General features: G+C 44.3%; 1 protein-coding gene across 3 annotated transcripts; it reads right to left on the bottom strand.

Moving 5' to 3' along the window:
* Window positions 1-6,991: 6,991 nt before the first annotated feature.
* Window positions 6,992-53,373, bottom strand: RRP15 (ribosomal RNA processing 15 homolog). 3 transcript variants are annotated; one of them, XM_075925208.1, is made up of 5 exons: window positions 52,953-53,373; window positions 43,303-43,577; window positions 40,091-40,188; window positions 39,001-39,202; window positions 6,992-7,476 (listed from the first exon to the last, which is right to left on the bottom strand). In XM_075925208.1, the coding sequence occupies exons 1-5, from the start codon at window positions 53,113-53,115 to the stop codon at window positions 7,324-7,326; spliced, it is 891 nt and encodes a 296-aa protein (XP_075781323.1). In that variant the 5' UTR covers window positions 53,116-53,373; the 3' UTR covers window positions 6,992-7,323. The 3 variants fall into 3 exon arrangements, with proteins under 3 accessions (XP_075781323.1, XP_075781324.1, XP_075781326.1); XM_075925209.1 differs by having other exon boundaries at window positions 53,046-53,358; XM_075925211.1 differs by lacking the exon at window positions 52,953-53,373 and adding an exon at window positions 52,440-52,603.
* Between the last annotated feature and the right edge of the window lie 66,807 nt (window positions 53,374-120,180).

Raw genomic sequence — 120,180 nt, 5'->3', positions numbered from 1 at the left:
TAAAGATTAATAGGAGTACTTCAGCTGGAATCAGTATATTACGTTGCATCAGGGTGCATGCTTCCAAGTATTTTTTTCATAGTGTTTGAAAATATTGGGTAACTAGTTAAACTGGATTTTTAGCCATTTGCAGGTTACAAGATAAAGTGCAACACATGTAGCTAGGATTAACTGCTAATAGTTGTTTGAACATCCTGAATGTAATAAGCTTAATGGTCTGAGTGCACAGATGTCCACCTGGCAGAACTACCTACCATACATACACACGTTAGTTGTCTGAGCAGAATACAGCACAGAGACTGAATGGCAGGGCCATACGGCAGAAGCCTCCTCTGCCGTTGTGAATGGACAGACTTGTCAATAGAACTGCTGCTCCAGCATGTTTGATGGCTAAATCCTTTTCTTTTCAGATGCCCATCCCCCTCCTTCACTTCAAAACAGAGCTGGAATCAGCAACTTTTAAAAAAAACAAAAAAACTCATTTTAGTTTTGAATACATGTTTGGGATCTCAGCTCCTCTAGATCCATGCAATTCCTTACTGTTTTACAAACAGGGCCCAGTATTAACTGCATGCTGCTTGTGAAGGATATTAAGGCAGAGAAGTGACTTTGCCTGTGTCATTTTCTGGGCTTAGGCCAGGGGTGGCCAATCCATTTAACAAAGAAAGCCAAAACAGCAACTCCCCCAGAACAGAATTGTCGAGCAAAAACAAATTTGTTTTAAAAGGAGGCTGTCCCTTTAAGACAGCCACCATCTTGGGCACCATTTTTAAAGCCGCACAGCTCCAATCCAGTAAGCATAGGGAAACCAGGGGCGGGAGCTGTTGGGGGAAGGGGGGCACGCACAGGAGCAGCTTCGCGAGCCACACTTTTTTGGGGTGGGGGGCGCAAGGCGGCTTGCAAACCACAGGATGGCCATGGCTGGCTTAAGCCACAGTTCATCTGTCCCATAAAGCTCTATTCACCAGTGATGATCACTGGCAGGGCCATATCAGTTTGTCCTTACACTTGGCCTACTGAATCACCTGGAGCTCAGAAGGGTTGTGAGTGTTCCAGTGTCAGAGGGCCAGCCTCTGTTTTTTTATTTTCAGGCAGCTAACCAGATTCGTACACCCTGATGGCAAAATTCAATCTGTCGGAAGGAGTGTGCTATCGTCAGGCACAAGAAAGTTTCCAAAGTCAGTCTTGCTATCAGTTTACCTTAACTAATTGGCTCTCTGATAATATTGGCCATCAGGGATTGTGATGGGATGGCCATCTACTAGTATTGTATGCTGTCAGATGATGTAGGAAAGATACAAATCCATCCCTTGGATTAGGTATGGCACCGTACAAACCCAAAATTGAATTCCGGGACCCTACAAAGGAAAACAATTTGTCTCCTGGACCAAGTTTAGATTGTGTATAGTGTACCCAATCCTGTAGAATGTTTCAACACTCAATGAAACCAAGAAGGCTGCAGGTGATGTATACCTACCAGCATCACACAATCAGCCTTATATATGTAATACTGACATCTAATAAAATTTTACCTCACAGAAAGCAATCTTTAAAGGAAACTGAATTTAAAAGCATAGCCAGGTTGATTTTCCTGTCTGATTGATCTAAAAACTTAAATACAGTGAGGAACATTCTTTACAAACTAAATATATTTCACATACTTTTTTTTTTTAATCCTCCATTTTGGCACCAAAAATGTAAACAAAAAAAATCCCCAGGCAATTAAATACCACAGAAAAGTATCTGTGTAATACAGGGTGTAATTCTGTTCAGCTGATATGGAGATGACAAACCAGTGTGGAGTTGGCAGGTTTGCACATGATCCTGCAAGGTGCTACATGGGAGGGAAGGGGACCTTGCAAGAGAACTGGGGCCTTAGCTACCCAAAGCTCCAAGACTGAATTTTCATGCACTACTTCACCATTGCCTGTTTTAAAATATTTTTTATCTGACAGGCTTATACTATCTGGGTTATTATAGTATGAAGAGGTCTGAATGCAACTGAGAACCAGACCCAATGGTTTTACATCCCTGGCATTAGCATGGTCCTACTGTGCTATGATGTTAATCAATCGACAGCAAAGTAGTAGCCTAAAGGAATTTTGGATGCTTTATAAAGAAATATTGTCATGAGCCTGCAAAATAAAAAGTAACCCAGAGGTTAAGAGGGTGTTACTGAATATTTCATTCAGTCTTTTAAAAAAATGTATTATACTAAGCACAGTAGGCACATTTTCTGAATTATCAACATCTTGCAGTTACATGGAGTCTTTTATTCTTGAATATAAAAGCACCTAAAAACATTAGAGCCCTCTCAACATGGAAGAGCTCAGCACAGGTGCAGGAATCTGCCCATGAAGCACTGAGAGCAGAATGGAGAAAGTTCGTCTCTAAAAACACCTCTGAGATGTTTGGGAATATCACTTATACTGCACCCGTAACTCAAAATAAACTATGCAGTTTGAGCTAATTGAGCAAATTGCCTAACTTATTTCTAGTCAATTTCGAAATAGCTTACTTTGAAATATAGCGCTGTCTACACAGCACTTATTTTGAAATAAATCACTATTCTGAAACGTCCCTTACTCCTCGTGGGATGAAGTTTACAGGGACATCGGAATAGTGAGCCCTTTACATTTCGAAATAACGGGTGTGCTCAAAAGACACAGAATAGATGTTTTATCCTGAAATAGCACTACAGTGTGGATGTAGCATTATGGCAGAGTTGGGAATAAATGCTAGAAATTCTGGACCCTTGTTCTAAATCCTAGCCTGCACTTTTCTAATAAATTAGTTAAGATTTACATGTATTTAACATCGACATCATATATACTTGTTTGTAACATGCTTATAACATCTATTGATCATGTACTAACCATTTATAAATGGAATCTTAATATCAAATATAACAAACGCATCTCTCTTTAAAGTTACCAGGGCTGCAAGCCTACACGAAAAGACTTATGCATGCAAGTGATAGAACGAGATCCCTTATGTGTAAGTTTTTACAGGATCCAGACCTATTAAACAATTTTACAATCAATATAGATGCTGAAAATAGAACATTAAGTCATCTCAATGGAATGATTGAACTGTCGTTCTATGATCAAATAGTGCTGATTTATATGATTTCCAAACCACCTAAGAGATTTAGAATCCTGTTGAAAGTCATGTGATGCTAAATCCCTTAGCTTTTGAAAAAGTCCCCTTTAACTTAAAGCATGTCAGAATACAAATTACATATGTGTTAGGATGACTGAACATTTCTAATGACTGAAATGTTGCATGAAGCAGGTATTTTATTCAGTGCTAAAGCTGCACATTTAGAGTCAAGCTCTATTCAGTCAAGTGTGCTCAAATATAAGCGCAATATGAAACAACTGCCTCTGAAAGCAAACCACCTGTTCCAAGACAGCTAAGGAAGTTAGCCCATATCCTCCCATCCACAAGTCTGACCTTTACTGCAGTATTTGCCCTGTGGTAGGACTTAAGATCCTTATGCAGAACATTCTGTTTCAGGCATTTCCTGTATATCAGAAAGCAGGGGAGAGAAGTCATCAGGTTTTCAACTGCCTTTTTGGAAACCATCCTCCCACCTGCTGCAGAATGCAAAGCCCCTGGGTAAGGTTGTAAGCATCTGTTTGTTGTTTAGATATTTAATATGCCCTTTGTTTGGCTTTAGGATCTCTGCACATTTGCTCTATGATCAAAATTTAACAAGATCTCAAAGTTCCTGACATTTCAAGACTTACCTTGCCTCTGACCTTGCAGCAGGTCCTGGATGAGTCATTGATCGGTTTACAAGTGCTGGAAGAAAGTGAAGTTGATAACTCTCAGTCTGATGATTAAGGATTCCAGGACCCATTTAAATAGAGTTAAGGGCTTGTCTGTCTTCTAAGCATTGTACCAAAAAACAAAAACAAAAAAACCCAAAAAAACCTTGTGAACTTGCACAATTGAAGATCACAAATACATACTCACTGAAAGCTAGGCAATAATACCGACAGTAATGTTGCAATGCTCTCTAGATTTCAGCCCAGGTAAAGCACCTATGTAAGTTTAACTTAAAACAATCAGGGTTTGCATTTAGATTGTAATTAGTCATCAGCATACTGTATGTAACTCAAAGGAAAAGCAAGTAGGCTTCATAGAGCGAGAGGGTTGGTTAAGCAATCGGTGAGGCAGTGTGTAACAAAGGTCAGAGTTTTGACTATTAAGGGATCTGAAAGGCAATAACATGTAGCCTATACATACACCCAGATGCTGATGAGTGAAGAGGGAGAAAGGATCCTGACTCACAGGGAGGGGGGAGATGGGACCTGGGCTGGCAGCTGGAGGAGGAGGAGGGGAGGAATGGAGAAGGGACCCAGCCCTCCCCGGTGGCTGGGGAGAGAGCCAGTGTTGCTTGCCCCTGTGAGAGGAGAGTTGACAAGCACAGCAAGCAAGGGGCGCAATCCCCTAGAGCTCTTAAGAAGTTACCCTTCATGCATTCTCTATGTGTTTCTTAAAAACACTAATAAAAGGTAACTCAATGCTTTGGTCATTCACAACTTTGCTGCAAAAGCTTAGGTGCATACAAACAAGTTCTAGAAACAAAGATTATGGAAATGTTTGTCAACTTTTTTTATATAGTATAGTATAGTATAGTATACTTCTGGCCAGGGATGGAGTAGTGTGCAAAGTAAGAGAGAGTTTATTTGAAGGTAATAAAGTATCCTGACCAGAGCCAGATACTGCTGATATCAAGTAGAACATATATGCTGGATGCAAGTCAGTACCTAGCCTTAAGAACACATTACAGACAAAATTCAAATCGGCATCATCAACCCCTTTATTCAGTAAGGCTGCCCATGTAGGTTTTATTTACAAAGTAATGAAACTTGGCAGAAATCAAGAAGTGTGATGTGAGACTCACGGTACTTTATAAAATTCAAATTTTGCCTTACTATAAAAATATTTGTTTACACTGCATTGATGAGATGCCAGTTGCCAAATCCTCAACAGTTGGGATAAATGTACATCACACTTTTGTGGTTTTGCTGCTTTGTATTTTGGATATATGCCTTCATTTGTGATAATCACCATCAGGCCACAAGCTAATGTCTCCTTAGATATCTAATACACTTAACACTCAAACCAGCTTGAAAAATGTAAACATTTCTGCTCTTAGCTTTGAGTTCTTGAAGAATTATGCCACAATATATACCAGATGCATGAACAGGCTATACTATATCAGCAGAACTACTGCCAGTTATTAGGGGCTGTTTTTACGAATCATACATGTATATTAAATCCCTCCACACCTCTTTAAAAATTTAAACCCATTGGTCCAATATCACATTTATAGTTTGCATCTATCACACCAATGAACTCATCTACAATTTCACTTAGATGCTGAATAAGGAATAGATTATTCTTTAATTAGCAAAGGCACTTCTTAGGGTGCATCTACACTGCAAGGCTTAACTCAAAATAAGCTATGCAAATTGAGCTACGTCAATTGCATAACTTATTTTGAAATTGCGAGCGTCTACACAGCACTTATTTCGAAATAGAGCACTCTTCTTCCGATTTCCTTTACTCCTTGTACAATGAGTGTTACAGGAGTTGGAGTAAGTAGTCCTGCAGCTTGACAGTATTTCAACATTATTTTGAAATAACTGCCTGCTGTGTAGACACGGACTAAGTTATTTAGAAATAACACTAGTTATTTCCAAATAATGTTGCTGTGTAGACATACCCTTAGGGTGCATCTACACTGCACCCATAGCTTACTTCAATTGTATTTTGAAATAGCTTATTTTGTAATTTGGTGCTGTCAATTCAGTGTCAAATTTCTAAATAAACCGCTATTCCAAAATGTCCCTTATTCCTCATGGAATGAGGTTTACAGGGACGTTGGCATAGTGAGCCCGTTATTTTGAAAGATATTTCGAAATAACAGGCATGATGCCAAGACGCGGAATAGCTATTTTGGGCTACCCGAAGTATCCCGAAATAGCGCTGCAGAGCAGACATACCCATAGTGTCCTGCATATAACAGGATACAAAAAATGGCGTCATGCACGAGAAATCCATAGCAACTGATTCAAGAATACTTGGCAGTTGTGTAACACCCTCCAGATCATCTCAAAGTGGGTAAAAATATGACTGAATTATGTCTGGAAACCTATGAAGTATCTTCATTCTACAATGGAAAACTGAGGTACACAAGATCCCACAGCAAGCCTATGGAGGGGGTCGTGTGGGGAGAAAGTTCAGTCCCCTAGTTCTTATTTTTCTTCCTTATCCACACAACCATCTTTTTACATGTACATTAGAGTACTCATTGTACCTTAAGGACTGGATTACCAGATGGAGTAAATTGGTTAGGAATGCCAGCACAGGAATGCTTATTTACTCCAGCTGAGAATCTGACCATCATATTAACAACAAATAAGAGCAGTGAGTCTTTCTTGATACAACACACCATACAGACAGCACTTTCTAAAACCAGTAGTTAATAAAGCTCTACACTTGTTACCACAATCATACCATAGACCTCACAGGCGAGGTTCCTTTTTGAATATGGAATATCAGAATATCATTGTTCCCTAAAGTTTTGCTTGTTTGTACAATAAATAAAAGGGGGAAGACTCTTTCTTCTCTCACCACTCTCATGTTGTAATTAACTTAAGAACTGAAAGAAGAAAAAAAGGGAAATATAAAGAGACTAATCACAGGGCTTTTTTTTTTTTTTAAATTAAGTTTTCATGATCATCTCCCACCAAATCAATGCTCAAAGACCTGAACTAGGACATTAGTGGTTACTTTTCTTTATTATCTATAAAATCTTTCTTGGCTAAAGTACTGCAGACTCTACAGGATACCAATAATTTTACAGGGTGCTGGAACTTATGTTTATTGTAAGACATTTCTATTACAAATTGGTAACACCTTTTCAAGGTGCAACCTAGCTTTGGAAATGCAGGCACAATAATACATCAAGAGCCATGACTAATGTATTCACTTTTAATGACCTTGGCAAAACATATCTTTTGTTGGACAGGTGCCACTATTTTGACTGTACAAAATGTTTTGGAAATATGTTGAAAATTATACATGTTTTGGAAAATATTTCAGGATTTCAGTAGAGTGAAGTTTTGGTAAATAAAAGTTTGAAGCTGATGAGGAAAGAGGACCCCACCCAAAACTAAGAAAGTCTTTGCTTTCCTTAAAAAGAGGCATCTCTACAAATCCCCCAAGGCTGTGCATTCACAGAATGTAGAGGTTTCTATCCAAATAAACGAACATTTCATCCTGAATGTTCTTTCATTTCATCCATCAGTCACTTTCACTATCCTGCCTGACTCTACCATCTTGTCCAGTGCTACTTTCCCTGTCACTCTCTTTATCCCAGTCTTTCATAGATGCTCCCATCATAAAATCATCACGGAGTATGTTCCATGCTGGTTCTTCATCAGATTTCACTTGACTCTGAATGGGATGAAACAAACAGAAAAGGTGAATGCAGAAACCAGACAATATGAAGAATTCTCATCTTCCACAATACGTCCTTCTCTCCTCCCAAACCCCACTTTTACAATGCATGCAAAACACAGACAAACTGAGGGCCGGCATGATTTGATTTCAGTGAAAACAAGCATGCAAGCGAATTATAAAAAACTTGACAAAGCAATAAAAGAAATATGGAAACAAAACAATTATTTTTCATGGACACAGTCAACCTTGGGCATGGCTTCCTTTATTAAAATCACTTTTGGCAATCAATATGGATTCATGATATCATTTATTAACCCCCAGGTGCTGCTTCATTAGAACATTTCTGGCACATTCATGCAACACAAATATGGATTTAATAAAGGCTTTGTAAAAAACAAATGTAACATTTAACATATTTTGTGATTTGTGAACCAAATCCCCTTTATGTGGGTTATTATTGCTTCACTACCTGGGCCTGCATATGGTGCAAAGATGCTTCTAAAAGAAGTGGAAATTTAATCTATGGTCAGCAAGCCAACAGCACTTTGAATCCAAATTTGCTTCTGCATGAAAATGGATTAATTGAGGCAATATTTTAAGACTCAGGGGATAATAAAAAGGGTGACAGAGTTTTGGTTAGCTTATCATGTAATGTAGTGCAAGACCTCTAAAGATAGTGCAACAGTACCACCTTGTGGAAATAACAGAAGCAACACAGTTTATATGAATTTATACCTATATATTATTACTGAAGTTAAACACTCAAATATTCCATGTACTGGAGTGGTAGTTGAGTGACCTAAAACCAGTGTGAAAAATTGAGAAACAACATTGTTCCATATGTGCTTCACCTTTCCAAAGTAGATGAATAGAGCATGCAGTTTACCACTAAAGGCTTTTTGAGATACCATTGTGCACACACAAAGTAGGTATTTTCCCTGCTGTACCTGACCAAAAATATCCTCTATCCACCTCATTACTATCACTGACTAGTAAAATGCAACTCCAAAAGCACTTGCACTAGTCTGTGATGAGGTACAGTGTGCACAATTCATGCACATAACATGGTTGTAACATGGTTTGGGACAGGTCAGAACTAATGTTGCCTTATTGAAACTGAATTAATTATTCACAAGGAATTAATTGAAACAGGAATACTATGAGAAACACCTTGATAGTGGTTGTTCTGCCTGATGCATAGTCTCTTCAAATTTATGCATGCCTTCTCTTGTCCTAGTGCATTTCCAGAACACAATAGCTAGTAACCCTACTTTGATGTGAGCTCAGGAAGAGAACAAACTGAGATGGCAAGTGCTCTGGAAAAAAAAAAGACTGGAGAACTTAGGTATAGAGCAAAGTTACAAAAAAAGCCTAGCAGGAAAGGATTTCTCCATAATGAATATAAGTTATGGGAATCCAAAGCTGACTGGCCCAGAAAGAGTGAGATCTTTAAGCTAATGGATGTCAAAAAACCTGAAACGTTCATCTAGAATTACAACTTGTCCTGAACTTGTATTAAAAAGATGCCTCTCATAAGAGTGGTTATTTTATTATTTTATTCCCTCCTCAAAATAGTCGCCAAAGTCCAAATCCAGGGAAAAGTATAATGTGCAGCTGCTGCTTAAATGCCTCACCTGGCCTTTACAGTCTCTTCCGCAACTTCTTATTCCAAAGAATAGTTCTCCCACCTCCAGCTCCAATGGAATCAGCAACATCCTCCTCTCCAACAGAAGTGTCTCCAATTCCACCTACTCTTATGGCCACTGGTCTCAAGAGAAGTAGATTTGCCCCATGGAGAGCTTGACCACAATAGAAGTTGCCCTACTATTCTGCAGCATACAATAGGCAACACCTGCTTCCCCCACAACACAGGATTCCATTATCAGAAGACCGGATACTGGGCTAGATGGACCTCTAGTCTGACCCAGTATGGCCGCTCGCATGTCCTACAAAAACTGCATGCAGACCACACCCAACATCCACATACTGTGGAGTCTGTCTACATTAGACTTTCACCTTCCCCCAATGGCTTCTAATTAACCCAAATCAGTTCACATGTTGTGAAAGGCTAATGTGTGTATTTCCCACATGTTTAGCCCAGGCTACAAACATCAGTGAACTCTGGGATTAAAAAAAAAAAAAAAAGGCTCAAATAGCCATACCAGGAGTCTCATGTCTGCATACAGGGTGGGCTCCTCTCTGGCTGCTTGCAGAAGACAGCGTGGTGTTCCCTTTGGTCGATAGCCAGAATGCACAAAAACAGTTTAACCAAAAATAGTTGCTGAGATAATTTGGGGCTTGACTAGACCCCAGCTGTTTTATTTCTTATCCCCTACTCTGTCAGGGACGAAAGACTAAAATGATTAAAGAAAACACTCACAAACTCTTCTTTCCTAAGCCCATTTACTAATCACCATAATCTGGGCACAGCACTGAACTAAAACTAAATACTCAACTGGAAAAATCCTTGTTCTTCTAAGAAGCTGCTTTTGCTAAAGAAAAATTCAACAGAAAATGCTTCCAAACTAATTGCTACATTTTAATACACATAGTGCATTTAAAAAGAGGCAGCAGCAGTAAATTCTAGAGGATTAGAACAGAGGGCTAGGAACCAGGAAAGCCCCAGATTCAAATCTAGTATCATTTGACATTCAGCAAGCCAGCAGACCTCTTTTGGCTCAGACAACTGAAAAGCAACACCTGGATCAAAACAGGACTTCAACAAAAAACAGATGCTGAGCTTTAGTAAAGCTGCTATGTCTTGTGTGAATGAATTAGTTTGATTAAAAACTTGTGCGAACATTGAAGAGTTAGAAAGCAGCAGCAGGTCTCAATTAGAGTTGTGAAATGTAAATGTGTACATGGTTAACCGATGAGCCCAGGTTCATTGGTTAATCTTCACAGTTACACACCCAACCCATCCCTGTGCGTGTAAACATGCAATGACTGACATTTTCATTGGTTACATATCTACCTAAATTAACGCATTTTAAAATCTCTAGTTTCAATTTGGAAGATGAACATTTGCTTTCAGGTGGTATAGCAATATATTTAATACTAGGAGAAAACCCATGCTCATCCTAGTTATTGCTGGGTTACTTCTGCTGCAGGAAGGAAAAAGCAAAGGGGTCAATGAATGAAGAAAATACAAGGCAGACTAAGGATGTTAAGAAGCAGGCAATTGACTAATCATGTACTGGATACAATTTTCTGATATAGAGGCAGCAAGGGAGGGGGGGAGCGAGGTCAACTCCACTACCAGATAAGTCTAGGCTTATCGGGCAGTCGACTAATCGACTACTCCGTTACATGCCTAAGGCAGACCTACTTACTGTTGTTGTATTACACAAAATGAAGTCTGAGGAAAATGTGCAGTAAATCTGAGTGCATTTAGTTACACACAGCAGTTAGTTCAAGTTTAATTTCATCATGTGCTTTATCTATGCAAGAATGTTCATGTCTTAGGGTTTAATACCATAATCTAGTTTCATCTAAGTAAAAACAAATGGATTCTTGGCACTTGCCAAGTAAACCAGTTCTCATTACACATGATTGCTTTGAGCTTTTGCTCAACTGTTCATCCACATCTTCCAGATTTTACTATGGTATTGAAGTCTCCTCTGAACATCCCCAAATAAAAACAAATAACTGTGTGTAAACATTAGCGTATAGTGCTACACAAAAGGATTGTTTTGGAAAGGCTAGAATAAAGCGCCAAGGATTTATACATGTCTAGAGCAAACTGTTCTTCAAACAAGTTTGACATTCAGGAGACCAGAACAATGTGTATATTTAATGTTTGAAGAGTCGCTGTTTCCTAGGGATGATCAAATTATTTTTTGTTTCATTCCACAGTTTCAATGGGGGCCCTATAGCTAATTCCATCTATCACTTTAAAAGACAGAAGAGGCTAGAGACCATTTCATAATAGATGGTTTCTTATATTTTCACCAATATTTGGAAGGATTGCATGGATTAATTGATGAAGGCAATCTAATCCACATTATCTCCTGGAAATGTACTTGTATAACATGGGCAGTTATAAAAGATATTGGACATGCCATCAAGATAAATGTTCACACTGTCTAGAAGAGTGGAGAACAATAAATCTGGGTAATAACCAACACCAAGCTAAGTCAGCAGTTCCTAGTGCACTGGGATGACCTCTTACCAGAGAACTCAGACTAACCTTATTCTGTTCCCAAAACAGACAGGCTTCTGTACCAGGACAGCAGTTTCACGAATGGTTAACTGCAAAAGCTAAAAACCAGCCAATCCCCTCCACATCTTTCAAAGAGCCCCTCATGTGTGAGCACACTACTGGTGTGGGATGCAACCACGGGAGTCTGGCATGGATAGGCTTTGCAGTGCTTTACACTCTACCTGGGCTAAGTTGAGTCTAAAGGTATGCCTATACAAGCTGCTGAGGGTGTGCTACTGTAGCTCTCGGTGTAGATGCTACCTGGACCAACAAGTAAGGTTCTCTCACCAATGCAGTTAATCCATCACCCCAAGAGGCGGAATAATTCTTCTAACAGTCAACCTAGCACTGTTAACAGCTGGGGTTAGGGCAGCATGCATTCATCCCCAAGAGGTGTAGATTTTCCATGTCTCTGAGTATGCAGCTACGCTGACATAAGTTTCCAGTGTAGACCAGCTGTGAGTGCCGATCACTTGAGCTAACTTGGCAGTGAATACTCACCCACAGTGAGTGGTACCGGGGCAGGGTGAGCTGACTCTTGCCAGCCAAGTATGGAGAAATGAGTAAAGTCCGATAGAATAGGTGAATATAATCATTAACATATGTCACTCTGCACAGCACATCATAGCACTATGGCCTTGGCATCTACTTTTGGGGATGCCTTGGGTCAGGTGTAGTAACCAGCTCTGTGAAGACCCTATGCCACCCGAGCAGGAAACTGTATCTGTGAAGTACAGGTTGATCCTCTTAAATCCAGAAGTCTCTGGTCTGGCAACATCCATGGTCTGGCATGATTTTAGTTAGCCAGATGTCTGCTTATCATGGGTGTGGTGAAGTTTCCCATGGTCCCAAAAGGTTGCTTACAGCCACTAGTCCTGGCTCTCAGTGTACTGTGCTATTATTTACCCCTAAATGTCTTCTAAGAGCCCAGTATGCAGTGGAAGTGTTAGTACTATAGCTAGACAATACTGATCTCCCGTGGTTCAGCAAATTGTCTGGTTCATCATCAGTCAGGTCCTGAAGCTGCCAGACTAGACAGGTTCAACCTGTAGTAATTTTGGAGGTTAGACCTGAGCATCTCTCTCTGCTTTTAGCCTTTGCTTTTACTATTCAGGCTTAGGGATATAAGCGACTAGTTCTTACCAGACAGTCGAGTAGTGACTCAACTAGTTGCTTCCTCCCCTTGATGCCTCTAACGGAAAGGGGCAGCAAAGGAGGTGGGAGGAACCACCAATAGGAACTGGTAAAGCTGGTTCCCCCCTTCACCGTTTCCGGGGTGCCGCCTGTCCCCCGCCATTGGTTCTATCAAATGCAGCGGGAGAGATGAATAGGATACTACTGCAAAGCAGCCCCTGTCCGCAAGGGTCCCAATGGGGAGCTGGCCCTCCCCCCACAGACTGGGGCTCTTGCTGCTAAACAGCCCCTGTTCGTGGCAGCCAAAGCTGTCTGCTACAAACAGGGGCTGCTGGACTCAGCCCAGAGGCTTTTACTATATTTAAAATGCAGAGCCGCCGCACGGTTGGCTCTGGAGCCGACATGAATCAGCACTGTTCAGTCCCGACTTGAGTTGGGCTCCTGGAGCTACCCGTGCTGCAACTCTGCAGAGGCGTTTATCAACTAATTAGCCAGATAGTCACATTTCATCATCCTTACTTGGCTAACACATGGGATATAAATCATGCTTGGCAATTGAGATTAGAATAACCAGGGTGCCAAAAACCAAATTTCAGTGATTCAACTGATACAGTATTTTTAAAAGAGAAAGAAAAAAAAGATTCTAAACCTTGTAGGGTAAGAGAACATCAGCAAAAAGCACAGCTCTTGGGAGGAGTGGACTCTGTAGTGAGAATCCATGACACAGTAAGCATACTGATTCCTCTCACTACTCTTCCACTAGCTCATACTGAAACCTTTAGTAAGTCACTTAATTTCTAACTGCCTCAGCGTCCCCATCTGCGGAAACAGCAACCTGTGTCCCAGAGAAGTTATGAGGGAGTATGTGTTAAGTACATTGACAGCCTTACCTGGAAGATGAGATCAGTTGAGAATATCAACAGATAAGTTTGCAGGCATTTTGCAAGCCTAGAAATTATAACCAAGAAATTGGGTTTCCCTTGCATTCATTTTACAATCAAAGATAAACTACCAGACATCATACTGATATTTGTCTGCTATCTTGGGTTCAATCTCTCTTTACCTTTCACCTATAGTAAATATTTATTTGCACCTGTCATAGAAGGAATTTCTAATATAAACTTGTTTCGGCAACAGCTTTACGTCTAGAGAAAAATTCTCTTACATTTTTGTCTTAATTCTAATAAATTCAAACTGCATCTCCAATTGCAGCCTGAAATCTTGAATCTTACAGGAGGCACTGCCTGCCATGAAAAAACTATGAAAGCTAATTAAATGTTATTTGAAACATTTGACATTTCTGAACCCACTACTGGAATTAGCCATCTTGATCAGAGTGTTGTGCTGTCTGGGGCCTGGGTAGAATAGGAATGCTGGAGAGAAGCTTGCAAATTATTTTCTACCTGGCAATAAAACTAGTGTAACACAAATAACTAACCTTTCTTTTTTACTCCTTAATAGTAACTGCTCCTGGACAGAAGGAGAATCATCAACTATGAAGTGTGAGAAAGTCTACACTGACACTACCTGTATTGCTTAATACATAAAAAAAGGCCATATGTTTTAAGAAAATTAAGATTGCACTCCAAAGTCAGCCAATGCCGGTACTATGTTCACTTATACAATCTTAATGTGTAGCAATGCATGATGGTCTTGTGTAACACCACAGAGAAAGTATGTGGTAGAGTCAGGAATCACATTGCCTTTACCACAGAAGAACATTGTTCTTGCCTTACAACCTTCTGCCACTTTCATGGACCTGAGTGAGGAAGGCATCCCATTGGAACAAGCAATGATCATGGTATTCAAGACTATCATCATAATGTACAAACTGGTCAAACTGAAAAAGCGGCGAGGAGTCCTGTGGCAACTTATAGACTAACAGAAGAGTTGGAGCATAAGCTTTCGTGGGCAAAGACCCACTTCGTCAGATGCAGATAGTGGAAATTTCCAGAGGCAGATATAAATATGCCAGCAACTATACAACGCATCATAATAACTCTAACCAATCCTTGCAACAAACTTCGGTGCCAACTCTGCCCACATATATACACCAGCAACACCACCACAGGACCTAACCAGATCAACCACACCGTCACTGGTTCATTCTCCTGCACACCTACTAACGCAATATACGCCATCATGTGCCAGCAATGCCCCTCTGCTATATACATCGGCCAAACTGGACAGTCCCTACGTAAAAGAATAAATGGACACAAATCATATATTAGGAATGGCAATATACAAAAACCTGTAGGAGAACACTTCAATCTGCCTGGACACACAATTGCAGATCTAAAGGTAGCCATCCTGCAGCAAAAAAACGTCAAGACCAGACTTCAAAGAGAAACCGCTGAGCTACAGTTCATCTTCATGTTTGACATCAACAACTCAGGATAAAACAGACTGTGAATGGCTAGCTAACTACAAAAGCAGCTTCGTCTCTCTTGGTATTCACAGCTCCAGATCAGCTACTAGAAGTGGGCCTCATCCTCCCTGATTGGATTCACCTCATTATCTCTAGCCTGATTCTGGCCTGCATATTTATACCTGCCTCTGGAAATTTCTACTACATGCATCTTACAAAGTGGGTCTTTGCCCACGAAAGCTTATGCTCCAACACTTCAATTAGTCTATAAGGTGTCATAGGACTCCTCGCCGCTTCTGCAGATTCAAACTAACACGGCTACCCCTCTAACACTGGTCAAACTGAGGTTTCACAAGAAATCTTAATTCTGGATGTTTCCTAACTTTGAGTGCTTGACTTTGCAGCTTCAATATTCCTTTGAACACAGACGTATTTCTGGTTATTTTAATACTAAAACAAAAAAAAATCCAAACCAAACCCCAGAAAACTAAGGAAACTCCCATGTATGGAACCATTCTGAACCCCTTTCTAGGTCTTTCACTAGCAAGAGGTGAAACCCAGGATGTTTAATCAGGGTAAAACACCCTTCCACTTCAGGTAAAGAAATACTTGAAAGCAGTCATACGCTGTTAACCAATGACTTGGGAGGAACGTGACAAAGTTTGCTAGACAGCTGCAGCATGCTGGAAGTCATAAATACTGAGATCCACTCCTGGCTCTAGAGAATGAGTCTAGCAATTAATGACAGCACACCCAACCATATACATTTAGGCCAGCTGTTTTGAAAAGCCAAGTGTAGCTTTCGGCTCACTTCCCCATGCTGCTGCTGCGAGTGGCGTGGCTGGCAGCTGGGTGTGCTGTGGCTGGAGCTGGGGCTGCAGTGAGGCTGTCCCTACGGATGTGGCCCCATCTTGGCCCTGGTTCCAGCGTTAGTGGCTGCTACACGGCCCGGCTGGCAGGGTGCCGAGGAGGGCGGCTGCGGCGCTCGGCCAGGGCCAAGCACCGCATGAGGCACAGCTGCCCTGGCGACCCCATTTTCCTTCCTCCCTGCTCAGGAGGAGCCTCCCCCTAGCATCCAGCTGCTCCCAGCCAGCATGCACATTTCTGTGCACAGGAAAATATGAATGTGCAGAATGTGTCAGCAGTGTCAGACCTGTTAACTACCGTCTCCTTAAATTATGGTGCAACTGAGGCAAAAGGTTTCAACTGGAGAATACTCTTTAACAAGTATTAGCAACTATTCTATTGGGGGTTTTTCCAAACATGAGTGTGCAACAGTTTTCCAAATTCTTGTTAACCATCATGTCCCTCATCCTTTGGTTTGCTGGATATACCACGGGCTAAAATTACCATAACGAATATGCAAATATTTCTGTGCCAGTCCGCGGTATAGAAAAGGTTAGGAACCTCTGGATTAGTTGATAAGAGGGTTCACTACGGCTCTGCTTTCAAAATATAACAAGAACAGTCAGGCTCTCACAACATTTAAGAAGCAGTGGCACTACGTGTGGGACCTGGTGCAAGTTGGGATTGCTCAGTCCCGCCTCGCACCATTTCCCCCGCTGTGCCTCTGCCTCTACTGCCCCCACGGAGGCGGTGCGGGGGGGAGAGAACCAGCTTTTAAGCTGTAGTGAAGCACTGCAATGGATTACCTAGGGAGGTGGTGGAATCTCCGTTCCTAGAAGTTTTTAAATCCCGGCTTGACAAAGCTCTGGCTGGGATGATTTAGTTGGGGGTTGGTCCTGCTGTAGCCAGGACTCGATGACTTCCTGAGGTCTCTTCCAGCCCTAGGATTCTATTACTCCTGGCCCAGCATTCCTTCCCATAAGCAAAAAAGGGTTGGCCGATGCTGGTGTTCCTGTCTACAAGTCCAACTCTGGGGTAGATTAGTATGCTCCATGTCCACAGAATTAGGAATAGAAGTGATTATGTGTATAGTCAACTACCTTATAAGCCTAGGAGATAAGCCTATTGGGTAGTCGAGTCATTATTCAACTAGTTGCTTCTCCTCTCTTTTACTGCCTCTATCAGCAAGGCAGGGGGAGCAGGAGCCGGGAGGGGAAGAGGGCGAGGTGCAAAGGTGCAGTGGGAGACGGGGCGCAAGCCGGGACTTGGCGTGAGCCAGGACAGCCAAGTGCCAGGTTGCACCCTGTCCCCTGCTGCGCCAAGCGGCTCTTACTACATGTAAAAGGCAGAGCTGCAGCAGGATTACCTCCCGGGACTGGGAGCTAACCTCGCTGCAGCTCTGCAGATTCCCTTTTTTGAATAACTGAGTAGCTGATGGAAATTCTATCGACTACTTGATTAGATGATTAAATGCAATTTAACATCCTTAGATAGAATGTTCAATGATTTTAGCAGCCAATTAGGAGTAAGTTCTACTGGACACTTGCAAATAGTGATGTTCAGATATCTGTAACTTTGATATATCTGGGTGGAAATTACAAAAGGCACTTCTGCTTCAGACGACACTGCTGAATTTCAAGTTCCTGCTTCCAACATCTAAATCCTAAAGCCTTTCAAAGAAACAGTTGGAAACAATTTTTTTTTAAACATTACCTAAACCAACTACGCTTTTTAACCTTCTTCCCAGGACTATCTAAGCTATCTCTCTGAAACTTAAAAAAAAGTCCTGAGGAAGAAAACACACAAGGAAAATTGCAGCCCAAGTCGTTAAATATTGGCAATATAATAAGCAATTGAAAACAGAAGTTTATAATGAAAAAATACTGGTGTTGATACCAACTTCACCTACAACAAAACTCCATAAATATGCATGGCCCTGAACAGACACAGAAGTAACATCCCCATTCTGAAGACTTTATAAACTATGTTTTATGGTATTCTGTCATGTTAGGATCTTAGACTCTCAATCTGGCAACTTTCACAAAACACTCCATTCCCACAAAAATGGTCATAAAAGGGTAAATTACACCCTCTGGACAACACTTCTTATTAATATGATTAAGGAAAATATTTTAAAGTAAAAGCTTGTGGAACATGCTCTTTGCACAACAAGTGCCTCTTATGCTCCAGGGTAATTTCACAAACAGTCCTAACAATAAGCATGTCATTCAATACACATTCACACTTCCTCTGGATTTAGAATGACTGCCTGGAGATGCAACTAAGTATTTGAGATAGACCTATGCTACTGATGTTAAGGTGCAAAGGTGCAGTGGGAGACGGGGCGCAAGCCGGGACTTGGCGTTTATCATTTATTCACAACTAACTTATTTATTCACAACTAACCTCTCTTGCATATGCTAGACCCTAAAAGGCCATTTCCAGTAAACAGTCATTACAATATTTAGATTCCAACCATTAATATTCAAACCTCTCCATGGATAAAACACTGGAGTCACTACACAGAAGGGCAAATGAGGTTCAACGAGCACTGATTTGCATTTTGGTCACAATGGGAAGACACCCTTGTGTTGGGGATCTGAGTAAGAAATCCCCTATTCCTACATCTTTATTTTGCCTTTACTGTGATGGTGGATATGTGAAAGTGAAGGAATGCAGGAGGTGGCATGCACAGAGGTTTGAATATACACTAACCTAATACAGCCAATAATTAAATTACATACATTCTGAAAATAAACATTCACCTGGGCTTTAGTGAAAAACAGGAAGCAACAGCACCCTTGTGCTCTAAAAACATTCCTAAATACTTGACTATAAAGAGATAACAGAAGTCATTTATATTTTAAGCCATTTGGGGAGGGATTTGAGAGGGGGGAAGGAAATGAGAGCTTTGTTTAATCCTGGTAAAAGAAACCCAATGAGTTTCAAGAACATTTGTACCACAAGATGTAAAAGAAATTAAAATGAATAAATAAAAAAAGAGAGTTAGGAAAGCCTAGTTTTTGGCTGGAAGTTTTGGTGCTTTGCAAAATTTGGGGCATTCCATTTCTGGTGGTAGCCCCCTGGGAATTCTTTCCACTGCAAGAAGAATGTTACCACATGCTGCTGCAAGAGGACACACAGACATGTTGGCAAAATGATTCACATACATCTGTTGAAAGTAGCGGGGAAAGAAATGGGAGTACTGTAACTAGGAGCTGCCCAGGAAAAAAAAATTGGGTTCCAGATTGTACATTGTGCATAGTATATGTGTCTGGAAAGCATAGCACTTTTAAAAAGCAACATAATCAACATGAAATCTCATCAGTAAAAAAAATTTAAACTGTTTCAGGTAATATGCCTTCTGCAAATTCATGATTTTACAGTCACTTTTCATATTCTAAACATGTTTTTCTCCCCAGTGTTGCTGTTTAAAAATCCCACACAAATTTGCTGTAAGGAGGAAGAGGAGATACTATGAAAAAAAGGAAAGGCAGCCAGTACTGTGAAACTGATATATTTTACTAATTTTGTGTGTGGTCAAACAAATTGGACACATGCTATTTCCTCAATCTCTTTCTATTGTAGTCATATTAAGTGTTACATGTAACAATACTGAGTAAATTAAGATGTGTTTAAGATGCTACCTCTTTAAATTATATTTTAGGTTGAATAATCTTGTAATTCTCTTTTCTTCCATGACAAACCTTTGTACTTACCCACAGAATAGCCCGCAAGTCATTTGAAAGTTATCTAGCAAAATGTAATCACGCTTTTATACTAAACTCACGTACCCAATACAGAAACACTTGAAAACCTCATGTAGTGAAATGCAAAGGTGCAGAGATATAAGATGCATCACAGTACCTATTTTCTGTTAATATTTACAGCTAATGCTGTGTAACACTCATTACTGTGTGCCCAAATGTCATGGATCAAATGACACAGGATTACTGCGATAGTTAAAAGTCAGGCCAGAATTAAGAGTTCAAGAACCGACACAGAACTCAAACTTTATACCTCATCCTCCATGTGACCTGCCAATGCACAGACTGCTGCACAAAGATACACACACACACAAATATAAAAGAGTAAAAAGAAAAAAAGGGTCCTTTCTGATCTATGGCGAGAGCTTCTAGATCAGGCCTGGGTAAAATACAGCCCTCCTGCACCCCAGTCCCTTACCTCAAGCTCCCTTCTTTACCCAACCTCCATTCCAGACCCCACATCTCCATTAATATCATGGAAGAGTATGGCCCTTGACCACTTTCCAAAATCTTGGAGTGGCCCCTTATCAAAAATTATTGCCCACCCCTGTTCTAGATGCTACTACATACAAATAAGAGCAATTGCTTTTAACATTAAATCTTACCTAGATAAACATTAGAGAATCAGATTAGAATTTTGTCATTTGTTTTGTCAACTATTGTGCAATCCAGGCACCATCTGATTATTTTGAGAACCAAGAAATTTCTGGAAAACCTAATGTACAAGCTTTGTATGAAAAAGGGAGTTGGACAGGAGCACCATCAAGAAAAGAATTACCCAGATCCAGCTAAGAGGAAACACACAAGCTGCAGAGCTTCAGACAATTTTATGATGATCAATTTAACCAGTGGAAATTAAAATAAGTCAAAGGGTGTTTTAAAATAAATTTAAGTTCACAGAGATTAGAGAATACATTTGTTTTCATTCCCTATGAAGATGATAAATAAGTATCAAATCATATTGAAGACATTCACTACTTGAAAAGGTGGCTGATGGAAATTGAGGGTCTACTCCTCAAGTGAGACTACTGCACTGATTGAGAGCTACATTGGTAGTTGGATGAGATGCGAGTTTTTTCACTGATTTCAGCAGGAACAGGCTCAAGAACTGACCAAGCATACCAGTTCTACAATGAAAACACTGAACATTCAGTCAAATATTTGTAAAAACAGACAAGAAAAACATTTTATATTGGAGGGAGCTCAAACTGTAAGGCAAGCAATCAGTCTCAGAAGAACTGAAAATCTGACTGAAGTTCATATACCTGAGAACACAAGTTAGTAGTTAAATTTTAATGGCTGCTCTTGATCATAGCTCAGGTTAAAAACAGTCCAATTATCGCTTAGAAATTAGATCTATTTTTCTCTTTTTAAAAATACAGTTCCCATAGTGTATTCATTTTTGTGGGGGGCCAAAATGTTAAGGCTGAAGGGTTTTACTACAAATCTGAATATTAATACTGGCGGGGGGGGGGGGGGGAGAAAGAGTGGGAAGGAAAAGGGGGAGGGGGAGAGGGAGACACAAAGAAACACCAAAACCTCTCTGCAAATGATAACTGTCATTTTTAACAAGGCTGGCCAATAATCCCAGACAGACTGGCTAAACAGATGGGCCTTAATCAGTAAAAACTAAAATAAGGCCACTTCTTTGACATTTCAGGTAATGAAGTGACATGACGAATCTATCAAATAAGTGGGTATAGGCTTAGAAAATGTCCTCCTTTCCGATCACCAGTCCAGGGCAAATGCTTAAGTTTATGGATCATGTAATGAGCTTACTGGTCTAAAGTTAAACAATATTGGAATTTCAAGTGTGAAAAATCACCCAATTTATTGTTTCAATAACGTTGTTAGTGAATGACTTTGAAACCTCTCATTAGCAGTGCAAATCTTTTCCACCCAAAACTCCATCTGGCCCCTCCTGCACATAGTTTTGGCAGAATGTCCTAAAGGTCTACAAATAGCGGCCTTTTTGGATTATTGCTGTAGTTTCCTTTCTCAACAAAGCTTGCCAGTCTATTTCAATCCTATGCTGCTGCTATCATCATAAAAGCTGTCAGTGCCTCAACATTCAGGAGTTACAAATTCCATGTTAGGTGGAAAATCTGGACATTTTCCATTTTGGCTCTCATGGTCCTCAAGATGGCAACCATTAAAATCAGCTTGGAATGGAAGTGTAGAAAAATGCAAGAGAATCATTATCATGAATTTTTTCAGGTTCACAATTCAAAGACAACCAGATTTCCAAATAAGTATCTCTAAAGGGGATTTTACCTCCCTAATAATCAGTGAGCTGGTTAAATGTTATGTTTAACCAATTAACAATTTAAATGGGATCCCACTGGAGTGGTAGGGGGAGGTCTAAGCGGACCTACTGCGGGCGGGAAGCTGCTCAGGTACAGCTTGCTGTACTGTGCTCCAGGCAGCAGGGAGAAGGAGGCTTCTCCGGCAGGTTGCTCCAGCCCAGCTGAGACTTGGTGAACAAGTAAGCATCATCTGGTAAGGTAGGGTGATACCCCTAACAATCTAGCCCTGATGTTTTGTGAGAAAACAGGCCTTCAAACTAGCACTAAGCAGAATTGCATTTCTACAATAGCCCAGCAGCTAACGCATCATGCCTTACACCAGTGTAATCTTTAATCCCAAGCATGTAGAAGACAAGCCTTCTTCTTTAAAGAAAAATGTCAGACTATTGCAAGCCTCTGATTTGTTTGAATGGCATGCAGTTGATTTGAAATTCAGTCAAGTTTTAAAAACAAAGTTTCAGGCACTACACCTTACCCCGAAATATTCCACTTATCTTAGAATATGCTCCCTGGTTAATTTAACCATTAACATGGTATACAAGTGCCACACATCGTTAGTATATTATCCTCAGAACACCCCCATGAAATACAAATTATCCACCATTATTCCCATTTTACTAATAGGAGCCTCACTCAAGGTCACACAGGAAGTCTGGAGTAGAACAAGAAATTTAACCCTAGCCTTTTGAGTTCCAGGCTGCCATCCCAGGCCCAGAACCATTCTGCCTCCCTTTTGTTGCTGCCAATTGGTTCCACTATTCCTCCCCATTCTCATGAGTTCATTTTTTGAGGGGGGAAAGGTGCTAAGTTTCTTTCTTGTATTGGTCTTTCACCCTGCAAAAGAGGGAAAGCTAAAGTGGGTATAAAGGGGAGAAATTAAACTGACATGGAATGCTCTCTCATGCTCACAGAAACTGGAGAAGGGTGAACTACATTCCAATCTTTCAGTTGAAAGATCTTTGGTGTTTTCTTAAACATTTTTAAAAAAATCTGTTACACTATTTCATATTTTACCATCAGGGCCTTTTCAGAAATTATCATTAAAAATTGGTCAAACTCTTTCATGAAAGAAAATGTTTAGCTCAATGTTCCAATTTGTTTTTCAGCTTGACCTACCATCTATTATACTCTTAAAGCTGTTCTATTTATCCACATAAAGAGTAAGTGCACCTAGAGATCATACTTATAATCAGGGCTCGACAAACTGCGGCGAGAGCTACTCACTGGCCCTGCACCGCACATGTTCCAGATTGGCATTGCGCATGCACGCAGTACTGGTGAACGGGGCGCACAGAGCGACCGGCTGAAATCAACTCGCCCCAGGCGAGTAGAAACAGCGGTTTGTTGAGCCCTGCTTATAATACATGTGCTTTTATAGAATACAGAGAACAGAACACATCATACTGAAAAAAACCTAAGTAACACAGAGCTGAAGAAACTGCTCCCCAAGATAACCTATGAAAGACAGCACTCAGATGAGGCAAACCAAACTAGTTCAGATAAAAGAACTACAGGCAGTCCCCGAGTTACGCGGATCCGACTTACGTCGGATCCGCAGTTACGAACGGGGCACTTCCTCTCCCTGGTCTCGAGCAGACCAGGGAGAGGAAGCAAAGCGGCGGCGGAACGCGCGGCCAGCTGACAGCCCAGACGCGTCTGGGCTGTCAGCTGGCCGCGCGTTCTGCCGCTCTGCTCCGCTCTGCTCTGCTCCCCCTCCCCCTGGTCTGCAGACCAGGGGGAGGGGGAGCAGAGCAGAGCACGCGGCCAGCTGACAGCCCAGAGGCGTCTGGGCTGTCAGCTGGCCGCGCGTTCCGCCGCTCTGCTGTGCTCCGCTCTGCTCCCCCTCCCCCTGATCTGCAGGGTGGAGGGGGGAGCAGAGCGGAGCACGAGGCCAGCTGACAGCCCAGATGCGTCTGGGCTGTCAGCTGGCCGCGCGTTCTGCCGCTCTGCTCCGCTCTGCTCTGCTCCCCCTCCCCCTGGTCTGCAGACCAGGGGGAGGGGGAGCAGAGCGGAGCACGCGGCCAGCTGACAGCCCAGACGCGTCTGGGCTGTCAGCTGGCCACGCGTTCCGCCGCTCTGCTGTGCTCCGCTCTGCTCCCCCTCCCCCTGATCTGCAGGGTGGAGGGGGGAGCAGAGCGGAGCACGAGGCCAGCTGACAGCCCAGATGCGTCTGGGCTGTCAGCTGGCCGCGCGTTCTGCCGCTCTGCTCTGCTCCGCTCTGCTCCCCCTCCCCCTGGTCTGCAAACCATGGGGGGGGGGGGGGAAAGCAGAGCGGAGCACGCAACCAGCTGACAGCCCAGACGTGTCTGGGCTGTCAGCTGGCCGCGGGTTCCGCCGCTCTGCTCCCCCTCCCCCTGGTCTGCAAACCATGGGGGGGGGGGGGGAGAAGCAGAGCGGAGCACGCGACCAGCTGACAGCCCAGACGCGTCTGGGCTGTCAGCTGGCCGCGGGTTCCGCCGCTCTGCTCTACTCTGCTCCCCCTCCCCCTGGTCTGCAGACCTGGGGGACGGGGAGCAGAACAGAGCAAAGCCGCGGAGCCCGAGGGCAGCAGGATAGCCACGGCGCATCTGGGCTGTCCCGCTGCCCCCGTGCTCCGCGGCTTTGCTCCGGACGCCTGTGGTACAGCAGCTGGGGCGCTGCCGGTTGGTCCCGTAGCGCCGCTCTGGGTGCCACTGGACCAACCCAGCAGCACCCCAGCTGCTCTGTCCCAGGTGTCCCCTAGTCAGCAGCTGCTGAAAATGACCAGTGGCTGACTACAGGAAGTAGATTCCGGGCTTCCTGGAATCAGCCGCTGATCAGTTTCAGCAGCAGCTGACTTGGGGATGCCTGGGGTTCTTAAGTTGAATCTGTATGTAAGTCAGAACTGGCTTCCAGATTCAGCCACTGTTGAAACTGATCAGTTTCAGCAGCGGCTGAATCTGGACGCCAGTTCCGACTTACATACAGATTCAACTTAAGAACAAACCTACAGTCCCTATCTTGTACGTAACCCGGGGACTGCCTGTACACTAAATCTTTAGTTATTTCCAGAATAAAATCTTTCCATAAAAAGCTTCTAAAGCTGTGGTGACCAACCAGTTCTGAAGCAGTAGCCACTATGGTGGCTATTGCTAAAGTGAACTAGCCACACTCGATCAGCCAAATATCCACATGTGGCTAGTGTGCTGGACACCATGGTTCTAAAGTGTTTATTTACAGGGCTCACCGAGCCACTGCAAGCCCCGCTCGCCAACCACGCGGTTCAGCATGCTGCACATGCGCAGAGCCGGGCTATAATCCACTCGCCCATGGCAAGTAGATTACCTTAATTGTCGAGCCCTGTTTATTTTTATTTATAATTTATTTTTACACACACACACACACACACACACACACACACACACACACACACACACACACACACACACTAATTGTTATGATGAAAGACAGAAACCTTGCAAGGAAAGTTTGCTTTTCACAGCTCAATATTGCAGATGTGAATCCTTCATGCAAGCAGTTCAGCTTCTGTTTTGTTTTTTTTAACCCTAACTGAACCCATATTCCAAACCTTTCTAGATTTGCTTAGCACCAGAGTTTGGGTCAATATGTTGAACTTCCTTGGCTTTACACTGCTTCAGTGAACAGAGCATATAAGCAGTGACCAGAAAAAGTTAATTGCCAATTAGAGTTCAGTCAGTGGTCGGAAGATCATCTGATGCAAAGAGAAAGCTATTTGACCACTGAGAAAGTCCGTAAACAAACTTAACTGAAAGAACTTCAACTTAGAAAGAGTCAAATATCCTTTAAAAAAAAAAAAAAAAAAAAAAAAAAAAAAAACTACACCCTGGAGAACTAACTGTGATCTTAGTGATTTATCCACAAAAGGAACAAATACAACAAACAAGGAGCATTCAGGCAAAAAAAGATTAAAATTAAAAGGACAAGCTTCAATTAAGCCAATCATGACATCATGGACTATTAAAGCCTCAGCCAAATCAACTAGACATTCAATTTGAATTCTTCAAGACACATTTCCTATTAAAACAGCTTTGGAGATCACAATTTTAGAGTTCAATAAAGCAGTCCTAATAGGATTAGACATTTTGGATGTCTATGCACTGTGCATTTACAGAAGATCAAAAGAAGATGTATACCACATATTGTTCAAATGTACCCCTCCCTGTGGCTGTTTTAGACACAATTTCCTTGAAAACCAACTGGCAGCAACATCTGGGAAAATAAGGTAACACTGGAGCCTCCTCTGCATTACTAATAAATGTGTATCAAAGCACGTAACTCGAATACTTTATATTATAGGTGGAGCTGATAGCACTACATACACTTAAGTTGTCTAACAAGACCCTGTCTTCAGGGTCTTATTATATTGCCAAACAAACCCTTTGGGCTGACATCCACGCAGGTGTCTCCCAAAGAGGTCCAACTTAAAGCAAAGTTTCAGCTAAAAGAATTCTGCTCTTTTTGACAATGAGATTAGAGAAAAATGTTGTTCCTATGAAAACTTTTTAAACAACCACCTTGTTAAGCTCAGACTCCCCATGCTTCTGGAGAAGAGACTTGTAATTTGCCAGGGGTTGAGCCCTGCTCCTAGAAATGATCTCCTGAAAAGAATTCATTCATATTTGGCCACGTTATAACCCTCTGGGGAAAAAACAAACACAAAACCCTTTTTGCACATGCAGAGATGTGTTAAAGTAACTCAAAATAGTCTGTCTTCACGGAGCATGCTCCGATCCCTCATAGCTCTCTCAAAAGATCAGACAGCAGAGACAAGGTCAGACAAGAGATCAGATAGCACGTGCACCATTCCCACAGGAGAAACTAAATCAAGATGATCAAGGATGGTGGGGACAGGGACAAAATAGTTTATAACCACTAGGTCACATGCCCCTTCAGAATCTGGAATATTCCTTAGTTGTCTAGCAAACCGTTCTAAAACTAAATGGCAAAGTTGTTCTCCCTCCCTAGTGGCTGGTTCACACAAGAATACAGTACAGCATTCCACTGCTACCAGTTACTCCATTTGCTCAAGTGCCAGAGGACCATATTGTGGATGTAAACATCTGAATATTGCCAATAACTCAATGTGGAGATCATATGATCCCACGTGACAATTTTATTTTATCCATTTTGCTTAAAAAAAATACATGAAATTACACACAAAGAAAACCCATGATCACTAAAGTTATAAAGTCAAGCATTTAAAAGCTAGGAAATGCCAGAATTAAGGTTAACTAATTCAGCCCTGTTGTGCTTAGGAATTATAATACAGTGTTTAATTACATGATCCCATTTCATTGTGACTAAAACAAAAACCTAGATTAAACTGTCAGTAAGCATCAAACATGATCCAGCAGGTGGCCTAGCAATAATAAAAGATGACATGTGCAGCTAGAAAAATTGACACACACACGGGATTTATACTACAGGTCAAACCTCTGTAGTCCAGCACTCTCAGGACTTGACCAGTGCCAAACCTTACCAACACTTCCACTGCTTACTGGGGTCTTAGGAGACATGTAGGTGTAAATCAGAACTAAACGACAGCACAGAACACTGAGAGCCAGGACTCGTGGCTGTAACAAACTTTATGGGACCTTGGGAAACTTGGCCACACCCATGATAAGTGGACATCCAGCTAACTAAAATCATGCCAGACCATGGATGTAGCCAGACCAAAGAGTTCTGGACTAGAGAGGTTCTACCTGTATAACCTAAACTAAAATTCATAAGGAAAAATCCTAACATATTAACACTGGGACCATCACTAAACATTCTAAAATTAGGCTCACTCCTCTAAAAACCACAATGGGTTTAACTATGTTGCGGTATTGGATGTTACTGTGGCATTTCCTATCTGAAATATAAGAAATAGCATCAATACCACAATAAAGCTAAATACTCAATGTGCTAACTCCGATTTTTAAGACACATCCACTGAACATTATCTCCCCTTAATACTAGTCTTCTGCAATAAATTCTTGCTACTGTCACATTATGCCGCAAAAAATCCAGCCAAATTGTTTATTCCCAACTAATTCCTATTACTTTGGATTTACATTTAAAGTGCTTTCTGTAAGACCAGTGTGTTACATGATAAAAGTTTCATTACACCTGCACTATACAGGGGGCGGGGCGGGGGGAAAATCACAGCTGTGGATGTTCATATTGGCTATAGCCCTGAAAAAAACATCAGTACAAACATCCACAGAAGTGATTTGGCACCATACTTGACTCTGCAATATTTCTGCCTTCTGTTGTAACAAGCAGGTTTTGTGCATCCCAACCAGATTGCTAGCAAAATTTTAGGTCTTCATCAACGCACTTGATACATCACCCAAAAACCCTAGAGCAGGGGTGGCCAACCCACAGCTCGCGAGCCGCATGCAGCTCTTCTCCCCTCAAAAGTGAGGCTCATGAAGCCACCCCTGCACCCCACCCAAACAGCCCCTTGCTCCTCTGTGCTCATTGGTGCTGCCTCCAAGATGAATGCTGCGCTGATGCTACCTCCAGGGACAACGGAGGTAGCACGGGCTTCCTGCGGGGTAGGTGGGAGGGGGGAGTTCTGCAGCTGTGCACCAGGTCCCAGAAATACATGGGCTCTTCCCCACCCCCGGCAACAGCTGGCACAGTACCTAAAACGCCAATCCGTTGCGCACTGAAGACTGTGTTCCCCTGCTGCCTTCCTGCATGCGGGTGAGGGGACGGAGGTCTGGGACCACGCTGGCTTCGGCTGCTCACACTGCTGTGGGGAGCAGAGGAGCCAGTGCACTGGGGACTTCATTCCCCTGCTGCCTTCTCGCTGGGGGGGAGGGGAGGGGGGGAGAGAAGAGAGTGTCCCGGACCACGCCAGCAACAAATACTCAGGTAGCGTGCCCCTTGCTCCTCCACTCCCCACGGCACCACATGCTGTCTGAGGAGCTGGAGGTGGCGGGGTCCAGGACTCTCCCTCCTCCCCCCACCCTGTGCAGGAAGGCAGCAGGGGAGAATGAAGTTCCCAGAGCGCCAGCTCCAGCTGCTCAGTCAGCGCATACTGCTGGGGGAGTGGAGGAGCAAGGGGCACGCTGCCCGAGCATTTGTTGCTGGCACAGTCCGGGACTCCTCCTCCCCACCATGCAGGAAGACATCAGGCGTGCGACAGACCAGCGTTTCAGGTACCACTCCACTGTTTCGGAGATGGGGGAGTAACCCGTGCACTTCCTGGGCCTTGGTGCGCAGCTGCAGGATCCCAGGTACTGGTCCCTGTCCCCTCCTCCCCACAAGTATCCTGCCCCAGCACCCATTGGCGCCCTGTCCTGGCACCCACTGGCACCCTGTCCTCTGTCCCAGGCTCCTGCCCAAGCACCTATAAGCACCCTGTCCCCTGCCCCCACCAGCACAGCTGGGGCCACATTAGTGAGGGTTGGGGAGTTTTGGAGCAGTTGTTTTTGTTACATCTCACTTGTGTGGCCCCGACTGACTTTTCTGTGGGTCAGTGACCCCTGACTCAAAACAGGTTCCCCGCCCCTCTCAAATAAAGACAATGCTGAAACATTTGTGTTTGACATAATATTTTATTTAAAAATGAAGCCTGGCCAATTGGGACCAAGCCCCCATCTGGCCGCAGCATGATAACACCCCTTCCCCCCCTCCCAGAATCCAAACCTGAGCCTATCATACACTGGAACCTCCTGTCCTGAGCCTTTCACAACCCCCCAACTCCTGCATCTCCAGTCTTCTGCCACAACACCCTTGCACAATCCACACACTGCAAATCTGTCCTGAGCCCCTCATGCAACCCAGCCCAAACTCCTAAACCCTGACAGCCACAAGCCTGCGGCTTGCTCAGCACCCCAACCCTCCCCTTAACCCCCAACACTCTCCAGCCTGGAGCCCCCTCCATGAGCCAGCATCCTCTTCTCTACTTCCTCCTGCACCCAAATTTGCTCCCCGAACTTGCACCTCTCACCCCCTCCAAATGCTTTTTTGTGATGGTATGCCCCGGGACGGTGTACTGGCACCTATTTTCCCCAGGCACAGATTTTTTTTTTTTGCTCAACTCCTTCCCCACCTCCCTCCCCGTACATGGCTCTTCGCGCTCTATCCACCACTATTTTGGCTCTTCGTCTCTAACAAGTTGGCCACCCCTGCCCTAGAGATACTTGCCACTCTAAAAAGTTGCCAGGATGTGGAGCTTATGTTCATATCTGTACCATCAGGATCCCAAACAAAGTAATGTGATAAAACGTAAAACGAAGCCCATAATGCTATGTAACTAATCAAAAAATATCCCCAAAACAAAGCAAAAACAAACCCACATTTTTTGCACTTCTTTTTAAAAAAATATATGGCTTTTCATCTGAAAAAATGCTTTTCCAATGTCATGTGATTCTGTTTTCCCAAAACCTGATTAAAAAAATAAACCACTCAACATACAGCCTCTACTTGTGATGTGGTCATGGCAACAGGGTCAAACTAACATTCTCAGAAGCAAAAGAAAATACTAATGGAACTATTGCTCAGAACTTCCATGTTTATGGATAAAAACTTTTCAAAAACCAGGACCTGGCAAACAAAAACAAAGCGTGTGCTTTTTAGACTCCCCCAGCACTCTGCTTCTGCAATCAGCTGTACTTGTGACTTGCTTACTAAATATCAGGAGCATTCATAAAACATCTCAGTTCCAAAAGAAATAAGAAGAAAGAAGGAACCTTGGTTGCAAAGCTCTTCCATCTCCTGAGGCCCATGATATTACTCCAGATCCAGGACATAGAATTACAGCTGTGGCCAAAAGGTGGCTGGAAATAGCAACGTGGTTTTTTACTTTTTGGTATGCCATTGCAAGTTTATTCTGTTTAGAGGACAAAGTGATTTTTCTATCTGTTACTATAGGAAAGTCATTTTAGTCAGACTCAAATTACACTTTTTACTGATTTGGATAGTCATCAATAAAATTTATAGAAAAACAATTTAGCATAATTTAGTTCAATATGCACAAGACAGAAGAGAGCTTTGTTCATGCCTCACCTTTCTAACAACTCTGCAATAAAAGCTGCAGTAAAAGTATAGCTCTGTTGGTTAGAGCAAGCAGATGAAACTCAGAAGATCACACCCAAGAAACCATTCTCTCAAAATAAGGGTGACTACAACAGGTTTAGTCTGTATCGAAATATAACACCTCCCATGTAAATTACATACCACTAGGATACCTTTCATCACTCAAGACCACCTTACTGTGAAGTAGTACAAATGTAAAGAATCACAGAAATGAGAGGCTATCAAATCCAATTGCTGTGCTGAGGTATAACCAAGTAAACCTTAGACCAAAAGTTCGTCCAACCTTTTATTCAAATTTCCAGTTATGGGAATTCTACAACCACCTCCCTTGAAAACTTATTACAGAGCTTTTTTACTACCCTTATAATTCGAAAGCTTTCCCCAAAATAAAATCATAGAATTGTAGGGCTGGAAGGGACTTTGAGAGGTCTCCTAATCTAGTCTCCTGTACTCATGGCAGGAACAAGCACCATCTAGATCATCAGACAAAAAGCTGTTGAATCCTGCTCTTAATCGCTAGGAATTCCACAACCTCCCTAGGCAATTTATTCCAGTGGTTAACTACCATGACAGTTAGAAAAGTTATTCCTAATGTCCAACCTAAACCTCCCTTGTTGCAGATTTCATGTCCTGCCTTCAGTGGACATGGAGAACAATTGTCTCGATCTTCTTTCAAACACTCCTAATTACATTTTAAGACTTACCATCTCCCCCCCTCCGACTAAAACATACCCAGGGTTTTTTTTTTTTTTAAACCTTTCCTCATAGGTTAAGTTTTTTAAGCCTTTGTCATTTTTGTTGCTGTCCTCTGGACTTTCTCTAATTTGTTCATATCTCTCCTAAAGTGTGGTGCCCGGAACAGGCCATAGTACTCAAATGAGATCTTCCCAGTGATGAGCAGACCTGGACAATTATCTTCTTTATTTTACCTACAAAACATGTGAGAATGTTAGCCTCTTTTGCAACTGCACCAAACCATTGACTCATACTCAGTGAGCCACCATAACTCTGACCATTTTCAGCAATGCTATCATCCCCATTTTTTAGTTGTGCATTTGATTCCAAAACGTAGCACTTCTCACTTATTTTTATTGAATTCCCATCCTGATTTCAGACCAATTCTCTAATTTGTCAAAGTAATTTTGAATTCTAACCTTGTCCTCCAACAAAACACTTGCAACTCCTCTCATTAGAGCAGTCACACTGGGTCAGACTAAAGGTCCATCTAGTTCAGTATTTTGTCTTCTGACAGTGGCCAATACCAGGTGCCTCAGAGGGAATGAACAGAACAGGCAATCTTTTTTATATTTAATATACAGGCAGTCCCCGGGTTACATGGATCCGACTTACATCGGATCCCTACTTACAAACGGGGTGAGGCAACCCCGCACTAGCTGCTTCCTCCCAGCAGACCAGGGAGACACAAAGCTAGCTCCCCGCCCCCAGCAGACCAGGGAGACGCGGAGCGGCTTTTCTCAGCAGACACCTCAGCTTGAGAATAAAGGACTGAGGGAAGTGAGTTGTGGGAGAATAAAACTGATGGATGCTTTCTAAAAATTGGCATCACATTAGCTATTCTCCAATCATTTGGTACAGAAGATAATTTAAAGGTATGTTACAGACCACAGTTAATAGTTCCACAATATCATATTTGAATTATTTTAGAATTCTTGGGTGAGCCCCATTTAGTTTTTCAATTTGTTCCAAAACAAGGAGGAGATATCTGAGCCTTTAGCTATCATCTTTGAAAAATCATGGAAGACAGGAGAGATTCCAGAAGACTGGAAAAGGGCAAATATAGTGCCCATCTATAAAAAGGGAAAGAAGAACAACCCAGGAAACTACAGACCACCCAGTTTAACTTCTGTGCCAGGAAAGATAATGGAGCAAATAATTAAGGAATTAATCTGCAAACATCTGGAAAAAAATAAGGTGATAGGTAACAGCCAGCATGGATTTGTAAAGAACAAATCACGTCAAATCAATCTGATAACTTTCTCTGATAGGATAACACATCTTGTTGATAAGGGAGAAGCAGTGGATGTGGTATACCTTTAGTAACACATTTGATATGGTCTCGCATGACCTTCTTTATCAATAAGCTAGGCAAATACAACTTAGATGGGGCTACTATAAGATGGGTGCATAACTGTCTAGATAACCCTTCTCAGAAAGTAGTTATTAATGTTCACAGTGATGCTAGAAGGGCAAAACAAGTGGGGTTCCACAGGGGGTCTGTTTTGGGATAGGTTCTGTTCCATATCTTCATCAACTATTTAGATGATGGCATAGAAAGTGCGCTTATAAAGTTGCAGACAATACCAAGCTGGGAAGAGTTACAAGCGCTTTCGAGGGATGGGTTATAATTCAAAATGATCTGGACAAACTGGAGAAATGGTATGAGGTAAATAGGATGACATTTAATAAGGACAAATGGAAGGTACTGCACATAGAAAAGAACAAAAAATTTCACACATACAGAATGGGAAATGACTGTCTAGGAAGGAATACTGCAGAAGGGATCTAGAGGTCATTGTGGACCACAAGCTAAATATGAGTCAACAATATGACAATTTTTTTTGGGGGGGGGGAAGCAAAAAAAAGCAAACATGATTTTTTTTCGCATTAATAGGAGTGTTGTGAGCAAGACATGAGAAGTAATTCTTCCATTCTACTCTGCACTGATTAGCCCTCAACTGGAATACTGTGTCCAGTTCTGGGCATCACATTTCAAGAAAGATGGAGAAATTAGAGAAGGTCCAGAGAAGAGCAACAAACATTATTAAAGGTCTAGAAAACATGAACTATGAGGCAAGGCTGAAGGAATTGGGCTTGTATAGTTTGGAAGAGAAGACAGAGAAGACATGATAGCGGTTGTCAAGTATCTAAAAGGCTATCAGAAGGAGGAGGGGAGAATTATTCTTGGTCTCTAATGATAGGACAAAAAGCAATGGGCTTAAACTGCAGCAAGGGAGAGTTGGGTTGGACATCAGAAAAAACTTCCTGTCAGGGTGGTTAAACACTGGAATAAATTGCCTAGAGAGGTTGTGGAATATCCATCTCTGGAGATATTTAAGAGCAGGTTAGACAGACATCAATCAGGGATGATATAGACAATGCTTGGACCGGATGATCTCTTGAGGTCCCTTTCAGGTCTAGTATTCTATGAGAGTTGGGCAGCCTGGGAATATTCTGAATTTCCTTGATTTTGTATCTTAGTGCTGGCTGATGTACCTCAAATCTTCAATTAGTCCTAGAAACAGAAATAAACCGGAGTCCTTTACAATTCATAACAATGTTCAGGACACCTGGCATGTATTTTACTTAGGAAGAATCTGATCTAAGTCGCATTGAAATTTTTGCACTGACCTTATAATAGTTGAATCCATCTTTGTTTAAATTCAATCTACATCAAACTAGACCTGATAGAGACACTAACATGGACTAAGACCTTAAAAAGTAAGCATTAAAGAGAGGCTTTGGAACACAAAGCAGGTTTGTTTGTTAGCTAAAGGATCTTGGAAAGTAGGACAGTTTCTTAAGGAGGAACTATGCAGCTTCTGTATCCCATTACCATTTACCTCTAGATCATCACTGCTAATCCAGACCAGTCCCTTACTATCATATATTTGTTCTGCAGGCTTCTGAGAAAGGAGTCTGTAGTCTCAGATCACCTGTGGGTAGTTTTATGACAGACACTTGTTCACTATCATGGTTCCCGCTAAGCTGCATGGCTGTGAAACTGCCTATTGAGCCCTGTCCAAGGGTTCAGAGCTGCCATACAACTCTGTCATGGCTAAGGGAAAGATTCCTCTCCCCCAGCTGCAGCTGCTTCCTTCTGGGGCTGGAGGAGAGGTGTGTTCGTCCAGCAACATAAGGAAGCTGCTACAGCCAGGGAAGAGGTGCACTCCTCTGGCAGCTGCAGGTCCAAGAGGAAGGTGCTGCAACTGGGGGAGAGATGCACTCCTCTGGCCCTAGCAGCAGGGCCGGATAAGAAAGGAGCTTTAGGGCTGCAGCCCATAAAGCGCCTGTGTTATAAGCCATTCCTGAGGGGGATGGGGCAAGAGAGGCAGCAGTAATGCATGCTGCCATTCCTCTCCTCCCCCTAGGCTGCAGCAGTTTTGCCATGAGCACTGGGAAACCGTCCCCAGCTGCCCTTGCTTGGAGGCTCCACCCCCGCAACTTCCACTGGCTAGGAATCATGAAAAATGGGAGCTGTGGGAAGCGGTGCTTGCAGGTGAGCACAGGGAAGCCCCCCGCCATATGGGAGATGCTCCAAGTAAGCATCCCAACCACTGGCCCCAGCCCTGAGCTGCCTTCCCTAATTCCTGTTGAGACCCTGCACCACGTCCTAACTTCCCCCATCACAAACCAGAGCCCCAGCCATGAGCCTATTCCACTCCGCCTAGATGCCACACACCAACCATGAGACCCTCCTGCACCCTAACTCCTGCCCAGACCCTGTACATCCTCACCTCAACCTCCTGTCTTGAGTCGTCTTCTGCACTCCAAACCCCTTGGCCCAAGTCTGGATCCCCCCTCCTACATCCCAAATGCCTCATCCCCACCCTGAACCCCCTCCCCCACTCTAAACCCCTCAGCCCCACCCATCACAGATCATCCATGTGCAGAATGAATTTTGTTATGCACACCACTATGGAGTAGGGATGTTAAATTGCGAGTAATTGACTAATCGAATTGTCAATGCATTTTGCATTGACTATTTGATTAGTCGATAAGGCGCCTCTGCCTTTGAAATGTAGCAACAGCCCTAGCTTTGTAAAATAAATGCTCAAAACAACGACTATGTTCTTCTCACACATAGAAAGGCTTTTGGATAAAATGGGGATTATCTTGCCCAGAAACAAGTTTAGATCAGATTATCTTGCCCAGAAACAAGTATTGTATACATTACCTTAGTTAAAAAAAACAGTGAAAAATATTACACAAGTTAGCTGGCTCTGGAAGGATTAAGAAATACCTTGATAAACAGTTAATGATATGAAATGCAAAGCTCTTGGCTTCACTTCAGAAAAGTAATTATTCCCATCTGGGCACACACAACCTGCAAAAGGGCAACAGTTTTAAATGGTATGAGCAAATATTTAACAGCAGCCTATGGATCCTCCTTTTGAATATCAGGGGAAAAACTGAAAAAATGTTAGGCTGATGGATATAAAACAAGTATATAGGATCATATGCCACACACACAGTTCTAGGAAAGGTGCAAGCAAGCCCTCTTCTAAGAAAGATTCCAAACTATAATGGGTAAAGAAGAAACACTGCAAATAGTATTAGAGCAGTGCCTATGCTAATGAAATAAACCCCAGTTCCACAGGTGGACTTTTGTGTGTTTCCAAATGTTAACATAGATCCATGCACCACAGATGCCTTAATAAGCAAGTCACAACAAAGCAGATACTAATGGTCCCTGAAAGTTCCCATCAGCACCTCTCCAAAGATCAGTTACCAGGATATTGGAGAGAATAAAAATTAGTACCCACCCCAAAACATGGTAGTTCAAGAGTTCACTGTTCTCTTCATTTCAATTTTACAGCAGATACACTCCTCAGTGCAGCCTACCTATCTGCAATAGCAAAAGGATTGGTTTAAGAAAGATTTGCTTTCATGGGGACATTTTGTTCTGCTGACTGGTTGTTGTATGTGGGTGTGTGTGGGGGGGCGGGGGGGAGTTTACCGTTGTGGACTGTATTCTACTTGATGGCAGAGTGCCCATAGCGTGGGACTGGGGTGCTTTAGATTATGTTGAATAAACAGTACTTTAGATTATACTGAATAAGAATAAATGCCTCAACCCTGAAATGCACAGCAACTTGTTATCAAAACCTGCCTTCAGATCTTATGCACAAGCTAAATCCCTTAACACCAAACCGTAAAATATGATCTGAGATAAGATACTAGTCCTGCTCAGTGGCAGAATATTCATATTTTACTAAGGAGAAAACCTAGACTTGGATACCTGCCTCAGACACTCACTAAGATATGGATGTTCCCAGCCCCTAGCAGGCAAGCTATGTGACCAAGAGAAAACAAACCCTGATTAAGAGTAGCTTGTACAAGTTCCTTACTTGGTTCAGTCCTAGCTGGAGCACTGTGGTGGCAAAAGGAAATGACAGGAAGAGAAGAGCTAGGGTAGCTACAGGGAAGATATGGCTGTTATAAAAGGGGCAAATTTGACCCAAAACACAAACTGCAAACCCCTCAAATTTCATGCCCCATGTCACACCTCAGGAAGTTCTGGACTTTGGAAACTTGCACAGGCAGGGGAGAAAGACAGCATCAGATACAAAGCTACAAAAAAAAAAAAAAAAAAAAAAAAAAAAAAAGAGACAAAACTACCATTCAGCATCTGAAGAGTTACATTTGATTTTCCAAAGCACCAGAAAATGAAGACACCCACACTGACTCATCCAAAGTTAGTCATTCTATTGTATACAAGGACACAAACAGGCATTTGAAACCTACATTTTGTGGCCTTGTCACTAGAAGAAAACTGCCACTCCACAATCTGACAGATATAAAAATACTCTCAATAGTTCCTCAACAACTGGCTCAATCTTAGCTTGCCATATATTTGCAGGTGATGGCAAATCTCCCCTGACCACTAAGTTATAATATTGCCAGACCCTTAAAAAAAGCAACATTGCTGTTATATCAGCTTTCTCTCCCCCTTCTTCCCCCCGCCCCCCCCCCCCGTCTATTTGAAATCAAGCAAGCTACACAGATCTTAAGAAAAATTAAGTGTCAGCATCAGGCTAACTTGTTTTAATTACCCAAAGTTTTTAAAATACTTTAATACTACACTGGAGTGAAATTTCTAAGCGTTCTTCATGCCATGGAGTGTTTCAACATGCTCCCTGAATGCACACAAACAAAAAACATATGACAAACTGTTGTCTCCCAACTGATTAAAGTATTTCTTCCTGGCACACAAAAGCACTTAGTTAGCTTGTGTGGATCTGGGCCAAGAGAAGTATTCCACCCACTACCGAGCATAAAGTTCAAACACAAGCACAAATATGCTCAAATATGGGCCAGCTTCTGAAATTTCAGAGAGCAAGACAAAAATATCTATGCAACTTGTTATTAAACCCCAGATACTTGAGAGGTTCACAGGATTGGTCCAAGGGTTGACAGGTCCAAAAAAGAAAAACCCACAACCCTGTCACTCCAGTATCTGTTTGTAAAGATTGTGTGATTTTGTTTGATAACTCTTGGAAAGAAAAATGCATAATGTGCTAAACAACTCTGCAACCTGGCTAACAGTGTGCACACATTTCAGTGAACAAACCCCTGACAACTAATCTTCAGTAAATTCTCTTCATACCTTTATGAATGCCTGTCAATACAGTGTCTCTTTCCATAGTAATAATCATCTCACAGCTGAGTCAAAGCCCTTCACTTTCAGGTTTGATAGTCATCTCCAAGCAAGAGAGCACATAGAGACTATGCACATGTTATCACAAGAATGTTCTAGACATTTAACACTGAATGAGACTTCAAATAAAATCTCAAAGCCATTAAAACCCAATGTTTTCTATTACTATCTTTGACTGTATACCAAACATGAGACCAACTTTTACGTATTACTCAAACAAAATGCACTAACTATGATCAATGGACCACCAAAGTCGTCCTTGAGCTCCAAAGATTAAACTAAAGATTAGGATAGGAAGGGGGAAGATCTAGAGAGATTCACTCTATTCCTAAACAGTCCACACACACAAATATCAGACTTGGAGAACTACTGTGCTAAAGGGCAGAAGTATTAATGCACCATTAAATAAAACCAGGAGACATGGCTACACAAGACAACCTCTTGCGTGAATACACCATTCTTACCAATTTGCTTTTCCAGGTCTTCCCAGCAGTACTTTGTTCTCTTTTAGTTCCTTCACTCCCTCTGAGAATACTGATGAAGTCTCTCTTAGAAACAGAGGACATCAGTTTAGCACGTTTCCGATTAGAATTCCCTGCTTCTTTCGCTTTCTCATCGATGTTCTTTTGGTGCTTCCGGACAGCGTTAAATAACTGCACAACACCCCTAGAGTTAGAGAAAGATTTTGCATCAGGTTGTCATTACAGAACTGTACACACAATAAAACAACACTGTGCTCGTGTAAATACTAAAAAACAGCTTCGGTTCTCAAAAACACTGACTTAAGGCTCTAGCACAGCTAAGGAGCAAGTAATCATAATGCATCTCAGACTTACAGCATCCAACTCCTCCTTCACATCAACTGCTGCAAACCAAACAGACATTACTACTATTGGCCCCAGTTCAGCAAGATACTTAAGCACATGTATAGTCCCAATGAAATCAATGGGACTATTCACACGCATAACTGAGCAGTAGCCAGAGTTCTTAACAGGTTATTCAGCAAGCATGTCAAGGTACTTAAGGATGGAGTCAACTATAGAAGAATGCTCCATACCCTTCAAAACGTATCTCGTGCTACACCCACCTATCAGGGGAAAGAGCATCAGAGTGACACCAGCAAAATAAAAATACACATGGAGACAACACCAAAAATGTGTTATGCCAAAGACATGTGGTACTACATAGGGTAACATGAAACAGTCTTGGTTCTTGTGTTCAGATTGATTTGATAAACACTCTGTAGAGAAATGAAAAGAAAGTGGTAGATGTGATTATGTATGTTTAAAGTGCCGAATTAAAAAAGCAATGAGCACTGGCACAGCACTCATGCTGGGCAAACACTTAACACATTATATTCTTGTGTATACTCTTACGTTTTCATAAGACTTCTGAAATCTTTTGTTGAACTCAATACTATACAAGGTAAACCTAGGTATAAATCACTTGGCTCCCACTAGTCGCTTCTTAAGAGTTCAATTTGATTGGAAACAGATTACCCACACATACTTTTATATTGGTTTAAAAAAAAAAAGAATAAAAACACTCTCTTACCTCGTGGCAATTCTCTGAAAATTTCTCTCAGTTTCTCTGTCTTTGGCAACATCTGGCTTCACTCTGCACATCATTTCCCACTCCCGCTTTTTATCAAGCTGGGTTATAAATATTATTGTGTGAAAAAACATTAGGCATTTTAAAATGTAAAATACTTTGATAGGATATTCTATAAGATGACAGATGATAAATCATTTGGACTCGGTTTGGTTCAGTGTAAGTAAAACTTCTAAATGTTACTTTTATGGGGCTGGACAATAGGTACTGGGGTTTGTCACATTGTTACACAAGGATGCCAGTCACTCTCAGCCTCTCACTACCACAGGAGATAAAAAGCCCTCAAGAGTTCCCCTTGCAGAAAATCTTCTGGGCGACCAAAAATGATTAATGAAGTCTGGGATGAAACTCAGCCAATCCCTTTTCGGCAAAGGAGTGGCCAACTCGTAGAAATGGAGAGGATTGCTCAAAGAGGAACCCCCCATATCCACCAAATCGTATTCTTCATTACACAGTGCAGCACAGGAGTAAAAAAATTTAAACTCAAATATTCAGGACCTGCCAATAAAGATGTGTCATGTTTTGGGACTACACAATTTAATGTTCTCCACTGAATAGACTATTATACAGCGTATTGTATTTTGTGATCAGCAATGTCACAGCAAGAATTTGGACCAAAGAGGGAGAACATTGTGTCCACTGGAAAAGAGCTGACCTACAACATTTCAGTTTTCTTTTGAAGCTTGCTGTTGTAAAATCCAACCTAACCGTATTCTCTGCTATCATCATTATAATTACTAGGAAATAGTGTTTTTATTTCCGCTATGATAGTGGAAGGTTACACTCCCCACCCTTATTTCAGGAACAAGCTATCAGCATTTTTTAAAGCAATTTAACTGTGTTCTAGTCACAGTGATCCTTACATTTAGTCTGTGTTATACAAAAACTCTTTCATAAAATTATGGAGTCCTTATCTTTATCATCCCAGGCAGACTACTATGAATGCATTAGTTGATGACCATGCTCTGGTCTTTGATCAAAAGAATTACCCTACTCTAACTTCCATCAGCATGGAATTAATAACAAGGCAGACTGTTTTCAAGTTTATGTAAGGATGAACAAATCAGTTTACAGCCTCACAGACCACCACTTATTTGAAGTACCCCACATATTTATTGGATAAAACCAGGTACTCAGCAGTTTGCAGTAACTGAATAGATTCCTTAATGCAGTGCTCTGTTTTCAAAAGGTGAGCTGCAGCCACCACAGTATGTCCCAGGCTAACCAAACTAATAACTGGGTCATCCCATTAAAACAGTATTGTTAGGCCAAGACAAGTAAAGTGTTTCTCTTCTATACTTTTAACACCAAGATAAATCAATTTTATATTTTTATCACAATTCTTCATAGAAAAAGCAGCTAACTTATTTACTCAGCTGCACCATTTAGTCACCTGAATTTCAAAACTGAATACAATTGGAAGCTTTTAAAATGTCCATAGACAGAACTTGAAAAAAAAAATAGTCATTGGGGAAAAAACTAAACTGGCAGCATGATTCTCTAGAACAGGTAATCAAGTTCCACTCTGATTTACACCCTGATATGAAATGGTGTAAGTCACAGCAGAATTTAGCCAAAGACAGCTTTTTTGACACCAGCTTCTTTACTAAGACATTGAAACTTTGTGTTTATTTCTATTGGTAACACTCCAAAACACGCTTGTCTCATATACCAAAAATAGGCTAGAACAGTGACCCAGAAGATGCTTTTCATCCCTATAATTAGAAATAAAAAGAGTCATTTAAAAACGTAACCATGTAACTGCTAAAAATTAATGTAGTTACATGTGCAGCACTATACAGTGAATCCTCCCGAGGAATGGAGTGCAAAGCCCCTACTGATTCCTCCTGGAGAAGCTTTGCTACTACACGCTCTGCAACATATAACATACTGCAGAGCCCACAGCAAAGCTAGCTCCATGGCCACTCCTGAGGAGCCAGTATGAAATCCTAATAGAAACAGATAAGATGAGGCTTATCGGTTAACCATTTCCACGGTTGCATGTTTGCATCCCTACTCACAATGGCAAATACTTAATTCAATCACAATACAGGCAGTCCCCGAGTTACGCTGATCCGACTTACGTCGGATCCGCAGTTATGAACGGGGTTTGCTCCGCATCTCCCTGGTCTGCTGGAGACGGGGAGCAAAGCCTCTGAGGACGCCGGCAGCGAGACAGCCGCGGCGTGTCTGGGCTGTCTGCTGCCCGCGTGCTCCCCGGCTTTGCTCCCCATCTCCCTGTTCTGCTGGTCTCCAGCAGACCAGGGAGATGCAGAGCAGAGCCACGGAGGACTTGGTCCGCCACCCGCGTCTCCCTGGTCTGCTGGGGGGGGGGAGGGCGCGCGCAGCTAGTACCCTCCCCCCCCCCCCCCCCCCAGCAGACCAGGCTTTTCTCCGGACGCCTGTGGTAGAGCAGCTGGGGCGCTGCCGGTTGGTCCTGCAGCGCCGCTCTGGGCGCTACTGGACCAACCCGGCACCACCCCAGCTGCTCTGCCCCAGGCGTCCCCAAGTTAGCCGCTGCTGAAACTGACCAGTGCTGACTACAGGAAGCCCGAGGCAGAGTTGCTCTGCCCCGGGCTTCCTGAAATCAGCTGCTGATCAGTTTCAGCAGCAGCTGACTTGGGGACGCCTGGGGTTCTTAAGTTGAATCTGTATGTAAGTCAGAACTGGCATCCAGATTCAGCCGCTGTTGAAACTGATCAGTTTCAGCAGTGGCTGAATCTGGACGCCAGTTCCGACTTACATACAGATTCAACTTAAGAACAAACCTACAGTCCCTATCTTGTACGTAACCCGGGGACTGCCTGTACGCCCATTGCCAAACACCAGACCTTATTTTGAATTCAAAGCCTGTGCGGATAAAGAGACAGGCCTTCTATATGTCCGCAGATTAAAGCTATTTCAGATCAGAGGAGGGAACGACCCTGAAGGTGATAACTACGTTGGGCAGCTGCAGAGGCAGAAAAATAGGAGAAAAACCAGAAGGGATGCAAACATGCTTGCTCACCCGGGGTCCAAATATGGCTCTGAGTTGAGCAGTTCTTATGGAGAACACTCTCTCAGCAGCTTCCTCATCTCTACCAGGGGATCTAGCTCAGGAACCCACATTAAGTGCTGCTGTACTGCACAGTGATATCACACTCTGTCTCTCTCACCTGCCTCTTTTTCTCTAGCTTCTCTTCTTTTATTTTCTCTCTTTCCTTCTCCAGTTCTTTACTTTTAACCAATATGGTGGATTTACTTTTGGGAATCTTTTTGTTAAGCACTTTGGCCATGGCATCTGCCCAACCCGCACTTGGGCCAGCTTGGGATTCTGCTTCATTTTCATCCACATTGCCATGGGCCATCGCCTCATCCTCATTGTCAGCTTCTAAAGCTTCGCCCTCTGAAGAGAAACTGTCTTCTGGTAGCTCTGAACTCCACTCGGAACCTGATGAAAGAGAAAACAATGTCAGATTCCCTGCTTCTAATAATATCGTACCACTACCAGAATTCCTCTCAAGCTGAAATGTTACACGAGTTCAGAACCATGCACCATTTCCTGTTACAACTAATTCCTCAAGAAGTCATCCAACGGAGCATACATCACTATAATGAATTTATTACAAAGTACATTGTGTAAGCATTTGCTCCTCTGAGTGATGATTTAAGAAGTTGGGGTGGGAGGGAAGAGAAGAGAGCCGTGATAATTTATTATGGGATTAATGAACATTTTGATGATTAAAAGCAGCAGATTTCTGAGAAAAAGCTTTTCTGGTAAAATATTAAAACAGCAACACTGACACCTAGTGTTTAAATAAATAGAACCAGGCAGATGAAGTTAAAAGCTTATTCAGATTAGTGCACAAGAAGCATTCGAGCACAATTTTCTGGGCAGACAGAAGGTATCTGGGAAGGTACGTTCTGTGACTCTAGGATCCAAAACACTTGCTAAGACTTTGCCAGAACACTCAGCTCCTATGTCACAAAGAGATACCTATGCCTCACCTGAGACATACAAGAAAACATCTACTTCTTTCTTTGTACTCAAGTAACACTGGCTTTTGAAAACAAACAGTAGCAATGTGTGTGTTGGGGGGGGGGGGGGAAGAGGAGGGAGAGGAGAGAAAGAGAAACGTGCACCAACCCCTTGCGTCCACACTTCCTCAACCAAACTAATGAAACCTGCTTTGGGGGCATCAGCTCTATTGGCCACCTCGTGGCCTGCCCTTCTTAATGGCTGTGTCTACACTGGCCACTTATTCAGGAAAATCAGCCGCTTTTCTGGAATAACTTGCCAGCTGTCTACACTGGCCCCTTGAATTTCCGGAAAAGCACCGACAATCTACTGTAAAATCATCAGTGCTTTTCTGGAAAAACTATGCTGCTCCCGTTCGGGCAAAAGTCCTTTTCGGAAAAGGGCCAGTGTAGACAGCACAGATTTCTTTTCCGCAAAAAAGCCCCGATCGCAAAAATGACGATCGGGGCTTTTTTGCGGAAAAGAGCGTCTACATTGGCACGGACGCTTTTCCGGAAAAAGTGCTTTTCCGGAAAAGCATCCTGCCAATGTAAATGCGCTTTTTCCGGAAATACTTATAACGGAAAACTGTTCCGTTTTAAGCATTACTGGAAAATCATGCCAGCGTAGACGTAGCCAATGTGTTTCAGTTCTCCCCAGATGCAACCAGAGTTGAAGCCTATCCTGGGAACAAGGTGTGATCTTTCAAAGCATAGCTAACCAACCTCTTCACCTTTTGCACTGACTTTGGTAACACTGCTTCAAGCACTCTAGTTCTCATATCATGCTTGACTCCTCAGAGAAAGGTCTGCCTTGTAGTTAATGAACTGGTCTACAACTCAGGAAAGCTTGAACTAATTCCTGTCCCACAAACTTGTGCATGACCTTGGGAAAGTCACTTAGGACCAGACACTTGTTGCTACCCAGCATGAGTAAGGGTAACACAATGAAGTTAGCAGGATTATTTGAGGAATTCTTCTCTACGGAGTAAGGGTCTCTTTTCTGTGCCTCAGTTGTTCATTGTACAACTGAGACAGTATTATGCTATTGCACAGGGCCATTGTTTCATAGCTTTACAGAGTTTAATTGTTTCTCCTGGCCTTAATCATCTAGTCCAAGGATACACAAAATTGGGACCCACGGGTTGGATTCAGACTGTTTAATTTTTCTGCCAGCTTGCATTGCAGCAGGGAGTTCAGGAAGGCTGACTAAGTTCCTCCCTACCATGACTCCACACTAGTCCCAGGAGTCAGCTGCAGTTGCCATGTCTATGCATGCTCCTTGAGGGGCAGAGGGCAGCAGGTCTCAGTGTGCGGCCTGGGCCCAGAAACACCACGCCGGCAGCTCAAATTGGCAGGTTTTCTTATATGTAATCCCATGACTTTTTGTTAAACTTGTTTAACTTTCACTATAAACCAGTGGTCTCCAATCTTTACACACCCAAGATCACTTTTTAAATGTCAGGACCAGCCAAGATCTACCCCATCAAGACCCTCCACCTGCCCTCTCCATTCACTTCCTCTCCATCACTTGCTGTCCCCAGCCCTCACACTCTCTCTGGGTTGAGACAGGAGGTATGGGCTCTGGGGTGGGAATGAAGGATTTGGGTGTGGGAAGAGGGTAGAGGTGCAAGTTCTGGGAGGGAATTTGGGTGCAGAAGGAGATGGAGAAGGGGGATGCTGGCTCGGGGAGGAGGCACCAGGCTGGATAGTGTGGGGGCTGAACAAACCACAGACTTGTGGCTATCAGGGTGCAGGAGTTTGGGTTGGGATGTATGAGGGGCTCAGAGCAGGGAGGCTGGGTATATGGTGGGCTCATGGCACAGGTCTGCAGTATGTGAGTGGTGCAGGAGTGTTGTGGCACAAGACTAGGGATGTGGGTGATGCAGGAGTTTGGGGATGTGTGAGGCTCAGGGAAGGGGTTCAGGTGTGTGATGGGCTCAGGGTTGGCATGTGTGGGGGGGTGCAGGAGTGTTATGATGCTGTGGCTAGATGGGGGCTTGGCCCCAATTGGGGGCTTGTTGGCCAAGTTTCATTTTTAAATAAAATATTAGGTCCAACACAAAACGGTTTAGCATTGTCTTTATAGCAGGGTGGGGAACCTCTTTTGGGTCAGGGGCCATTGAACCACAGAAAAAAAAAGTCAGTCGGGGGCCACACAACTGAGATGCAAAAAACCAACCCCTCCAAAATCCCCCCAAGCCTCTCTGATGTGGCCCCAAATGAAACACTTCCCTCCCCTGGCTCTCCACCTCAGGTCAGATTAACTCTTTTGGGATTCCAGGATTATCGGATTTCACAGCCCCCCTCCCCCCTCCCAGGCTCTGAGTTGCGGCAAAAAATGAGGGATCCAGTGTGCAGAACAGAGCTGCCAGTGAGTGGGATTGGGATGGAGGTGCAGAATCTGGGTGAAAAGTAGTGTACAGGAGCAAGCTGGGGGTAGGTGTCTAGCCAGGAGAGAGGTGGCAGGGGCAGCTTGGCCAGTACTTGGGGGTCTCCAGAGCCGAGTATCTCTCAACAAGGATCTGCAGGAAGTGCTGGAAGAAGCACACATGTGGCTCCTTTAAGAAATCCAGCTGTTCCAGGTCCTCCGCTGCCACCTTAACCCTTCCCTGTCCCGTCTCTTCCCCCCCCGGCCCCGAACCATGCCTCCCTGGTGCATGGGGGAAGGAAGGCAAGACAAGAAAGTGCACTTGTTGCTTTGGGGAGAGGAGGAGCAGTGTGCACGCACTTCCTGAAAAGTCAGATCTGGCATGGAGCCGTGGGACTTTGCCCTTCCTGTCCCCCGCCTCAGGAATCCGGCTTTGGCTCCAATTTTGCAAGGGGCAGGAGGCTGTAGCACCAGCGTAGGCTTCTCATTGTGGGTGGGGGAGAACAAAGGGAGGTGGGAACACCGCATAGAGAAAGTGCCTCCGTGATCGACTGTTTGGTGACCACTGCTATAAACCAATTCAATGCTTTGATGAATCCCAGTTAAAACAACAAGCCAGTGGGCAGGGTCTCTAAAGAAAAAGCAAAATTAATAATGTCCGTAAGTGGTCAGCAAGAGAGCTGGACACTACATGACAGTGTCTGGAAAGACTGGGAGGATATTGGGGGTCACACTGAAAAAATGTAGCCTGCCCGAGGAAGCCAGAGTGGGTATGACTACAGAGCAAAAAGAAACCTGAAGATGGCCTATGCCAGCTTACTCAGGCTCAGGGACTTGGGCTGTTTCACTGAAGACTAGACTTTCAGGTTTAGTGGGGAGCCTGAGCTCTGGGACCCTCCCTCCTTGCAGGGTCCTAGAGCCTGGAAGTCTACACAGAAATGAAACCAGGGCTACTCAACTGTGGAAACCCTGCGGGCCGTAATGATACTCACAGCACATGCTGAGGGCCACAACTTAAGTGTGGTTGCATACATATGTAAATAGCTTCTTTCACACTGACGGGCATGAATACAAAGATTAAGGCAAGACTATATAACATGCAGGTCCCATTTAAGTCAGTTCTGCTGATATTAATAAAATGCAATATGTATGCAATTTCCACCCATGACAGCATTTTTAATGAGCAATGACAGTCCAGGAATTTAACTACTAAACTGCATATCAACAGAAGACCATTATATTGACTCGCCATTGTGGAGTGTGTTCCCAGTGGAGGCCATGTTCAAAGGATCCCACCCGCGGGCCATGTGTTCAGCCCCGCATAAACCCAAACTGCACCGCGGGCTGCAAACAAACATTATAGAGGCAGCAGCTTTTAGTCAAAATTACCCTCTTTCTTGATACATGAAAAGGCTTCTTAAAGAAAGCCCAGTTTTCATTCACATTTTTCCTATACACTTTTTTCCTCCTAGTCAATTGTATTCATAGTTCTCCTCTGCTTTGGGAAACTACCCTTTTTGAAGGAGCAAAAATATTTACTGTTGGTTAACATCATTTTCTGTCTTTACTGAATATCAACAGGACATGATCATTGGGCCCTGTGCAACCATCAATTTCTAGTTCAAGTAATTTATTCCCCACAATGAAATCCAAAATAGAGTAATCTCATGTTGGGTGCAATATCTTTTGTATTAGAAAATCATCTGTAATTGTAAAGAACTCTGAAAACATTTATCACTGGTTTCATGAGACCGCCAGAATATGTCTTCTTGACTGAACCTCCCCCCCCCCCCCCCCCAACAACACAATTTTACTTTTCACACATTACAGATGCTACAGCAGGGAGAATCACAGAAGAGTCTCTGCATAAAACCATTCCCTGCATGAATTTTCAGTTCCCCTTCCTCCTCTCTTTCTTAATCTCCTCTCCTCTCTCACTCTCCATTTCCCAACCTACAATCCCCACCACTACACTACCTCCCCCAAGTATATACAGTTCTAAATGAACAGCAATAAAAGGGGTTATGCCTAATGGGGTAAAAAGCAGTCAGAACAGAGACACACAAAGCAGGCAACTGAAATGTTTATAGATGCACTTCTAATACAAGCAAGTGCTTAACATGTTTAGTTAATATATTTAGTTACAGAATGGCTAGCTGAAGGAGGGGGAAAGATTTTGAAGAACTGAACTAATTTAATCTCAGAATTAGTGATGTGAGCAAGTAACCCGTAATCCTGTGGGGTCAGAGGCCCTGCCCACAGATGGGGACTGCTCCACCCCAGCAGAGCTGGAGCAACCCCCAACCCACTGGATCCAGCTTAATCAGTTCACCAGTTAAATGTAACATTTAAGTGGTGAACGGATTAAACAGGATTTTAGTCAAAATCAACCCAACCCACCACACTCCTGTGCAAATAAGAAATTACCCCTCAGGAAAACGTCATGAATGCTAGTACAGTAAGTCCCCGGGTTACGTCAATCCGACGTAAGTCGGACCCCTAGTTACGAACGGGGGGGGGGGGGGGAGACGCAGCTAGTGCGGGGTGCCTCCCCCACTGTCGCCACCTCTGGCAGCGCGGGGGGCGCTTCTCCCCAGCAGACCAGGGAGACGCGGAGCTAGCACCCCCCCCCAGCAGACCAGGGAGACGTGGAGCGGTTTTTCTCGCCGCAGAGGACGCGGGTGGCGGGACCGCCGAGATGCGCTACGGTCCTGCCGCCCGCATCCTCCGCGGTGAGAAAAGCCGCTCTGCATCTTCCTGGTCTGCTTGGCGGGGGGGAAGGGGGCGCAGCTAGTGCGCCCCCTCCCCCAGCAGACCAGGCTTTTCTTGCCGACGCCTGGGGTAGAGCAGCTGGGGTGCTGCCGAGTTGGTCCCGCCGCGCCAAGGGTCGGCGCTACCAGACCAACCCAGCAGCACTCCAGCTGCTCTGCCCCAGGCGTGTCCGATTCAGCTGCTGCTGGTCAGTTTCAACAGCGGCTGAATCTGGACGCCTGGGACAGAGCAGCTGGGGCACTGCCGGGTTGGTCCCTGCAGCACCGCATCCCGCAGGGCAAAGCAGCTCTGCCTCCGGCTTCCTGTAGTCAGCCGCTGGTCTGTTTCAGCAGCGGCTGAATTGGGGACACCTGGGGTACAATATGTACCAGCTCCAACTTATGTACAAATTCAACTTTAGAACAAACCTACAGTCCCTATCTTGTACGTAACCCGGGGATTGCCTGTATTGGCAATGGTAAAATGGAAGACATATTAGATGCTTATTTTGCATTCACCCCACCTTGTTAATTTCTATAAGTTGTACTGCCCTTTGCTACTGAGACATCTTCACACCCTGCTTTTCTGAGTCACCAGCAGGTTTTTGGACATGTGAGAGTGGGGAAATCACGCAACTGTGTTTATTCCCCACTAACAAAGAATTTGCCAATTATTCAGCACTCTGCTGTAGGCTTTATCTATACCACAAAGTTTAACCAGTTTAATGAATACAGATTTTTAAACCAATGTGGTTTAACCAATGCAAATACCAGCACCGAGATTTATTTTGGTTTAAGAGTGCCCTCACAGCGTTTTGCATAGGTTCCACTAAACTAGTTTTAAAATCCAACCTTTAATTAAACCTGTGCAAATTTCTCATGTAAACAAGACCTGTATTCTGAGGACCTCTTTACTAGCATTAGCTAAACTAGGATTATTTTTAATCTATAGATTATATCTGTGCCTCAGTTTCTCAAACGTTTTTATCACAGGTCAGATCAAGCAAGCAGCGCTAGCATGAGACATTTGGGAGTCTTACATGCTGCCTTTGTGTTACCAACTCTTACAACCTGACCACGAATCTGGGGAGATCTAAAGAAAAGTTCCAGCTCCTGAATTCATGTGATTATGTCAGAATCTCAGCTTTCATTAAAAAAAAAAAAAATCTTCCAGGCTTCCTGGTTATGAAGAAAAGCTTGAGAACACCATCCAAGCATACCCTAAAGGCTCAGAAACCAGAACAAAATGAACTCAAAATTAATATTTTTTTAATCTTCAGATAATTTTGACCTTGTGGTTGGCAACAGTGCTATAGACTTTAAAAAGCACTAGTTTTAGAAGAGCAAAATCAAAGTTGAGTCAAGCTGACTGTGAAGTCAGGAAAAAATAAAGCCAACAATGGATCTATCCTTGCAGCTTTCTACTTGTATTTTAATTTACAGCTGTCTAAAAGTTAAGGCCTTAAAACAGTTAACCATTTTAACTTGGGGCCTGCGGTCCAACCCCACTGCAGCCACACAGTCCCACAATAACCATGAGGGGCAGTGGCCACAAGTTCGCACTGACCAGCTGAGTCGAGGTGGAGGTGGGTGGGACTCGAACTCATGACCCTCACACTTACCGGTATGCTTATCAATTAACATACCTAAGAGTCAACTCCAAACACTCCACCTTGTTTAGTTTGAGAACAAAGTTTATCTTCAGACAAACTATTTCCACTGCAACAGAGACATACAAAACAGCACTGAGCTTGAGTTTTGATGCAACATTTGGAAAGGTCAAAGAGCTCAGGGTTTCCCAAACTGTCATGGCTGAGTCTAGACTGGTAAGACTTTGCGCAAAAGCAGCTGCTTTTGTGCAAAAACTTGCCAGCTGTCTACACTGGTCGCTTGAATTTGCGCAAAAACACTGACAATCTAATGTTAAGATTGTCAGTGTTCTTGCACAAATACTATGATGCTCCCACTCAGGGATAAGCCCTCTTGCGCAAATGTATTTTAAAAAATGTATTTGCGCAAGAGGGCTAGTGTAGACAGGGGAGGACTGTTTTGTGCAAAAAAGCCCCGATGGTGAAAATGGCGATCGGGGCTTTCTTGCACAAAATCGCATCTAGACTGGCCACGGATGCTTTTGCACAAAAGCACTTTTTGCACAAAGGCACCCGTGCCATTCTAGACGCGGTTTTGCGGAAATGCTTTTAACAGAAAAACTTTTCTGTTAAAAGCATTTCCACAAAATCAAGCCAGTCTAGACGCAGCCCCATAGGTACACATAAGCTTGATGTTTTGAAGTCAGTGATCAAACAATTTTAAAATTGATTGCACATGAACCAATAAAGTTTGGAAACAACCCACATCCTTGACCAACACAGCTCTGTGCCAACAAAATCCACAGCACAGATGCAGCCATGCCAATGGATGAGTTGTTCTATCAACATAGCTCAAGTCTTTCTAGGAAAACTCCTTCAGCATCTACTCCTTCAGCATTGGCTATGCCAATACAGGCTTCATAGCATCGGTATAACACCACATTTTGCTACAAACATGTACATTACCAAAGGGAACAGTATAGCTAAAAATCATATTCGGTACCATGGAAGTCTAATAGAAGTTTCTTCTTCAGATAATTTAGAGATCTTCCTATTGCCAACAGCAGTAACAAGAAAGGTGAGTATTATTTACCAGGCAAGTAACACAACAAAAATATTCAACCACTGCCACATATTGTGTACATCTTGAAGCATCTCTTGAAAGTGCAAGATAAAGCATAGGTAAAACAGATTAAATCAAACTGGAGAGCTTAGCTTTAACATTTGAATTCTATTGAGAAAAGTTCTTGAACTACAAGAACTATAGCCTAGCATTTCAGAAGCATGGTAGTAATACCTTTACCAAATATGCACAGACAACCCTGTACCATGGGGGGGAAGGGAGAGGGAAATGAGCTCCCCACCCCACAACAAACACCATATTAAACACCAATGTTCCTGTAGCTCCACAAGGGCTATTTCTCACAAGAAAAGGAGTCACTAATCTCCCACAGCTGGTCTTCCATGAGCCTTCTCTGCCACAGGCCAAGACTATCCCCATTCCTTAGGAGACCCTCTTGGGAAGATTAATGACTGTTACTTCATAAGGAGATGCACAACTCCCCCGCCCATCAATTATTACTTGCCTTCCTCTTGTGCACTCTACTGGTGTCTTTTCCTGCCACTCCCTCTAAGCATCAGGGAGAGCCAAACTTAAGGATGCGATAATGTACATATTTCAGTGGTTAGACGAGGAGCCTGGTCGTTACTGTTATACACAAGTGTCCCCTTCGTCCCTCGCATTAGAGGCAGCAGCACGGAGACGGTGCAGGCAGGAGCCGCCCCCAGCGCTGTTGTGCCCGGAAGCAGCGCGGGGACAGCAGTGACGTTTACGGAGAAAGCGGCATTATAACACCCCTACCCCACGGAGAGAACTTTAGCGGGCGCTGGGGCCCGGCGCGGCTCTGGGAGGAGCAGAGCGCGGGAAGGCCGAGGGGCGGGCAGGGACAGAGGCTTGGGAGCGCGGGGAGGAGGCGGCCGGCAGAATGGAAGTGCCAGGAGCGTGGCCGGTTTGGGTAGAAGACACAGGCGGGTTCGCCGCGGAACCCGAGAGCTGCAAACGCCCCGGCCGGGCTCGAAGGGGGGGGCGGCGCTCTCACCAGGCCGCTGCGAAGCCCAGCAGCTGCGCCAGAGGCTATGCGCGCTGGGGAAGGGCATCGCTACCTCGCCCGGCCGGTGCCTCCCGCCCTTACCGCTCTCCTCTGCCGAGTCCGCGGCGGCGGTACCGCCGACCCCACGTGGGCCTCCCATGGCGGCAGCCATCTTGACTGTAGCGTGTACCCGCGAATCCCGCCCGGGCGGCCCCGCTGCCGCTGTGAACACGAGTTCCGCGGCCGCGCGTCCTGAAGCGGCCTTCGCTGGGAGAAGCTGGGATTGCACCTGCCGCGGGGGGAACGTAATCAAGGGCACACCCCGTCCCTCGCAGCGGCCTCGGCCTGGGCCCGGCGTGGGGGCGGGGTCCGCGTCTTCAAGCGGGCGCACGAGTGGGAGCGGGCTGGGGGGCGAGCGGGCCGGGCTCCCAGAGCGGCTCCCGCGGGGGCTCTAACGCTAAGATTTTGTCCCGGACAGTTGTAGTAGGAGCCCGGGCCTAGAGAACAACGAGCCGGCGGCCGCTCCCTGCGGACCGCACTGCAGCGGGGACGCTCCGCCGTGGGGGCTGCACGTTGGCCCAAGCAGCTTGGCTAATGAGAAGGGGGTTTGGGACAGGGTCAGGGGCAAATTACATCACATCCTCCCCCCCCCCCCCGGCCAATCAGGGTCTGTGGCAGGGGGAGCAGGAAGTGTCAGATACTTTAACAAAAAATACCCAACATGGCAGGAAAAAAATTGGTTGAGGGAAAAAAAAGGAGGGTGCGCGCCGAAGTCGTTGAGGAACCCCCCCCCCAAAAAAAAGAGTCGCTGCACCTTTCAATCCACGCTCCCCCTGCCCCCTCCAGACAAGGCAGGGGAAGAATGTCCTAAGCAGCCGGCCGTCCCAGAAAACAAGAAATATCAGACATTTTACATGTCCAGTATTTTGGGGTTTCTTTTACCAGACAGAGGCCGCAATACCGGACACCTGGCAACTTCAGGGCCATTTAAAAAATTAGTGAAATGCTCCCCCTCCCCCCACCCATCTAAAATTATTGGCCACCCTTGGTGTAGATCATCCCTGATAGATGATTATCCAACCTGCTCTTAAATATCTCCAGTGATGGAGATTCCACAACCTTGCTAGGTAATTTATTCCAGTGCTTAACCACTCTGCAGTACTCCTTCCTGGACAATCACTTCCTGTTCTGTATGTGTGAAACAGATTGTTCCTTCCTCAGTGGAGAACTTTGCATTTCTCTTTATCAAAGTTCATCCTATTTACCTTAGACCATTTCTTCAGTTTGTCCAGACCATTTTGAATGATGACTGTCTCCTCCAAAGTACTTGCAACCCCTCCCAGTTTGGTACCATCTGCAAACTTAATAAGCATACTTTCTATGCCATCATCTAAATTGTTGAAGATATTGAACAGAACCAATCCCAAAACAGACCCCTGCGGAACCCCACTTGTTATACCCTTCCAGCATGACTGTGAACCGTTAATAACTACTCTCTGAGAACAGTTATGCATCCACCTTAGAGTAGGCTGTACTTTTCTAGTGATAAGAAGGGCACGATAGACGGTTTCAAATGCTATATTAAAGTCTAGGTATACCACGTCCACCATTTCTAGCTTATCCACAAGACTTGCTATCCTATCAAAGAAAGCTATCAGATTAGTTTGACATGCTGTTCTGTACAAATCCATGCTGGCTGTTATCTATCACCTTATTATCTTCCAGATGTTTGCAGATGAATTCCTTAATTATTTGCTCCATTATATTCCCTGGCACAGATGTTAAACTGACTGGTCTATAGTTTCCTGTGTTGTTCTTATTTCCCTTTTTATAGATGGACACTATATTTGCCCTTTTACAGTCTTCTGGAATCTTTCCCAACTTCCATGATTTTCAAAGATGACAGCTACAGGCTCAGATACCTCCTCTAGCAGCTCCTTAAGTGTTCTAGGATGCATTTTGTTCAGGCCCTGATGACTTGAAAAAATAATAAGTTATTTTTTAACTTGGTCTTTTTTCATTTTAATTTCTAAGCCTACCCAATTTCCACTAGCATTCACTATGTTAGGCATCTCGTCACCATCAATTGTCTTGGTGAAAACTGAAATAAAAGAGTCATTAAGCACCTCCGCCATTTCCAATTTCCAGTTATTGTTTCTCCCTCTTCACTGAGCTGCTTCTAATATATTTATAGAATGTCTTCTTGATACCCTTTATGTCTCTAGCTAGACTGAGCTCGCTTTGTGCATTTGCCTTGCTAATCTTGCCCCTGCATACTTGCATTATTTGCTTATATTCATCTTTGTAATTTGACCTAGTTTCCACTTTTTATATGACTTCTTTTGATTTTTAGATCATGTAAGCTTTCCTGGCTAAGGTAGTCTCTTGTCACACTTTCTGTCTTTCCTATGCAGTGGAATAGTTTGCTTTTGGGCTCATAATAATGGCCCTTTGAAAAACTGCCAACTCTCTTCAGTTGTTTTTCCTCTTAGTCTTGCTCCCCAAGGACCTTACCTACCAGATCTCTGAGCTTACTAAAATCTGCCTTCCTGAAATCTATTCTCTATTTTGCTGTTCTCCCTTCTACCATTCCTTAGAATCATCAACTCTGATTTCATGCTCACTTTCACCCAAGCTGCCTTCCACTTTCAAATATTCAACCAGTTCCTCCTTATTTGTTAAAATCAAAACTAGAACAGCTTCTCCCCTCTCCCCGTAACTGTCTCAGCCTTCTGAAATAAAAAATTGTCTCCAATGCAGTTGTCTTCCACCTGTGGGGGCACAGAGCTCCAGGGTCCCCCCATTGTTTGTAGTGGAGGGAAGCTCTGGGGTACAATCCCCCTGTTTGCTAGGGCTGGGGACTTCACCTATGGCAGCCCAGAGCTCCTGGGGACTGTACTCCGCACAGTAGCTGGGAGCTCCCAGGTACCCATGGCAGCAGTTGGCAGGGATACCTCACAACTTCCAGTCATCCTAGGCAGTGGGGAGATTCTGCAGCTCTCGGCTTCCACAGTCTGAAATCACGGAGGACGCTGGAAGTCAGACTCCATGACCTCCTTGAAAGAATCGTAGCCTTAGATGTCATCTATGCAAGACAAGATGAAATAAAAAAGGAATGCAAGATGCATGACACATTGAAGCTCTGAAAGACCAATGAACTTGTGTGAACATTTAAGTACTTCTGGTCCATTTTGTAAGAGTAGGAGCTTTTCTCTGGCATCTTGTTCAAACCTGACCCTTGTCTGCATTTTTGTATCGGTTGCTTGTCAACGTACTGCCTGCTGCCCTGAACTTCACAGCTTACTGTGTTCTGTGTTGCGTTACAGGTCTGAGTACTCTGGCATCTTTTAGGAGATAATTTCAAAATTTGTTCAAAATTGACACACATGCACACATACTGTGCAGCCTCACAATGTTACTGAGCACACTTATTTTATGTAACCTTTGTTGAAAAATTACAAAGGAACAAATCTGCCCAAATAATCAACTGTTTTTTTAACAATCTAGAAACAAAAGTGCTAGATTTGTTGAAAAAACTGGTACATTCAAATAGCCTACCCAGATTTAAATATTTGAAATATGTTATAATAAAGCCTCCAGGTCAGTAGGTCTTACAGGTATTTTCTCAAAAGGAAATAATCCTTTGTAAAAAAGACATAGCAAAAGCTAGAAACTCCCATACTATGAGTTTCGGAACCCTTTTTGGGACTAAGTCAGATTTATGATGGAATTAATGTTTGATTCCTCAATAAAATTCGTTTGAAATACATTCTAGGCAGCAACTTTCTTTTTCCTCCTAAAAACCTGCAGACCTTGCTTGCAAGCTACTCTGCCATAAACTGTGTGATATTGGTAATCAGATTATTTCTGTCCTGACTGTGTTCTTTGTATTAAAAATAGCTTCTCATTTCCATGGCCGCCTTGAAACAAGAAACATCTTAGTAAACAAGAGAGGGATAGATTACATGGTCTGGTTGATATTGAGCAATGTGAACGTTGGCAAGACTAATACATTTTATTTGATTTGAACAAATTATGCTTGGACTCACAGGCTCAAAGCCTACATTAGTGAGATGGCTACTGTCAGGCATCAAGGAGATATATTCCACCTTGCATAAAACCTTTCCATTAAGAATCCTCACCTCACCATGGGAGTTGCAGCCTCTCACATAGAATTCATCAAGGTTGACAAGATTTGCCAAGATGTTTTGAAGGACCAGGCAAGAGAGAGAGAAAAAGTGGAGAGTTGCTTGTCATAGCAGAATCCTTATTTATGGTACTGAGAATGATTCTTCAAGCCCAGGCAATTGCACTCGTGATAGCAGCTACACTGTGACTCCCCAGGCTTCTTTCCCCACATTTATGACATTTAAGATCTGGGACCTCTGGGTTTGTTATATTTGCACGCTGAAGATGTTTATACTGAGACTTACTAGCGGCTACACTCTGCTAACTAAAACAGCCAGGAGTTTTTCTGCCACTCAGGCAAAAATGATCAATGAAACCTTGCAAAAAAGATAGTTTTGGAATCCAAAAGGTCCAGTTGGGGTTCCCACTGCAGAGACTATGACTCTTTAGCTTTGCTGTGATGATGATATTAGGATCAGGCATTGTTTTATAACATTTATTATTGTGTCTCCTGTGCAGGAAGCACATGCTTCCACTTGGTACTCTCATCCCCACAGACCTTGTGAATTTCTTCAGGAAAGGAATCAATTCTGTGCTACAAAACCAGACACATTTAAAATGCTGTATTCATTGTCTCAAAAAAAAATCAATGTTAGGCTCCAGAGAAATACTAAGCACACTGTGGGTACATCTAGACTACATGGCTCGGTCGATGGAGCCATGTAAACTAGTTTACTCGGCATAGTCAATGAAGTGGGGATTTAAATAATCTCCTCTTCATTAAAATAAAAATGACCACTGCGCTGTGCCGACGATCAGCTGATGCGGCAGTCTAGACGCGGCGCGGTTGACAAGGGAAGCCTTTGTTGACCATTCCAGTATGCCTTTCACCTTTCGAATGAAATCAAAATGCCACCTTAGTAGCAGCCTCACATTTCCATCTGGAAACACAAGCCCTACTCGTTGCTTTTCATCTAAGCAATATAGGTGCACCTTTACTGCAAAAAATTCAACACCGTTATTTGCCATCTATGCAGCCCTCACCAGTGATAGCAATGGTGGAAGTTATATTGATAAAAGTGCAAGCCTCTTACCTACATGATGGCCTCCATTGTTGCAATGACTAGTGTAATGCACCCAGGAAGAATCCTGGTTCCCAATTTTTCCATTGTAACTGCCCCTAGAAGACTTAAACACTGTTTCACACATACTTTCAAGACTCCATGGCAAGACAGAAGTTAGCAGAGATACTTCCAAGTATATTGATATGTTCCAGTAATTCAAAACATACAGAATGTAAACATTGATTCAGGTTTTTGTGTCAGATCCTCAACAGGTGTAACTTGGTATAGTCTCAGTGAAGTCAGTGGAATTGCACCAACATGCATCATCTGAGGCTCTGATTTGCATCAGATCATTTTTACGTCATGGCCTCTGCATTTTATACCTTCCAGACTTCTTGTAAAATAGCAGTGTAATTATTATATTTCTTAATTGCAAAACAAGCCATTTAGCTAGAAAATAATGTATCTTATACAGCAGATCATAGGGAAATGTGACTTCAGGGTCGCTGTGTAGTTACATTTTCAAAAGGCTGCTATGCCACAGATCCAATAAATATAACACTAACACACCATAGTAGATTGCATGCTAATTTCCATATTCACTGTGCAAATACATCATGGGCCAAAGTCCTCTCTGTTGTAAATCCATCGTAATCTGAGGAGTTACGTTAAAGACAAATTTAGCCCCATGTTTGGCTCGCTTCTGTTTAAAAGGTATCCACTCTTTGGGGAAAATGAGAAAGTGGACTTATTCTGTTTGCTATTCACTCAGAGCATGGCTATCCTTAGTGGAAGATCGACACTCGGGAGATTGATCTTCTGGTGTTTGATTTAGCAGATTTAGTATAGACCCCTACATTGAACACTGAGGAGAGCTCCTGCCAGAGTCCAATACGCCTCCTTCTGCATTTGCTACCATCAGCCTCGTGCTGTGTGTACGCCACCACAGCTCAGTTCAAGGTAAGCCAACTACAGCAGTGCATTCCTGATCTAGAGGACACCAGGCCTCAGAGAATCAACTATAAAAATATGAATAAAATACTTTCTGTGTCCTTTTGAAAATATAAAGATGTACCATTTTAGTCAGGATATGTCCGTATGTTATTTTGAATAGGGTTACATGAGAAATATCCTGTAAAAAGAAAATAGGCCTCAGTGTTATAGAAAAATAAATCAGAAAAGGAATAGATAAGGGGATATTGCACCCAAAATAGCCCCCTCATTGATGTAAGTGGGTGTTGCTGTGGGTTATGGATCCACCAGTGCAGATTAGATTTTAAGCAGGACCTAGTTTTAGACAAGATACAACACGTGATCTTAGACTGGATGATTCATTTTAAGATTCTAAAGCTCAAATAGTCATAGAAGCATAGGCCTGGAAGGGATCTCAATAGGTCACCTAGTCCTGTCCCCTGCACCCAAGACAAGTTTAAGCAACAACTAGACCATCCCTAACAGGTGTTTGTCTAATCTGTTCTTAAAAATCCGTCATACTGATCATTGCCTTAAAATAGCAGTAGATAGATCTACAAATGTTACATTTTGAACAGTGTGAATAGTTTGATTCTTAATTATTTATTATAATATTTTATAAATGAGCCTTTTTAGTTTTTGCTAATTTTCTAAACTTCTATTATTTTATGTTTTTTCTCTGAATAGATGATGTTCTGTCATTCCTTCCCCCCATCCCCCCCAATCATACAGATTGCACACAAGATAGCAAATTGAATTCGGTAACCTCTGTATCAGAAAGAATTTGATAAATTGAAGGGAATTCAGAAGAGAGCAACAGCAGTGGTAATAAGTATCAGGGGGTGGCCATGCCATGTTAGTCTGTATCTGCAAAAACAATTAGGAATCCTATGCCATGTTAAAGACTAACAGATTTATTTGGGCATACATTTTGGCGGGCAAAGACCCACTTTGTCAGATGATTGGAGTGGAAACTACAGAGACAGGCATAAATACATGAGTACATGAAAAGAAGGGATTTACCTTATAGAGTGGAGATCCAATACTTCTCCCACTGACTCCAGATGTAGATCCCTGTTGGCCAGTGACAGCCATGTGGCATCACTGAACTCAGATCCATGTTGGCGAGCAAGAGCCATATAGTGGCAGGCACTGGCCATCCATCCTGGCTGCTGACCCCAGTTGGTGACTCCTCTGATTGCCAATCCTTAGCCCCATCCATGTGGGAGAGAACACCAACCTTGGGCTGCAATGGGTTCCAGATCCCCAGCAGTGAGCAGCTCCATGGTGGCAGGCTCTGACTGCAACTGCTGGCCTCCGATCTTTAGATCCAACTATGTTGCAGTGACAGTTGTAAGAGCAGTCCCTGGGCGTGGAGCCACAGTTCTGAGCACATGGCCGCAGGCTCTGGCCCATAACTCTGGCCATAGGAACTGACCCCAGTCTCATAGCCACCAACCTCCCCTGCTCTGGCCATGGGGCTCACCATCCATCCCAATCACTGCTGGCCCCTGCTGCCTCTCCCAGCCCAGCATCTACCTCGCCTCCCTCATAGCCTCCGGACCCCACAGATTCCCCATCAAACCATCTTATTTGGCACATAGTTTTGGCCAAAATAAATATTCAAAGTTGAACGGTTTCATTTTCACATTTTCCAATTAAACACTTAAACTTTTCATTTTGAAATTTAGCAACTTTTAAATGAAAAAAACAATAGTTAAAAACACTAACAAACAATACAAGTTGTTTGGGGATGAATAACATTTTTAGTTCAACCCAAAACTTTGTTTGTTTTTTTATTTCAGTAAAAATATCGATTCTGTCTCAACCCCAAACATATATTTTTCTTGTTTTTTTGGTTCAACAAATGAACCAAATCACCATGTTATCATATCAGTCAATTACTTGCTTAGCTCTAGCGATTGAATGTCTCCTGTAATCCTATGTCACTTGTCAAGTATATTTGATTCCATCAGTATAACAGTCACTCATTTTCATTGTGCAACCAGTATGCAGATGTGAGAGATATACCAGAATGCATTGTAAACATATGACTAAGTTTTTAAAAAGCCACATGACTCTCAAACTCATGCTAGTTCTATTTCTTACCTGCTTCTGCTGATAATCCAGCTTCTGGCTTGATTTAGGCACAGCAGGTCAGATTCTGCTCTCATTTACACTGGCCTAATTCCAGTGAGTGAAATTAGAATTACTTCTGATTTACACTGGTATATCTGAAACCAGCCAAAGTTTCTTGGAATAATTTGGTAAAAAAAAAAAGACCTAATTTTACATCACAAAATGTGAAATTAAAATGCAGTATAGAAAGCTGCCACAGGCCAAATTCTGTTCTCGCTTACCCTGATGTAGAATGACTACACCAAGTTTACTAATACAGCTCAAATGCCTCTTTAGCACCGGGTCACCTGAATACTTAATGCCCATATTAGAATAAAGTGTACAATCAAGGAAATAAGAGTCACAGGACAGCAGCATGGCTTCTATGAAGGGAAGAGGCTGCAAGGACAATTCTTGTAAATTCTACAAAGATTTGTGTCATTCCGACAGTGCACACATCTCAGTGGTTATGCAGTGACCTTAACAAACTCCTGGAAAATATTATCAACAGAACGTGATTATATGAAGGATGGGTTATTTAGTGTTTCAGAACAGCTGCAGGGGAGTTAAAATCCCAGGTCTAACAGGATTGATATACATTTGTGTTAGAAGATTTATTTGTCATCAGGACCCTTCCTAGATATGCCTAATTATTATCTTAAATTATAAAATCTTCCTGAATCAACATTGTTAGCAATTACTGCCATCCTCATAAAACCTGGTAAAGCCTCACTGCAGTTGGTTTGCACAGATCATTAACATCATTATTAAATACAGATGCAGAAGGTTTAGACAAAAATGCTATGGTAGCTACAGAGCAAGAATTGGTAGTGGAAGGTGAAAATTCTTTGTGGTAGTAGATTAGAGGTTTCGGTAACTATATTTTTTGCTTTAAGTTAGGAACAATAAGCATTGAAATAATTTCAAGTTTTTTTTAAAAATTACACATTCTGTTTAACTATAAGACATAACAGTCCTGATTGATAACTCAACCTGAACTTTACTTCCAGAGACAAAAGTGAGTTATACTAGTAATTGCACTTATATGTACTCCTCATTTAAGACCTGATTCTGACATTCTTACTTTGAGCAGCACCTGAGTGTAGGGTTGCCAGATGATTGAACCAAAAATACCGAACACTTCCCCCTCCAAAAAAAACACTGGGGAAAATTCTGTTGAGGGGGAAAAAAAGAGGGGGGAGACCGAAGTTGTTGAGCAAAAAAATAAATAAAATAAAATAAAACAGCATTAAAACATCATGGCCCCTTTCAGAGTGAGAGAGTGAGTGCAGAGTTAGACTAGGGATAGGAACAGGGGAGTGGTTGAGCACTAAGACCCAGGGAAGGTGTTGCTTCCCCTTGGTCTTTAGGCTTTTTGCCAGTGTCCATTTTGTGTTCTTGTTCAAGCCAGAAGATAGCTTCCCTGCGGAACCAGGTTAGCATGGGGTCCGGGAGTGGGAGGCCCAGGCCCGGGTGCTATGGTTGCCAGGTGTCCGGTATTTTTGCCTCCTGGCCGGGAAAAAAAATCAGAAAATACCGGATATTTTGGTGTCTGGTATTTTCTGATTTTTTTTTACCGGACAGGAGGTGAAAATACCAGACTGTCTGGGTCATTACCAGACACCTAGCATGAGTGGTCTCTTTGAGATTAGAGTCATAGTCCACAGTCAGGTTTCTGAAGCCTGAAACATTAAGGTAGAGTAAGTACTTGTTAATTTTTAGCACAAGCTATTGAACCCCATGGGACTACTTGTGTCTTTAAAGTTAAGCACAGGCATAAGTATCTTTTTTGATCTGAGGAAGTGGGTCTGGCCCACGAAAGCTCATCATCTAATAAACCATCTTATTAGTCTTTAAAGTGCTACATAGTCCTGTATTTTGCTTCAACTACACCAGACTAACACGGCTACATTTCTATCACTATCCCTGATAGATGTCAGTCTAACCTGCTCTTAAATATGTCCACAGATGGAGATTCTACAACCTCCCTAGGCAACTTATTCCAGTGTTTAACCACCCTGACAGGTAGGAAGTTTTTCCTAATGTTGAACCTAAACCTCCCTTGCTGCAGTTTAAGCCCATTGCTTCTTGTCCTATCCTCAGAGGCCAAGAAGAACAATTTTCCTCCCTCCTCCTTATGACACTCTTTTTTTACACCCTGACTGATATGGGCATGTGGGCATGAGCAGGGGGTATCATGGGCTGGGGGAGGCTAAGTCTTCACAAATGGCCAGGTGTGGCCCCACCCACACTATGCCCCAGTCTCCTCCTGTTTCCCACTCTGCAGGCACAGAGCTGGCATCCCTGTGTCATCATGGGCCCAGTTGGTGCTGTGCTGCACATCATCCTAGTGCTCTGTGGCTAGGGAAGCTGTGGCCATGCTGATGGGCCTCCTGGCACTCTGGGGCCACATTGCCTGGCTACCCGATGCTCTGGGGCCAGGGGGTCTGGGGCTGTGTTGCCTTGGCATCCTGGTACTCTGCGGGGGAGGGACTGGGACCATGCTGTCCTTCCTTTGCCCTAGGTACCCCGCTTCTTCCCCTCACTCCATTCCTTCTCCCCTGCCCTTGCTCTATCCCCAGCCTGTCTCTTTCCATGCCTGCACCAGTATCTCCTATCCCCATTGCACCCCCTCCCAAGCATTCCTAAGCCTCCTCCCCTAAGTGACAACTATGGAGACTACAGCAAGGGTAAGGCCCCCCCACCGTCCCCTGCAAGCACCGTGGCAGCGGGAAGTGGAGCAATCTGGCTCCAGTCTGCTGCACTCCCCCTGAGCCTGACTCCCAGCTGCATTGCTTGGCAACTTGTCTGGGAGATTGCGGAGAAGAGCAGGCTGGGGCTGGGTTGCTCCAGTTCATGCCACTGCTGGTGAGTGTGGGGGCAAACCTGGTCCCTGGTGCCAGTGCCAGCCCTCCATCCCAATAATCCCCAGGCCACCCTGAGCCCCATGTCCACCAAAGCAGGAAGTCTGAGGTGGCTGCCCTTGAACTGTTCTATGGACTGGGTGGCTCTATCCTGCAGAGTATCTGTGGGTATGTCTAAACTAGCCTCCTAGTTTGAACTAGGGAGGCTAATGTAGGCATTCGAAGTTGCAAATGAAGCCCGGGATTTAAATATCCCAGGCTTTATTTGCAATCTTCCCATCCGGGTGCCATTTTTAAATCCCCTTAGTCCGAACTAACTGCCCACAGCTACACGTGGCAGTCAAACGTTAACTTGAACTAAGTCCTTAGTTCGAGTTAACTGTTACACCTCATGGAATGAGGTTAGTTCGAGTTAACGTTTGACTGCCACGTGTAGCCGTGGGCAGTTAGTTCAGACTAAGGGGATTTAAAAATGGCACCCGGACGGGAAGATGCAAATAAAGCCCAGGATATTTAAATCCCGGGCTTCATTTGCAACTTCAAATGCCTACATTAGCCTCCCCATTTCGAACTAGGGGGCTAATGTAGAAATACCCTGTGAGGATGGTGACACACTTGAAACCTTAATGGAACCTCTACAGAAGCGCTTTTGCCTATAAAATAGGAAGTTGCCATAGGCCCTTAATAGAAATCCATTGCATGTAGCTATGTAATGGAATTTCTCCTTTTTTTTTATTTGCATGTGTTAGCTTTTTTATTGCAAAAAGGGCTCTAAATCATACTTTAGAAATGAATATTGCACTCTGTGTGAGTGCATGTGCAAAGGAAGCTATCAATAATGTTAGTTATGAAAATCTGATCATAAGTGTTTTTAGTCCATTAACCATTCAGTTTTATTTATGTCCTCTTTCAGGATGGATTTGAAGCCAGAATGAAAAAGATGAAGTTTGGAAAAAGAGCAACACATGAGATTATAAAACACTGTCACATTCTTTATGTTACAGAATCCTTTAAGAAAAAACAACCAACTCTGTCTGTCAATAACTTTCTGGAGAAGAGGTGAGTACTTTCCAACTATTGTTTTTCCATCATTAAATTAAAATGCCTTTAAGAAACAAACTCAGACAAATCAATGTAATCTGCTAATCACATATGCTGTGAATGCCTATAATACATTATGCTTCCACCAGCTATTAAAAATAAAGGTAACCCTTCTGGCAGGTGCAGCCGACAGCATCCAGGTCTGGTTCAGTATCTAGCGATTCCCATTCAATGATACAATGCTGAATCGGCTCTAGACCCCACCCCTTTCTCTTCCCTCCCCTCCCCCCAGTAACCTGGAAAAATTGTACACCACTCCTGGGTGCCTTGGAAAGGCCACATTTCCCCGCTTTCTCATACAGAGTCTGAGAGTAGCAACAAAACTTTTAATGAAAAGAGAGAAGTCACTCAACATTAATTAGGGAAAATGCTGCAAGCACGATTCATAAACCCAAAACTGCGACCAGAACACTCTCCCTCCATGTACCTGAGGCAGTCTTCTGCCTCATACTCTTCAGTTCTGCAACCTAACGTTCTTCTAGTGTGTCCTCCTCTGCGCCCTCACCAGACTCCATTCATAGTGGTTATCCATGGTCAGTCAGGACCCAGGGTTTAGAAGTGTATCTGCAGTTCACCTCCCCCATGGGAAGAGGACACCTGGCTTGCTCTACCGTCTGAGCACTTGCTCTGGCTGATCACCCCGCCAGCTACTGCTCCTCACTGCCTGGCCACCCTGCCACTTGCTGCTGCCATATTTGCAGGCTGCCCATCAGCCACTTGGTGCTATGGCCGCTGTAGGTCTCTTTGTCCTGGCCTACATAAGGGAGTTATTTTGAAATAACAAGCGGAGTGTCCACACTACCAAGCCTGTGATTTTGAAATAACAGGCTGCTTATTTTGAAATCCATATTGCTGTTTTCCTTGGGGAATAAGCTTATTTTGAAATAATTATTTCGAGAGTTATTATTTCAAATTTAGTTATTTCAAAATAATTTCCTGGGGTAGACATGCCCTTTGTGATGTTTAGTTTTCAGCAGGCAGGGCGAAAACACTGTTCCTTCAAAAGTTATTTCCGCTCTTATTGAGTACTTAAGTTTCTTAATGAAGCTGATTTCACTCTTGCTTTTGAAGAGAAGAGAGGAACAGGTTAAATCAAACTGAGGACCATTAGGGAGAGTCCACATCTCCTGGCTGGGACACCTGTCCCCACCCCTTTTACTTTCACAGAGGTTCACATTTGACAGATATAGTGCTTCCTTTTTTTAAATAAATCGATTAAATGTTAAAGCTATCCAAAACCTGGAGCCTTTTATTCAAAACCTTCAACCAATTCAGAGTTCATGGCAGCATGGTGTAGTGGAAATGCGGAAGACAATTGTGATATTGAGGAGATTAGGTAGTGTACAACAATCATTCCGTTTTATGCCTGAATCTCGTTTTAGGCCTAGATGCTTTAGGCAGCCATTTATGCTGTTTCCTTCTCATTATTTTCTTATTCTCAAGAAGTTAACTGTTTGCTTAAGATGGTACGGTTTAGGAATGCACTGTTTACTTTTAACAAGCTCTGAGACCCATTTCAAGGCTATTCACCTGGTCCAGGAATAAGGGAGTGTCTGGAAAGATCACATAGCTATCTATGTTGAATGTTTACCACCTGCTAAAGCTAATTATTTGGCCTGGAAAAATATTCGATGTATTAGCAATTTTTCCATGTTCTCAAACCACTCGGTGTGAGTAATGTAGATCTGATAGTATATAAGTGCCAAGGATATTCCTAACATTGGAACCTCGGCATAGACCGAAGCCATGGGAGGTGCTACGTACCAGCCACTGGGGTCCGTCCGCTGTCCTTCTTCAGGGGGTTCCTGACAGCAGAAGGGACATAAGCATTGCATTTTATTTGAGATTTGCTTAGGCTTAATAAGCATTGTACTGTACTCTGATATTAAGCTTTGGACTTTACTCTGCTATGAAGCATTGTATTTTACTCTGATAGTAAGCGTTGTACTTTACCTGGATATTTGCTTAATAAAACCTTTAAACTGTCAGCCAATTTGTGTGCTTATTGCCTCTGAATCCTTTAAGGAAAGAACCATTGCCTCTTGGCAATACACATGGGTTATGATAAAAGTAGACCTAGATCCAATGCACCCTTAGATGTGGTTTTGCAAATTAATGTACTGATTAGCAAAGATCTGCAAGGCTATAGTGTGTGTTTTGAGAAAGTAGAAAATGAATTACAGGAAGTATTCAATGCTGGTTTAACAGCAGTAAAAATCAACTAAGAATTTCTGCAAAAAAACAGAATCACCCTGTGTTTCTCCCCTCTCTAGAATGTAACAGGAATGCAGTGTGTGCACGATTTATGAATATGAAACTGCTTGGATATCTGATAAATGAAATATAATTTATGCAGTTAAATGTAAAAGAAGAAAATGTTTTCTATGACTTTCCTGGAGTATAGTTATTGTCTGCTCCTGAGATTTCTGATGTATGTTTACTATTTTAATGCATCCCTGAAGGTATCATTTGAGCCTGTTGCATTTGGAAGTTGTGAGGCTGGGATTTGACATGTCAGCACAGGGGGTGCTCTCGATTCATCACTGCTGACAAAGGTAGCAGTGGCTGTGGCAGCTTTTTCTAGAAGCCATTGTTCATAATTCACAAAGCCTAAGGAAAAGTGGTGAGGAAAATAGGGCACTTGGAAAGTTGTGGCTATTTTGTAAACATATTAAAATGCACATGCCATCAGCTCTGCTGTATGTAATACAAATCACTTAGCATTAGAAAGATGGGCATTTTTCTCTAATTTATATAAAAATAAAAATATCATCTTGAGATAATTTCGCAGCTAAATGGTTTTTGATTGGGTACAGCTGAAAAGCTCAGATGCTTTTTATGTGACAACCAGGCCTCTAACCTGAGAATTAATTTCCATGGGAGACAACGTGGATGCAAAATTTTTAAAACATAATTTAGATTCAAATTAATGTCAGGGCAAGTTCTTTGAGTCACCTAGTCCTTCTCTGTGGAATCATTTCTAATTGAATGTTAAGATCAAAGTTTAAGTTTATAAGAAAGAAAAACAAGCGCAGATAAATAGTTATTATCTGACATCCTTATGAAAATTCACGACCTGCAGCTTTATCAGGGACCTTTTAAGAATTCTAATTGTGAAGTATGCATAACTATTAAATGGCTAGAACACTTCAGTCTCTTGATAAGAAACGAGTTAAATAATTGTCCTGTTTAACTTGTGCTTGTTAACCTTTAAGGTCAACTAGTTTGAACATACGTTTAATGAAATCCTGGAGCCAGAATTTATGATACTGCTGCTGAATGTTAAATTGGACAATTTACATAAGCAGGACATTAACCTTCTGAGCACTAAATAGCATTTTAGCACTTAGCCGCTGGGGACAATAAGGGACATGTTCTATATATTTGTGATTAGCTTGCCTGGAAACTCTCATGATGACCAATTGGCCTACCAAGTTTAGCAGCATAATTAAATGAATGGACTCAGCCTAAGTAAATTATCAGTGCTGTGTACAGTATATCATTATAGTCCTAAGGAAAAAAAGAAATGAATAATTTAATATTACATTACTAATTTATCAATGCTAAGTGACTGCAAGGAGGCTCTTTGTAATTCGTTGCTTTAAATTTGATATTTGATTTACTGCCGGTGTGATTAAACTTGAACCTACTTCATTTCTTTATCAGAAATTTATGGTAACAGTCGACTTTTTTCCTCGGGGTAATGGATGTATTTTTCGTTTTCTTCTGCTTTGATGATAATAGCAAATACAAAGTATTATGAATTGCCAAACTTGTAATTAAGCAATTTGTCACAAGGCATGTGTGTCATCTTTTGGCAGGCAGATCTTCTAGAAGGGAAGGGCAGCAGCCTTAGAACTGTCAGCCTTCCAAGCGGGTACAACAGGACAATGGTAGTTTAGGGTAGTTTTCCTCTTGGATCTGAAAGATGGAACTCCATATCCTGCTTCCCTACTTGAATATGCTCCGAGTGTAAGGGAATGTAAAATGTTGGAGGAGCGTGCTATAGCTCTGAAAGGAGAATATTGGTTTTAACTATTATTATTTATACTGCCCCAATCAGGATTGGGACCCTAGTGTGTCAGGTGTTGAACAAACACATACAGATACCAGTCCTTGCTCTAAACCTCTTATCTACTGTAGTTATTTTTTTAATACTATAAGAAGTGGGGTAAAAGCACACACACAAAGCGATCAGGGTGACAGCAGGCATATGCTAGCACCCTTGTGTCCATGCTGTTTTTTACAGTTCTTTTTATTTATTTTTCAAACCTCGTTTTAGGTTTGTTTTTTGAGAGGCCCGCCAGAGTTGCATTTGGGCAGATGGAGTGAGTGTGGAGTAAGAGAGGCATGGGGAAAGGAAGAAAGAAATGGAAAGGGAGAGGAGCAAGAAAAGGAAAGGAAAAGGTTCAGGAAAAAGGAGGCGCATAATAGGTAGGCAGTGTGAGGCTAGAAACGGATAGGTTGCTGCTGCGGTAGAAGAGAATGGGATGAAGGGTGACCCACCCTCAATAGCAAGACAGGAAAAGAGAAAACCCAATGCTCTGATGTCCAGCTGCAGAACTGAGTGATAACACCATCAGGAGACTGTGAAGGTTTCCTGGCTGCTGCTATATTTTCCCATGTGGAGAAGGCAAAGGAAGGTGCATGAGGACCAGTGCCGGCCAGGTGCCCCTCTGACTCTGGTGAGGTGGCAGAGGGCTTGAATGCCTAGTGTTCACTGAGCAGTACTGAGGGAGGCACAGTCCCCCTAAATGCTGCTCTTGTTCCTCATACATAGGCATGAATGGAAGCTGTGTGTGTGGGGGGGAGAGTGTCTGAATTAAGTCACAGCTGTCACTGCCCCAAGTGCAAGAGAGGAAATCTTGTCTGCTGATTAACGTGCTGCTGGGTTGGATGTAACATTGTTACAGCCAGTCCGACTCAGAACACACTACATGGCACCACTGCACTCACTGTTCCCTGCATCCTCTTTAATTCAGGTGAGAAGGCCACCCACCACTAGTGGTCCAATTGCAGATTACCCCAGTAATTCAAGAGGCATAGCCTCGAACTGGCTACTGAAACTCTAACATCTTTTCATTTTGTGGAGTAGATCAGATTCCAGTTTCCAGATCTAAATCTGCATTTACATATTTGGTTCCAGATCAGGTCTCACCTATTCAGAGGTAGCAAAAATTTAATGCGAATAACTATTCTTAAAATATTTGTCATTTTGGTTTGGATTTTGGCAGAACATTTCTCAAGATTTTGATGTAATTAACTACAGACCTTAAACCTAATTCAGCTTCAAATCCTGCCCTAGCCCAAGACAGATCTAAGTACAACATTCTTGGCTTAACCTCAGAAGTTACCATATTCTACAATGGATCAAAGCCAAGACTGGATAACTCATTTGAAGCACAATGATATACAAAAAATTATACCAACTCTCAAAACAATATGGCACATGGTACAATAGTCAAGCACGTAGGTTTGTAAAATCTATTCAATCTGAATCCAGAAAAATGTATAATTTTGTGAATGCATTAATACATATACAGCATAAAAACACAGAATTCAATCCTGCCCTTTAAACATTCATATTGCATATGGGTTTTTTTAAATTACATTGAAATAATTACAACATTTAGGAAAGGTGATGATTATAACACTTGCAAAAAATAACATGAAAATTCGTTTTCAGAACATTATACTTTGGCAATTTTATTTGCCTGTTTAAATCCTTTCCTAGCTGGCTGAACCCTCTGAATATTGTCAGACAGTTTTATTGATGACAGGTAAGATGACTACAAATTAACTTATTAATATGGTCACTCCTGTTTTTTGAAGATCAATGAAGGTATCATCAGGCAGCTGCAGATATTGACAGAAATGAACTTGAGTAATTTTAAGAACTGTGCCTTAACTAAAACATAGCAGATCCCTTGATTACCAATTGGCTTCAGGAGTGCCAGGCAGGTACAGTGGTCAGGGTACAGACTAGGATGGGGTGACTTGCACTCAAGTCCCTGCTCCAGCTAGGCAACTTTGGGCAAATCATTTAGCCTCTGGAAGCTTCATTTCTGCCAAATATACAATGGAGATAATAGTGTTCCCCTACTGTGCAGGAAGATCATGAGGATAAATTAATTAAAGATTGTAAGATGTTAGTAAATAAAGATAATACAATGTGATCAGGTAATTAGCTTCCTTGTATAAGTACAGAGTTTTCTGTTCAGTGCAAATAAACAGGTTTGCATCTAAGCTAAAGAAAAAAACCAGAAGAGCTAGGAAGTCATGCACCAGCCTTTCTTAGCCCAAGAGACACAAGCTGTTCAAAAAGATACATTATCATCAGTGCATGGATCTATTTTTCTACTGTGCTGTTACGGCAGTAGTGCATCAGTGCTTTCAATCAGCCATCACTGGGATTACAAGGTGCAGGGGTCTTCAGAAACCATTTGGAATGAGCTGTTCTATCTATTACAGCTTTCTTTCCCCTTCCCTTCTCGTTCCAGGGTATTCCCCATCTGAAACACTTCTCGGTACATTTGGAAAACAATTTTACCCATGCACTGAATGTGAAAATGCTTGGCTTCCTGACACCTGCCATAGAGGAACACCCACCCATATCCACGATAAGAAGTGTCTCAAAAGTCACCTGAGGTGAGAAAACTAATTAGGTGGGTGACAGTGATTTTGTTACTGTCTTCTGTGGTGCCAGAAAGTCAGCTACTTTCCACATGAAGGAAGTTGACCCTGTGATGTACAGAGTACCCAATGTCTCCAGAGCACTCAGCACTTCTGACTTCCTTGTTACACTGGGATCCCGAGGTCCGCAGGCCTCCTTCTCAAAGGAAGGGAACTAGGCCTCTGTGTTGGGGGTGGGGGCAGGAATTGAGAAGGAAGAACAATGGGCAGAAAGACAAGGAGATGGTACATAACATCTTTTCTTTTGACTCGCCAAACACTAAGGCTGTGTCTAGACTGGACAGTTTTTCCAGAAAATCAGCCGCTTTTCCGGAAAAACTTGCCAGCTGTCTACACTGGCCGCTTGAATTTCCGCAAAAGCACTGACTTCCTACTGTAAGAAATCAGTGCTTGTTGCGGAAATACTATGCTGCTCCCATTCGGGAAAAAGTCCTTTTGCGCAAAACTTTTGCGCAAAAGGGCCAGTGTAGACAGCTCAGATTTGTTTTCCGCAAAAAAGACCCGATCGCAAAAATGGCAATCGGGGCTTTTTTGTGGAAAAGCGCGTCTAGATTGGCACGGACGCTTTTCCGCAAAATGTGCTTTTGCAGAAAAGCGTCCGTGCCAATCTAGATGCTCTTTTCCGAAAATGCTTTTAACGGAAAACTTTTCCGTCAAAAGCATTTCCGGAAAATCATGCCAGTGTAGATGTAGCCCATACATACAGGCTATGTCTACACTACACTGATCTATCAGAAAAAGGTATGCAAAATGCACTCTGCGATTTGCGTACCTTTTTCTGATAGTTTTTTCAGAAGAGGTTTTTCTGAAATTTGACCTGTCTATACTGGGCCAAATATCGGAAAAGTCTCCTCTTTCTTCTCCCCTGTCTCCTCCTCGTGGGAGGAGGAAGACAGGGCTTCCAAAAGAGCACATCTGCTCTTCTGTTAAAAAAACAAACAAACAAAAAACAGAAGAGCAGATGCATTCCCTGGACACGGTAGAGTTTTTCCGACATACCTCTGGTATCCCGGAAAAATCCCATAGTGTAAACATAGCTACAGTTGCACCAGTAGCCCTCCTCTCTTTCAACACACCCATTGTTCATCAATCCAGACCAGTGAAAGAGCAGGACAGGGCCATTGGTGAGTTTTGCTAGGACAACCTACATTTATAAGCGTTACCTATGGCTCCCTCTACCCCTTTAGCAGCATGGAGTAGCAGCAAAAAATCCAAGCTAATCAAGGCTGACTTTTAAAAAGACTCCAAATCTCACCAACTTTACTCATGCTGTATTCTCACCTCCATCCCTTCTATCCACATTTTTGTCTCTCTGCAATAGGCAGCCTAGGAGATAGTCAGCTGCATACCCATTTTCAGAGATGGTTGAAATTATTTGGCTAAAGTGGGTCCATCCTACCTCCGTAACGTACTCCCAAATCTTTTGCTCATTCCATCCATTCTTTTCTACCACAGGGGAAGGCTTATCTTCTAGCTGGTTAGTCTCCTCTTCCTGCAGTGCAAGCTCTGAGCAGGACAGCAGTATTGCTGACAGACTGCCTCTTCCATCAGTGGCACACCCCAGAATCAGAGTGAAATGTGATGCCTGAGCCTTTGAGTATCTGCCTTAAGCTATGCACACATGTTGAAAAGTTTCTAGTTAGATAATTTTCAAAGTCACAGAAAATCTTTTACTTGAGTGCAATCTTTAGTTGAATGTATTATAGTGAGAGATCTTTCATCACACCTTCAGAATTACCTACATGAATTTGCAGGTTAAGTTGCCCCTGCATGAAGTTGCAAGTTTGACATTATCATTACATTTGCCCCTGAATTCATGAAGGTGTTTTCAATTTTCTGGCAATATTTAGTGTGCCAATCTATAATTATACCACGAGTGTCTTAAAAGTCTACTAGTCTGTGCTTCAATGTGCTAAATCAGATAGACAACAGAAAGCAAGAAATATAAATGGAAAGAAAGAAAATTGCTTGGAAGTCTTATCAGATGGCATGAATTCTGTCTATCTTTCTTGTTTCCCCCAGACAAATGTATTCAGTTTAGTAAAAGGTTACATTATTGCTTGTCAACATCTATACAGAAATATATACAGGCATACATTATCTAGACTTTTAATGCAATCCCAAAAAGCTTTTAAAATGAAAGAGTCAATGCAGCCGTCTGTTTGAAGTTATTTAAGAATTCTGTCCACTTCACTGTAGCTAGAAGAGATCCTCTCACAAAACAAGCTTTCTCTTATAAGAAAAAAGAGAGAGAAATTTCTCTGACATGTTTTCCACTCAGGCATTCTTAAATATAATCCCTTCTGTTGCTTTGGTAAGTCAATCATGCTAACAGGTACCACTTATTCCATGACTGCCTAGGGCTAAGTAGAGCAAGTGACAAAAACACTTTCAGGTTGTCATGTGTTAATGTAAAATGCCCCCAGACCCCACCACTTATTCATCTTCATCTAGTTGACTAATGCTTTTCCCATGTTGTTACATGTTGGTAAATTAAAGAAATCTTCCAGACAGTTCTGTCAACAGTTTACGGAAATGTACCTCATTAGTGAAGTTGAACTGTCACATGAGTGTAATTTAATCCTATTGAATTATCACTCAAAAATGCTTGACTATCAGGCCTTTCTATACTGGAAAACAAGGTTTTCTATTAATATAGTCACATCTTCAGTTGATTAGAAGTGAAATATGCACACCTTGAAAAAACAGAGATTGTCTTTTTATATGTTTATAGTAAGACTTCTAAGAACTCTGGAATTGTGTTTTATATTTCAGTGTGTAACGTAAGGCCATGCGCACCTCTATTGAACATTTATTTTTCAGATCAAACCAGAGAGCTGGAAAGCTGGATACTACCATTAAGACTGAATATTTTCCCTCACCTAAACAGCAGATTACAAAATTTTATAGTTGAAAAGTTAAGGAAAAAGAAGAGGAAAATATAGCAAGAAATTCACAGCACTGGAACTGAATGTAATATGTGTACTATTACATTTGAGAAGCCCCCAAAGGTATTGCTCTGTATAGAGGAGATAGAAGCAGGGCTGAATAAGGTCAAGAATGGTAAAGCAGTTGTTGGAAATGAGAAACCGTTGATATGACCAAGGCAGCTGGAAATACTGGTGTAAAACAGCTTCATAGATTAGCATGTGTTTGCTGAGATCAAGCGAGGATACCAGGTGACTGTTTGGAAAGTTAAGGTTGATGCAAATTATCCAAACACTTATGAGGGCATTGCGCTCTTAAGTCAGCCTTTCACGATACTTGAGAGAGTTTTGGAAGCAAGTTGAGGAGCAAGATGGAGGAAAATATAGGAGAGAAGTAACATGACTTTAGATACAATATCTGCAATGACACACAAGTTTGAAAGAAGAATAAATTGGAAGGCATAACTACTATTTAGCTTTTCTTGAACTTGACAAAACCATATGACTTGTTTCATGGAAGCTGGTGTTTGGAGTATTGAGATGCATGAGAGGGGGACTTAAAGAAGTGGGGATGATTGAGGAGTTATATTGAGGGCAAGAATGAAGCCAATAACAATACATGGAATGTTGGAGAGTTTTGAATTGAGCATGGCATTGACATAAGACTACATGCTCAGCCACTTCTCTCCATTACAGTTAAGAAGTTAATTAGCAGAAAAAAACCCAAGACTATGAAGACAGAAATAAAATTAACATATGCTCATTATCTGGCCCTTTTAGCTGGCAGCAAGGAAGAGCTGGTAAATGTGGTATCAGAGTGGATTTTTAAATTCAAAGATTATAGTTTGACAGAAAACACAAAGAAATCAGAAGTTACTCATGTAGGAAAGGTGGAAGAAGAAGAGCTGTTGATTTAAGTTTCAGGAAAGAAGCTGAATTGGGAAAAAGAATTTGTGTACTTGGGAAGTGCTCTTAGTGCCATCAGAGATACCGGGAGAACTAAAAAAGGACCCAGTGTGCAAGTGTGGCAGTGAAAATGATGGCAGGAATACGGTGAGACTGGCAATTAAATAACAAACTGGAAGAAAAACACACCCATATTCTCCATGTGTTTGTCCCTGCCTGTTGATTGGTTTGGAAATGGTGGGTCTTACAGAGATGGAAGATAAAGACAAAACAGAAAATAATACACTAAGGAGAATGGCAGGCAAGCAGAGGGTGGCAGAGTGTGCATGGAAGAATTTAGGAGGAACGTAGCGGGTGGGATTCACCACTGCAATGCCTCCTGCCAGTGAGTCTGGTATTTAGCTCAGTCTGTCAGCAGGGCGCCCTCTCCTGGCCTTGTCTCATCCATTGTCCACTCGGCTCTCCTGGTTCTTCTGTGTGTGTCTGGGCCTGCATTGCTCCCTGGATTGTAGTGTCCTCTTCAGGACACTGCCCACCAGCAGTGCCCCCCACTCCCTTCTTCTCCATCCGGGGGTGTATCAGCAGTCTGTCTGCACCTGCCTCCATGGCCAACAGCATCCTGAAGTCCAGCCCCTTCCCTCGGGGCAAGCCTCAGTGCATGTCAGTCACACGTCTCGACTGCAAGGTGGATATAACGGGGGGGGGGGGGGGGGGGAGGGGGGTAAGGGAAAGGAATCCAGGCCTCTCTACTACTCTGGGTCCTGACCCAGGGATTTTTTAGTGGCAGCCCAAGACTTCCCTCCTTCACTCCCCTCCACTGCCTGCATTCCCTGGGCCAGTTCCCCAAATCCCTGGCACCTTCTTGGCCCCTTTTATCAGACGACACAAACTGGAGACTGGAGCTTTCCCTCTGCTGCTCCCCTGTACCTGACCAGCACTGCTCTGTCCAAGGTACTGCAGCCTCCCTCCCCAACTGGGACTCGGTTCCTTCTCCTTTCCTAGTCAGCTCCTCTCTCCTACCCCCTACCCTATTGATAGGGACCAGCTTGGCCCTGATTGAGTGGGATTGTGCAGGCTCCCCTCATCCTGCTTTTAACTCTTTTGTTGCCAGAGTAGGGCAGCTACCCCACATACAGGGGAAGATGGGCTTCCGGCTATCCATGGCAGGTAGGCTGGCCAGTGCACAGCTGAGGTGGTCCAGAGATGTGATGAGAATGGGAGAAGAATGATCAGCAAAGAAAACATGGGCAGAAGAAAATAGCAAGAGAGCACATGGAAGACTGATGTACAATGGGAAGATTCTATCAAAAGAAGTTTGAAGGGAAATGGAGCAGAGCTCTCAGACCTACAAACCTGTGAGATAGCCTGGAAGGAGTGGCAAAAAACAACGAGCACCTTCAACCCATGTAAATGGGGAAAGGAGTCAAGAAAGAGGGAAAACAGAAGATCATATTCCAATAAATCATATGCATTTTGGGTCTGATCCTGCTCTGTGGAAAGGGCATTGGGAGTGTTGGACCCTTAAATAGTAAGGACTTTGTTCTAGATTGTCTGACCTTCATGTGTTCTGCTCCATGAAAGCTAGGGTCTGGTCCTGTAAGGTGCTGAGACCTCCTATGAAATGCTGAGTGCTCAACTGCCCCTGAAGCCACAGAATGAGGCCATTTGATACACATCGGGGTGGGGGGCAGGAAGGGAGCATGAAAAAGCATGATGGGCCAATGCAGAGTAATGGTGTATTGAAGCGCAGACGTCACATATCTGTCTATTTTAACAAATAGTGGTGGGGCAATGAAGATGGAACAGCTCTCTGGAACATGGAAAAAGAGGGCTTCCTGCAACAGGAGAGTAAAATGATACTTTCTTTGATCCAGTTTTCCATTGAGGGTCATCTCAAGAGCTTAGAGACAGCCCTGTCTAGGTCTCTCTGCTGCTGGCACGGCTTGCTTGACACATTTAATAAGATTTTACGATTTTAGGCATTGTAAACTATAGTTGCTTCCATGGACCTCTTAGATCTTCTTCCTCCTCCCTTCAATATACCTGTCAAGTTTCACAGGATATGCTTTAAATTCCAGAGGGGAGAATGCTGACTTTGCAAAGCGGGAATGAAAGAGTCACAAAGCATTACATTTTCATATAAATTACAAGACAGGCCTGGCTGCTGTACTTGAGTGGAGAATGGGGAACAGCAAGTGTGGAAAGAAACTAGGAATCTGTAGTTTGTCTAGGAATTTTGTGTATATCTTATGGAGAAAAGAATGTGATATTTTCTGTGTTTTACAATGTAGACGTTGCAAGACAAGAGTTGTTCACTGAAAATGAATTTTATACGTATCTCACAAAACCCTTGAAAACTTCACGTATGTCATACTTAACCACTTCTGCATATTCAGCTCCAGCTGTTGTTGATGGAATCTTTGTATACAAACCAGCTGCAGGATACACACTCTTTAGGGATGAGGAATTTGGGGGATTTAATTTAATTTAATTTTTTCATTCAGAACATTTACATATGTAATTTGTTCTTTAGTGAGCAGAACAAGGTCCCCTTTCATTAGGCATTTAACATGCTCTTATGTAAAACTGGCTGGTATAGGTAAAGCATCAATTAGGAAAAAGTGTTGCTACATTTTGTGGGTTACAGAATGCCATACATAGTGACAGTGAGAATATATAATTGATGCAGAAGGACTTCCTCTTCAGAATTATTGTGTTAAGGTAGAAGGGATATTTAGGCATGTGGCTTAATGCCCTGCTTTGATAGAACACTAATCAGTTCCCTGCCAACCTAAGCTGATACTGCCACTAATGCATCTTCCCATTAAGATGCAACATTATATGGGAAAATAATATGCTTGTCCTTTGCCCAGTTGTCCATGTGTCAATATAGCTTTGATCACAGATAACAATACCGAAAAACAGATATTTTGTGAAAACTTCCCTGATAGCTCCTGCCAGGCAAAGAGACCCTGGAAGATTCCTGTAGTGGTCTAGGTTGAAGGTCTGCACCTAGGGTATGTCTACACTACAAAGTTAGTTCGAACTAACGGACGTTAGTTTGAATTAACTTTGATAGGAGCTACACTAGCGCTCCGTTAGTTTGAACTTAATTCGAACTAGCGGAGCGCTTAGTTCAAATAGGTAAACCTCATTTTACGAGGATTAAGCCTAGTTCGAACTAGCTAGTTCGAATTAAGGGCTGTGTAGACCCTTAATTCGAACTAGTGGGAGGCTAATGCTTCCCAGGTTTCCCTGGTGGCCACTCTGGCCAACACCAGGGAAACTCTATTGCCCCCCTCCCAGCCCCGGAGCCCGTAAAGGGCCACGGGCTGGCTACACAGTTTGTGCCAGTTGCAAGGCTGCCAGCACCCGTGCCAGCAGACCCTGCACCTGCCACACCATGAGCCAGCCACCCGAGGACACCCAGCTCTCCACTGCTCCCAGGACCAGCCTGGCGGCTCCCAGGAGCCTGCTCGGGGGCGCAAAAGGTGGGCGCCCGCTTGGTCAAGTGCGGAGATCGTGGACCTCATCGAGGTTTGGGGGGAAGCCTCCAATGTCCACGATCTCCGCACTAGCCACAGGAACGCGGCCGTCTACGGCCGCATGGCTGCCAGCCTGGCTGCCAGGGGCCACCAGCGCAGCCAGGAGCAGGTGCGCTGCAAGGTCAAAGACCTGCGGCAGTCCTACTCCCGGGCCTGCCTGCCAGGGGCCGACCCGGAGGCCTGCCCCCACTTCCACGCCCTGGACCGCCTCCTGCCCTGGACCGCCTCCTGCCCCCCGGGACGTGATAGACCCTGGAGCAGAGGGCCCGCTCCAGGAGACGGAGGAGGAGGAGGAGGGCTCTGAGAGCCAGGAGTCTGCCGCCAGCCTACCCGGGACCCCCGAGGCACCCCACAGAGCCGCTCGCCTGTGTTGTCCGAGGCCGGGGAGGCGTCCACATGTGAGTACCATCGTATTCCCCTTATGTGTACGGGGGGCTGGGGCGAGAGGGAGCCCCGGGACCGTGCGCCTGGGCCTTGCCCACCAAAGAGCAGCAGCTGGGGATCCTGCAGGGGCCCTGGCCTTGCAGAGGGGAGCTGGGTTTCACACACCTGGGCCCCTGGGGTAATTGACCGCTGGTCTTGTTGCACCACAGCTGCAGCACCTGGGCCTGCAGGGCGCACCATCCCGCCTGCAGCAGCTGCCCGTGCCCGGGCAAGCAGGAGAGCCAGGAATGACGAGGCGTACCAAAGGCGGCACCTCCGGTTCATGGATCACCAGCTCCTCACCCAGGACCACTGGGTCCAGGAGAACCTGAGGCTGCGCCGGAGGAGTCTGGAGGCCCTGGAGGAGCAGGGCTGTGCCCTGCGAGGCCACCTCCAGAGCCTGCTCGACCGCTTCCCATTTCCTCCTCCTGCTGCTCCCCCTGCTCCTCCTGCTCCTCCTGCTCCCCCTGCTCCTCCTGCTCCCCCTGCTCCTCCTCCTGCTCCCGCTCCTGCTTCCCCCACACCCCCTGTCCCTCCTGCCCCCCCCTCCACAACCATTTCCCACCGATGCCCCCGGACCCGCAGTGTGGCGAGACAGGAGAGGCAGCTGGACTCCCACCCCTGAGCTTTCCTTTCCCTTCCTCCCTTCCCTCCCCTTCCAGCTCCCTCGTCCCAGGTTTCCCCCTCCCCTTTCCCACCCTCCCCCTCCCTCCCCCCAACCCAGTTATGTGAAATAAACATACGTTTTTGTTTGAAAAACAGGTGTCTTTATTTTACAGTAGGTAGGGAGGGGAAAGGGGAAGGGGGGTAGGGTGGAAGAAGGCCCCAGTGGGGCATGCAGGGAGAGGTCAGTCCTCCTCCTCCACCAGGAAGCTCTCCCGCAGGGCTTCCCGGATCCGGACGGCCCCCCGCTGGGCTTCCCGGATGGCGGCGGTGCAGGGCTGACTGTAGTGTCCAGCCATGTGGTCAGCTTCAGCCATCCAGGCTGGCAGGAAAGCCTCCCCCTTTCGCTCACACAAATTGTGGAGCACACAACATGCTGCCACCACGGGAGGGATGTTGTGCTCGGCCAGGTCCAGACGGGTAAGGAGGCATCGAAAGCGGGGCTTTCAGTCGCCCGAAGGCCCCCTCCACCACGATGCGGGCCCTGGTCAGCCTGGCATTGAAGGCCTGGCGGGAGGGATTGAGGTGCCCCGTGTAGGGCTTCATCAGCCATGGCTGCAGTGGGTAGGCAGCATCCCCCACCAGGCACACGGGCATGTCCACGTCCCTGACCCTGATGTGGTGGTCGGGGAAGAAGGTCCCGTCCTGCAGCCGCTGGCACACGGAGGAGTTGCGGTACACCCGGGCGTCGTGTGCTTTGCCGGACCAGCCCACATTAATGTCCGTGAACTGGCCCCGGTGGTCACACACGGCCTGCAGGATCACGGAGAAGTACCCCTTGCGGTTGATGTACCGGGACACCTGGTGTTCCGGGGCATGGATGGGGATGTGCGTCCCGTCGATGGCCCCCCCGCAGTTGGGGAAGCCGAGGGTGCCGAAGCCCCAGATGACGGTGTCCGGGTCGGCGAGGCGGACCACCCTGCGGAGCAGCACCCGGTTGATGGCCTTAACCACCTGCGGAGAGAGACACAGCAAAGCGCCAATCAGTGGGGCGCCCGGGTGGCTGGGAGCGTTCGTGCCCTGGCAGTGCCCCACGCCCCACTCCCGGTAGCAACCCCCCTGGCGGCGTGTAGTATGGCCGGGACAGACCGACCCCTCCAGTGCGGAGCACTTTCGCCTCCTCCCGCTCCCCCTTTGTCCCTGGGGTGGCCCATCCCCTCCTCGCAGTCCCCATCCCCCCCGGCTCGGTGGCCGACGAGTGCCATACTTGCATGAGCACCGCTCCGACGGTGGATCTCCCCACGCTGAACTGGTTCCCGACGGATCGGTAGCTGTCTGGTGTGGAGAGCTTCCAGAGGGCGATGGCCACCCGCTTCTGGAGGGGGATGGTGGGCCTCATGCGAGTGTCCCTTCTGCGCAGGGCAGGGGCGAGCCACTCGCACCGCTCCAGGAAGGTGTCCCTCCTCATCCTGAACTTCTGGGTCCACTGTCGGTCCTCCCAGCGCTCCAGAACGATGCGGTCCCACCAGTCGGTGCTGGTGTCCAGACGCGGCGGGGCACGCCGGTGCCGGGGCGCCGCCGCGGCTCCTCCACGGCCCCCCAGGGCGGCCAGGCGGAGAGGCAGGGGGCTGACGTGCACCAGGAGGTGCCAGGCAGCCTCGAGCCATTGGTGGCAGGCTTGCAGCAGCAAGTCCAGAAAGTGCACCAGAAGGTGCAGGGCGAGCTGTGGCTCCATGTTGCCACCTGCGGCGGCCCCCCAAAAGGGAAGCACCGACACAGACGGGCACAGAGACCAACGCTTTGCTGTCCCTTGGCGAGGTTGGCAAGGAAGCAGGAAAAGCTGAGAACTGGCTGTCCGGGGGGGTCCCTTTAAGCTCGAGCCTCAGATAGCCTCAGACAGCAGCCACACAAAGCAACTACTGACCTGATGCCCTGCCAGAACCAGTTTCAGCTGCCCTTAAATGCCCCCCTGCGTCCAATCAGTGTGGACGCGCTAGTTCGAATTAGCAAAACGCTAATTCAAACTAGCTTTTATTTCTAGATGCGCTAGTTCAAATTAGCTTAGTTCGAATTAACTAATTCGAACTAAGTTAGTTCGAATTAGCGCTGTAGTGTAGACGTACCTGAAGAGATTACCCCCTTCCTGGCAATCTTGTCAAACCAGATTATATGGGAGAAGGAATAGGTAGTAGATTTAAAACAAACAAAAGCAAGTTTTGCTTCATGCAGTGCACAGTAACCTGTGGAACTCCTTGCCAGAGGATGTGGGAAAGATCAAGACTTTAACAGGGTTCAAAAAAGAACTAGATAAATTCATGGAAGATAGGTCCATCAGTGACTATTAGCCAGCATATGTAGGAATGTTGTCTTTAGCCTCTGTTTTGAGAAGCTGGGAATGGGTGACAGGGGAGAGATCACTGTTCTGCCTGTGGGGCACCTGGCATTGGCCACTGTCGGAAGACAGGATTCTGGTCTTGACAGATCTTTGGTGTGACCCAGAATGGCCATTCTTATGTTCTTATGGAATTGCTAAATGAATATCTATGTGATGAAAGGTGGGCCTTGAGTCACAGCAAATGCACTGAATTAGAAGAATGAACATCCAAATAAATTGTGTAGATTTTGATTTTCAAAGTCTCTGGGAGATTGATACAGGTGTACTTCTTACAGGTATCCGATTCTTCATCAAACTTGGCAATTTAGTATTAGTTCCTTATACCACAGGAACAGCGCCTACTCATGAGTTCTGGATGGAAGATACGTTCCATATTTATAGTCTTACCAAAGCCATGGTCCATTTTGGTCAATAGGATTGTAAAAATAATAAATGTCATAATTTCAGCTATTTCAATTTGAAATTTCATGGTGGTGTAATTGTAGGGGCCCTGACCCAAAAAGGAGTTGGATAGAAGGGGGTCTCCAGATTGCAGTGCTGCTGCGAGCCCAGCTCTGAATGCAGAGTCACCACCACCAGCAGCAGCAGCAGCAGCAGCAGCTCAGAAGAATGGCATTGTGAGATATTGCCACCCTTACGTCTGTGCTGCCGCCTGCAGAGCTGGGCCCTCAGCTAACAGGTGCCGTGGTCTACCCTCCCAGCTTTCAAATTCCTAAAAGCAGCATGATAAGAGCATGATAACCGTTCTCAAGTACCTAAAAGAGTGTCAAAAGGAGGAGGGAGAAAAATTGTTCTCCTTGGCCCCTGATGATAGGCCAAGAAGAAATGGGCTTAAATTGCAGCAAGGGGGGGGTTAGGTTGCACATTAGGAAAAACTTCTTGTCAGGCTGGCTACGTCTAGACTGCAGGCTTCTTTCGGAAGAAGCTTTTCCAGAAGAGATCTTTCAAAAAAACTTCTGAAAGAGAGCGTCCACATTGCCAAAGCGCATCGAAAAAGCCATCCTCACTGAATGGATGCTATCTCGCATGTAAGCTGTGATTACTATGGATAGAGTGGCCACAAGGGCACCTGTGCTTTTTCCTCTTCTTTAGAAAGAACTGCCTCTTCCCTGTCCACCCATGCCTTTTTCCGAAACTCCCTTTTGGGTCAGAGCCCCCAGTTTGAGATACCCTTGTCTCCCTGATGAAATCTACATAGTATAGGGTAAAACACACTCAAAAGACCAGATTTCATGGTCAATGATGTGTTTTTCATAGCTGTGAATTTGGAAGGGTCCTATTTATATCCATGTCCAATATCGGTACCCTTGGACAATTAGCATGGATATTGTTAATTATTATTACTTTTATACACATCTTTGGTCATGTTGGATACTCTTTGGTAAGGAATCACTTTGACAATATAGAAATGGTCTTTAAAGGAGAAAATTAGTGGTAATCCCCTTGACCCAGAAGCAAAAGCTGAACGGCATTCCATGACTGTTGCTTGAATGTACACAGCAGCCAGGTTCAAAGATAATTCAGTGTTGATCAGAAAAATCATCACCATGGTCTTCTTTCTGGGGATTATGCTGACCATTTCCTTGGGAAAAAAATAAATAGGCATGTGTAGTGAATGCAACTGATTCATGCCATATGGGAAAACTACTTCCAAGAACATAAGAATAGCCATACTGGGTCAGACCAAAGGTCCATCTAGTCCAGTATCCTGCCATCCTATAGTGGCCATTGTCAGGTGCCCCAGAGGGAATCAAAAGAACAGATAATTACCAAGTGATTTTTCCCTTTCACCCATTCTGAGCTTTTGGCAAATAGAGGCTAGGGATGCCCTCCTTGCTCATGCTGGCTAATAGCCATTGATAGACCTCTCCTCCATGAATTTATCCTCCATGAATTTATCCCTGTTATTATATTGGCCTTCACAACATCCTCTGGCAAGTAGTTCCACAAGTTGACTACGTGCTATGTGAAGAAATATTTCCTTTTCTTCATTTTAAATCTGCTGTCTATTAATTTGGTGACACTCTAGTTCTTGTGTTATGAAGGAGTAAATAAAACTTCCTTATTTACTTTCTCCATAGCAGTAATTATTTTATAGACCACTATCATATCCCTCCTTAGCATAGAAACCAACTCCATGGGTGCTCTGGAGCTGGAGCACCATTGGGGAAAATTAGCGGGTGCTCAGCACCCACTGGCAGCTAAAAAACTCCTTCCCCATCACTAGGCTACATCCTAAGTAAGTCATGTTTACAGACACCAAACTAAGAGTGGGATCTCAAAGAAAAACGATATTCCGATATTTGGTGAGCTTTGGCTTCCAAATATGAAAAATTCATCTCCTAGAATTCTGAAAAAGTGTAACTCAAAGAACAAATCTAAACTGTGAAAAATGGTCAGAATTTCAATATCTCTATAATCATCTGATTAAGAAATCTCTGGGAAACACTTTGTTCCGAGAACAGAGATGAAATCCCGGTCCCATTGTTGTCAATGGCAAAACTCCCATTAACTTTTCAAGGGCCAGAATGTCACCCTTGTACATTATTTACACTTTATATTACTACAGGTTGGATCTCCCTGATCCAGCACCCACAGGACCTGGATGGTCCCGAGCCAGAGAGTTTGCCAGACCAGGAGAGGTCAAATCTCCCTTGCTGGCTGTCAGCTCTGCTGTGGGCTCCACCCCTATTCATGGCCACTGCCTCCTTCCTCCCCCCCCATCCCCCCCCCCGGGGTTTCACCTTCCTGCCTGGCCAGGATTCCCAGCTATGGCTTCCTGGCTCTGGCCTCCCAGTTGCCAGCCTGACTAGGCTCCCTGCAGCCAATCTGACCCAGGACTTCCCGGCCATTGCCAGCCCCTCTGCAGCCAGCTTGGCCCAAGGTCTTCCTGGCCATCACCAGTCCCCCTGGCACTGACCCCCTGCAACCGACCTGCCAGTTCCCGGCAGGCCCCATTCCCAGCTGCCGGGACTCTCTGGCCGGCAATATCTGTGGTCTGGCAAGGCCCACGGATGTTGCTGGACCAGAGAGTCCTGGATTTTGGAGGTTTAACCTGTACTAGGAGAAAATCCCAGAATTTGTTCTGTCAGATACTTGTCCACAACTCTCCTGGACACGAATTAGAGCAGCATATACATGTCTCATGGGCGTATTGAGGTCAATGCAGGTTTTATAGGTTACACAGAAGGGTGGGTTTGCAGTTCTGGAGAGAAGCAGGTGAGGGAGAGGTGTCCCAGGAAGAGGCAGGAGCTGCCATTTCACTGACTCTGGACTCCTCCACAAAAGTCAGGGATGAGCCGCTGCAGCTGGGAGGAGGTCCGTTCTTCCTGGCATCACCCCCCTGCTCAATTCCATGGAATTTCCCAGCCCAATCAGCAGCACTGTATGTAAATTCCTCATCATAATGTGCAACAGAGGGTGGGTGTTAGAGCGAGGAGCACCTGCGGGCACCTCTGCAGCATGGCTTTTGCAAAAGCAGTGCTGCCATTGGGACCAGGACACTGTGCAAAGTCACAGGGCACCTCTGTGGATGTGCCTGGCATCTTCAGAGACCTGTGGATCCCAGGGCCTGAGTCGCATCCCCTTCTGTAGGAGGAAACCACCAGAGTGACCCCTCCCCCCACACACCCTTCCAACTCCAAATTACCTTTCCTCCCCCCAGATTGGAGGGGAGGGGCAAATGACTGGTGCCCTGGGGAGGCAAGAAGGCATTAAGCCTCCTTCACTCTCCTCTCCTCCTGGCTCCCCCTGCTATTATTTCACTCCTTGCTGTCTGGGACATAAGTCATTCACGTCTCAGCATTGTAAACATCACTGGGACATGGGCAAAGCTGAGATGACGATGTTATGTTGGGAGGTGTTAATGGTGGCCACGAGCCAGTTCTTTGTTCTGCATATAACTACAGATCTGGTTAAGGCTACCAAGCAGACACAAAGATCTGTGTGTGTCCATTATTTCCTCCTCCTGGTTTTCTGAGCCCCTCCCCCAATTAATAGGGCCCATTGAAGCCTAGCACATTCCCTGCAGTTTTGGAATGAATGAGATGCCGTATTTAAAGCTCATCTCATTACATTCAGACAGACACAAGCCATCAAGCTAAGTGTAGGTGTCACTCAAACAATGGCACCCAGTGACAGGGTGCACAGGTTCTTTGATGCACCAGCAGTGGGAGCCCTGCAGTCATTATGCGGCGACATTGGCATTTTGAAGTTATAGTGCAGCAGAGGTTCTGCACTAGGTTTTCAGAGTCCCACAAGCTGGGATGGCTGGTGGAAGCTCTAGCTGTATGCGAGTTCATGAGGAAATCACAGATCATTGAACCTATAAGGCTCAGATTCATACAAAGGGGCTGGCCTTCTTTCGGGTGACCCTGGAGATGCTAAGCTGCATGCAGGGAAATGACTGCAAGACACTTTTGCTTGTTGGTTTTTCCTTTGATTGCTCTAGAAACAATACCCTGCTTCCACAAGGGGTTTCTTTTCTTATCACTGGACTTTTGTTACATTTCTTTCTGGCTCCACACCAGGCCCCACTCTGACATTGTCCACTAAAGCAAAATCTCCACAAGTACAGTAGCCACGTGGCAAACAATTTCACAATCTAGCCCAAACAGTAATGCTGATTCTTCTAATGATGTGAAAAGTGAGAGCTTAGAAGTCCCCACAACTGATGGCATTGGGCACATTGATAATTTATGTTCTGACTCTCCAGCTACAGTAAATCAGGGCACCAGGCACTGTTACTGAACTGACAGAAGTTATCAGAGATTTTGGATCTTGAAATAAATTAGCATTTATACTCACAATAATAAGGTCCCACTAGCAATATCTTTATACTTATTAGCTTCATGAAATCCTGAATGCCTCTGCTTGTAAGACAATCATCCTTCATTGTGCCTTGGTTTAAAATTCTGTGTGTTTCACTAAATTGTGTTTCTTAAAACTTATAAAGAGAATTCTTTTAAAGTCGGATCCACATTTTCATGGGGCTTTGTGTAACTAAAACAAAAGTGTCTTGCACTCAGTTTTCCCATTCATAAAATGTGTGTATTAATACCTGTCCATCTCATACAGGCACTGCTCCAAGCCTATTCAAACCACTGGGTGCTTCTCATGATTTCAGAGGGCTCTGAATCAGGTCCCCAAGCACTTATCTTACAATCATATCTGCACATATGGATATCTACAGGGACTGGATTGCAGGACGAGGGCTACTGTGTCAAGTGCTTTAGGATCCTTGAATGAAAGGTGTTATATACTATAAGTGCGAGTTATTATACATGTTACTGGGAGGAGGAGGAATTTTTAACTCTCAATAGAAAATTCAGAGAGCAAACAGATTTTATTGTATAAAAAATGCCACAAAATGTAAGTACTTTAAAGGAAAATATGTTTTCAATGTTGTTTCCTTGAGGCAGGTGGAATAGATTACCTGGGACATTCCAGATATTGCCTGCTGGAGCTAATAAGGTCACCCCTTCCCAAAGATGAAAGATGAAAAGTAAATCAATTAATACATTCTTTACAACTGTATTATTTCCTTTGCCCATATCCATGCAAAGGAAATAATACAGTTGTAAAGAATGCATTAATTGATTTAATCTGAGCAGTTCTTTAACTCCCAGGAGCAGATCCAAATGTATAAAAAAAATCACAGACAAAATATTGGTCCTGTTGAAGTCAATGGGAATTAAGCAAAGTTCAACTCTGATTGCTGGACCCAGATGACTCTGGGCCAGTTTCTGCTGTCAGTTATTTACTACACCAGCAGGAATCTGGATCAATCTACGTCCAGTGACGTTACTCCCAATTTAGAGCCTGAGTCAAAGCATTCAGTAGAGTAATACACTTGGGCTGTGTCTACACTGGCACCTTTTTCCGGAAATGCTTAAAACGGGACAGTTTTCCGTTTTAAGTTTTTCCGGAAAAGGAGCGTCTACATTGGCCCCGGAGTTACCGTTATAACGATGCGCTTTTCCGGAAAAGCGCGTCTACATTGGCAGCATGCTCTTCCGGAAAAGCAGACGCCTGGAGCCATTTTGAAGAGGGCAAAGGCCACCAGACCTTTCCAGGGGCAGGGCCAGAGCGCCGTTCAGACACGTGGTTAAAGGGGTCTCACCAGACAGCCGTTGGTCTCCTGCTCCCGTGCCTTGGGGCCTCTGCCAGGGACTGACACCCTTTGCAGGGTCGGTGGTTGCCCTCTGAGTTTTGGGGACACCACCCTTTGGCCCCCAACTGCTTTTCCCTGAGTTTTGTTTTTTCTGCCCTGCTCTGTCTGCTATGGAGCTGTGGGTGACCATGTACCTTCTTGGGCCCTTGTTTCCGCTGTACAAGTACCTGCTGCTCGTGCTGGAGGCCGGTGCCATGGTGTACATGTACCAGGAGGCAGAGATCGCCTTGGACTCCCTCACCAGGGAGGCCCTGGCAACCATGTCGCATCAGCACTGCACCGTAGAGAGGCCCGTCTGGAGTTTAGAGAGCAGCACCGACTGGTGGGACCGGGTGGTCCTCGGACTATGGGACAACCAGCAATGGATCAGGAATTTCCGGATGAGAAAGCAGACCTTCCTGCAGCTGTACACCTGGCTCACCCCCGCGCTGCAGAGAGCCGCCACCCGGCTGCGGGCACCCATTCCCGTGAAGAAGAGGGTCGCCATCACGCTCTGGAAGCTGGCCACACCGGACAGCTACCGCTCGGTGGCACAGCAGTTTGGGGTGGGAAGATCAACCGTCGGAGTGATCGTTGTGGAGGTAAGTCCCAGGGGGAGTGGGATGGGGGGAGGGTGCTGCACTCCAGGCCCAGGGACAGCAAGACTCCAGGCTGGGTCGCCCAGGGGTTTGGGCCGTCCCTCCCTTGCACAGGCCTGCTGGTGGTGGGGGTGGGGTGTGGGGGGCCCTGGTGTGTGTGTGTGTGTGTGTGTGTGTGTGTGTGTGTGTGTGTGAGGACAGAGGGAATCAAGGGGGGCCCAAGGGAGCGCACACTCACCCCTGCCATATGTGATGTGTTCCCTTGTGTTTCTCTGCACCGTTCTGCAGGTCGTCCATGCCATCAACGACGTCCTGCTCCCGCGAATCATCCGCCTGCGTGACGTGGATGAGACCATGGCCGGCTTCGCTGCCCTCAGGTTCCCCAACTGTGGGGGAACCCTGGATGCCACCCACATCCCCATCCGGGCCCCAGAGCATCGAGCGGGCCATTTCATGAACCGCAAGGGGTACTGCTCCATTGTTCTGCAGGCCCTCGTGGACCACCAGGGCCGCTTCGTGGACATTTACGGGGGCTGGTCCGGCCGGGCACACGACGCCCGCATCCTCCGGAACTCTGGACTGTTTCCCAGGTTGGAGGCGGGCACCTACTTCCCCCGTCAGGACTTGACTGTCGGGGATGTGCCTATGCCCATCTGCGTCGTCGGGGACGCGGCCTACCCCCTGATGCCCTGGCTAATGCGTCCGTACACGGGGCAGCTGGACCAGAACCGGGCCCGGTTCAATGACCGCCTCAACTGGGCCCGAAACCCAGTGGAGCTGGCCTTTGGACGTTTAAAAGCCCACTTCCGTTGCTTGCTCACCCGTCTCGAGATGGGTGAGCAGAATGCAACGGAGGTACTGGCCGCGTGCTGCGTGCTCCACAACATTGTGGAGCGCAGTGGGGAGGCCTTCCTCCCTGCATGGATGGTAGCCGAGGCACAGACATTGGAACAGCCCGACACAGCTGCCATCCACCAAGCGCCAGGATGCGGTGTGCATCAGAGAGGCCCTGGTGGACATGTTTGCCCAAGCCCTGTAGTAGGGTCGCCTGGGTCTCCCCATACGACTCCCGCCCATCCCCTCCCTTTTCCCACCCCCTCCCCTTACCTCCCCCCAATTGTAAAGTGTCGGGTCAAAGCACATCGGCCATCATTGTGACTGTTTGTCAGGTGCGTCGGGCTTAGGTAGGGTTTTTCTTTTTAGTTTAGGCTAGGGTTTAGGCCACCATTGCCTGTCCTGAAGAACAGCCAAGAGGATTCGGGGTTCGTGCGGAAGGCTCAAGTCAGCGTACCTGATTCCACTCGTCTTCCGTCGAGGGATCTCCTGGCTGTTCCTCTCCTAAAGCCCAGAAGGACCAAAGGATTGAGGTGACCAGCAACACTACCCAATTGTCCTCCCTGCGCCTAGACTATGTTTAATAATCTGTAGTGTGCATCTTTTCACCGTTCTTGCTTGTTTGTTGCTATGTAAATATAGTTTGTGGTTTACATTTTACTGAAAAGTCTCAGTATTTCTTTATGCGCCACAAACCAATGACCACTTACAAAGGGCCCCCCCGGTGATAGAGTAAAGAAGTTGTTGTCCACAGTTTGTAACCCTGTTAAATTTAAGTGGCTAATTGGCATCTCAAATCATTTCTTACAGTTACTAGACTAACACAAGAACCAACACAAGAATGAACTGAAAAATAGACAACTTTTTATTTACAAGGTGGCGGGGAAGACCTTCACCTGGGACAGGGAGGGGGGGAGACCTTCAACTGGGACAGGGAGGGGGGGAGACCTTCAACTGGGCCAGGGAGGGGGGCCTTCAACTGGGACAGGGAGGGGGGGCAGTTACTGCGACGGGCTGCCCCTGCGAGTGCACCTCCAGGGGGGGACCTGCACACGCTGGGCAGACCGTGTCGGGGCAACCTGCACGGGGAGGTGGCCAGGAGCAGGGGCAGGGGCAGGAGCAGGGGCAGGAGCTGGGATAGGAGCAGGGACAGGAACAGGGGCAGGGGCTGGGATAGGAGCAGGGATAGGAGGGGGCATGGGCTGTGCTCCAGGAGGGATGGCGGGGGCATGCGGTCCGGCCATGCCATAGTGGATGGCGTGCACTAAATGTGCCGTGAGCATGTCCATCGAGCTGCGCATCCCTCGGCACTCAGTGAGGAAGGCAGCCCAGCCCTCCTGCCGCCACTGCAGGTCCCCCTGCACCCGCTCTTCAATGGAGCCCTGGATTCCCTCCACGGTGGTCACGTGGTGGCGCAGAAGCTGGTCCCTCTGACGCAGCCTGCGCCTCCGGGGTTGGCCAGCTGGGGTTGCCGCTGCTGCCGCAGTGGAGGGTCTGGTGCTGGGTCCTGCTGCAGGGAAGAGAAGAAAGGATGGGTCAGTCAGGCAGGCTGTCCACTGGCCCCGCACCTCATGCCCTCCACCCCTGAGCCCAGGTGACCCCACAGTTGTGTGGCTTGGGCCCACTCTCTTCCCTTCCTGCCCCCGTGTTGTATGTTGGCAAGGAGGACTGCCCCTGGAGTAGGGTCCTCCCTCCAGTATTGTAAGCACCGGTCTGTATCCTGGCCCCGTGGAGGGCGGGAGGGTGCTTGTGCTGCGTTCACCTGTGGAACTCCCTGCCGGTGGAGACTGTGAAAAGCTTTGGGCTAATCAGTGGTGTTTGTCAGGGAGCAAGATGCATCCCCACACAATGCCTGGGAGCACATCTGGCAGAGGTGGTCTGGGCTCTCAGATCCCATCGCATGGGATATCTCCTGAACAGAACCAGAAGAGTGACTGGGTGGGGGGGGGGGGGGCGTCCCATCCTTGAAGCAAAACTCAGGGGCGCTTCTCCCTCCCACTATCCCTCCCGCAAGGCCCACTCGGGTCATGTGTAGCCCAGGGACATGTGTAGCCACAGTGGGGACTTCCCTTGGGGAACCAGCCAAGGCACCGGGAGCAGGCGAGGGACTGTGACGCTGTGGTTTTCCCAGGAGCAGCTGGCTGTGCCTCACAGCCAGGCATGAGACAGTGTGCCGTTCTCCGTGCTGCACCCTTGGCAGAGGTGAGGGCTCTGGGCTGAGTCCCTGGGGCCCTGGCCGGTTCCAGCCGGCATCCACCCTTCCCCCTGGTCCCGCCAAATGTGTGTGAGCAGCACGGTCCCAGGTGTGCCCTGCAGCTGCCTGCCGCGGCCACGTGCCGCTCGGTCACCAGGCTGCACGTGGTTGCACGTGCTGGTTGCTGCCTCATGCTACGCAGCGTGCAGCTCACGTGGCCTGAGTGACAGACATTCTCTTCCCCTCTCCCCTTCGGGCGCCTGGCTCTCCCCCCCACCCTCTGCCCCCCGCCCTTTGGGGGTGCAAACTGCAAACACTCACCAGTGGGTTCCTTCCCGGCCTCGGCCTCGGAGGAGCTGCTGGAGGGGGCCTGCTGGGTGGCAATGCTGGCCTCCTCTCCAGCCGCCGCGCCGCTGCTGTCCTCTCCCTCCTCCGGCTTGGTGGGTCGGATGATGGGGAGGTGCTGGCAGGTGTCCACTGGGACTGGCGGACCTTGTGGGGCTGGCTGGCCCAGAAACGCATTCATCCTCTTGTAGTAGGGGCAGGCATCTGGTCCTGACCCCCTCCCCTCACTGGCCCGCACGTACCCCAGCCGCAGCTCCTTCACCTTGGAGCGGACCTGCCCACAATTGCGGGCGGGGTGTCCCTGCTGCGCAAGGTTGTTGGCCATCTGGGTGTAAATGTCAACATTGCGTCGGCGTGAATGCAGGTCGTGGAGACCCTCCTCCTCCTGACAGAGGTCCAGGAGGGTCTCCAGCTCCCTGGGGGTCCAGGATGGGGCCCGGCGTTTGCGGCTGCTGGGGCCTCCTGAGCTGGGGGTGCAGGTGGCTCACCACCCGTAGCTGCCATGCTGGGCTGCGAGGTGAATCCTGGGCAGCACAGCGGCACGTGGCAGAGCTCAGGCAGCAGATCTGCGGCACGCTCCTGCCACGTGCGCCCAGCTGCCTCCGAGCTCTTTAACAGCTCGGGTTACCAAGAAGTCCAGGGCTCCTACGGGGTCTTGTGGCGTCCAAACCGCTTTTTTCCGTTTCTTCTGCTTTTCCGGAAAAGCTGTCTACACTGGCCCTTTTCCGGAAAAGCTTTTCCGGAAAAAGGACTTTTGCCCAAGCGGGAGCAGCGTGGCTTTTCCGGAAAAGCGGCTGATTTTGTACAGTAAAGCGTCGTTGCTTTTCCGGAAATTCAAGCGGCCAGTGTAGACAGCTCGCAGCTTATTCCAGAAAAGCGGCTGATTTTCCGGAATAAGTGGCCCAGTGTAGACACAGCCATTAAGTAAGGCTGGGAAATTATTCTTTCCCCCACCAGTACTTACAGCATTCACATCTCAGCCCTGTGATGAGGGCACAGCATTTTTACCAAGCCTTCTACTGGAGATGGACTGGCTTTTTGAGCAACCCCAAACATCTATGGATTCTGCTTCCTGGATGTATTATTTCCTAGCATAATTTCAAGTTTGTTCCCCTCTGCATGTAGCTGCTGTGTTAAAATAGGTGATGCAGAATAACTAAAGGTTTTACTGTTTAATTTGGCTTTAATTTACAATAAGCTATCTCACTTTTTTATACGTAAAAACTGCCATTTGTATTTATATTGTGAATGGAATAAAGGGCCTATCAACTCTAGGTTGCCATTTACAATCTATCTCAGATCAGTAGTAGCTGAAAGATTTTAATATCTGAGGTGATATCCTGGTCCCATGGTTATCAATGGAGTTTCACCATTGGCTTCAGTGAAGTCAGGTGATATCTGTTTGGTGGCCTATTGTTATGTAGAATGATTCAGACCAGTGTTCCTAGTGGACAAAAATCTATTTTGCAAAGCCACTATCACTGGTGGAATTAGCTGGTATCCTCAGTCCAGTGATTTTCAGCTTATTTTCATTTGCACACCCCTAAACATTTTTGAATGGATGTATGGCCCTTTTGAAAACCTTTGATATAGTCAGCAGACCCCCCCAGGGTTCACGGACCACAGGTTGAAAACTAATGTCCTAATGGATAATGTCAGGAGGGTCAGACAAATAAGGAAATAGAATTTACTTGTCAACCACTGAGACATCCTCTCTAGGCCAGGGTAGAGGCACAGGACAGAGTGGGGAAGCTGACAGTGCTGCTGCTTATGTTGTACCTGTTCAGTAGATACAATATGTTCCCTTTGACCCATGCTAATATCATCATTCTTTTTTAAAATAAACCCCAAAGCATTTTTATTTATTGTATTTTTTCTGCTTTAAACTAACTGCTAAGGCAATAGGATTTTAAATGAATGCAAAAAAGGTGACATGGGCTTTGTGGGCCTTGTTACAAGAAGCAGACTTTTAGAGCCCTATGCAGATGCAAAATTGGTATCTGCATCCACATCTACGGATGAGGATACCCAGGGATATAAAGCAGATATCTGCAGAGTTTTAGGTACAAAATTTGTATCCACAGCCACTTTCACAAGTAAAGCAAGTATCCGTGGGTGTGCAGGGCTCTACAGATCTTCCTTCAGGATAAAATATGGCACTCTGTGAAGCCAGGCTTCATGAACTGGGCTTGTTTACTTTGGAAAAAAGAAGATTAAGGGGGGACATGATAGCGGTTTTCAAATATCTAAAAGGGTCTCACAAGGAGGAAGGAGAAAATTTGTTCCTCTTGGTTTCTGAGGACAGGACAAGGAGTAATGGGCTTAAAGTGCAGCAGGGGAGGTTTAGATTGGACATTAGGAAAAAATTCCTAACTGTCAGGGTGGTCAAATATTGGAATAAATTGCCAAGGGAGATGGTGGAATCTCCCTCTCTGGAGTTATTTAAGAACAGGTTAGATAGACATCTGTCAGGGATGGTGTAGACGGAGCTTGGTCCTGCCTTCAGGGCGGGGGGCTGGACTCGATGACCTCTTGAGGTCCCTTCCAGTCCTATGATTCTATGATTCTATGATTCTTATTTTGTAAATGGAGCACCAAATTTTGGCTGGGGGAGGAGATGCAGAGCTGTGACAGCAGAGCAGAATTGGTGTCAGGCATTTTGTTAGCCTGGGGCAGATGAAGAGAGACTGCTTAAGACAGTGTTTCCCAATTTTTTTTTCTTTCTCTCCTGGATATGTATGTTTTCCAAAATGCTGAGTTTCTGAGTGACTTCAGTGCTTATTGGTGAATAGATCTGAGCAATGAAGTTTGCTTTTCCACCCCTTAGGAAAAGTATCGGGGAGCTAGGACAAAGCAGGTTTCCCAACCATGTGCCATAAACCATCCCTCTTTCAGTGTGAGTAGGCAACTCGGCCTCCACATCTTTGCAGTTCTTCACGCCTGATTTTTGGTTGCCTGGAAGGCTGCAAACACATCAGTGCAAAGCAGGAGCGGCCTGAGGCCGGCTGCAGCAGCTGGTGCCCCAGGCGGAAGGTGCGATCGGCGCCCCCGCCTGCATAGCTGTCAATGACCGTGACGTAATCACGGGGCACCCAGGCACTCCGTGATGTCATCATCAGGCGCCCGGGCTGGCGGCGCCCTAGGCGACTGCCTAGTCTGCCTAGGCTCACGGGCCGCCCCTGGTGCAAAGCCAGTGTGAAACGCTGCCAGATTGGAGTCCCCCATTTTAAATTTACTGTACACTCCTTTTGTGCTGATATGAGTAACTGCACAAGGTGCAGGGCACTGGAGCATGGCTTCTGGTCACTCTCCTGAGAAGGTCACTTAATTGTGGCTGTGCTCTTTTGTGATGTTGACACTTCTCCACTAGGACGAGAACCAAGCTTACTTCATATAGCCTAGCAAGGAGCCATCAGGCGATCGACACCTTTGGGCACTATTGCCCCCACCTAGAGTTAAATTAGCTCTTTAGAAGTGAAAGCTCTTTGCATTGTCTATAAAAAGCCAACTTTGCAAAGGGGCTGGGGCACTTGGTTGCAGAGGAGTTTGTGGGTGTGCCCACTGCCTGGGATGGGATTTAGGGGTGCTCAGTGATGCTGATAATGGGGTTGAAAAGCAACCCGAGCTGTTGATCTGTAATGCCCTCCCTTGCTTTATGCAGAATGTTTTGGTGGGAATGATGCTTTTCATGAAAAAGACACCTGTAGGCCAGATTCGCATCTTCAGTTTTGTTCCCTTGGCACTGGTTGAGCTGAGCAAATGACCCAATATGCATCACAGATTGCAAGCTCATAATTGTTCTGGTGGAGAGGAATGATCATATGCTTTCAAACTGATAGAGCTGCCCCTTTTATGCCCAGTGTTTCCTCTTTATTCCACCTTGGCACAGTGGACATAACAAAAGAGGAGGAGGGGTATTCCTCAGCTGGGACCATCTCTGGGAGAAATGGGAACAACCTCTAGGCTGCTCTAATTTACATTAAGGCAAGGACCTTATGCAGCTTGAAAATTAGGTGGCCATAGCCAACTTCTTGATGGCTCCTCCTTTCTCTTATTTATGTTATTAATTTGCCATTACTGGGATTGACTGGATATAGACAAAAGTCCTTCCTCCTCAGCATGGTTCATGTTGATTAGGACTTCTTCAAAGAACTGGTGTGTGTATGTCAGAGGGGGGAGGTGTGTACAATTGATACATTGTAGGAAGTTGTTAAGTCTTTCAGTTTTCACCAGTTCATTGATTTATTTATTTCCCCCTTTCAACTGATGTACTCATGAAAGACTCTGGATTGTGACAAGCATGGAAAATTAAGTCCTCTCTTTTCAAGTGATCTACTAATGGGCTTGTTCCCGAGGGACTGCTTTTAAGGGTAGGAAGTTATCCCCTATACATGGCCTTTCTGCTGAGTTTGCCTACAAGGATATGCATTAATTCCAGCTGTAGAGATGGTGTGTTCTTTTTGTTGTTGCTTTTGTTTGTTTGTTTGTTGTGGCACAAGGTTTTGTCTATGAGCAGCCGAGCTTTGACCAATTATTATGATATTTAGATAACAGGTAGGTAATAGTTTTCTAGAAATGCCTGGAACACACATCAACTTCCACAGGCACTGAATCCATCAGCATGACCCACACAATTATTGCCATTGTGTCTTCACAGCTGTTTTGCAGCAATTACACAGTTATTATAATGCAGGCATGGGAAAAATATTGTCTTTTTTGTGTCAGTTTTCATTAAAGTGCTAATATTTTTATACCAAATAAAGAACCAAGATTGTCAGCTACTTCATGTGCTTCATCACTGCTAGACGAATGTAATTTTTTTACAGGTACTAGACTGTGAAAAATGACTTTTTAAAAGGGTAAACAATTAGCGTATAAACTATAATACATTAATCCTACTAAATGTTCATGGTTTTAGGCTTGAATTTGATCTTTTTTGAAAATCCTGAAATCAATAGGTTCTCAGTTACTTTTCAATGACATTTAACAGTTAGACTTAAAAATACAGATGAAAGCATTAAAAGTTTTATCCAAAATGATTATGGCAGTCATTTGAATAAAATACAGATTTTGCAAGCTGTAAAGCATATCATTATACTACATACTGGGCTAACTAAGGTTTGGTTCACAAACTACAGTGCTCTAACCAAGTCATTAAATCTATCTAAAAGGGCCTCATTTGAGAAGCAATAAAATTTTTAATCATTTTATTATTAAAAGAGTGTTTAATATGTAGCTAATTAAATGCCAAAGGCAGGTTATCTGAGTTTAACCTTCAAAAAGAAAATGATGTATCAAAGTCTGCCTCTGGCATCATGGGATAGAAATGTCATCCTCATAACCACTGCGTGACAACTAGCGGGTGGCCTTTTCTAGAGCTATAGTTAAATTACCTGATTAAATTAATAGCCATTTAGATGTTTTAGGAACTGCACAGATCTATGCTAAATGAAAATTAGGTCCATTACATTTTCTGAGTGGGCTAGATAGACCCTAAAATAAAACACGTATGCCATTGTCCACATTACTTGGATTAAGCAATTAAAAGCCCTTTCTAAAAAACTACTAATTTTCTATAATGTGGAAAGGACTTGGTTTACATGAATGATCAGAGAGAACATTATGCAACTCTTCCCCCTTTTTTTATTTACTTTACCATTCAAAACCAAAGGGTTTGTCCGCGTATTCTAAGCATGACTAGGATACTCTGTGTGTCCGCTGCTGCGTATTTGTCAGTATTAGGCTGAGGTCTTCAATGAGATCCCTGTGGAGAGACATTTATGCCCATGTAAAATCCCACTGTGTGTGTCTACACAAGCACTTTGCCTCCCAGTCTCAGTTGACAGGTGTAGGTTAGCGCCTCCAGGCCAAGCTCTGAAATCCGTCCCCGCCCTATACTTCAGAGTCTGAACTCCAGCCTGAGCTGAAGCTTCCCAGTGCTGCTGATATCGCTGTTTTCAGAGCATTACCATGAGCCCTGCAAACCCAAGTTGATCCAGGCTGCAAGGCTCACTCAAAATGCCATGTGGATGTACCCACTGAAGTCAAATGAAGCTTTTCACAGCTCAAATCAAAAAGCTTCATGTAGGGCACAATGGCTTGTCTGTGCATGGTTCCCATTGGAGGGTCAGGCCTTATATTGGGTAAGTGAATATAGTGACAGCATATTAGTAAAGGGAAAACTGATATTGAAAAGCCTGTTGCCTATGATTGCCAGGGCTGGGACAGTGTTAGTAACCATAGGACAGTCGTGTTTAGACCTCACAAAAGGAAATTTCATTTGTTGTAATTAGGGCTGACAAGCGATTAAAAATTATTTGTGCTGTTAAACAATTACATAGAATACCATTTATTAAATTATGTTTGGATATTTTCTGCATTTTCAAATATATTGATTTCAACTACAGCGCAGAACACAAAGTGCCAGTGCTCATTTTATATTTTTATTTCAAATATTTGCACTGTAAAAATAATATTTTTCAATTTGCCTAATACAAGTACTTTAGTACAGTCTCTTTATCATGAAAGTTGAATTTACAAGTGTAAAATTATTTACAAAATAATTGCATTAAAAATAAAACAATAGAAAACTTTAGTGCCTGTTCAGCCAATTGCTCAGACAAACATGTTTGGTTAGAATTTGTAGAGGATAATGCTGCTTGCTTCTTGTTTAAAATCTCCCCTGAAAGTGAGAACAGGTGTTCACATGGCACTGTGATAGCTGGCATGATAAGATATTTATGTCATGGATGTGCTAAAGATTCATATGTCTCTTCTTGCTTCAACCACCATTTCAGGCATTCTATTGTTTAACCGTACAATTAATCATGATTAATTTTTTGAATTAATTGCATGAGTTAACTGCAATTAATTGACAGCCGTAGTTGCAATGTTTTTCCAAAGAGAAAGACAATAATAAGTGTGTTCAGTAGAAACGAGCTCACACCATATATCACAGAAGTGTTACATCTAAAATCACATCAGATAAACTGCAGTTTTTAAAAAGAAATAAAAATCTGATTCTAATTAGCCAAAAACAAAAGCACTGCTACTGGGCATTATTTATAAGCCATATTTAGTGAAAAATACTATGCCAGCGTTTCTCAGACATCAATGCGCCACAACCGCCTTCTGACAACAAAAATTACAAGACCCCAGGAGAGGGGGACTGCAGCTCTGGGGAGTGGGTGGAGGCTGTAACCTAAGTCCCACCACCCAGGGCTGAAGCCAGGGCCTGAGCGCTGCCATCTAAGGGGAGGGCAGGTGAGAGAGACTCAGAACTCCTTGGTACTGTTCCAAGTCCTGCTGCTGACTGTGATATTTGATGAATCACTACAGCTCCAGCCCTCCAACCTGCTGAGTGTACCCAGGAAAGCAGCGAGCAACTTAAGCTCTTACAAGACCCGGCCTTTATCAAGTCTGTGCTTACGTGTACACATCTGTATATTGGCCATAATAATACTTTCCTAACTCAGAGGAGAATAACGAAACTTAATTAATTAATATATGTAAACTTCTTCGGGCCAAATTAATCCTAGAATCCTAGAACTGAAAGGGACTTTGAGAGGTCATCGAGTCTAGTCCTCTGGCCTCATGGCAGGATCAAGCACCATCTAGATCAGATACATTATACATACTCAATATATAGAAGTACATAATGTTTTTTTATTTCTAAGAAAAAGCTCTGTTCAGCTTCTAAAGGACCTAGGCTCATCTATTGGCCCAATTCTCTTTTCAGTTATATCACTAAAAATCCAGAGTGAGTGGATTTCATATACACATCAGTGTAACCTCAGGTAGAATTTGGCCTTTGCATATTGTGCAGTTCCTACTGAAAGCAGTGGACACAGTGAGAATGGATTAAAGAAGATAATTTGGCTTTATAGGTACAATTCTGACTTCAGATGTGCACACATATGCGTTCCATAGATAGAGCAAAACATACACTTTCAGTTTAGATGACATTCATGTCAGATAAAAGGAAACAACAAAGAACAAATATAAAATGCCATGCAAGAGAAACTACATAATGTGTTATTCTCTCACAACCATCTCAAATTAATGCAGAGTATTCGGGATACCCAATGAAATATGGGACGTGATGACTGGCAGATGACTGGCACAGTCTTTCGTTTCCTTCATAATGTCAGAAGAAGGACAATTTTTCTCTTCCAAGCAAAAATATTTATAGCAAGATAATGTGCATAAAAGTTGCCACTGGCAAATTATCACCAATTGCTGCACTGAACAGTACCTTTTTCTGGAAATAGACCTATAGAATGGGACTCCTCATCATGACCAAGAGGGCCAGAATCTGGACCTTAATGTTGATCCAACCTTAGTGATGGATGGACAAAGCTCAGACCCAGATGTTAACTCTGGAGAAACATCTAAAATCTGAGTTAGGCACACTTCCTGAATTTGAAAATTGTCTGGGAAGACACTCAGAACTTGTGGGGTTTCTGGCCATCAGCAGAACATGTGAAAATATGTGATAATGAGAAATATTCTTGAGCTGCAAAGTTCAGCTGCAGATCCACTCTGAATATTTCCAATGTCTGCAGCTGTTTTGGATCAAGTGTTTTGGACTCCAATATGACAATGGATACAGAAGTACATTGGAGGGAGTTCAGATCCAGAATTCAGGTTTTGGTTTGCTCAAGTGAAAATGAGAATTTTGTTTTTCTGAAAGCTAATCAAACCTTTGTCAAACTTCCATGAAAGGATCACTCTGAAATAAATCCAGTCATCTGAAGAAGTGGGCTGTGCCCACAAAAGCTCATGATACCATCTACATGTCTTGTTAGTCTATAAAGTGCTACCAGACCATTTGCTTGCTGTTTTATTTCTATAAAAGACTAACTTGGCTACCCCCTGAAGCTTCTGAAATTTCAGTGAAGATTCAGGTTTTTCTTGGGGGGGGGGGGGGGGGGGATGAGAACTTGAATGTCTGGTTCATCTCTAATCAGAATTTTGGCATGGCTTTATAAAATGTATTTTTATTTTGTTCTGTTAAAATGTATTCTTTGATATGGGGCTTGCTGACTGCACATGCTGTTCCTTTAAAGAGTTAGCTCAGAGATACAAGCATGAATTACCTAACAGGTTTTGAATGGTGTGTTTATCATTTGTAATATTTATGTTTCTGGCTTGCAGTGTTGATGCAAATGTATTAAATATTGTTAAGACTCATGTGCTTTAGCATCTGTGGAATATCATCACATCTCCAAGGCTAAGCCTGAAGCCAAAGTGTTTAAGAATTTATATGCCGTTCTTTTTCTCTCTCTATGGCATTAAAGAGGGGGAAAAAAGCAATAATGAAATGCAGTGTCTACATCCTAAGAAAATATAACTGGCCTATTTATGATTATGATTCACTGTTTGGTCACCAGAATATATTGTTCTACAGGTCTATGCTTTATAGTTATTTGTTAGTGGCAACTCCTACACACATTATCCTGCTGCAAGTGGTTGTGCTTTGAAAAGAAAGTGTGTCCTTCAAACAAGTTCATTTCTTTCAGGGATCTTTCTGTATATTGACTACTCATAGTATTTTCTGTTATCATCTTGTCAGGATTCAATTCATTACTCTATTCATTATTCAATTTGTTGGGCTGTCCACACGTGAATAATTGAAAACTGCAGAAGTATTGTAAATTATAGTATCTCCGTGAAATCCCAGTTTTAGGGATCATTAAAAAAAAAACACTTTCTGAAACTTGACATATGACAGCTCTGCTTAGAAACAGATTGATGAGGTTTTTACAAAAATTCTGTACACCACCTTGCCCCTCAAACAGGCCTTTTCAAATATTCTAAATTTCAGATTTGCTTTGTAAAGCTTATCTGATTTTTAATTATTGTTACCATCTCAGTGATGCGGACAAAAGACTAACAAGGAAGTATCCAACTGTACCCTCATAAGATCAAAATAGTCTATTGTAGGTTTTTCTCAGCAGTAATATACAAGTCAATAATGCTACTGTACAGCTGTCTAAGCTCACATGTACATGATGTGGTATAGTAATATATAGTATACTTGATCTTTTTAAAATTCTTGTTCTTGTCATTTAAGTGGGAGTATTTTATTTTCACTGTCCTGATGTAGCATATAGAATCTTCTTTTGGTAGGCTCTGTGCCAGAGTCTGGTGAATGTGACAAAAGCAGAGTAAATACACTCTTCCTAAATGCGCCTATATAAATGCTACAAAGCCCATTTTAATGTGTGCCTGTGCTGTAGGTATTACCAGCCTGAGGCATTTAGCCAATCCCTCATGCCACTCTGTTCTTAGAAAAGGAGTAGTCTGCATGGGAGTCTACTATTTCAATTTGCCTAGGGGGTTGCATGCAGAACACAACCCTTCATACACCTGTTGTAGAGGAAGAGTATCTCTCTGGGGCTATGTCTAGACTGCAGGCTTCTTTTGGAAAAAGCTTTTCCAGAAGAGATCTTCCAAAAAAACTTCTTCCAAAAGAGGGCATCCACACTGCCAAAGTGCATGGAAAAAATGATCAGCTTTTTCGTAAGACAGTGTCTGCACTGAATGGACACTATCTTGCGTGTAAGCTGTGATTACTATGGGTGGAGTGGCCACCAGGGCACCTGTGCTTTTTTTCTCTTTCCTCTTCTGAGCTCTTTCACAAAAAGGCTTCTTCCTCCTAGAAAGAGGTTTACCAATGTCGGAACAACCCACCTCCCTCGTTCTTTCGATTTTCTTTCGAAAGAACGCGATCGCAGTGTGGACATAAGTGAAGTTTTTTCAGAAAAATGGCCGTTTTTCAAAACAAACAAACAAACAAACAAACAAACAAAAAAACCAACCCTCTGTAGAGTAGACATAGCCTGAGGATCTAAGGGGTCAGAAACACTGCTGCCAGTATCAGTCTCACTCTCCAGCTCTTGGTCATGGGTTTGCTTGCATGCATGCACATTCATTGCCTGCCATTGGCTGGACCTTTTCATCTGGTTCTTCTCTTATCATTGCAACTCATCAGCCCTTCATCTTCATGGTCCTTTATCCACTGCACTTCTCACCCTTCTCTCCCCATCCTCCTTATCTTTTCTACCTGTTTCCCTCTCCCATAGCCCATTTCCTTCTGTCTAGCAATTCTTCCTTTCCTGCACTACAGCCTCAGGTGCCTTCCCATAATAAAACAATCAAAAAGCTGCCCTAAAACTAAGAGTTTGTAATAGAAAGACAACAAATATATAAACATATATGCTTAAAATGTCTCCACAATGTTAATATACTGGGTGTCCTCTATCTAACCCACCCTTCCTCTGTTTTGGGTAAGCTTTTTAGGTTTCCATATGCACAATTGATGACCCATATTGACTGGAGCCTTTAGACAGTACCCCAATAAGAACAATTAATAATAATTAGATCTGGTTGCACAATTTTTACAATAATGGATTTTTCTTACAGAGAAGTAGGCAATTTCTCAATTTCCTTTTTGTTTTCTGACCAATTCTAATAATCATAATAGTAGTAAAAGAACATAGATAGAAGTAAATGAAGGAGCAGTACAAATACGCTATGTTTGCTTCAGAAGCATGTGTCAGGTTAATAGGGAGTGAAATTTCCCACAGTACAGATGGGCCTTCACCTGCCTTTATGAATCCTTTAAGCTCCAGTTCAAACATGAAGGCTGCATCTAAACTGGCATGATTTCGCGCAAATACTTTTAATGGAAAAGTTTTTCCATTAGAAGTATTTGCGCAAGAGAGCATCTACACTGGCATGGGTGCTTTTGCGCAAAAGACATCTTTTGTGCAAAAGCATCCATGCCAGTGTAGACGCTCTCTTGCGCAAGAAACCTCCGATGGCCATTTTAGCCATTGGGCTTTCCTGCACAAGAAATTAACTTGCCTGTCTACACTGGCCCTCTTGCGCAAGAATACTTGCACAAGAGGGCTTATCCCTGAGTGGGAGCGTCAAAGTATTTGCGCAAGAACCACTGATTTTGTACATTACAAAGTCAGTGTTCTTGTGCAAATACTCGTGGCCAGTGTAGACAGGCGGCAAAATCTTGCCAGTCTAGATGCACCCGAAAGATATAGAAGTTTTTGTGTGGGCACTGGGGAAGGGGGAAGTCACCCACTGAATAAAATCCCACAGTAGAACAGTGCAATTGCTAAACACCATTCACCTGTTTTTTTTGGGTGACAAAAATCCAGTTCCCGTATAGTTTTCCTTCCTTGCAGAAGAGCATATAAACACTGGGAAATGTTCCCACCTCTGAGAATTAAGTCCTGCACATATTTCCTTGTGTGAATCAAGTCATAAGTACATTCTTTCAAGATACTGTAGACTGTCCACCTCTTAGAAGTACAGAGACTGGTGGACTGACTTCTGTGGAGCTACTGCAATTCACACCACCTGATGGTCTAGCTCTCAGATTTTAAATATGCAATCATGCAGTTTAGCAGTCTCATATGTAAGCTTATGAGGTACAATTCTGGCTCTGTCAAAGTCAATTGAACTTTTGTGATTATGTAAATGTTCAACCATTCTTTGTGATGTCACATATGTGAAAACAATCCTACAGAGCCTCAAGGGGAAGAGGCAGCATGAGGATGAGGATTCAGGAAAAGGGGGGGACCAGGAGAGGGTTTGGGGGAAGGGGCAGTGTGGGTGTGGGGCCTCAGGGGGAAGGACATGGTTTGAGTGCCTGTCACTCCTCTCACCCCCACCTTTAGGGTGCTTCCACTGCTCCTGCCCAGGTGTGTGCAGTGACCTTGGCCTACAAAAACAGCAGAATATGCAACCCCCTCTTAGATTTATTGTTTTTTTATTGTGGAAGGTGTCTATTTCTCTGTCCTTACACAATAGGGCTACGTCTACACTACATGCTTCTTATGCAAGAAGCCTTGTGCACAAGAGATTTTGCACAAAAACTTCTTGCATAAGAGCAAGTCCACACCTCAAAGCACATTGCAAAAGTGATGTGCTTTTGCGCAATAGAGTGCCCACACTGCATGGCCGCTCTTGCGCAAGAAACCTCTGATGGCCGTTCACAGAATAGCCATCAGAACACCTGCGCTTTTTCTCATAGGGCTTTCTTGCACTAGAAACCCCTCTGAAGCGTCCACACTTGCCTTCTTGCGCAACAGCTATAGCGCTACAGGCAGTTATGCCTTAGAAAGGGAAGTGTACCTGTGGTGGAAAAAGCCCTTTGTTCTGTTGTTTAACTGCGATTTAATTGCTCAAGAGCTCATTTGAGGTGTGGACGCTCCCCAGGTTTTTGCGCAAAAATAGCCGTAGTGTAGACGTAGCCTAGGAGTTTTGCCTGAATAAGAAGACAGTTCTGATTAATAGGACCTAAAGGGTACGTCTATGCTGCACACTTATTTCAGAAGAAGCTATTCCAGAAGAAATACTCTGAAATAACTTATTTTTAAATAGCACGTCTGCACTACAGGGAAGCCTCAAAATTAGTCCAATGCAGGCTCCCCTAATGTGGATATGCTACCTCGATTTAGAGCCGGAGGAAGTACTAGGAAGTAATTACTTTTAATGGCCCTGGGGAGGAGCTACTTCAAAATAGCAACAGCAGAGCATCCGCACTGCAGCTATTTTGAAACAGCTATTTTGGAATAGGCATTATTCCTCGTGGAATGAGGTTTACAGAAGTCGGAATAAGCTGTCTGTTATTTTGAATTTATTTTGAAATAACAGAATTGCCGTGTAGACTCTCACATTGTTATTTCTGAATAACAGCCGTTATTCAGAAATAATGTAGCTATGTAGATGCACCCAATTTGATTAACTCTGCAGAATGCTATCTTGTATTAGGGACTTTTTAACTCTCTCATGCGTTTCATATTGAGTTGATGAACATGTAAGTTAATAAAGTTCACTAATAAAACAGTCTTTTGGTGGAAAATGTCTCCTCTTTTTCTCCTACTTTCTGTATTTGCTTTATATTCAATGTCCAAGACTTTTTGAACACTGGTGAATACTTCTACAATTAGGATGTCCTAATTCAGGACCCCTCTTGTTCTATTCAGCATTTAGTAAAAATTTGATAGAATTTTTCTATCTTGCCCCTAAAAGAAATGTACCAATTTTGATACCTACGTGCCGATATTTGTGAGTTTCAGAGAGTGCTCAAAGCTGAGCTTAGACTGGAAACACAGCGATAACCTTAACTATGCCATTGCTTCACAGCAGTGCTCAGAAAACGGAATCTTATTTAATGAAGGCCTATTTTGTTTACCGTTGGAAAAGGTTTGCTGTGTGAAGACATAAAAGCTACTTAGAAATTTTGTATAGAACTTTTGCATAAATCTTGTACCTATAACCTAATCTAGTGACATAAATATTAGCAGCTTGTTTCTATTTCACCTGCTGTAGAACCAATGCTGTCCTGCAGCAATAACCAGCAAGGGAATAGAGCTATTTGCTGCTGTCATAAATAAGAAGGGGTGTCATGGCTGTTTTCATTTGACTGAGCAGTAATGGAGTTAATTATACTTCCAGTCTCTTTGTTTTTGATCGGTGTTTCCAAAGTCATCTAAGCTTTCTGACTTCTCGCAGTATTTTAACCCTTTTTTCTACTCAAGTGAATTAGATATTTTCTCTGGATTGGTGACAATTTTGTAGCTATAATCATCGTTGGTATTTAATCCATGCTTTTCTAACTGGTGGAAACTTGTAATTTACTGTCTAATAAAAATCAGTGGATTTTTTTTTCAAAGCCATTGGTAATAGCAGAGTGTGTTAGGGCTCAAACACCAGCCAGACAGAGTTGTCATTATTAGCAAAAAAGTTGAATGTATCCCCATCAATGTATCATCCTGATTTTAAGTCAAAGAATCATATAACAAAATCATAGTTCTGCAATCCACAACCCATCAAAACATTCTGAAAAGATACAGCATATACTAAAATTGCATCTTTCTAGGACAGCCATGATGGGAATGGGTAATATTCACTGAGGCTATCTGGGTGAGGAAGAGGGTATTTTCTGTGGCACACTGCTCGGCCCTCCAAAGACGTTATAGACTGACTATAACAGCACCTCTTTAAATTTGTTATTATTGTGACAGTCTGACAAGCTACTGAACAAACCTTCTGGAATGAAGATTATCTTTAATGAATTAAGTTAAAGCTTATTTACATTTTGGGCACCTTGTATTAAAAGTGCAACTGTGTAAGTGTTTTTGTGGCACTGTATGTACCTTCTCTAGTAACATGGGAGGGTTGGGGGGGACGAATGTTATTTTCTCCTTATCGACCCTCTGAAGTTGTCCTCTGGGAGAGGTTAGCATATCCTAGTTGAAACTGATTTCTCCAGCAACCAACAGACACAGAGAGTGGTTTGTGTTAAATAGCTTAGTTTTAAACTGGCTCATTGCCTTTTTGATATGTCAAATGGACAGGCTACCGGCTGACAGAAGGCCCAGTCCTTAGGGTAAGGATGGAAGGATTGGGCCTGCCAGAACGCAGGGGTGAAGTCTGGTAAGTGTATTAGCATGCACGCAGGTTTTTTATTCTTTTTAATATGGTTTCTCTGTAATCTTTTTTTACCTTAAGAACAAAAAACATATGCACTGGAAGCTGTGTGACATCTTATAACTGTAGCAACTATGCCTGTTAGCCATTTGTGGGGAGAAAAGGAGCAGGTGTCCTGGGGTAACCTATCTGTTCTGGGAATAACATAGTGAAGGCAGGGAAATGTAAATACCCCAGTCAGAAGGGAGAGGGATACATATCCCCATCCAACAGAGCCAACAGCTGGGGAGCTGGAAAGCTGAGAGTGCGTGCCCTGTTGGCTCCACTGAGGGGTATTATTGAGGGTGCATGCCAATTATGTTTGGGGTTTTCACTCTTTATTTTGAATTCTTGGAACACAATTCAAAGTGGACAGGGGATGTGAATAATATAGAAAGGGTGAAATCCCAGCCCCATTGAAGTCAATGGCAGAACTTTCATCAACTTCGCTACCAGGATTTTACCATGATAATTTAATAAAGGAAGTACTTGCATGAACAATTATGCTGAAATGTCTGCAGGCTCAGAGTTTTATGGCAACATTTTTCAAGGTGTTGATTTTAATGGCGCTAGGCACCTAGGTCCAGATTTTAAAATATTTACGCAGATGCAGATAGGTGCCCGGCGGGTTTTCAAAAGCACCTCCATGATCTGCAGATAAGTAAGTGATAAAATGCAGCACAAGTGAGCACAGATTGTTAAAATCTGCTATTTGCCGGTGTAAATGGACCTTTACTCTTCAGTTCTAGAAACACCTTTGGGTTACTATATATACACCTGCTGTTATGTATCTGTTAAAATCCAAAGCTATTTGAAATTTACACTGAAAGAACGAGGCACTTAGAGGTGGGGAAGGGTAGATGTCTGTGAGTTAATAGTATTAGAGGTGATAATTGGGGAAGCTATCTTTGTAATGGCTAAGATAGTTGGAGTCTTTGTTAAGTCCACACACAGTCATTGTCATAAACACACTCTCCCAGTCTCTGTGCCACACACACTCAACCTGTGTCACAAAGTCTGTCTCTCACACACAGAGTGCCTCTCCTTCACACTCCCACATTCTCGCTCTCTTTCTGTAGCCCCAGTCCCATCCCTTCTGCCCCACCCCTTCCAGCTGGCCTGGTGCCAGCCCGTGACCATGAACCAAAATTCATGCTGTGCCCTTCCGCCCCCATGAAAATTATTGCTCACCCCGGCATAGTCCATTTCATTTAGTATTAAAAATAAGCAAGAGTTTGGCATGGGATACAGGGTCACTTGTTACAGAGTCTAAAACTAGCCCCTAACTAATGGTTCGGAGGACCATTCCCTTGGGATAGGCTATTCTGCAACTACCTTCTCCTTTCCAACACAGCACTTGGGATAGTCGCACTGTTGGTCTGGTCCAATGTAACAATTCCTATATGCCTGTGTTCCGCGGCTGGCATGCATGTGTATGTTCTCTTCTTTTTAAGTTTGTACATCCTGCTTCTCCTGCTGCAGAGATAACATATTGAGATGTGGTGGGCATCATGTCAGGTTACATGAGTATGCTTAACAGTTAAGCACTATGGGTATGTCTACACTACAAAGTTAATTCTAACTAACAGACGTTAGTTCGAATTAACTTTGACAGGCGCTACACTAGCGCTCCGCTAGTTCGAACTTAATTCGAACTAGCGGAGCACTTAATTCGAACTAGGTAAACCTCATTTTGCGAGGACTAACGCCTAGTTCGAATTAGCTAGTTCGAATTAAGGGCTGTGTAGCCACTTAATTCGAACTAGTGAGAGGCTAGCCCTCCCCAGCTTTCCCTGGTGGCCACTCTGGGACGAGGTGGAACGAGGTGTACAGCTAGTTCGGATTAGGAAGCCTAATCCGAACTAGCTAGTCCGTGCCACGTGTAGCCGCGCGGCACGGAGTCCAAACTAGCCGGTATTTAAAAATGGCGCCGGCCGGCTTCATGAAATTCAAATCCCGGGCTTCTTTTGCAAGTGCAGATGACTACATTACCCCCGCTAGTTCGAACTAGTGGGGTAGTGTAGACATACCCTTATAGTTCTAGCCTTCACAGCCTCCTGCAGCAAGGAGTTCCACAGGTTGACTATTTGGTTTGTGAAGAAGAACTTTCTGTTATTAGTTTGAAGCCTGCTACCCATTCATTTCATTTGGTGTCCTCTAGTCCTTCTATTATGGGAACTAATGAAGAACTTTTCTTTATGCACCCTCTCCACACCACTCATGCTTTTATAGACCTCTATCATATCCACCCTCAGTCTCCTCTTTTCTAAGCTGAAAAGTCCCAGTCTCTTTAGCCTCTCTTCATATGGGACCTGTTCCAAACCCCTGATATTGTAGTTGCCCTCCCCTCTCCCATCCTCTCTCTTCCCCTCTCCCACCTCCTTTTCCCAGTCTCCCCGAGTTTTGTTCAATAAAGAGAGTTTCTATTTTTGAACACACGTGTCCTTTATTTGTACATTAGGAAGGGGGGCTAGGGAGGGGTAAGTGGAAGGAGGTGAGGGAAGAATGGGGTACGAGCCCCTGAAGGGGAGGACTGGGGTGGCTCTGCGGGCTTCTCGGGGTGGAAGCTCTTCTGAAGCCCCTTGATTGACCCCCGCTCCGCTGGATGGCAGCCTGTGGCAAGTGCAGCTGGGCTGATGGCCGAGTGCTGTGATGTGCCCAGTGTGGGCACTCAGGGCACTCCAAGCCAGAACTGCTTTGCAAGCGGGGAACCCCTGAGAACTGTCTGTCCGGGGTGGGGGTCGGGTCCCTTTAAGCACAGCCCTCGGCTAGCCTGAGACAGCAGCTCCACACTCTAAGTCCTAATCTGATGCCCTGCCGGCACTGCTTCCGGCCATCCTTAACCCCAGTTCAGGGTCCACTCAATGTGGACATGCTAGTTCGAATTAGCAAAACGCTAATTCGAACTAGTTTTTAGGTTTAGATGCACTAGTTCGAATTAGCTTAGTTCGAATTAACTAATTCGAATTAAGTTAGTTCAAATTAGTGCTGTAGTGTAGACATTCCCTCACTGTCCAGTTCAAAACCGGACATCTGGCAACCCTAGCTTTTGATGTGGACATTTGTTCACTCAGAGCTAGAGTAAGGCAAATCACTGCACATAAGCCACCAAACAGTTTTTAGGTAAGGAGAGTTATAATCACTGCTGAGTTCAGATAGATTCCAACAGGTCTGAGAAGGGAAAGTTTCCCTTTTCCACATCCAACACCTTAAATCATTTGTTTGCCCAAATACAGAGGTGACATGGGTGGTGGCAATGGGGGACGCATGCATGACCACATTTCTCCCCCCCTCCCCTATTTTGCTGGTTGGCTTGGACTGAGCATGCTCACATGGACTGAGCATGATCAAGTAACACTGTTGAAACCCATTTCCCCTTCTCCTTCAGTAGGCATGGATTGTCTTCTGCCCAAATATGTCTACATTTGACTCATTTATTGTCATTTTCATGTCAATGTTTGACTTTAGAGAAAAGCTTCGCCTCTCAGCTAGTGCCTCAGTCTTTCATGCTGAAAGTTCAGTAAAAAGTCACCTGCAAAACTGGGGAAAAGACATATCATGGACTGCACTATGAGCATTGTGAAACGCGTCTTCTCAGCAAAGGGCTTAGTCAAGCCCCAGTCTTTGCTATGGAAGGTCAAATGTTTCACTCTAAAGTCTTTCAAGCTCTGAACCCCCTTTGCATATTGAGTTTCACAGGACTATTTTCTACTACCAAAGGCATTTGAGCATGAAGAACACATTTCTTGATGTCTTTAGCTACAAATTGGCACGCAGATGGGCTGCAGTAGTGTGATGGGGTGGGGGCTCACATCTTAAATCCGCTCTGTTTATTACCCAGGAAGTTTTGATCAAGTTTATGGTGTTAAAGACTCCAACATATCAACTCCACTGAAGAACAGGACAAGCTATTGTAAATATGAACCATCAAAGCATTAGCCATTTCAATGAAATGAAGCAAATCAATTGTTTTTTACAAAGGTGCCTTTCAGATCTCCTTTTTCAGGTTCTGACAGCTCTTACCAAGTTCAGCATTAATAAATGTTGGACTGTAGACTGCAAGAATATTTTTAATTAATGCTGAACTTGATAAGGACTCTAAAGGTAAATTACTGCTACTAACGCATTTACACATTTATTTATTTTACTGGACTTAAGTAGGCAAAGTTATGTTAAACCACTAAATAAAAATAAAAATAATAATCAGAACTAATTCTATTATGTATAATAATCACAATGGTCCCCATCCAGCAAAGTACTTAAGAACCTGCTTCAATTTAAGTGTCTGAGCTGTACAACTAAAGTCAATTAAAGGAAAGCATGTCCTTAAATGCGTTGCTGGATTTAAATCAATGTTTTCAATTAAATGCAAACTGTCTTGTGTCCCATTGCCTGCAAGATTGCTAGTTTTTTTCCTATTTCATAATGACCCAATTATTTTCTCCAAACTCTCCTAAGAAATCCCATTGGCCCGTCATGAGGTCAGTGATGAGTAAGGCCAGGCCTACACTATCAGAGAAAGTTGACCAAAGACACACAACTCCAGCTACAAGACTAGCATAGCTGGAATCAAAGTGCCTTCAGATGAATTTCTGTAGTGCCCTACTGCAGGAGGATGACGGGAGAAACTCTCGCGTTGCTTTACTTTATTCCTCATGACTCAGTGAAGTACCGGGTGGATAATGGTGCCCTCAGTGATTGATTTAATGGACCTTACTTTGCCCACTAAATCAAACCCTGGGAGATGGATCTCCAAGGCATCGATCTTGGAGTAAATGAAGACCAGCCCTTAGGTGAACAAGATCTGGTCTCTGTCAAGCTAAACAACTGTATTTTTAAAGCAAAGAGCCTTTAGAAAGAGGAAATTCTTTAGTACAAAAAATTAAATCCACAGTAAAAAAGAAATTTTTAAAAGAAAATTTACTGATCATGTTGCTAATGTAAATTCACTTTTCTTTCAAATAAAGCTTGAAAATTATGAATGCATTCTTGCTGAATAGTGATATCCTATTATTCTTCTACCACATTTTTCCTTACTTTTTACAACTCCCTAAATTGTAAGGAAATTAAAAGTCCATTAGATAGCTTACATTAACATATGTTATCATGGGTCTAGCTAGAAATCATGGGCAGCCGTTGCTGGGTGACATGCCTTTCCATGACTGTACTTTAAAGACATCATACAAGATTCATTTAAATGTTTTCCTATTTTGATAAAGAAGTGGGGTATGTCTACACTAAAGCGCTAATTCGAACTAACTTAATTCGAATTAGTTAATTCGAACTAGTGCATCTAGACTAAAAAATTAGTTCGAATTAGCGTTTTGCTAATTCGAACTAGCATGTCCACACTGAGTGGACCCTGAATTGAGGTTAAGGATAGCCGGAAGCAGTGCCGGCAGGGCATCAGATTAGGACTTAGAGTGTGGAGCTGCTGTCTCAGGCTAGCCGAGGGCTGTTCTTAAAGGGACCCGACCCCCACCCCGGACAGAGAGTTCTCAGGGGTTCCCCGCTTGCAAAGCAGTCCTGGCTTGGAGTGCCCTGAGTGCCCACACTGGGCACATCACAGCACTCGGCCATCAGCCCACCTGCACTTGCCGCAGGCTGCCATCCAGGGGAGGGGGGGTCAATCAAGAGGCTTCAGAAGAGCTTCCACCCCGAGAAGCCCGCAGAGCCACCCCAGTCCTCCCCTTCAGGGGCTCGTACCCCATTCTTCCCTCACCTCCTTCCACTTACCCCTCCCTAGCCCCCCTTCCTAATGTACAAATAAAGGACACGTGTGTTCAAAAATAGAAACTCTCTTTATTGAACAAAACTCGGGGAGACTGGGAAAAGGAGGTGGGAGAGGGGAAGAGAGAGGGTGGGAGAGGGGAGGGCAACTACAATATCAGGGGTTTGGAACAGGTCCCATATGAAGAGAGGCTAAAGAGTCTGGGACTTTTCAGCTTAGAAAAGAGGAGACTGAGGGTGGATATGATAGAGGTCTATAAAAGCATGAATGGTGTGGAGAGGGTGCATAAAGAAAAGTTCTTCATTAGTTCCCATAATAGAAGGACTAGAGGACACCAAATGAAATGAATGGGTAGCAGGCTTCAAACTAATAACAGAAAGTTCTTCTTCACAAAGCAAATAGTCAACCTGTGGAACTCCTTGCTGCAGGAGGCTGTGAAGGCTAGAACTATAAGGATATGTCTACACTACCCCGCTAGTTCGAACTAGCGGGGGTAATGTAGTCATCTGCACTTGCAAAAGAAGCCCGGGATTTGAATTTCATGAAGCCGGCCGGCGCCATTTTTAAATGCCGGCTAGTTTGGACTCCGTGGTGCGCGGCTACACGTGGCACGGACTAGCTAGTTCGGATTAGGCTTCCTAATCCGAACTAGCTGTACACCTCGTTCCACCTCGTCCCAGAGTGGCCACCAGGGAAAGCTGGGGAGGGCTAGCCTCCCACTAGTTCGAATTAAGTGGCTACACAGCCCTTAATTCGAACTAGGTAATTCGAACTAGACGTTAGTCCTCGCAAAATGAGGTTTACCTAGTTCGAATTAAGTGCTCCGCTAGTTCGAATTAAGTTCCAACTAGCGGAGCGCTAGTGTAGCGCCTGTCAAAGTTAATTTGAACTAACGTGTGTTAGTTAGAATTAACTTTGTAGTGTAGACATACCCATAGTGCTTAACTGTTAAGCATACTCATGTAACCTGACATGATGCCCACCACATCTCAATATGTTATCTCTGCAGCAGGAGAAGCAGGATGTACAAACTTAAAAAGAAGAGAACATACACATGCATGCCAGCCACGGAACACAGGCATATAGGAATTGTTACATTGGACCAGACCAACAGTGCGACTATCCCAAGTGCTGTGTTGGAAAGGAGAAGGTAGTTGCAGAATAGCCTATTCCAAGGGAATGGTCCTCCAAACCATTAATTAGGGGCTGGTTTTAGACTCTGTAACAAGTGACCCTGTATCCCATGCCAAACTCTTGCTTATTTTTAATACTAAATGAAATGGACTATGCCGGGGTGAGCAATAATTTTCATGGGGGCGGAAGGGCACAGCATGAATTTTGGTTCATGGTCACGGGCTGGCACCAGGCCAGCTGGAAGGGGTGGGGCAGAAGGGATGGGACTGGGGCTACAGAAAGAGAGCGAGAATGTGGGAGTGTGAAGGAGAGGCACTCTGTGTGTGAGAGACAGACTTTGTGACACAGGTTGAGTGTGTGTGGCACAGAGACTGGGAGAGTGTGTTTATGACAATGACTGTGTGTGGACTTAACAAAGACTCCAACTATCTTAGCCATTACAAAGATAGCTTCCCCAATTATCACCTCTAATACTATTAACTCACAGACATCTACCCTTCCCCACCTCTAATATCATTATCTCACTGGCATTCACCTTCCTTCCCCCCCCCCCCCCCCCCCGCATCGCCCTTCTGTTCTGAAATGTGATTTGTCCTTTTCATATGTGTTCATTTTTTTAAGTTGTATCCTTTGGTATATATGGTTGTGACTACTTTCTTCCACTATTTGATCTGAGGAAGTGGGTCTGGCCCCCGAAAGCTCATCATCTAATAAACCATCTTGTTAGTCTTTAAAGTGCTACATAGTCCTGTATTTTGTGTGTGGTACAGGCAGTGTGACTCAGACTGGGTGTATGCTATGGGGCACGAGTGTGGGTGTGCTGCCTGCTGCTGGGTAGGTTTCTGAGAGAAGGCACACTGTCTCCTGAAGACAGGGAAAGCTGTCCTGCTCTTCCCCTTCCCTGCTCTTTAGAGATGGAGTGGTGGGGAGTGTGTGCGTGTGTGTGTGTGAGAGAGAGAGCACAAGCATTGAACAGTGCACTGCCTCTTAAGACAAGCCTTCCTCTGAGACTCTTACCACCCATGCTTCAGCTGGAGCAGCTCCTCGTGTGTCTCCCTCTCCCTGACCCCTGCTTTGCAGAGATGGGGTACAGGGGCAGGGAGCACCCTGACTTCAGCACACACACACCCCAACTCTGCACAACTAGCAGGAGAATCCTGGGAGCAGCTCAGCTGCAGATTGGAGCAAGCTGTGGGGAGGGGCCACTGAGTACATGCTGCTGGCTGTAAGTATGACGAATGCTCTAATAACTAGCTGGGTGGGCTTGATTTTGCCTACCCCCAGACTATACTATACTTTGCCATGATTCAGAAGTAGAACAGCAGACTAGGAATCAGGAGATTTGGGGAATAGTGATAGAAATGTAGCCGTGTTAGTCTGGGGTAGTTGAAGCAAAATGCAGGACAATGTAGCACTTTAAAGACTAACAAGATGGTTTATTAGATGATGAGCTTTCGTGGGCCAGACCCACTTCCTCAGATCAAATAGTGGAAGAAAAAAGTCCCTCTTTTTTTTCTGACTTTGCTACTGACTTGCTGTGTTGCCTTGGGCAAATAATTTAACATCTCTATTTTTAGCTGCACTCCCCATACTATGGCGAAAATAATATTTCCCTATCTCGCAGATTACCACTGTCTTTTCATAACTTTTCAGACTCCTGTTGCCTTCTCCCCAGGAACTTCTGTGTCCTTCTCAACACCTGGTGGAAGTCCTGGCCCCTTACCAGCAACTCTGCCTTTTTTAGTCATATCGCTGCTTCCCATCATTAGGAAACAATCGATCTTGAGCAGAGATGCATTTTTCCTGAAGTCTAGATATAATTTACAACTCTTCCTATCTTGATTAATCATAAAAAGACTACATTTTAATCAATTGTTCTTAATGCCTTAACTAGCGAATGCATGGAGGACTGGGAACAATTATCGTTGTCTTGTTTGTGGGGATATCTTTTGCATGAAAACAATCTCTTTATGAAAAAGATGGCATTAATCCTACTTTCACTGTTCTCCCTGTTACACACACATTAAGGAGTCCTAGGTGGATAATGAGAAAGAAAAATAATAAAGACAATGCTAAGTTAGGGAAATAATTATGTAAGGAATACCGTAACAGGCAAACTCTCTTCAGAAGCCTTATGAGGTATTAGGCTACAGGCCACATGCATTCACAAGAACTGTTTTCAGTATCATGTGCCTGCAAACAACATGTTGTTATTATACTTGTAAAATTTTACTGATGATTTTTATAGACTGCAATATGTGGCTAATTTAAAAATGTTTTATTAGACATTTTATTTCTAGATTATTTTAACATTGGTATCAGCTTTCATTCTTCTAAATACAGGCAGTCCCCGGGTTATGTACAAGATAGGGACTGTAGGTTTGTTCTTAAGTTGAATCTGTATGTAAGTCGGAACTGGCATCCAGATTCAGCCGCTGCTGAAACTGATCAGTTTCAACAGCGGCTGAATCTGGACACCAGTTCCACTTACATACAGATTCAACTTAAGAAACCCAGGCGTCCCCAAGTCAGCTGCTTCTGAAACCGATCAGCAGCTGATTCCAGGAAGCCCAGGGCAGAGCAACTCTGCCTCGGGCTTCCTGTAGTCAGCCGCTGGTCAGTTTCAGCAGCGGCTGACTTGGGGACGCCTCGGGCAGAGCAGCTCGGGTGCTGCTGGGTTGGTCCAGTAGCGCGGCTGCTCCTCGGCGCTACTGGACCAACCCAGCAGCACCCCAGCTGCTCTGCCCCAGGCGTCCTGATTCAGCCACTGCTGAAACTGATCATCAGCGGCTGAATCAGCACTCCTGGGGCAGAGCAGCTGGGGTGCTGCTGGGTTGGTCCAGTAGCGCCAAGGAGCGGTGCTGCGGGACCAACCGGCAGCGACCCACCTGCTTTACCACAGGCCCCCGGATTTGCTCCACGTCTCCCTGGTCTGCTGGGGGGGGGGCACTAGCTGCGTCCCCCCCCCAGCAGACATGGGAGACGCTGAGCAAAGCCACGGAGGACCTGGGCCGGACCCGCGGCGCTTCCAGATCAGCTGGAAGCACCACGGGTCCGGCACGGGTCCTCCGCCGCTTTGCTCAGCGTCTCCCTGGTCTGCAGACCAGGGAGACGCTGAGCAAAGCGGCGGAGGACCCGGGGCCGGACCTGCGGCCGCTTCCAGATCAGCTGGAAGCGGCCGCGGGTCCGGCCGGGTCCTCAGCGGCTTTATTCCCCGTCTCCCTGGTCTGCTGGCTCCCCCAGCAGACCAGGGAGACGGGGAGCAGCTTTTCTCGCCCTGGAGGAGGCAGGCGGCGGGACCAGGCGTCCCGCCGCTCCAGTCCTCCGGGGCAAGAAATCCCCGTTCGTAACTGCGGATCTGACCTAAGTCGGATCCGCGTAACTCGGGGACTGCCTGTACATTTTTAAACCAGAGGCTAGAGCTTTCGGTACCTAGGTTTTATACTAGCTTTTTGGCTTCTCTCTGAGCCAGTCAACATATTTGTTTGTTTGTTGCCAAGCTGGTTTCTCTTTCACTTTTTGGTTCCAGCCCAAGCAGCAACAAACAAGAAAGAGGAACAAAAGCACAGTGTGCCTAGTAGAAGATAAAATATAGTTGTAGGTAGATTGTAGCCAGACATATGGCATACCCCCTGGAACTAGAAATGAGTGATTTATACCACTGGAAAGTGGTGATTTCTAGTTTTCCAGAGCGACAGCTAGCACTTGCTCCTAGCCTTGGAATGTGTTGAGACACTGAAGTTTAAAGTCATGATATATTTAAACAGAAAAGCTGTTCTAGATCATTTTTAGATGTGGTTTAAATGAAATTAGCCATAATTTCCCTCACTTAAAAGTAAAGCCAGCTGATATTAGCTCAGCTTACCTGAAAGATATTTGTGGACACACAATACCATACAATCATATACTTTCACTTTGCCAAATAACAGAGTTAAATAAAATGTAGTGTAGTACATTGATTTTCTTCTCTTTTGCACCAATATAAATCAGGAATGATGGCTGAGGATGAGAGGGAGATTCCCAAACCCGAGTCATTCTTTTTACATGACAAATCTGAGGAAGTGTCCTAGATAAAGGTGTCAGTAGAGAGGGATTTGGACAAATTGATAAACCAAACAGTAATAAGTCACTGGAACCAGATGGTATTCATCCAAGAGTTCTGAAAGAACTCAAATGTGAAATTGCAGAACTACTAACTGTGGTTTATAACCTGTCTTTTAAATCAGCTTCTGTACCAAATGACTGGAAGATAGCTAATGTGACACCAATATTTAAAAAGGGCTCTAGAGGTGATTCTGGCAATTACAGGCCGGTAAGTCTAACTTTATTACTGGGAAAATTGGGTGGAAGCGTAGAACAGGTTAGTCACACATATAGATGAACATACTTTGTTGGAGAAGAATCAACATGATTTTTGTAAAGGGAAATCATGCCTCACCAACCTACTAGAATGTTTTGAGGTGGTCAGTAAGTATGTGGAGGATGGAATCCACTGAATACAGTGTACTTAGATTTTCAGAAAGCCTTTGACAAGGTCCCTCACCAAATGTTCGTAAGCAAAGTAAGTTGTCATGGGATAAGAGGGAAGGTCCTCTCATGGACTGAGAACTGGTTAAAAGATAGGAAACAAAGGGTAGGAATAAATGGTCTGTTTTCAGATTGGAGAGAGGTGACTAGTGGTGTCTTGCAGGGGTCTGTACTGAGACCAATCCTATTCAACATATTCAAAACCTAGAAGATTTACCCAGCACTGCTCAGGCCTTAACTCAAGTAAGTTTTGTTTTGCTTCATTTAAATCATTGTGCTGTGGTGGGGCTGGAGATGAGGGGTTCAGTATGCAGGCTGCCCTGGGGAGAGAGGACAACCTCAGCCCTCTCTCACCGCAGCAGCTTGGGGCCAGATGAGAAGTGTCTGTCCATGGCAGCTGCAGAAGGCACAGCTGGGGGAGGGATGCATGTCTCTTGGCTGAGGGACAGATAGACACACAGACAAACTCTCTGAAATACATAGTA

The sequence above is a fragment of the Pelodiscus sinensis genome, chromosome 3 (genome assembly GCF_049634645.1).
Source record: "Pelodiscus sinensis isolate JC-2024 chromosome 3, ASM4963464v1, whole genome shotgun sequence".
Taxonomy (NCBI): Eukaryota; Metazoa; Chordata; order Testudines; family Trionychidae; genus Pelodiscus; species Pelodiscus sinensis.
This window is presented reverse-complemented; position numbering and strand designations above follow the sequence as displayed.

Bases quoted from the DNA above. Each gene is read 5' to 3' on its own strand.
- RRP15 (XM_075925208.1), bottom strand. From the start codon at position 53,115: ATGGCTGCCGCCATGGGAGGCCCACGTGGGGTCGGCGGTACCGCCGCC. The intron at 43,578-52,952 runs GTGAGAGCGCCG...CTCTTTCATCAG, and splicing joins CTGGGCTTCGCAGCGGCCTG to GTTCCGAGTGGAGTTCAGAG. The intron at 7,477-39,000 runs GTAAGAATGGTG...CATCCCATTCAG, and splicing joins AGACCTGGAAAAGCAAATTG to AGTCAAGTGAAATCTGATGA.